We start from the raw sequence: 144,179 nt of genomic DNA on the forward strand, positions 1-144,179 counted from the left end.
ACCGAAAACTAAAAAATAAATATTAAAAAAATATCTCTTTCTCTCTCTCTCTCTCTCTCTCTCTCTCTCTCTTTAAAAAAATAGTTTACTTTAGAGCTCTGAATTCAATTTAGTCTTGTGACTTTCATCAACCAATGAAATATAAGTAGATTGAAATGTGTGTAATAATGAGAAAGATTTATCAACTATTAGGCATATTTCTTTTTTTTTAATTTAGAAATGACAATTTTATTTATGAATCTAATGTAATGTTTGGAGTTCTTTATTACCATGACACTATTTAGACAAAAATGACTGATCTACAAAACTTCTGTTGTATTTTAAAACCATATCATACAACTGAGTCTTTGAAAATATTTATTGAATTTCCAGAAATACATTTATTATAATTGCATCTGGGGATCCTTTTGTCAATTGAAATATACTTTCTGTAAAACTTAGAAGAAAACCCATTTCCTTACTGAAATGTTTCAAGAGGCTTTTTCTCTTTTCAGGCTCAAAAATGAAGTGGTACAACCAAAGGTCCACACCACATCCAGGATCATAGAAAGGCATTTGCTCCAGTGCTTACATCATTTGCAGAAACCGATTTAGGGTTGTGAAATAAAACATGTGCATGTGGGAAGCCATTGGTTTTGCCTAGGCTCCAAAATAGAATAAACAGAGCAAATAAACATGGAGTTACATCCTAGTAGCTGAGTGCTATGCATCTCAAATGGTTTTAAAGGCCATGGGCTGCAGGTTGGGTTGCCAGGCTGTGGTACCACTGGGAGGTGGGAGAAACATCAGGAGACAACTTCAGGTAGAAACACATTAGAGGGCATTAGGTCTTTGGGATCATGTACTTGAAGGGGATTTGGGGTTGCTGACCTTTCTTCTCTGGTCTCTTTTTGCTTCCTGGCTACCATGATGTGAGAAGTTTTGCTCAACCACATGCTTCCCACCATGATGTTCAGCTTTACCACAGGACCAAAGGGATAAGACCCAGGGATCATGGACTGAAACCTCTGGAACTCCTCTGAAGTTGCTTAACTCAGGTATTTTGTCACAGCAATGAGAAGCTAACATTAAGTTTTGGTTCATGTGGAAACATTTAAATCACTTCAGGTGTAAACAACTAAATTGTCTCTATACATCACTTCTGTTTTCTATCAATGATGCATAATTATGTTATTGCCCACACTTCTTCAAATCTGTTCTGATTCTGAAGGCTAGTTGATTTACAAGTCATTTTTGTTAATTTCTTAAATAAACTCATTTTGAATTAATCTCATCTAACATGTTCTTCCAGCTTATTCAAGCATCCATTTAGGGACAGGGCAATGTCACTTGGAATTTTACTTCATGAAGAAGAGGAGGAGAAGAACTCACAATCCACAAGTTAAAAATAATGAACCAGAGTGCTCCTGCACACACACCAAGTAAGGAGTGGCAGCCCTGCTAATTAGAAAGGCTTCACTAAAGCCAAGTCAAACACATTGTTCAGCAACTGTATCTTTTCTGAAAACCAGTCTTTGAGATCAACCCATCACTTTCAATGAAGCATTAACAGCAGACTTTACAATGCAGCTCAGGAAGTTAACCACAATTCCATGGTGCTCAGTCACCATCATGGGCATAATGGCACACTGCATAACACCCAGGCCATTTTGCTTTCTCATTCTCAGGTTGCCCTTTGCAATTTGTACAGGAGTCACACATTCTCCAAATCATTTTTCTGTCAAGTACCTTTTATTGAGAGCAGATGTGGTGTGAGTCCATTTATTATGAATAAAACAACATTCCAGAAATGTCAGGTGTGGTCCTATTGGGCAGCCCTATCTACCATGCATGTGGTCTTTGACAGATGAATAAAGAAAATAGGTGACAGATAGATTGATTTTGCATGTGTCTGAAGAAATGAATGAACGTTTACTCAAACCACATTTCTTTGTACCCTCTGTCCTCTCCTTCCATGAATCTGTCAAGATTTATAAAACCCAGTTTAACTTCTTCAAAACTTCATAATGGACAGACTCTCTCAAGAGACACCTTGTTATGATATGCTTTTGAAATGTGGAGCTGGCCTTTCCAGTGACTGCATTTCAACCACTGTGTGGTAACCTACCTATCATGAACTGAAAGAAGATTAAAATTTGTATGAAGCTGGGAACAGTGACGTACGAATGTAATACCAGCAACTCTGGAGAACTGAAAGTTCAAAGTCTACTTCATCAAATTAACAAGGCTCCCAGAAATATTGCAAGAATCTGTCTCAAAGAAAATCAAACAGCAACAAAAAATACTTTTCTGGAAATGTGGTTCAGTCATTAGATAATTGAAAGATCTCTCAGGTTCTAAGACAGGAAAAATTCATATCATCAAATTGGCCTTAATATTCAATAGAGGATGCCATCAGAAGCCTACCAACCAAGAAAAGACCAGGACCAAATTGATACAAAGCTGAGTTCTGTAGGACCTTTAAAGAAGGACTAACACTAATAATTTTCAAACTATTTCATGAAATAGAAACAGGGAACACTTCTGAACACATTCTATAAGGTCAATATCACCCTGATTTCAAAACCAGACAAAGACACATCAAAGAAAGAAAACTTCAGATGAATATCTCTAATAAATACAGATGCAAAAATTCTCAATAAAATTCTGGCAAATCCAAAAGATATTACATGATCAAGTAGGCTTCATCCCAAGAATGCAAGGTTGATTCAACATATGGAAAACAATAAATGTAATTCATCACATCAATAGACTCAGGAGAAAAATCATATAATCATCTCAATAGATGTAGAGAAGGCATTTGACAAAATACAGCACTCTTTCATGTTCAAAACATTAGAAAAATAGGGATATCAGCAACATACCACAAACTTGTAAAGGCTATCTATGCTAAGCCCCAGGCCAACATCATTCTAAATGCTGAAAAATTCTAAGCATTCCCTCTAAAAACTGGAACAAGACAGGGATGCCCTGTTTTACCACTTCAATTTAACACAGTTTTTCAAACTCTAGATTCAGCAATCAGACAGACAAAAGAAATTAAAGGAATATGGATAAGAAAAGAAGAACTCAAATTATCACTATTTGCAGAAAATATGACTCTATACCTAAAAGGCCCAAAACATTCCACCAGAAATCTTCTAGACCTAACAAATAAATTCAGTAAAGTAGCTGGATATAAAATGAACACCTATATCAAAGATATTTCTCTACATGAGTGACAAATCCTCAGATAGAGAAACTAGAAAAACCACCCCATTTACAATAGCCTCCAAAAACAATAAAATACTTTGGAATAAACTTAATGAAAGAAGTGAAAGACCTACAATACAAACTAGAGCACACTAAAATAAATAAATATATCAAAATAAAAATTTAAAGAAGACCTTAGAAGATGGAAAGATCTACCTTGTTCTTGGATAGGCAGATTTAATATTGTCAAATGACCACACTACAAAAAGCACTGTACAGATTCAATGCAATCCCAATCAAAATCCCAATGATGTTTCTCATTGAAATAAAAAAAGCCATTGTGAAATTTATCTGGAAAGAAAAGAGACCCAGGATGTCAAAGCAATTCCTAGCAAGAAGAGTGAAGCAGGTAGCTTTACTATTCAAGACTTTAAACAATACTACAGAGCAATAGTAACAAAAGAAGCATGTTATTGGCACCAAAACAGACCTGTAGACCTTGGTACAGAATACAGGAAGGAGAGACTAACCCAGGTAACTGCAGTTATTTAGTATTAGACAAAGGTGCCAAAAACATACATTGGAGAAAAGATCACCTCTTCAACAAATGAGTTGGGAAAAGTGGAAATCCTCATGTAACAAATGAAATTAAACCTCTATCTCTCACCATGCACAAAAATCAACTCAAAGTGGATCAATGACCTATGAAATAAGTCTGAGACCTTGTACCCAAATCTCCATCATGTCAGATTAGGCCCCTACTTCATTAATAAGACTCCTATAGTGCAAGAAATAAACTGAAGAATCAATAAATGGGATGGATTCAAACTAAAATATTCTCCCTGATAAGTGGAAGCTGATCCATAATGGGGGGGGGAAGATGAGAAGAATGGAAGAACTTTGATTAGGCAAAAGGGAGGGAGGGAAGGGAAAGGGGGTTGGGGGCAGGAAAGATGATGAAATGAGAAGCACATCATTACCCTAGGTACATGTATGACTGCAGATACGGTGCAAAACTACATAGAGTAGGACCAGGAAATGAAAAATTGTGTTCCATTTCTATACAGTAATTCAAAATGCATTCTACTGGCATATGTACCTAATAGGAATAAATAAATCAATAATTTTTTAAGAACACCATTTACCAAAAATAAATAAATAAAATAAAATAAACCAAAATGTACATGGAGCAACTGCAAATTGATGGGAATACCTGTGAAATTTTATGTGGGAATTTACTTTGAACACACCTTATAAGACACAAACAATGACACACTTCAAAGACTGAAGCCTTTATTCACCTGAAAATTCTACATACACCCACCTGGGTTCCTCTTACACATGGGATATCTTAGAATGGTCCCTGCCACGTGGAGCACACAAAGACCTTTAAGGAGAGGTCTGGGGTGACAAGGAAGTGCAGAGTGCCCTTGTCAGGATCCTGATGTATCAGGTCTGCCTGGTCTTATGGCTTCCTTATCCCTGTGAACCTTGGTCCCCTGGTAGAGATGGATGGAGCCCCTCAGAGACACCAGGCAGTATAAGCATCTTTAGTTTGTGACCAGACACAAACTGATGACTCCTGTCCTGTGTGGAGTGTCAACTGCCCTGCTAGGGATTCAGTCCCAGCTTCAGCCAGAAACCCTGCTGGGTCTTTGCTTGGCACTGCGGGAATCCCACCTGAGAGCTGTCAAGAGATATCTCATTGCGCCTCGCTGGGCTGAAGCCTGATTCCTCCTCCAGAAGCAGAACTGTCCCAGCTTCTTCCAATTATGGCTTCCACTCTGCTTTAGAGGAGGTGACCAGCCAGTGCCTGGCATCCAAAAAATAAAAAATAAAACAGGACTTGCGAGGCGAGAAATGTGACCTGGTCCTGGGCACTTCAGCATCTCAGTTTTCAGGCTCAAGAAGTGGCAGGGGGTCACCAAGCTAATCCCGATTGTAGGCGGAGGACTTTGCAGAGGCCCTGAAACCCAACTTTCCATCACAGCCTCTCACCCAGCAACCTCTTCCAGCTTAGACACCAAAGGCTGAGTCCAGAGTGGCCGTCCTGAGAGCTTGCCTTTTGACAAAACCCCACCTGGACCCACAGAGATCTGCTGATGGAAACCAGCCCTTAGCTTAGCACCGCCCCCAACACATGGACCCCCAACCCAGCAGACCCCAGAGCCTGTCACAGACGCTGGCCTGCGAAAACAACCTGTGCAATAGAACATAGACATTATAAACATATACAATGAGAGTAACACACCGCTACACTTGCTCTAGCCTTGAAAGTTACCAGGCTACTTTGACCAACTCTATGACAGTACATTTAATAACTTTCAAAAATGTATTCTTGAAAAAATTCAACTTCCCAAAAATGACTCAAGGAGAACCACAGGGAATCATTGAAAAATACAGAATCAGTCATAAAAAATCTTCCTGTAAAGGAAAGGTCAGACTCAGTCATTAAAAAATCCAAACATTTCATAAAGTTATACATGTAAATTAGCACAAGATTTTAGAAAATAACGACAGAGATGACATATCTAATTCATATTAAAGCTACAAACCCTTCAAGATAGTGCTGGCAAAAACTTGAGTATCAGGAAAATTCTGAAAATAGGTGAAAAAATGTTAATTGAAGTATTAAGGACCTTAATGTAGAAACACATAAATAGGATACATGTATGATGATCTACTAGGCTTTCTCAAAGAAAAACATTTGTCTTTAAGAAAAATCTATGCAGATCAATATGACTGGGTAATAATCTTGCAATCAATGAAAACAGCATTTGAAAATTCAAAATCTACAGAAAGGGAAAGCATAAATAAATTCAGTTAATGACTGGGGTTGAGGTTAAGTGGGAGAGTGCTTGCCTAGAATGTAAGAGGCACTGTGTTTGATTCTCAGCACTGCATATAAATCACTAAAATAAAGGTCCATTGACAACGAAAAAACATTTAAAAATAAATAAATGTATTAGTTAGCTAGTTAGTTAAAAACAAACCCAGTTGAGTTTTCTCATAATATTGGTGTAAAAAAAATGCTTTTGCCCAAATCCAAATGCAACTTTTGAATGTTTAGGGCAAGGGCTGGTGTTGTGGCTCAGAGGTAGAGTGCTCATGTACCACATGTGAGGCACTGGGTTCTATCTTCAGCACCACATATAAATAAAATAAATATATTGCATCCAACTATAACTAATTAAATAAATATTTTAAAAATTTAGGGCATATAAATCTAGTCCATGTGTTTTTACTGGGTGAATGCCTATGTGTAAATTCAAGAATAATCATTACTGTTTCAGCTCTTCTTTCATTTTCAGAATTATATTTTAAAGCTAATTTTGAAACTCGATATTTCACTGGTCATTATATCCTAGTACATTTTCAAAATAACTGCATTTGTCTGTTATTTTTAACTGTGCTGTGCTAATCTTAGATTTTAAACATCCCTTAAACCTACAAGTGGTAAAGTTTAGTGATGCTACTGGGACATATTGGGACATTTAAGAGGTGGGGCTTATGGGGAGAATTTTAGGTCATTGGTGGCAGATCTTCAAGGGGATTATGTGGGCCTGGCCCCTCCCTCTTTCTCCCTGTGTCTTCCTGGTGGTAGACAGTTTTACTCTACCCTGATGCAATATCTCCCTTCAGGCCCAACTGACCATGAACTGAAACCTCCAAAACCATGAACCAAGCCTGGCCTGGTCAACCACACCCATAATCCCAGCAACTCAGGAGGCAGAGGCAGGAATACCACAAGTTCAAGGCCAGACTGAGCAACTTAGTGAGAATAGGTCTCAAAGAATAAAAACAATCCTGGAAAGTAGCTCAGTGTCAAAAAGCCCTGGATTTAATCCCCAGACAACTTTCAAAAAAAAAGTCAAATAATCCTTGTCACAGATATGAATTATAGTGGTGGAGAGCTAACACAGCTAGCTGGATTACTTTATATGAAACTTCTTATCTGGAGGTTCTGTGTTCTGTAAGAAAGGACCATCATTTTCCTATGGAAACATCTAGTAGCAGACTTGATAGACATCTACAATTTCAATAAACATTCCAAGTGACTACCTAAAGGGATTGTGTAAATAACAGATTTCCCTGTGGGAGAGTTGCTATTTGCTCATCTGTTTTCAATCTCATTATAGGAAGAAAAATATTTTCAAAATGAAGGTTTTTATGTTACACAACTTGGAAATTCATACAAAACGTGCTTTATTGTGTAATTTAATACTTATATTTATTAGATTGTGCAAGTAAAAAATACTATGAGACACATGACAAACATAGCATATCAGATTATTCACAATGGCTATGAGGAGGTGGGCAAAGGACAATAAACACAAGCGCAAAGTTTCTCTAAAAATCCTAGTGTTACTAAATGATCATAACCAGTATACACCATTTTGTAATTAAATATTGTTAGAGTAAAATGGGAAGTGCTACCAAAGAGAGCTCAGGCCTTGGTCTACTTCTACACAAAACACCCCAGGAGCCAACTGGAAATTCAAAAGTTGTTGTTCCTCTCTTCCACTGGCATTGTGTGAATGGTGTCCCCTAGTGGTTTGAGGGATGTAGCCTGCAGAGCTGTTTTTGCAGGAGCTGTGGAAGAAACAGGAAACTCTGGAATACTTCAAAGTGTTCTGAGTCCTAAAGACCAAAATTATAAAAATGGTTCCAAGTGGGAGGTTCCCTGGTACCCCCCACTTTGAAGATTGTCTCAAAAACTCATATTGACAATATCTGAATGCTCACCTGGGCACCTCAGACCAACATGCCCAGGTGACTGTCAAAATACAATGGAATCCCATTGGGGACTCTTATCCCAGTGCAAGAGGCTCCAGGGGTTCTTGAGATTTCAGTAGTTGGAGCTTCTACTTCAATGGAAGCCATGTCTTTGGTGGGGAAAACTCAGGTAGTGCTGTGCCTTTCAGGTGGATGAAGTTGTCTATTTAAATAACAGAGAAAGATGCTTCCAAGAATGTAAATTGGAAATGGAATGACACTTTAATAGGCATATGCTTGCCACAGTATAGTAGGCAGGCATATACCTGTCACATATGCTTGAGTATATTCACTATGAGCACAGTGGGAGAGCTTAGGGCTGGGGAAGATTTTTAAAGGCAAAATTAAGAAGTGCAAAAAAAATTTCAAAAAAACAACAATTCTAGGCAAGAATGTTAATCACAAGGATTATGTGAGTTCAAAGATAAATAGACAGTTGATGGACAGACCTCCTTGCAGAAGTCTGTTCCTAGAAGGCTGCATTCTGGAAGAATGTTGTGAACTTTTCTCGTGCAATCCTGGGTGAGATGGCTTCCTTCATAATGTCCTATCTTGTCTAATTGTAGGTCTTTGTTGTTGTGTTGTTGTTAGATTTGACACTAAAGGAAATCTATTTTGATATCAATGATGCTGACAACTTTTTGAGAGTCCAGGCTATCCTGGAAAGCTATTCTGTGTCCTGAATATACTGTACTGGTCCATGGAGGAAAGCAGCAGCCTGAAGAACCCTCCATACACTGGCACCTTAGAGGATCTTACCTCCAAGTGGAAGAAAATATATGAGGCAGGGCTGGGCAAGAAGTTTCTACCAAAACACATGTTTGTTTAAATTTGAGAAGTGCTCTCTTTGTGTCTGTTACTGTAGAGGGTCTGCATATGTCCAACCTTCTCCAGAGCACTTTCTAATGCTTTGTAATACCTAGTCACATGAGCCATCCTGTTCACTAGGACCTCTCTGTGTCTTCATAGCAGAGGAGCCAGGTCTTCCCAGTGGATCCTGCTGGGGGCAAGAAGGCTTTGCAGTGGTGCTGTTCTCAGATGGCTTCTGGGCATCCTGGTGGTGGAAAACCTGATAGCCTTGGACAGAGCACTCCTGTTGTTTCCTGGCAGCAATTATCCTCTGTTTCTCTCTAGCTGGTAGTCTGTATCTTTTGCTACTAAACCAATTCTAAAAAGAAAGACAAATTATTTTCACTCAAGTATTTTATAGGTAACCTTAGTTTCAGCATTACCACTGACTTGCTTCTTGACCTGGACTAGACACAAAAAAGAAAATCCTTCCTGGGTTCTCCATATAATGGAGATTGTGAATGTTGCCCAATTCCAAATTCCAAACTGTCCCCACAGTCTGTAGCAGCCCTTCTATCCATGAGACACCAGGCTTTTCAAAGTCTCCCAGCAACCTCTCTGCAACCTCTGTATTTAGGATAAACACATCCTGAGTTGCCCTACACACACTCTCACAACTCCTTAATTTTTCTCAAGCTGCCCCATCTAGTACAGTCATGACTCAGTGTATTGTACGAATATTCTTAAGTTTGTTATATTTAAAATATACATATAGAACAAGCAAAAATTTGTTACAACTGGGCAGTACATTGTACATGTGATTTGAACAACTGCCCTGAACAACTCTAGTCTTCATGTTTTTCTCCTGCATCAATGGAGGATACCTGCAATGCCAGCCATAGCCCCAGAGTTTAGAGGTGGGTGTAAGGAGATGAGAAAATGCATTTTAGACTATGCAACCCAATGAGCTAAGGTTGTAGAGGGGAACAGGCAAGAGTTTCTGTAAGCCTTTTGATATGTCATCACTCCTGGAACCCATCTCCAAGTTGAGAAGAGCTTTAGGTTAAGAGTTGTCTTCCATACATGTTTAAGACTTTAAAATTGTCACTATATATAACACCTGGAACCTCTAAAAACATGTTCTCATTTTTCTTTCTAACATTATTATAACAGAAAGATGAGGTGCAAGATTCCATAATTTATCAGTGGTGACAGAGCGGTTAGCAAATAGGTTACAAAAATTAAACCAAAAGTCAGGTGCTCCTGTTCTCACATCCAGACCACCTATGATCTTCTCTCTGACCAAGCTGGCTTCTGATCACATGGGCTTCCTCTAAGCATGTGTATCTCATTTCAATTAAAATTTTTTTCCAGTCATTACCTTGTTCAGATTTTCTACTTATTTGTCTAACATCTCTGATTTGCAGGACCTTTGAAATGCTTCATTTTTATGGAATTTTTCTAACTCAGTAACTTCATTGCTTACATACTATTTGCTATTCCTGTATCTTCCAAAGCTCTTTTTATATTCCTTTTCTTATTTCCTCAAAAATTGTCCTCCTCGTGTCAAAAGGCCAACATATTTCCTGGCCCATAGATAATGACAAAATAGAGATATATGAAAAACCCTCTTCAATGTATACTAGAGCAATTCTGAGATGGTAAAATTTTGTGCAGCTTTAACAATAATTTTGGTATTATATAGCTATTTTACAAAACTACGTGCATCAGAAATTTCCAAAACAAAATAATGGTTTATGTAACAAATGCCTAAAAGTACCTACTAATGCTCTGCAGTGCCATGTGTGGGACATAATCAAACCAAGCCCGTTCTCCTGCACCCTAGGCTATCACCTCTTGGAGGTTTGACTGACATACCAAACTTCACATATCTGAATAAAAACTCCTCATTTCTCTGGTATAAAACTGATCAGGCAAAAATTGTACAACCATTCTTAAATCCTCTCCCTGAATACCCAACATCTCTGAAAATTATCAGTTTCACATTCAAAATATTCAATCTTCCTAGGTCTCTAGAATTTCACTGCTAGCACCCTGATCAAAACTGCAAAGGATTATTACAAGAGCACCTTACTTGGTGCCTACTCCCAAACTTGCCTCACAAGAGTCGATTTTTCCATAAAAGTCCTATGATACATTCACAAACACACTAAAGTGATACATGACAGAGTATCATGCTGTCCTATGTAAAGAAATGACATGAAACTTTTTCAAAAATTATATTTTCTATGTCATCTACAAAAAGATATGTCCATGTAATTTTTGGACTTTTGACTTACATTGATTTCACCTATTTGACAATGCATTTGCTTGGCCAGTTTCTCCCGGATCCCAAAACATGGATATGGATTTTGTTCAAATGATCGGTTAAGAATCTCCAAATCATCTTTTGTAAATCTGTGCAGAGGTTTTCTCTTTCCTCTTTCTTGATTTGTTTCTCCTTCTTCCCCATGACTACCTTCAACTGAAGTTGCTGAAAAACATGGAAATATAAAGATCAGAATGTAGGAATACTAGAGGCATCCAGAGAAAGAAAAGATTATTCATTGACTAAGTTTTTTTAAAGGTGGAGCTCTGCCTCACACCTTATTCATAATAAAAAATGGATTAAGGGCCTATCTTTACAAATATGAGGATACCATGATATTCTGATCTCAAGGGTGGGAAAAGTTTTTGGTCTAACAAAAATTCAAAAATATAAAGAAAGAGACTAATGCAAAATGCTCTGCCAGAATAGTAACTGAGAAAGTACAAATAAATCATCTCACATTAATCTCACACCCAACACTTTAAGTGGATGGCAGTAGAGTAGGGAAGGAATAAGATTAAATAAACTAGGGAGTAAGCATTCAGATGATACAAGTATTGATGTTTTATGACCACCTTCAGTTTTTGCTCTGTAATATGAAGTTCAAAGCGAGCTTACTGTTCAACATAACAATCATATAAAGGATACTGACATTTTTGCAGGATGTTTACATGACCTTTTCCTAACCCCTCTCCAACAGGATGGCAGTCTTAAAACATTGGTGTCAAGGACTCCCCAAGTGTTTATATGGGGACTTTGTTTGTTAGGTGGTACTGAGAATTGAAGCCGAGGCCTCAGGCTTGCTAGGCAAGCACTCTTCCACTGATCACACTCAAAATAGAAAAAGCTAAAAGGCTGGGCATGTAGCTCAGTGATAGAGCACCTGTGGGTTCAATCCCCAGCACAACAACAACAATAACAACACAAAACAGAAAGCTAGAAAAATGAGAGCCTAAAATTGGGGATAGAACTGTAAAAGAATAGAGATTTTATGAGACTAGAGTTATTAATAAGATGAAAATAAAATATTGTGTCATTATTTTCTTTTCTGTAAGAAAAATATACATATAATTGACATGAAAGCAAATGAGAAGAGAGTCAAAACATGCCACTATCAAATAGAATGAAAAAACCCAAGTTAAAGCTATAAGAACAAAGTAGGGACACACACACAGACAGACACACCCCTGCACACCTCCACACACAGACACACAGGTGTGAGGCATATCAAAGAAGAAAAATGGCAGTAGTAGCCCCCTTTTTCCTTCTCCCACTTCTCTCTCCCTCCAGTGACTTGGGTTTTCAGTATTTCTCAGAAGGGTAGCAGATAAACCCAGTAGCTGTTCCACTGGCTTTACAATAGAGCTTCATTCCAACCCTTTCTTATTTTTTATTTTGAGACAGGATTCAACAAAGTTGGTCTCAAACTTGAGATCCTCCTGCTTCTCAAATCACACAATGCATTGCTGGGGCTCTCCACATTCCCTGGAATCTACACACCCTGTATCATTCAACCTCTTTAGGCCAGGTAGAATGCATTAATCTCACCCTAAAGGAGACCCACACCAAGCTCTCCCTTGAACTACATCTCAACTAGATCAAACTTTTCCAGTCACCCGGTCTCACCTTCAGGCACTCCCCAAAAGACCAACTCAAACATCCCCTTTTGTGGTAATGAATGAATGCCCACCCTAGTACCTGGGGTGAACCCTTCACCCTGCATTCTTCCAGAACATCTCAGTCATCCCCTCCTTAGTTTCTTCAGAACACAGATTTGGAAACTCCGGGAAACTTTATTACCTGATCTCTTCAGGTCACACATCTCTTTCCCTTTATCCCCAGGTGACTGGGTATATTTCTCTCCTTCTGGTGACACATCTACACTGACACCCCAATGGAAGGGCCCCTTGAGGGTTATATTCTACACTCCCACCACTGCCCACCTACAGGAATCCCCAGGCAAACTGACTTCATGGATTCACATTTCCAGGCTGAAACCAGCTCTACCTCCAACAGAGGGAGCCCAGATTGACCTTCCACCATCCTCCTCCCAGTAATCCATCTGCTCCACCACACCTGAGAGTCCTTTAAAGCTCCACATCTCACACCTGAGGGTTCCTTTCCCCTTCCTGAGGAGGACCTTCCTCAACCTGAGAAACCCTCACAGCAACATGCCTCAGTCTACTTCCCCTTCTCTCTGCCACCCTCCTGGCACCCACGTCCCTCACACCCACTCCTTCTGCCTCCTCAGACACCCCAGATTTCCCTCTAATGGGGATTTTCCTGTTTTGGGCCTTTCTACCATGGATCAGACATTCCTGCAGGACCAAGTAGCCAGATATCTAATCAGATCTTTAACCAGCCTCGCCCCAGGGATTTCCAGCTACCTGCTCCCTCGCAGGACACCTATCCCTTACGTGAAGGCTTCACCAATGGCTGACGGAGCTAGCCATTGTGGATTTAGAGCTACAAAACAGAAACATGACTGGGAACGTCACTAGCCTGTCACCCAGGGTTTCTAGGCCCACTCGCTCTCTAGTGGCTCCTCCTGACCGCTGGTCTCTTCTCAGCCAGTCCCTCTCACTGGACCTCTGGTCAGAAGCTAATGTGGCGTCTCCTCTTCCCTCTGCCCCTTGCCTTCAGGTATCTTTGGTGTTCTTAGGCTCATCATGTGGTGCACCTGGTTTGTGGATCTTCTGGAGGCCCTCCGACAGGACAGCTGGCTGGTTGCCCCTTTTTGCAAGGACAAGGATTGGACGGAGACTAGCCATGACCCTTGGCTTCCGGGAACGTTCATTGACCTCAGCCCCAAGGAAATCCACATCTTCAGCGCCCCGGCCTTTACAGCCATGCTTCTCTTGTCGCCCCGCCCTGGCCATCCCTCCCTTCCTTCTCACTTGTTGTCCCTCTCCAGCAGGAAGGAGCCAGACAATTTCGTTACCCTACTCTCAACACAAGAACAAAAAGGGAGGAACACTGGGTGTGAGGGAGACTCCCCACTGATGTTCAGGTTTCCTCTCTTCTCACGAGAACACAGAATCTTTTACCCTCCTGCTGCTCTCCAAAGGGCGCCAAGCCCAAGAGGCCAAATTCAAAGGTTTCTTGACCAATCCCCAGAGGACACAGTGTCTGCTCCCTGTTCCTGAGTCACGCAGCCAATCAGCATCCGCCACGTCACCTATGCAACCCTTCTTAAGCCCAAGCTTGCAAGCTCACACCCTCTCTGGCCTCTTCCTCCTCTCTCTCTGCCCTCCTCCCCTCTTTCTTCCGTCTTCCTATTTTCTCTCCTCTCTGCCCTCTTCCTCTCTCTTCTCTTCTGCTTCTTTCTCTGCTATCTTTCTCTTTCTCTCTGCTCTCTTCCTGTCTCTCTCTGCCTCCTCCTCTCCTCCTCTCAGGAAACTCTGAGCTTGGAAGCAGGAGAGACCACAGATTGAAATTGAATAAACATATTATAAGACAGATGAAAGTTTTATGAGCCTTAGATAGTTTGTCAAAAAAAAATGTTTTTTTTTTTTTCCTTCTCAGTACTAGGGATTGAACCCAGAGGCACTCTACCACTGAGCTACATTCCCCAGCCCCCGCCTTTTGGGGTGGGAGGATCAGCATTCTGGTAATTTGTTGATGGGAGTATCCAAATTTCAGTTTTCCTGCTTCAGCCCCTGGAGTAGCTGGAATCACAGGTATGTGCCACAGTGCCCTCTTAATTCATCTTGTTCTTCATACAGTCCTCTGATAGAACAGAAATCTCCACTTCACAAAGAAACTGCATGCCTTTGAATTTTCTTCAAAAATCTGGGACCTTTGACTTTTCCGAATGTGTGGGAGAAGGTAATAATACTAGGAAGGTTTTTTTAAACTTCATGTGAAAAAAAAATGCAACCAATGCTCAGTAGTTTCTCTCTTTCCTGAATCAGAGAATTTTCACGTCCCTCTTTCTATTGAAGCAATTTAACAATTTCCTCTTTTAATTTTTTGATGATGTTGTTACTGGGGATTGAACCTACAAATGTATGAAGGCTAATTCTGCAGCTGGAACAGATTTTTCCTTCATTATTTCCTAGCAGCTCTATGGGGATATACCTGATTATACTGATAGAGTGCTGAAGCTCAGAGAGATTAGGCAAACTCTGAGGAGACTGAATACAACAACATAAAGCAGATGAATGGGAGTGTAATGCCAGAGGCTTGGGAGGCTGAGGCAGGAGGATCATGAATTGAAAACTAACCTCCGTAACTCAGTTAGGCTCTAAGCAACTCAGCAAATTCTGTCTCTAAGTAAAATATAAAAAAGGGCTGGGGACATGGCAGAGTTTTGAGTGGCCTGAATTCAACCCCCAGTACCAAAAAATAAATATAAGGTTTCAATTGGGCAACTTCATGGCAGCCAGCAGTGCAGAAGTTAGATTAAAAATAAAATAAAATAAAATAAAGCTAGCTGGATGCAGTGTCACAAGGCTGTAATCCCAGCGGCTCTGGAAGTTGAGACAGGAGAATCATGAGTTCAAAGGCTTAGCAATTGCAAGGCACTAAATAACTCATAGAGACCCTGTCTCTAAAATACAAATTAAGACTGGGGATGGGACTCAGTGATCCAGTGCCCCTGAATTCAATCCCTGGTTAAAAAAAAAAAGAAGAAGAAGAAGAAATCCAGTTTTCTAATGTGATTCCAGGATATATAGTGCTTCTGTAACCAAAAATGAAGGGAAGGCACAAGGAACACATTGATGGGCAGTTAAATTCATGGAAATTCTTTCATGGGCTGGCAGCAGATGGGTTCTAGTCTGTCTGTCATTGGAGGCAGTCATTTGTGTACTTCGGAGTACATGGGGGAATATTTGGGGAGCCAAAGTGTTGGAGGACATTGGAACTGAGAGAGTAGAGGAAACCAAAATTGGATTGAGCCACCAGCTGCTCCAAAAGCCATTTGCATTGTTCCAGGATCCTACCCTCCCCTAGCCACAGCCCTCTCTGCTGATGCCTTCTTTGCCCCATGGACCCTGGCAGGCCTAGCTCCAAAGTCCTGATCTCATGCTTTCCTTTGGAGCCCTCTGCATGGGATCACAACTTATCCACCATGTGATAGGAGGCATGTATACCACCTCTAAAGTCCCCACCAAGGGCTTTATGAGAAATAGGAAATAATGGAGTCAGATTGAAAGAGCCCCTGCTAATGGGAATGCTAAGAAGGATGATGGTTTCAGGAGGCCAAGCAGACAGTGAGAAAGATAAAGAAGGGTAGAAGGTGATGGTGAGGTAGGGGATAGAAATGAAAGGAGGCTGCTGGGGTAGCTCTGGCAAAGGGTAGTGAAAATGATAAGCCAAAATTGATACCAATGAGGATGCCAAGAGAGGAAGGAAAGGAATAATAAGCCAGGCATGGTAATACAGGCCTGGAATCCCAGAGACATGAGAGGCTGAGGCAGGAGAATCACAATTTGGAGACTCAGCCTCAGCATTTCAGTAAGACCCAGTAGTATGGTGAGACCATGTCTCAAAATCAGAAAGTAAAAAGAAAAAGGGATGTATCTCAGTGGTAAAGCACCACTGAGTCTGGTCCCCAGCACCAAAAACAATTAAAATAAAAAATAGAAAGAAAAGTTTTAAAAAATCTTAAAAGTCACATACACGGTCATCTTTCACATGCTGTCTTAATCTAAAGGTGGTCACTTCCCTGTAGAGAGGACCACCCACCCACTTAGCAGCACCACCAGATATAATGTGCTCTGCCACCACTCAACCAAAATCAAAATGTGAATTTGCAATACAGAACGGTCCTACCTTTTTTTTCCCCCTCAAATTACATTAAAAAGGAAAATTTGCATTTTGTATTTACATTTTATATTTTTTACACTTCCATAGGGTCAGGTATTTTTAATGATCACAGATATCCAAACCAGCCTTCAGACAGTTCTGATTTTATTGTGGTATACCATGCTCATTATAATCTCAAAGGAGGAAAAAATGAAAACAGTGGCTGCAGTGGCCCAAACCTGTAACCCCAGCAATTCAGGTGGCTAAGGCAGAGCTTCCAAAGACTCCTGTCCAATATGGTCAGACCTTGTCTCAGAATAAAAATAAAAATCAAAGATTTAGGATGTTATTCAGTGTTAGTGTCCCCTGGTTCACTCCTCACGAGCAAAGGGACAGGAAGTATCTTATTCCCAGCATTCCATTAACTATAGTGTCTCTGTACTGACCTGGACTATAATTAGTTTGTATGAGGTATTCTTACAGGTCAAAGATAAAAGATATTTTTTCTTTTTTTAATGTCTATAAAATTGCTATTTTATATATATTTTAATTTGTTGGTGCATTCGTGTGGAAACATGTTGTTCAATATTATACCAGAATTTTATTTTGGTGAGTTCTTCTAAAAGTCAAATAAAAAGGTTGACCTTAGATTGATTTCTCTGGCTTTAACTTTTTCCCGATAACTCAACATTCCCATCAGCTTTGTTTCCTTCTTTTCTCAGTAGCCTGAATTCACACCAGGAAGTGACCTTTAGTCCTCTCCTCCATCAAGCTGCTTCCAAAAACCACCTGGACACACATCCCCACACCCACTCCACTGCACCCCACCAACACTGCCTTGTTCTCATTCATTCCTCCCCTCTAGTCAGGATCTCCTCAGAGCTCACTCCATGATTTACACCAAAGAATCAGCTCCAAATGGCCCAATCTCATGGGTTATTTTTCTAAGTCATCAAACATATTGTCCAATCTCTTTTTTGTTTTCCTAGTTTGAATTCTTTATAGTAAGCTTGGCTTCAGAGCATGTGATCTGAGTCCTTCATCCTTGCTTCAGATGCCCATGATGGTAAGAACTCAGCACACACCAGGTCCTGCAGATGGAGCCATGTGATGATGGAGCTGAGAACAGCCCAGCAGAGGCTCAGAAACATCAACATCCAGGTGAACTTTCAAAAATAAATAATCCCTGCATGGCATGGGGGTGCACACCTGGAATCACAACTACTCAGGAGGCTGAAGAGGGAGAACTGCAAAGTTCAAAGCCAGTCTGGAACTTAGACCCTCAGCAACTAAGCAAGACCCTGTATCACAATTTAAAAATAAAATTTAAAGGACTGGGGATGTGTCTCATTATTAAAGTGTCCTTAGGTTTGATATTTTAAAAAATTAACATTTCTTTTCACCATGACAAAAAGTGAATATGTTCAATAAGAATATTTAACAGTCCTGTTGAAGTCTCAAAACCACACCCCATCAATTGGGTGAATTTAGCAAACTGATGATTCAGCAAATTGGCTTCTAGGAAGTGGGTTTTGTGGAGATAATTTAATATCAATTGCTTTTTCACTGAGTTTGTACTTTTCCCACCCAAATTTTAGCAGCTTGCCTCATTCTCCCACACACAATATTTATACTTCACTCAACTATAATAATGCTAAGAAAAATACTTAACATTTATTAGTTTTACTTTGCTCTACCTCTAATTTCTTTTCAAGGATATATATAAACCAGTATTCTTTAGGTTAAAATCATGCACAAAGTTTAATTGTCAACATTATTAATCATTACTTGAAGAGTTTTTTCTTATTTATTTAGTACTTTGGCTTGAACCCAGGGCGCTTTGCCATTAAGCTACATTCCCAGTCCTTGTATTTTTATTCTGAGGCAGGGACTCACTAAACTGCTGGGACTGGCCTAAAGCTCGCAACCCTGTGGCAGCCTCCCAAGTCCCTGCCTCCTTTGTTTTTCACTTAATCCAATGTCCTGAAGATATTTGTGGTCACAATCCCTAAATACTGGATCAATGCAACATAGACACTTGTCTCTAGTTAATCCCTATTACTGCTTTTTCTGTCAGCTGACCTACATTGTACCCAACCTGAGAGCCCCCAGGCCGCATTTTTCTTCTTCACTGTTGTATCTCTGGGATGAAGCATTACCCCTGCACTAAATGGGCCCACAGAAATATTTCCTCCATATTTGAGGAAATGATGAATCTTTCCTTTATTCCCATCATATAGAGCTTTGTTAATCTTTTTTTTTTCCCTGCTTTCAACTTTACTTGCATCCAATGTACAACAAACATTTTCAATTCACTGGTATAAAATGATAAAAAAAAAAAAACCTTCCCTAACTTGTCTGGACTGTAGGATCTTAACAGGCTGCTACACAGTGTCATTCATGATCAGGACCCTTCCTGCTTTTCCACCCTCATCTTCCTTCACTCAATATCACATTTGTTTCTACAAGCAAAAAAAAAAAAAAAAAAAAAAAGCAAAAAATACTTATCCTGATTGTGTGGAAATGCAATGCTTTCTATTTAAAAAATATTTAAATTGCCCAAGATTATGATCCTGCATAACTGTGGAGGAAGAATTTTGCTACATCTTGGCATATGCCCATTCTACTCTCTAGCCATCTCATAAGAACACTCCTGCAGGTAATATATATATCTCTATACCCTGTGATACTGTGCTGAAAATTTGTGTTTGGGGATGGGAGTGAAATTTAAGTTTATTTAAATTTATTTTTCCCCAAAAAGATAACTATATCAGACATGGTGAATGCATGTCTATAATCCCTGACCTTATGGAGCTGAGGCAGAAGGATCACAAGTTCAAGGTCCACCTCAGCAAATTAGTGAAGCCCAAATAGTTAACTACTTACCTCAGAATAATTTAGCTGATTGCCTATTTTCCTCCTTAATTGGAAGTGTTACCTACATCATAAATTAAGTGCTTGGATATGTGAGCTCCCTTAGTGGGTATTATTTCTCATTGATCTTTTTATTGGGTTTTGCATGTCAAACACCAAAGGTTTTTATTATTACAGTCAGGAATAGTGTGTCTGCATACTTCATAGGCCTGTCTTATGGGGAAAAGAAAACAATTCTTGTTTTCCATGTTTAGGTCATCAAACCATCCTGAAAGGAGAAGTGACTAGGGTAAGAAAGTTCTCTGCCAGCCCAGAGGGGACAACATCCAGGATGTCTTGAGGTTACACAATTCAAGTTCCCTGTTCCATATGAAAGTCAAGTTGAGATGTAATCTACAAATAAAATCTACATAATTTTTGAACAAGACAAATAGAAAAAAAATCCTGGTCTAACCAATTATGGTACCTCCAAAAAGTAACTTTATTTTGGTTAACTTAGCTAGAGTTGCATTAAATCACACTGGATATGAGATGAAATCATGTTTGCCATCCACTTCTAATCAGAATGCTGGCAAGAACTGCAAAACACTCCCCTCACCACACACATACCTTGTTTTAAACTGGGAGACACTGAGGAAAATAAATAACAATATCCCACAGCCAATTGGGTGGCAAACCTGGGACTTCATGTCTTGCTATTCTGCCAAAGTGCCTGTCAGCAGTTTTGGATGAAGCATCCAAAGTAACATTCAGCAGCATGCCTCGCCTCCTAAATATTTTGTAAATCTCATCCAAGAATGATGCATTAAGCGAGAATAATCTCTGTCACTGTTAGTGGCCTTAACCCCCTGCTTCCCATTTACATTACTTGTGGTTGACATTGATACTGTATCCATGGCAATACTCAAAAATTGCACACACCCTGCAGACCTAGAGTTCTTCTTGCCTTCAGTTAAAGATGCAGCAATAATATTTTGCACATATACACAGGATGGGGTTATATATAACATTTGTAAAGTTTTGTCATCTGCAAAACCAGAATTTATGGGTTTATCCTCTGGGTATTAGAGTATTTCCTAGAAAACTGAAAATAAATACATTATAAATTTCCAAAGCTCAATGTGTCCCTACTGTTATCCTGGATCTTGTCTTGCCTGTAGCAAACACAGTTTGATCAGAGGAGGGATTTTTTTTTTCTTTTGAAGAAGAAGGTTTCTTTACATCATCCCATGGTGTTCTTTGCATCTTCAGGAATCCCACAGAACAGTTTTAATGTTAATAATAATAGAAAAAACAATCCACAGAATGCTCACTGTGGGACAGGCATTGTCTAAGATATAGCTTGCATTCTCTTATCTAATCCTCACTTTGACCCTAAGAGACAGATTCTGCTATGGCAACATTGATACCAATGAGGATGCCAAGACAGCAAGGAAAGGAAAAATAAGCCAGGCATGGTGGTACAGGCCTGTAATCCCAGAGACATGGGAGGCCGAGGCAGGAGGATCACAATTTGGAGCCTCACATGTTAGCAAGACTCAGCAGTATGGTGAGACTATCAAAATCAGAAAATGAAAAGGAGCTGGGATCTGGCTCAGTGGTAAAGCACCACTTAGTCAGGTCCCCAGCACCAAAACCAGAAAAACAAAAAGAGAAAGAAAGAAAAGTTCTTTAAAAATCTTAAAAGTCGCCTGACCTGGTCATCCTTCACTTGCTATTTTAATCTAAAGAGGGTCACTTCCCTGTAGAGAAGCCTACTGCACAGTTTGGTCAGTAAACCAGCAGATGTAATGTGCTCTGCCACCATTCAACCAAACCATAATTTGAATTGCAGTACAGAAGGGTCCTACCTTTTTTTTTCTTTTTCCTTCAAAATACCTTAAAAAGGAAAATTTACGTTTTGTATTTACATTTTATATTTTTTACACTTCCATAGGGTCAGGCATTTTTAATGATCACAGATAACCAAACCAGCCTTCAAACAGTTCTGATTTTATTGTGGTGTGACCATGTTCATTCTAATCACAAAGGAGGGGAAAAAATGAAAACAGGGGCTGCAATGGCCCAAACCTGTATCCCAGCAATTCAGGTGGCTGAGGCAGGGCATCCAAAGTACTCCTGGGCAATATGGCCAGACCCTGTCTCAGAATAAAAATTAAAAATCAAAGTCTTAGGATGTCATTCAGTGTTAGTGACCCCTGGTTCACTCCTCAGGAGCAAAGGGACAGGAAGTATTTTATTCCCAGCACTGCATTAACTATAGTGTCTCTGTACTGAGCTGGACTACAATTAAGATGGTTTGTATGAGGTTTTCTTAAAGGTCAAAGATAAGAAGTTTTTTTTTTCTTTTCTATTGTCTATAAAATCATTATCTATTTTTAATTTGTTGGTGCATTGGTGTGGAAACATGTTGTCCAATATTATACCAGAATTTTATTTTGGTGAGTTCTTCTAACAGTCAAATTAAAAGGTTGGCCTTAGATTGATTTCTCTGGCTTTTACTTTTTCCCCAATAATTCAACATTCCCATCAGCTTTATTTCCTTCTTTTCTCAGTAGCCTGAATTCATACCAGGAAGTGACCTTTCGTCCCCTCCTCCATCAAACTACTTCCAAAAACCACCTGGACACACATCCCCACCCCCCACCCCACTGCACCCCACCACACTGCCTTTTTCTCATTCTTTTCTCCCCTCTAGTCAGGATCTCCTCAGAGCTCACTCCATGATTTACACCAAGGAATCAGCTCCAAATGGCCCAATCTCATGGATAATTTTCCTAAGTCATCAAACATATTGTCCAATCTCGTTTGTTTTCCTAGTTCACATTCTTTACATGAAACTTGGCTTCAGAGCATGTGATCTGAGCCCTTCATCCTTGCTACAGACACCCATGACTGAAAGAGCCCAGCACACACCAGGTCCTGTGGATGGAGCTATGTGACAATGGGGCTGTGAACAGCCCAGTGCAGGCTCAGAAACACCAACATTCAGGTGAACTTTCAAAAATACATAATCCCTGCATGGCACCATGATACACACCTGGAATCACAACTACTCCAGAGGCTTAAGCAGGAGGACTTCAAAGTTCAAGGCCAGTCTGGAACTTAGAGAGACCCTCAGCAAGTAAGCAAGACCCTGTCTCAAAATTAAAAAAAAAAAAAAAAAAATGGGCTGGGGACATGGTTCCATGGTAAATTGCCCTTGGGTTAGATATTCAATTTAAAAAAAAACAAGTAACAGTGCTTTTGTCCATGACAAAAAGTGAACATGTTCAATAAGAATATTTAACATTCCTGTTGAAGTCTCAAAACCACATCCCATAAACTGGGTGAATCTGGCAAACTGATGACTCAGCAAATTGGCTTCTATGGAGATGATTTGATATCAATTGCCCATTCACAAGTTTGTATTTTCTCCACCAAAATTTTATCTGCTTGCTTCATTCTCCCACATCACAGCTTTTATAGTTCACTCAACTGTAATAATGCTAAGAAAAATTGCTAACATTTATTAGTCTTACTTTGTTCCACCTCTAATTTTTTTTCAAGGATATATGTAAACCAGTATTCTTTAGGCCAAAATCATGCACAAAGTTTAATTTTCAACATCATTAATCATCATTATTTGAAGAGTTTTTTTCTTATTTACTTATGTAGTACTTGGGCTTGAACCCAAGGGCACTCTACCACTAAGCCTCATTCTCAGTCCTTTTTTTTTTTTTTTTTTAATTGTGAGGCAGGGTCTCACTAAACTGCTGTGACTGGCCTAGAGCTAGCAATCCTGATGCACCCTCCCAAGTCCCTGGGATTCTAGGTGAAATTTGAAAATTTTTAGTCAAAAAAATAATCCTCTAGTGCCTTCCCTCACTCCACAAACTCTCAACACCTTACTGATTATCCCTGCCTCCTTTGTTCTTTACTTAATCCAATGACCTGAGGACATTCCTGGTCACAATCCCTGAATACAGGATCAATGCAACACAGACACACTTGTCTCTAGTTAATCCCTATTACTGATTTTCCTGTCAGCTGACCTACATTGTACCTAACCTGAGCGCCCCAGGCTGCATTTGTCTTCTTCACTGTTGTATCTCTGGGATAAAGCATTACCTCTGCACTAAATGGGCCTGCAGAAACATTTCTTCCATATTTGAGGGAGTGATGAAATCTTTCCTCCATTCCCATCATGTAAAGCTTTGTTAATTTTTCTTTTTCCCTGCTTCCAACTTCACCTTCATCCCATGTACAACAGACATTTTCAATTCCCAGGTGCGAAACAATCAAACAAAAAAACCTTCCCTAACTTGCTTGGGCTGTAGGATCATAACAGGCTGCTACCCAGTGTCATTCATGATCAGGACCCTTCCTGCTTTTCCATCCTCATCTTCCTTCACTCAATTTCACATTTGTTTCTTCAAGCCAAAAAAAAAAATGAAATAAAAATACTGCTCCTGATTGTCTGGACACATGATGTTTGGTTTTTATTTTTAAAAATTTATTTAAATGCTCCCCCCATTATGTTCCTGAAGAAGCGTGGAAGAAGGGGTTTGCTACATCATGGCACATGGCTATTCTACTCTCTAGCCATCTCATCAGAACACCAAGGGTACTATTTTTCTCTGTACCCTGTGATACTGCACTGAGAATTTGTGTTTGGGGATGGGAGCAAAGTTTAAAACATTTTTACTCTCAAAGATAACTAGGTCAGACATGGTGGGTTTGTGCCTATAATCTCTGCAACTCCGAGAGCTGAGGAAGAAGGATCACAAGTTCGAGGTCAGCTCTAGCAAATTAGTGAGACCCAAATAGTTAGCTAATTGTCCCACAATAATTTAGCTAATTGCCCATTTTTCCTCCTCAATTTGAAGTATTACCTTCATCATAAAATAAGTGCTTGGATATATGAGTTCTATTAGTGGGTATTATTTCCTATTGATCTATTTGTTGGTTTTGCATGTCAAATACCAAAAATTTTTATTACTACAGTCCTTTATAGTGTGTCTTCATACCTTGTAGGCCAATCTTATGGGAAAAAGAAACAATTTTTGTTTTCCATGTTTAGGTCATCAAACCATCCTGAAAGGAGAAGTGTCCAGGGGTAAGAAAGTCCTCTGCTAGCCCAGAGGGGACCACAGCCCAGAGGGGACAACAGCGCAGGATGTCTTGAGGTTACACAATTCAAGTTCCCTGTCCCTTGTAAAAGTCAAATTGGATGGAAGCGAGGAAGCCTTTCTGAACATGACAAAAACTACTGACATCTAAGTAATAATCTTATATGGTATCTGGATTGCTGATGTGTGCATGATAGGCAATAAGATCCTTCGAATGTGAGATGCACTCACTCTTCCCACCAATTCCTGGTTTTCAGACGTTATAAAACTAAAATTTAGCTCTCTAGTCCATTAACCCAAGCCATTTTGTTGAATTATTTCTAAAGTGAATTATTTCTCCAATGTCTCCCTTGCTTCAGATTTAATATCTGAAGAAAAATGTTTTCAAACAAGAAATAAGCATTAGAAAAGTTCCAAAAAAGCAAAATGAAAACCTTAATCAGAACTACACCTGAAGATGACCCTGTCATTTGTAGATTTGATAAATGTTGTGCATGTGGTTGTTGAGGGAGAAAAAAATCAGAAAGGAATAACCCAGAAAGAGTGGGGATTAAACAAATCATGGTTTAATCCAAAAGAATGAGATGTCATGTTACCCCAACAAGAGGATTCTCTACAGTTAACTAGGTATGGGGGGTACAGCGTAGAAGGAGAGTGCTATTTACATAAATAGGGGAGCTGTAGTCAGAACTGATTGTGAATAGTGAGCGTAGACTGTTTTTAATGTGTGCAGGTTATTTGGTGAAAGCGACTAGCAGTATCTGGGGAGATGTCAAGATTAGAAAGAGCATTTTAGAGTCATGAAAAAGGAGATGAAAATTGAATCTCAAATGTACAGAAAGCACAGAGAACACAGGCAATCTTGAATCTGGGGGATAAGAAGTAAAAGGAAAACTGAGAAAATACTTATTCAGAAGATCCAAGAGGTTGAGCGCCCCAGGGTTCAATCCCAGGTGCCAAAAAGAGAGAGAGGAGGAGGGAATGCACTAGAGAGACTGATTTCTGTCTTCACCCCCACACGGTGGCGCACGCCTCTCCCTCGCCCAGCCCAGGTCCGATCCAGCTCCCACTCCCGCGCGGAACTGGGTGGCCGCTCATTCCCCTGGAGACGCTGCAGCGATGGCGACCGTAGCAGGTGGTGCAGCCTACTTCCGGAGGGGCAGTCTGTTCTGGTTCACAGTCATTACCCTCTCCTTCGGCTACTACACGGTAAGGGCAAGGGCCACCCACCCAGGGAGCAGAGGTAGTGCTGCAAGGTCTCAGGACTCGCCTGCAGGGGGTCCGCGCAGGCGCAGTCCTGGCTCCAGCGCGTTTGGATGGGGTGGGGAGGGCCGAGACCTGGGGAGGATATGCTGAAGAATTAGTCCTCAGCAGGGCCTTGGGCGGGTGCTCAAGGCTCTAAGAAACCGGCTCGCCAGGCTTTCCCTATGTGGACGCCAGCAAGCTCCCCACCCGGGAACTCAGTGCCTGGGTCTTTCAAGATGGTGGAGGGGAAGTCGGAGGTCGGCAGGGACGCTACCTCCTACTTCCGTGTAGCCAGACCCTTGCCCTCGCTGGTCACAGCCCTGACGCTGGGATACTTCTCGGTGAGTCCTGGGGCGGGCGGTAGATCGGTTTGGGCCGGTCAGGCCTTCGTTGGGCGAGGGTTGCTGTGGGAGTGAGGTTCTGCGCTTGCGCTCCTGACGGTTGCCCACGTTACTGGTGTAAGCGGAAGTTCCCTGGGCTCTTGGGAAATCTTCTGCTTTAGAGGGCTACTGCCCTTGTGCTCCGGCTCCCTGTGCAGTTGGTTATTCAGGCTTAACCGAGTCTGAGCCTCTCACAAAGAATAAAGAAGTCAAGTTGACAGACTTCCATAGCCCTGTCAGCTCAAGATAGGACTTCCGAAGCAGAATGTTTGAAGCAGTTGGAATGGCTTGGAAAATGGGGATAAAGCTGAACAATGGGCAGGATTAAATTGCTCAAAAGAAATAAAGAGGATATAACTAACTGTTTGGGCATAGATGTGGCAGCAAGAAAGCTCTACAGAGGAAGCACGTCTTTTGTAGGGCTGAGAGTTTATTTAATGGGAAAAATGCTAGGAAATATTTGGGAGCTAAATTGATGTAAATATGAAGGAAGGCAAAGCTATTTGACTATTGCCCAGGAGGGATTCTGAAGATTGGGGAGTCCTCATGTCCACGGTGTTGTTTGGTGTCAAGTGTGACCACCACTGTCCTGATTTCCCCATATGTAAAATGAAGGCATTGAATTGAAACTTTTCAAAGGTGCATTTCTGTTGTGCTATTTTGACTCTCTGATTAGGTGGAATCCAAAGGGGGAAAAGCTTTGAGGACTTCACATGGGGCTATCATGGAGCTGTATACTTCCTTTTATTTGTTTTTGTTTGCCCTGATAATTCATGCTTTGTTTTAATTTTATATGGAAAAGAGCATCTTGGGAGAAACAGTATTTCTCTTGACAGAGATGAATAAACTTTGACACTGTTGACAATTCTCAAAAAACTAAGCAAAACTAAGCTGGTAGAGATTACAACATAGGCTGAAGAAAAGTTGATAATTTTACTATAGAAACCTCATGTGTTTAAGTAATTGCTATTATAACTTCACAAAGTGAATCTTACCTATTTTTCATCTTTGTGCAGTGAATCATTTCCAGTTTTAAAAGTACACAAGTGAAGGAAGAGACAGAAGTTTTACATTAAATGGGGCTTTGGCTCAAGCTGTAGTTTCTTCAGTAAAAAGCTAGTCAAGGAACATAAACTAAAAAAATGTTAATGACCTCTGTAAAATAATGTTTTGCTGAAATTCATTAATAAGATTAGGAGTTGGCCACCCTGGGCATTGAGTTTGATAACCACATAGTTTCCTCTGCATACACATCGCAGTATAGTCACTTTTGTAAATTAAAATTTAAAAATGGAGGACCAGAGCGGGAGTTGTGACTCTGGTAGAGTGCTTGCCTTCAGTGTGTGAGGCCCTGGGTTCCATCCTCAAAACCACATATAAATAAATAAATGTTTAAAAAAGTAAAGGACCAAGGGCTGGGGATATAGCTCGGTTGATAGAGTGCTTGCCTTGCATGCACAAGCCTCTGGGTTCAATCTCCACCACCTCAAAAAAAAAAAAAAAAATGGAGGTCCAAATGATGCTGTTCAGAGTTTTTACAGTCTGAGTTGTTTTGTAGAATCAGTATTATTTCATAGCTGCTCTCAAAAATAAATAATTGCTGATCTTTTAAATGATCTAAAAGATACTTTGTACTTCTGCTTCTCTTTCAGTGTGTTGTCCTCTGGCCTCAGAGTGTCCCTTATCAGAGCCTTGGACCTCTGGGCTACTTTACTCAGTATTTGGTGAACCACCATCACACCCTCCTGCATAATGGGTAAGGAGAACTGCAGAAACCAGTTGTGGACATTACAGCACTGGTCTCACTGGAGACCTGAAAAGCCTGCAATTGCTGTTAGATATCTAACAAGTGTTGCTAGTTCACATTAAGACACCTTTCTTTTTAAGATTTCTTGTTAGATTTCATCAGTTGGTAGCTATCACCTTAAACTAGTCAAAATGTTTTTGTTTTCCCTGTTTCAGGTATTGGCTTGCCTGGCTGATTCACGTGGGAGAGTCCTTATATGCCATGGTATTGTGCAAGTAAGTCTTTGCAATAGGTCTTTGTCACCTTTCTCATGGTATCTAATGGAAGATGAGAGTAGCCACATTTCAATAATTTATATACTTGTAGGATGAGAACACTCTCAGGTTAGATCTGAATCCCCATACCTAGTACTGAACCTGACATGGAGTACTCAGTAAATGTTTGATGAATAAATTCAGTTTGTTTGTTAATCATTTATTTAGTTATCTAATTGAGATGACTTTTGTTATGTTTTCAAAACTGTGTGGCCCCAACTAGAACAAAAGGTTAGGCTTCCTTCTAATTTGAAAAAAGAGCTAAGTTATTGATGTAGGTCAATGGTTCACAGTCCTAGTGTCACAACTGAGTCACCTGAGGAGCTTTTATGAAATATATAAGTGTGGTTTCCAGACCCAGAGATTCTGATCTGGTAGGTCTTGCTTCAGACATAGGCATATGATCTTTCTTAAAGTTCCACAGATAATTCTGGAGCACAATACAATTCATCAGATTCCAGTGTAGGTTAATACGGTGTGAAAGTACTAGAAAAAAAATTCTCTTTACGTTTGTGCTTTGCATAAGCAAATACAGAAATTATGATACAAAGATGATTATCCTAATGCTTAATTTCTTTGAAATTAATATCTTTGTATGACCCAGATTAATTATTACTTCTATTATTGTTGTATTACTTCTAAAAGTGCAAAGTCAGACACTGTATTACCACTATATTTTAATAATAAAAATAATTAACATTGAGTGGGTGCATACCATGCAAGAAACTGCTAAGTATAGATTATGGTATTCTATCCTCTTGTTATTAAACACACTGGGCTTTCTACCAAAAGAGCAGAAAACAACTATGTTCTTTTCACCCCTCTCCAGGTAAATTTACCCCATGAATTTTTCTGTCTCCCCCGCACCCCCGCTATAGCCCTGGATGAAACTCAGACAGATCTGTGGGTTTTTTAGTCACTATCTGTAATTGTCCACTCTCATCTAGTCTGTTTGTTAAAACTGTAAGCTTCTTCTAATTCAAAATGTCAGCTCCTATCCAGCTATGGCTCAGGAGCCTGCTTGTGCCTTCCTTGGAATGGTAGGAATGGTTAGGGAAACAGGCCCAGTCTCTTGATCAGTTATTTGGGTGCTATCTATGTTGCAAATTCAGTGTAGACTCTTTTTCTCTAGAGGGCCTTTGGTGAATTGGGAGGAAATTGCTTATCATTGTGGATCTCCCTTTGCATTTCCCTTGATGGTTTTTCCTGGTGCCTCCTCCAGCATGCCACTTTGTACTTTTACCTCTGGACCTGTTTTGAGAAAGACTTTTACCCTTTTATTGAGATCACATCTATGCTTCATTTGGGCCTTTCAGGCAGGGTTCCTTCGAAATTAACCAGGTCCAGTACCCTTCTAAAAAAATCTGGCTGGCTGATTTCCTTATCCTTCCAGGTGATAATCTGCAATTGTGTACAGTTCCCAGTACAGCTAGTTTCTTTGCTCTTTCACCCAGCAGACTAAAACAGTCTTAATACTTTTGAGTCAGCTACTAATCCTTTCTTCAAATCTCAAGGGCTCATATCAATCTCTCCAACTGGTTCTCTTGAAGCCATTCTCTGGACTTGACACAGAAAATGTCAGAGCATACAGGTACCTCTTCCAATGGCCTCTTCAGCTTCTTAGTGAAATCTTACCTTAGAGTTGTTTGGCCCAGTCCTTGAACTTAGACTGCCAGAGTATAGATGGCATTATTATAACCATCTTATCCTTTGAATCAGCATTTCTGTATATGCTTATGCAAAGTCAAATATGCAGAGAACCTTTTTCTAATACAGGTTAAAGAGAATTTTTAAAGAGATCTTTCTCATGTGGTATTAACCTATACTGGTATCTGCTGAATAGGGTCTAGTCTGGGGGCTTTACATTTGCATTGTGGCCCAGAATTATCTGTATAACTTTAAGAAAGAACATTCCTATGTGTGAAGCAACACATACCATATCAGAATCTCTGGGTATGGAAACTAGATATGTGTATTTTAAAAAAACTCTTATTTTGTAATGGCATTTGGAACCTCTAATGAAAACCTAAAGACTCGGGCTGGGGATGTGGCTCAAGCGGTAGCGCGCTCGCCTGGCATGCGTGCGGCCCGGGTTCGATCCTCAGCACCACATACCAACAAAGATGTTGTGTCCGCCGAGAACTGAAAAATAAATATTAAAAAAAATTCTCTCTCTCTCTCCTCTCTCACTCTCTCTTTAAAAAAAAAAAAAAACCTAAAGACTCAATTTTTAACATTCTTTTATCAGTCTTTTGAAGAGCAGAGGGAGGTTAGACATGGAGAAGTTGGTTCTTGAAATCGTGGCCTAATCTGTTGGATTGTAAATCAGAATAAATACTCCTTTTGAATTATAAGATAAATGAAAGAATAAATAAATAAGTGAAAACCTGTAGTACAATTGCAGCCTCCCAAATTCTACTACCCAGAAATAGCTACATATAACATTTTGGTGGATTCCTTTTTTCATGCATGTGAAATTTTTAATTGAATAAGTAGTATGCACAAAACAGTGTGGGTACTGAACCCAGGGCACTTTAGGGTCCCACTAAGTTGCTGAGGCTGACTTTGAACTTGAGATCCTCTTGCCTCAGCCTTTGGAGTTGCTGAGATTACAGGCCTGTGGCACTGCACCCAGCTGACAATATCCTTGATTCTAGATAATTATGAGAGGCATAATTTACTGAGCATCTGGCACCTTGGTATAAATTCAATACATTTTTTGTAAATTCCTCTTAACCAGAGATAGGATTGGACGATGTTTGTCTTTATGTCAACCATAATCATAATATTAAGCTCCTTTTCTATGTTTTTAACAATTTCATGTTAAAGCTAGGGACGTGGCTCAGGGGTATAGTTTTTATCTAGCATGTGCATGGCCCTAGATTCGATCTTCAGCAATCAAAATAAATAAATTAATTTCTTGGTAATGTCAGGTGCAGTAGTGCACTCCTGTAGTCCCAGTGACTGGGAAGGTTAGGCAGAAAGATCTAAGTTCGAAGCCAGCCTCAGCAACTTAATAAGACCCTGTCTCAAAATTTAAAATTAAAAGGGCTGGTACAGCCCTAGTTCAATCACTAGTACTGCAAAAAAAAGATTAAATGAAATGAAAATTTAAAGGTCTCCTAAAATCCCCCAAAATAGTCATTATTAAAAGTTTAATATTTATCATTACGATTTATGCATTTATAAATAATTTTACACATACATAGAACTTCTTCTATTAACAGTTTTCCATAGTTACATATCCCTGTTTTTCTGTGTCTATTCATGTGAATTTTACTCCATCCATTAATATTAGTGCATAGTGTTCTATTATGTGAATGTGCCTTAATGTATTGAAGAAAGTTCCCTTCTGATCAACTTTTTAAGTCTCTAAATTGTTTTGCCATTATAAACTGTATTGCAATAAATATGTCTTTGGTACATTTGGCCTACACCACCCACACTAACACTTTTATAATTGGGTAATTGCCCTTTTCTTATCCATCTATAGGAACTTTTTTCTTTTCCCCCTTTATTTAACTACTTTGCCACTTAGATGTTTTGCAAATATTCTTTCTCTGGGTCTTTTTCTTCTGGTAGATCTTTTGAAAAATAGAAGTTGATCAGTGTAATCAAATTTATTTTTTTTTCTTTGTATTGAAATGATGAAAGTATTCTTTAACAGTGTCTTCTAAAAGAGTTTTACAACTTTGCCTCTCACATTTATGCCTTTAATGTACCTGGAACTTATTTGGGAGTGGGAAAGATGTTTCTGACGTCACCTTTTTCCATATGGATGCTCAGTCCTCCCAGGGCCATTTGTGATTGAATTCAATCTCCATTGATGTACCTGTCTTATATCATATGTATATTTCTGTATGGCTGTTTCTAAGCTTCCTGTTTTGCTCCATTGGTCTGTGTGTTCATTCTTGGGACAACATGGCTCTGTCAGTAGTAGTGGCTTTATGATCATTGACAGCTGATAAAGCACGTCCTCTTGCCTTCTTGTTCAAGAAGGAGGCTGCTCCTGGACTTTTACACATTCTTATGCCTTGTCATATGCTGCAAAAGCAAAAATCTAAACCTGTTGAGATCATTATTGTATTCACCATGCGAATTAATTTGAAGAGAACTGACATTTCCATTCCTGCATCTTCTAAACATGAAATGATCCGTATCCATCTATTAAAATCTCCTATAATATATCAATAAAGTTCTGTAATTTTAGGAGGTATTTTACATCTTTGTTTATTCATTTATTGACTATGGCCAGCTGTTTCTACTTTCAGATGATATTATAAATGACTTTTCTTCCTTTTCTAATTGTTTGATGGTAGTCTGTGTGGATATCATCAATTTTTATATATCACCCTGATATCTAACAACCTTGCTAAGTCCATTTATTTATTTAGTCCATTTATTAATTCTAATAGTCTCTACATATACAATTGTGTCTAGATAGTTGCACTTCTTCTTTTCAATTTTATGTACCTTTGGTTGGTTCTTCCCTTTGTGTGCTGGCTATATTTACAGTGTCAACTGAAAGTGGTGGTAGTAGACATTATGCATGGTTCCTAATCTTAAAAGAAAGCCTTCTGCCAGGTGCAGTAGCACAAGCCTGAAATCACAGTGACTTGGGAGGCTGAGACAGGAGGATCACGAGTTCAAAGCCAGCCTCAGCAATGGCAAGGTGCTAAGCAGCTCAGTGAGACCCTGTCTCTAAATAAAATATAAAATAGGGCTGGGAATGTGGCTCAGTGGCCCTCAGTTCAATCCCCAGTACAAAACAAACAAACAAACAAAAAACCTCTCTGTGTATCATGTTATAGGAATTGTTTCTTCTAGAGTTCTGTAGACCTCTATTAAATTTCGGAAGCTCCACTGTATTTCTAAGTTTGCTGAGAACTTTTATTAAGAATAGATGATAAAATTTATCAAATGCTTCTTTTGAATTTACTAAGATTCTTTATGGTCCTTTTAAGTCTGTTAGTGTTGAAAACTATATGCTTTTATATGTGATGTTTGTTTTAAATAAAAAGTCATCCAAATAAGATTTATATTACAGATGAGACTAAAATTTCCTTCAATTAGATCAGTTTTCTTATTTATTAATTGGAGTTTTGTTTTAACCAGTTTAATTTTAAAGACTCTGTGAGCAGGTGATTATTATTACTATGCACCAAGCTCTTTCCTAAGCCCTTTGAGTATATTATCTTACCAATCACGTCAAAATTTTGTGAGTTAGAAACTACTATTCCTATTTTTCAAATGAGAAAACTGAGTGATTTTCCATGTCACAGCTAGTAGGTGGAAAGCTGGGATTCTCTTCTGGTCTGTCTTCAAGAGACTTGCTCTGATGCCCTGCTAATGCTGATTACCTATCCACTGATCAGAATCACATGAGAAACAGTTGTACAATACTGTACCCAGAGAGCAGGCAGACTGGTTCCCAGGGAGGTGTACCATCTAAGATGCATTTATCAGAAAACAAGAGAGATGAAAAGTAAATGAACCCATCTTTCCCCTTCAGAGAAAAACAGCAAAATAAACCTGAAAGTAGATGGAAGTGCTAAATGAAAAAAATAGAGAAGTCAGTAACCCCCATAAAATGACAATTCTGGTTTCTGAATTTTGTTCTTTCTTTTTCAGGTATAAAGGAATCACAGACAGTCGGGCTCAACTACTCTGGTTCTTGCAGACTTTCCTCTTTGGGATAGCATCTCTCTCCATCTTGATTGCTTACAGGCCAAAGCGCCAAAAACACAGTTAAAGGAGAAAGCAAAAACTTCCTCTCCGCTTTCGCATTCAGACTCTCTTTTGGGGGTGCTCTGTTTACTTGATGATCTTTCTACATTCTAAAAGTGTCTGTCCTACAAAGGTATTTAAGACCCTCTCAGTGTTCATTTTTCTTCCATATGCTCGGGTTGAGCGTGAGTTGACTAGTTGTTATCTAAGAAAGAAATAAGAAAAAACTCTGGTTTTCCACGTTCTACAGAAAACTTGAATGGCAGCAGACTTGCAGCCTCCTTCTCTGAGGCCCTTGGCTGTGCTGGTCCCTCTCTGTCTTCAGGGCTGAAAGGAGTACTAGATTTGCTTGCTGGTGGGTCTGTGCTCCCTGTTTCTGAGTAAAGCATCTCTTCTAAATTTGTTCTCACCTTTCTGAACCAAAATGAATTGACACTTCCATAATACATTTTTTAGACACCTGTGAGGCAAGATCTTATCTCCTCAACTAAGCAATTATGTAAAGGCCCAAAAGACCTGCCGAGAACCCAGAGCAGAGGACCAGGACAGGGTCTCCCTGATGCTGCCAGCCAGCAGTGATCCTTCCCTGCACGTGGCCCCAGGAATACAGTGCTCTGTGGTAGGCAGAGTGTGATGGCCACTGCTAGATTGCCCTTTCAATTCAGGGCCACAACTCAGGCAGCTGTCCTTTTCCCTGGGGCACCTGTTCCCACCTGTGCATCAGGTGGTTCTCTGGGGAAATATGGATTTTTCCCCAGTCTCCTGCTGTCTGTCACTTTCTTCATCCAGCCCTAGCTTACTCGGTCACACCCACATTCCTTTCTAGAGATGCTAACCTCTGGGTTTTCCAGCTGATTACTACCTCCCTGATTAACCTGAATGTACTTTATTTCTACTGGCCTTTGGGGAGAGAGGTCCCCTATCTCTGTCCCTTTACCTTGGCAGAATGGCACCATCACACTTAGGAGACATTAGGGCTCCTTCTGAGGAGAGCATCTGCTTGTTCTCTGGAAGCTATTTCTCATTTCCCTTTGTGATTCCTTGGACAGGTTGTTGTATTAGAAAACACTTAGAAGAAACAACTCTCCCCAAAAAGAAAGCCCCCGTGAGAGATCATGAGCTATGAATTGTTTTTAGCGGACATAATTTTTTTTGCAAATATATCTCAGTCTTTCCTGATCTTCCTCTTGGAGTAGGGGTTATTTTTGAGTAAAGAAAAAAATTTGACCAGGAATTAAGCATCATGGAGATCCAACCCAGATTTTTTTTAAAGCATAGCTGTCTCCAAATGACACTAATAATGACAATAATTGTGCCCAGAACAACGTGGCAGATGAATAAATGAAATAGACTAACTCAAATAAAATGCTGTGACTTTCTCTACAATGAAATGGATTTTTTTTGTTTTGATCAGTGTTGATATTATCATACATTTTATTCTTTTTCTCAGTAGGTCTAAATGGAACTGTTGGCACAGTTCAAATATCAGTTTGGTATTCACTGATTAAGAAATGCAGAATGCCCTGGTTGTGGGGTGTGTAGTTCTCCATTCCTGTGTGCTCTCTGAGTCTCTGGGTTGGATACCAGTGTCTCTTTTTCCTTGTATGGTTGTTTCCTCTTTGTTTCTGTTTTCATTCAACATCTGATAAAATCTGTGCAGCATTCTGGCATTTTTAAAATGCCAAACAAAGAAATCCTATGATCCTATCTGTGGCATTATTATGACTTAGAACCAAAGGGGATCTTAACAGGTGCTACAGGTCATTAATTTTATAGAACCATAAACTGCATCCCAGCGAGAGTGACCTACTCAACATTTTCCAGAGAGAGGCAGAACCCTGAGCCTTGTATTTCCTCTTCCCACACAGCCCAGGAGTTTAGAAGTAAGTCTGTGAAGCAAAAAGTAAACAGAAAAATGGAGCCATCTTGGCTCTGCATTAGTCATGGTGGTGATATGGGAGAAACAGATCTATGTTGAGATGAATGAGAAAAGGCCAGAGGCATCTTCATGGAAGCAAACATGGAAGATGAAGAGACTGGCCTGTTTTCTCATAAACCCAAAAGATTTCCAGAGCATGTATAGTTTGGAAGAACAAAAAAGAAAAAAAAATGACCTCACATCTTAATAGAAAGATCAACATATAAACTAACATGGCCTCCATTCACATGTTTATGAATCCAAGTCTGAACATGTTTTATAAGTCATGGTGTTAACAAGCCTTAGGTTTAAGAGGCTAAATTTCAGATGTGTTGAGGCTTTTTAGGAAAACAATTTGCCCTCTCAGAAGGCCCTTATGTCTTTACACAAAAGAAAAGAAGTTAGAGGATAGAGTGCAACTGCAATTTTATCTTGCTAAGGCCCTTCCTGGAGTTTCCTTAATTCAAACTAAGTTTGGTGACTTGGTTAATAAATACCATTTCCCTGCAAAGGAACTAAATAGACACTTCTCAAATGAAAAAAAAAATATATGAGTGGTGAAAAAATATATGAAAAAAAAATGTTTAACATTGCTAGTAATTAGGAAACTGCAAACTAAAACTACACTTGAGATTTCATCTTCTGTCAGAATGGCAATTATGAAGAATACAATTAACAAATATTGGTGAGGAGGTGGGGATGCATTGCTGGTAAGACTGCAAATTGGTGTAACCACTCGGGAAAAAAAAGAGTCCTCAGAAAACTAGGAATGGAACCACCTTTTGATAGAGTCATTGCATTCCTCCATATGTATCCAAAAGATTTAAAGTCAGCACACTGTAGTGACCCAGCCACATCAGTGTTTATAGCAGCACAATTCACAGTAGCTATGCTATGGAGTCAATCTGGGTGCCCCTCAACAGATGGATGGATAAAGAAAATGTGGTGTATATACACAAGCCATAGACAATGACTTTATGGCATTTGCCAGTCACTGGATGGAATTGGAGACCACCATACTAAGTGAAATAAGCCAGCTCCAAAAAGTTAAAGGTCTGATGTTTTCTGATATGAAGAAGCTAATCCAAAATAAAAGTAGGTAAAAAAAAAAGAAGAAGAAGAAGAAAGATCAGAGGATTAGATAAAGGAGAATGAAGGGAAGGGAGGAGGGATGAGAATAGGGAAAGACGGTGAAATGAATCGGACATAACTTTCCTATGTACATAAATGGATATGCCTTAGTGAATCTCACCATCATGTACATCCAAAAGATACTAATTTAAAAAAAAAAAACTATAAATGGCAGAAGGATCAGTAGCGTAGAGGGAAGGGAACAGTGGGAGGGAAGAAGGGAGGAGAAGAGGAAATATCAGGGACTGAATTAGAACAATTGTATTTCTTGCTTTTATAATTGTGTCATGGTATATTCCATCGTCATATATAACTAAAAGAATAAGAAAAGATGAAATGGAAACTTACTCTTCATTATGTACAATTTTATGTAGTTCTTTACCCCATCTAAATATTTTTTAACTCACTATATATAATGAAAGTATATTCTCCAAATTTTTTTCTTTTTTATGAAGAGATTTGTATACTGATTCCACCGTGAACATTTGAAAATGCTAATCAATTGCCACTAAATATGCTTTTTTTTTGGTACCGGGAATTAAACCCAGGGATGCGGAACTCTTGAGCCACATCCCCAGCCCATTTTATATTTTATTTAGAGACATGGTCTTGCTAAGTTGCTAGGGCCATGCTAAGTTGCTGAGGCTGGCTTTGGCTTTGAACTTGAAATCCTCTTGCCTCAGCCTCCCAAGCCACTGGGATTACAGGCATGCACCACCAGGCCCTGTAGTGCATCTGCAATTTCTAAGAAACATATTAAGATGGCTTCTACCATACTAAAATATTCAGTACTTAGGAAAACAACACATTTCAGTACTTAGGAATACAAAAAAAGTGGGAGGTCTCTACACTGAAAACAAAAACCAAGATGAAAGAAGTTGAAGAAGATACAAATTCTCCATGGCATTAATCTTAGCAATGATTTTTTGGACATGACCCCAAAAAGAACAGGCAACAGAAGTAAAAATAGACAAACAGGATTTCATCAAAGTATAAGAAGCTTCTGCACAGCAAATGAAGTTCTCAACAGAGGGAAGAGGCAACCTTCAGAGTGGAAGAAAATATGTGCAAAGCCACACACCTGATAATGGGTTAATATCCAAAACATACTAGGAACTCAAACTGAAGCAACAAACAAAGTACTCAATTAATAAGTGAAAAGTCCCTGAGTAGATAATTTCAAAAGAAGAAAAAAGTCAAGTGCAGTGGCATAATGCCTGTAATCCCAGTGTCTTGGGAGGCTGAGGCAGGAGGAGGGCAAGTTCAAAGCCACCTTCAGCAATTTAGGGAGGCCCTAGGTAACTTAGCAAGACCCTGTCTCAAAATAAATAAAACTGCTGAGGATGTGGCTCAGTGGTTAAGTACCCCAGGTTCAATCTCCAGAACAAGAAAAAAGCAAAAGGAAGAAGAAAAAATCTGCCCCTGGTGGCACAAGACTGAAATTGCAGTAACTCAGAAGTTGGAGTCAGGAGGGTCAGAAGTTCAAGGGCAGCGCTAGTAACATAATGGTCAAAAAATATATGAAAAAATATATGTTTTAATTAAAACTTAAAAATGGCTGGAGATGTAGCTCATGGGTACAGCACCTCTAGTGTCAATCCCCAGAACCACACAAAACAAAAAGAGACAAACAAATGGCCAACAGATGTACAAAAAAATGCTCAAGGTCACTAATAATCAGAGAAATGCAAACTGAACCACAATAAGATACTATCCTGGAGGTGGGGTTGTAGCTCAGTGGTAGAGTGTTTGCCTCGCATGTGTGAGGCCCTGGGTTCTATCCTCAGCACCACATAAAAATATATTGATAAACAAGAGGTATTGTGTCCAATTACAACAAAAAATAGAATATTTTTAAAATGTCGTCTACTCACACCAGTTAGAATGGCTATTACCAAAAGGAGTAAAGATAAGTGTTGGCCAAATGCAGAGAAAAGGGAACCCTAGTACACTGCTGATGGAATGTAAATCAGTAACCCATTTATGATAAACAGTGTGGTGGTTCCTCAAAAAGTTAAAAATAGAACTAACATCACCCAGCAATCTCATTACTGGATATATATCCAAAGGAAATGAGATCAACGTGTCAAAGAGACATCTGCGCTCCCATGTTCATTGCAGTATTGTTTTCAGTAACCAAGGTATGAAATCAATTTATGTGTCCATCAACAGATGAATGCATAAGGAAAATGTGATGTATCTACATAGTAGAATACTATTCAACCTTTGAAAGAGGAAATTCTGATATTTAGAACAGCATGGAAAGACTGAAGGACATTGTGTTCAGTGATTTAAACAAGATACAGAAAGACATATGTCACGTGACCTCACTTATATGTGGAATCTTAAAAAAAAGTTAAACTCAGAGAACCTTGAAGGCTATCAGGGGCTGAGAATATTTGTCAAAAGAAGCATATTTTCAGTTAGAAAGGAGGAATAAATTCAAGAGGTCTGATGTTCAACATGGTGAATATAGTTATTAACAATATATTAGGTACGTGGAAATTGCTAAAAGAATAGATTTTTAAGTGTTTTCACAACAACAAAAATTTCTATATAAAGTGATTTTATTGAGCCTGATATAGTTATTTCACAATGTACACATATGTCAAAACATTATGCTACACATCATACGTGTGCCCAATTTTTTATCATTTAAAAAGGACAAGAATAATTCCACATCCTTAGGATGAAAACAGAATGGCAAATTTAAAGTCATTTAGATAAACTGATTATAATGCTGGCAAGGGGCTGGGAACATAGCTCAGAGTTAGAGGGCTTGCCTAGCATGTGCAGTGCCCTGGATTCAATCCCAGTACTAGGGGGAAAAAAAAAATACAACACAGGCAACAGGAGTAGAGTTGCTCTGGAAGGTCTACAATTTCCCATGATGCATCCAGTGCTTCTCAAACTTGATTCTTCAGATGGATCAAGTAGGATCTTGTAAAAATGCAGTTTGTAATTTAAGCTTGATTAAGTAAAAGTGATTGAATCCAGCAATCAAGCTCGATTAGGCCAGGCATGATTCGGTTATTTCATCAAAGTAAAAAGTCTCTACACAGCAAATGAAATTCTTAGTGGAGAGAAGAGACGTTAGTGATGATGTTAAGACTGATGGCGTCAAGTGTAGAGTATAGAGGAGATTCTACAGGTCTAGCAGGCTGTCTGTGATGTACAGCACTTTGAGTAGCCAGGAAGAAAAAAAAAAAATCTAGAACTAGAAGTCAGATGATTCTATCATGGTTCCCTGAGGATGAGGTTAATTTCTGTATGTGTCAACATGGGTTGGTGTGCGAGTATGTGTGTGTGTGTGTATGATGCTGGGGGTTGAACTCCAGGGCCTTGTGCATATGAGGCAAGTATTCTGCCAACTGAGCTATATCCCCAGCCCAGCCAACATGTTTTTGTCAATAATAAAAACTTCATTGTAAGCTCAGCACTCACTATATACAGTATTTGGAGGCAAATGAAAAGAACATTGTTCAAGGCCTTAAAATGCCTGATTGGATTCGTCAATTGAAATTTGGGGATTGAGGTCTTTTGAAAATAGAAAGAATCCAGTACCTTTCAATTATTTACTTGATTCTAGACGTTGATGTAAAATATTCAAATCCACAACTCCTTCCAGTCATGTCATCCCCATCTTGTAGTTGAAGACGCAGAGAATTCTTGCCAAGATGACTGACTGGCCAGGAGATTGACTCCCTCCCCAACAGTCAGCCCTGAAGGAGACAACAGAAGCACACAGAAGCCAGGATTCCTAAAACTAAGGAGTGGAGGGACTGAGAACTCTCCCCACTGTCTAGACCAAAGTCCACTGCAGTCTGTGGGGGTGGAGAGCTAGCTAATTAATAGCTATAGTCTGGACAGCTTGTGGAACAAGGTTGGAGAACTTGGCACACTCTGCTCTCATACCTTCAAATTGCCTTAAGACAGTCACCAGCAGGGACCCTTTCAGCACAATAGCACCAGGGCCCATCAATGTCAGCAATAGGGGGAGGGTGGGCAGTGTGGGAAATAGTTCATAACAGGTCATTTGCTCCACCACACTCCCAACCAAATCACTAGGATTGTGGATTAGATTGTTATTTCTTCCTAAATTTAGAAAGTGAAATCCTAGCCAAAGGAAGGGCTAGTGGATTGGCCTTAAACAGGGATTAAGAATTGTGTAGTCCTTGGATTCTCACTCTGTAAATCACTAGGACTGGAAATGTCACCAGATAGGTTCATGGAGGTCCCCCAAAAGGAAAAAGAGGACTTTAACTCAGTCCCAGTAGATTCTCGAAATTTCAGAGAAGAATGTCAGGACACATCTAACGTGGCTCAAGCTGAGATTTAGCCAGGATAGCAAGCACTAGAGCAGGATGCACACTCAAAGGCAGAGGAGTGCAGGCCTCAAGAGTGAACCACACTGTTGGGGTCTCAGCCTTCTTCTTTTTTTTTTTTTTTTTTTTTTTTGGTAGCAGGAATTGAACCCAGGGGCACTTAACCACTTAGCCACAACCCAGCCCTCTTTTATATTTTATTTAGTGACAGGATCTTGCTAAGTTACTTAGGAACTTGCTAAATTGCTGAGGCTGGCTATGAACTCCCAACCCTTCTGCCTTAGCCTCCAGAGCTCCTGGGATTCAGGTTTTTTCTTTTAAAGGCCACTTTGTAAATGGTGAGTGTGAGAAGTACGTAGGCTGGTGGGAACTTGATAAGCTTACTCTTTTGATTACGGAGCACAGTGATCCACAGTGGTCTAGTTCTAAATAATTTTCATGGTGACATTATCTAGTTTCTAGATAGCACTTGGACTGTGCTCATATTGTGGCTCTGTAGCAATCTCTCAGTTGTTCTTCCTTTAATAAATCTAAAAATATATTCTGTAAGCTAACAAGGTATATATATAACTGGACTTACAGTGTTCTAAAGTATATTGAACCTCATAAAACTTTAGGCCTAGAGGAAATATGGCCAGAGCGTGATGGAGAGGGCACTCGAGGAGTTGTTAGGCTTAAAGTCACAGACCTACTTTCCTTCTCTGTCTCCTTCCCACCTGTTTTTATTTCTTCTCTCCTACCTCAAAACCGTTCTAGGCTGGGTTTGCTGCCCTCACCCCCTACCCCCATTGAGTCACTGCATCAGGAAGCAGTGTGATAGCAAGCCATGTGTTGGAAAACGGCAGCTGTCACTTTTTAAATGACCATCTTAACCTTTGCCCTAAGGGAGAATCTTTATATGATTTTTCGAGGGAAGGTATATGGGTCCCAGATGGGTGGGTGCCTCAGTTGTCCTGAGCTTTAGAAGGTGGCCTCTCCTGGTGCGCAGGTTGAGTATGCGTCTCTCTTCCTACACATGGGTCTGTGAGAGCTATCCAGAATCGATTTCCAAAGAGGACATCGATGATCAAAGTTTCTGGTTTTTGTTGTGGTCAAGGTTCCTGGCAAGCACCCTTCCAGGTGTGACCTTCTTTGGTAACAGGGTGCTCTGGAAGATGGCTTTGTGCATTCCCAGCTCACTTCAGCCTTCAGTTAATTCATAAGAAAAAAAGCTTCAGGTTGGGGATGTGGCTCAGCATTAGAGCACTTGCCTAGCTGGAATGAGGCTCGGGTTTCGATCCTCAGCACCACATAAAAATAAATATATTGTCTCCATCTACAAGGAAAAAAAAAATGCTTCACTGGGCAGTTTATCCTGAGGAGAGAGTAGATGGTAGCAAAGAGAAACTTGTAAAAATCAGATCTCCCTCATCAGGGGACTAACTACACTTGTAAGAAGAGCAGAGATGAGGGCCTGGCTGTGGCCGTCTTCCACTGCGTACTATGGGATGACCTAGTTTGATGCCCCAAGGGAAGGAGAGCTCTCAACCCAATTCATTGGACAGTGAGGAAGAGAAGTCTACACCGAGGAACAGATATCCTCCAAAACAGATGTGTTGGAACAGAAGGATCCAGAATCTAAAAGTGTTCTTTAGGTAGGCAATAAGAGAAAATTATGTAAAAGAACAAAAAATTGTTTAAAAAAACGTGAAAATATCTGGCATATAAAACAGTTGAAATAATATAATAAATGGAAACAAAACAAATGAAATATGATGGATATAGTTGAAAATAAATTGTGAATATAAGATTGTAGAATTCCCACAGTAGGACTAAAAGATATCAAGTACAAAAAAGAAATAGTTGAACTGGGCGCAGTGGTGCACACATGTGATCCCAGAAGCTCAGGAGGCTGAGGAAGGAGGATCATGAGTTCAAAGCCAGCCTCAGGGATTTAGTGAGGCCCTAAGCAACTTAACAAAACCCTGTCTCAAAATAAAATAAAATGGGCTAGGTATGTGGCTAGTGGTTAAGCGCCCCTGGGTTCATTCCCTGGTTTTTTTTAAAGAAAAAAGAAAAGAAAAATAAACACTTCATAACATGAAGAACAAGCATAAATACTAATAGCAGATAGAAAGAAAGAAAAAAATAAGAGTAGAGGAAATATTTGAATAAATATTTCTAAAAACTGACCTTATTTGAAAGGGCTTATAAAGAGCCAGACAAGACCCACATTGAAAACATGTTTGGAAGAAGACCTCAAATAATAAGAGGGAAAAAATCCAAGCAATGATGTGAGAGATAGGACCAGCAAGAGGGTGGGGAGGGGAGAGTTCATATTATCTCATATGAAGTTCAGGTTCAAATTTTCTTCGTGGTGCAGATGTCTTTACAGCCTCTGGGTATTTGAGGATGAGGGTTAAGGGGATCCAGAACCCAACCCAGGATCACACATAGCAGTTAGTTGTTGGGTTCCACTACCATTTTTGTTTTTAGTTTTGCCTGTAATGATTGTGTGTGTGTGTGTGTGTGTGTGTGTGTGTGTATGTGTTTTGTACACACGCGTGCGTTTTACTGGTGATTAAACCCAGGGAGGCTTTACAACTGAGTCACATCCCCCAACACCCTCCTTTTTTAAATTTTTGATGTAAGATCCTGATAAATTGCTGAGGCTGACCTCAAATTAAGGATCCTTCTTCCTCAGACTCCTGGGTTGCTGGGATTACAGACTTTCTATGACTGGTGTTTTTAAAGAGTTTGTTCAAGTTATGTTGCAAAACGTCCCTCAATATTCTCTGAGCAGTCTGACTTTCTTTTATTAGTAAAATGTATTTAGTAACCTAGATCTGTTGTGTCCCTGAAGCTCAAGGTATCATTGCTTAGCTAAACTGTTCAGGGGACAGAGCTAAGAAAAATGTTTTACTCTTTTCTGTTTTTCTTTTTTTTTTTTTTTTTTAAATCATGGACTGATACTGATGCCTTCTGACTCCAGTTTGATACCCCAGGGCTCTTCTTCCTCCTCTACTTCCTGCTCCCACTGTGAGAATCCCAGCTCCAATGGCCTCCCTCCCTCAGTCCTCTGGCACATAGACCCCCACTGCAGAATCACACCTTCTCAACCAGTGTCACCACCAACAAGGAATCACCTTTGCAAGTCTTTTTATCCTTGTAGCAGAGAAGTTACCTTTTATCTCCTTGTGAATATGCTGTTGGTGCTCAGGTTTATTTGCTAATTGGCATTCAGTTTGAGAGGTTTTTTCCCCCATGCTTTTTAATTTTATCTTATATCCTTAACATATAAGACATTGACAAGGTCCAAAAAAGAAAAACTGTGTAAAAAAGTAAAATGGAGAAGTCTTCTTCTTCTCCTTCTATTTTTTTATAAAAATTTTTTAAAAACCTTATTTTTATTTACCCTCACATAAAAAACATAATTGCCATCAGGTTTATCCCTGTGTAATTTTCAAATGAAAGCAAATACACATGAACATTCTGAATTTGCCTTTATCTTGTGTGTGAGTTCCTGGAATAGATGCCCACCATGAAGTAGATTCCCCAGAAAAAAATGAGCAGTGGCGCTTTCACAAAACATCCAACATGGCGTTTCAGTTGCTCATCCTCAGAGAGTAAGTAATCCCACCAAGAGCCCCATGTTCAAGAACTTTCTACTTTCTAGAGCCCTCTACAGTCTCCATGAATCAAGACCTCAGAACACCAAAGCTGAATTTATTTACCTTCCCTTTCCTGCTATTGAGAAATGAAATTACCCAATCAAGAAGAGGTCTGATCTAAGTGAAAGTCCTAAAGAAGGAAGACTAGATTTGCATGAATCTTAAAGGTACTTTATTCACAAGGAAAAAATAATAATATTACACCCCTCAGAGTTGATAAGGAACAAATCCCTTTGTAATCTTTTGTTGTTATTGTTTGCCTTTATGAGCACAAGAGGCAGAGGGAGGGACAGCCCTGAGTCATTCAGTGACAGCTCTGTTCAATCACCCAACACTTATTAGCTATCTCTCCTTTGGTAAATTACATTCTCTCTTTGAGTCTCAGTGTCTATTCCCTCTTGTTTTTTTTTATTTCCATTATCCCCATTACCCAGCTGTCCCCAATCCTGGACAATAATTCCAATGTGTTTGCTTTTCCTGTGTTCTTGCAAAAATGTATACCGTTGTTTTCTGACTGTATTTTTAATATAAATGAATAGTGTTGTAATATATTTGTAACCGCAAGACCCATTCATGTTGCAATAGGTCAATTGCAACTAAACTTTGGCATCTGGAAAGGACTCTGTGGATTCTGAGTTTGGTAACTGACTTATCTGATTTTCATTTAATTCTTGACAATTTGCCAACAAGAGCTCAGTCACTTACATTTCATGTTGCTCTCTTAAAGGGGAAAATCTGTCTTTAAGACAGTATGAGAACCAACTGAAATCTATATAATTTTTGAACAAGACAAACAGAAAAAAAAATCCTTGTCCAACCAATTATTGTAGCTCATCTTGGACGTCTCCAAAAAGTATCTTTATTTTGGTTAACTTAGCTAGAGTTGCATTCAACCACACTGGATACGAGATGAAATCATGTTTCCCATCCACTTCTAATCAGAATGCTGGCAATAACTGCAAAACACTCCCCTCAACACACACACACACACACACACACACACACACACACACACACACCTCGTTTTACACTGGGAGAAACTAAGGAAAATAAACACCAACATCCCACAGCCAATTGGGTGGCAGACCTGGGTCCCTCATGTCTTGCTGTTCTGCCAAAGTGCCTGTTAGCAGTGTTGGATGAAGCATCCAAAGTAACATTCAGCAGCATGCCTCACCTCCCAAATATTTTGTAAATTTCTTCCAAGAATGATGCTTTAAGAGAGAATAGTCTCTGTCAATGTTAGCTGCCTTAACCCACTGAGGCCCATTTACATTACTTGTGGTTGACTTTGGTACTGTATCCATGGCAATGCTCAAATATTGCAAACACCCTGCAGACCTAGAGTTCTTCTTGCTCTCCATTAAAGATGCAGCAATAATACTTGGCACATGTACACAGGATGGGGGTATTTATAACATTTTTAAAGTTTTGCCATCTGCACAATCAGAGTTTATAGGTTTATGTCCTGGGTATTAGAGTATTTCCCAGGAAACTGAAAATAAATATGTTATGAAATTCCAAAGCTCAATGTGTCACTAATGTTATCCTGGATCCTATCATGCCTGCAGCAAAAATTTGACCAGAGGAGGGATTTTTTTTTTTTTTTTTGAAGAGGAAGGTTTCTTTACATCATCCCATGGTGTCCTTTGCATCTGCACGAATCCCACAGAACAGTTTTAATATTAATAATAATAGGAGAAACATCAACTGTATGCTCACTGTGGGCCAGGCATTGAGCTAAGAGCCTAGCTTGCATTCTTTCATCTAATCCTCATTTTGACCCTTAGGAGACAGATTCTGCTAGCCATTATTCCCAGTGGGCCTGAGGGATTAGTAGCTTGTTTGCAATCAGAACAGTGAGTGATAGAACCAGGAATCAAACCTAAATCCCTGTAGCTTCAAAGCCTATGATGGTAACCTGTTCAGAGACAACCAGTTGTAAATTACTAAGGTAGCCAGTAATTTAGTTCCACCTGGTATCAATGTATTCACTGTGAAATATGGATGTATATTGATTTTACCATCTAATTTGTTATACAGAAATTACCCCATTTCTTCTTCAAGCAAGGGGTCCAATTGAAATGATGTTAAATAGCATCCAGGAGGAGAAGACTTAACATGAGTCTGAGCAAGAACTGACCAGAGGAGAATCCTCTGAGGCCACACAGAAGCTGCACAACAGATCTGGGCATTGTAAAAGACCCCAGTGCTACTTCTGATTTTGCACCATAAGTTATTAATTCAAGAGGAGGAATAGGAGAGGCCCACTGGGGAGCACAAGACTATGTGGCAGGGTTCACATGGGGCATCCATCCAAGTTCTGGGCAGTGGCACTGAGGGCTTTGGGTAGGTGTGGCCAGGCTCCTTCCCTGAGCAGGTGCACAAGCTGTTCTACCATGGTTGCTGTGGGAGTGGTGGCTCCTCTGAACTGGCCACCAGATTCCACTTCCAGTGTGAAGACACACCCAGACTAGATGGAGCAGATCAGTAAATGGACATTAACCTCCAGAGGTTGTGAACCAGAGATGGAGCTTCTTCATGCAAGACCAAGGTGGAAGTTAAGAGGCTTTTGGGATTGGAGGGGGTGGGACAATCAAAGGAATGTGCCCAAGAACTTGGCAAAGTTCAATCATCTTGTGACATTGCAGGATTGAGGGCAGGGTTGCCTTGCAGAACCTAGCCTTCATTAGTGAACTTGGCCTTCACCACTTATAAGTCTTAAAACAGAGGATTTAATCCTGGAGTCCACAAAGGGTCAGCAAACATTTATATTGGTTTGTTTGTTGAAATGCTTTACACTCTTCAAACATATTGAGGATATAAAGGAGTTTTTATATATTATCAATAGTTATGTTTACTATATTAGAAATAGAAACAGAAATTTTTTTGAATGATTTTTCTCACAATTCACTTCAAAATAACAACAATGAGTGAACTGCAATGAATACACTCCACAGAAATTAGTTTCAACCTCAGGAGCCCTTGAAATTAGTCCTAGGGCTGGGCGTGGTGGGGCCCACCTATAATCCCTGTGGCTCTGGAGGCTGAGGCTGGTGGATCACAAATTCAAAGCCAGCTTCAGCAACCTAGAAGAGGCCCTGTCACTAAATGAAATTAAAAAAAAAAAAACTGCAGGGAATATAGTAAGCACCCTTGGGTTCAATTCTAGTACCAAAAAAATAAATTGTAAAAAAAACAAAAAAGAAATTAGTCCTAAGGAAAGAATCATTTTGTTATAGAATATGAAAAAGCATAATGAAGAATTTAAAATAAGTTGTGGGACCAGAAATGTGGCTCAGTAGGAGAGCACTTACCCAGCATGAGCAATCACCAGCAGGAAAAAAATTAATTACATAAAACAATTTATTTGCTTTGTTTATAATACCAGAGTCTGAAATGTGTTAAATATGATGACAAATGTTAAAAATCTTATGAAAGGTTGTTTTATCACACTATGAATTTTATCAAGCAAAATTAACATGGTATATAATAATATTTATAACACATAACATGCAATACTTATAAAATGCATCATAGGCAAAACCACTCCAGGTGGTACATGCCTATAATCCTTGCTACTGGAGAGGCTGAGGCAAGAAGTTCACAAGTTGGAGGCCAGCCTCAGCAATTTAGTGAGGCCTTGTCTCAAAATAAAAAAATTTTTAAAAGAATGGGGTTTAGCCCAGTGGTAAACTGCCCCTGAGCTCAATACTCAGTACCAAATAAATGAATAAAATGTATCATCCACTTTTTTACATTACAAAATACTTTAGAAATCTTATAATACTTTGTGTAATTTTGATGGCTTCATTTCCTTGATTTGCTGGTTGCCATCTTCAGCTATGATACAAAGGGCTTTTCTGTTTTCTGTGTAACTTATCTCTGTTGAAAGATTCTGGGTTTGTTTCACCAGAATAATTTTCTAACTTTTACATTGATTTTATTATGCCCTTGATTTTTTAATAAAATAAAATTTCTCACTGAGGAGAGAGCTAAACTTTACAGTTCCTGTCACTTTCTAGGTTTATTCTTAAATGTCCCCTTCAAAGAGGAAAACAATGTTATTTCTCAAGCACCCATGGCTCTAAATTAAGGGTTCACATTGAACAGTTTTGGATTTTCACCTTCCTCAAATTAGTCCTAAAGGTGGAATAAAAGGCTTGGCGTGGTGGTGCATGCTTGTAATTCCAGCAGCTCCAGAAACTAAGGCAGGAGGATAGCAATTTCAAAGCCAATCTCAGCAATTTACAGAGGCTGTAAGCAATTTAGTGAGATCTTGTCTCTAAGTAAACTATATAAAAGGGCTGAGGATGTAGATTAGTTGGTTTAGTGTCCCTGGGCTCAATCCCCAGTACCAACAAACAAACAAAGGGTGTGGAATAAAACTAATGATAGCTGGGCTTAACATGAAAGCCCGTTGAAAATCACAAAAACTTTAGCAATGCAAAATAACCCTCATCTCTACACTGGTACATTCTGCTGTAGCAGACGGGTTCAGCTAACTTCCCTTTTTGTCTCTTGAAGAAGCTTATTTGAGTGTTATCTGTGCTTCTTTAACTTTCTTTTGCTTTATATAAGTCTGTGATTTTTGACTTCTCCTTTGAGTCAGTTATAATCTGCCTAGTTTCCTCATTGATTTGGTGAAAATCCCTAGCACGTGTTCATTTTATATGTGTTTGAAGGTCATGATTTGACCTTTAAAAATATATGGTTTCAAACAATGCATAGAGAAAATGTTAATTACAAACAAGGCAAACCTTAGGCTTTAGAGTTTAATTCTCTCCCTTAACCTTGGTGGGAAATCCCTAGAAGGCATTAATTAGGTGGAGAATTCTAGAAGAAAAGATGGCTAGCTGGATTAACCCCCAACAGCTCTGCAGGCCTACTCTTTCTCTGCAGGGGGTAACCCTTGGGCAGGTCCTTTCCCTTCCTTACACTGTGCTCCTAGGTAGGTGGGGTGACAATAATCCCTTCACCTGGATTAGAGATGGTGACAGTCATGAAAGGATTATCATCATGCTTATGCAACGTGGACTGGAAGAAGAAGCAGGGTGGGCTTGTTCAGAATTGTTCTGTTGTTTTCAATGAGGCTTTTGTATCCTGAGTTGAAATGAAGATAACATGAGATTTAGACCAGGAGATGAAGATTTTGCAAAAACTTTATATTAAAGTAACCAAGACATTTTCAGAATTGAGCACACTTGCTAGAATTTAATCCCACAGTTTGGGAGGCTGAGGCAAGAGAATTTGGGTTCTAAACCAGTCTCATCAACTGCGATGCGCTAAGCAACTCAGTGAGACCCTGTCTCTTAAAAAATACAAAATAGGACTGGGGATGTGGCTCAGTGGCCAGGTTCCCCTTGAGTTCAATCTTGGATACAAAAAAATAAAAGAAATGAACACACTTGTATAACCAGCATCCAGGTCAAAGGACAGAACAATATCAGGGACTCCTTGTTTTTCTCACAATCACTACCCTCCCCCAGCCCACAAAAGAACTTGACACTGAGTTCTCCAAGCTTGGATTATGTTGCCTATTTTTTAATTTCATAAAAAGTGAATCACAGCATTTTTGTGAAAGTTCCTCTCACTGATTATATTTTCAGCCACAAGTTTGCATAAAGTGGTAGAATATTCATTAGTACATCTGATGTCAATTGGAATTTGGGTAATTCCATTTAGGACTATTATGATAGTGCATTTATGAACATTCCTATTGGAATATTTTCACAATCATGCAATTTCTACCGAGGAATAGAATTGCTAAGTCACATTTATTTCTCCATCTGTCTAAAACATGAATTTACCTTGAGAATCTTTGATCTAATCAAACACAACAAGGTTCCTTTTACCCTTTCCTTTCTTTATTTGTAGTTCATTTCATCAATAGTGAGAAAACTAGCTCCTACTAAATATAGCAGGCTTATTATTTGCTCAATCATAGAAACCTATAAAATAATTTCAGAATTGCTAACCTGTATTCCCTAGCTGTGTCTGCTGAGAGGGCCTGGGATCGATGGCACTCCAGTAGCAATGAGCACAAACAGAACCCCAAGAAACAGAAGCAGAGGCCAGATGCAGTGGTGCACACCTGTAATCCCAGCAGCTCAGGAGGCAGAGGCAGGAGGATCACAAGTTTGAGGCCAACCTGGGCAACACAGTGAGACCTTGCTCAAAATAAAATCTAAAAATCTGAGGGGTATAGCTCAATGGGAGAGGACTTGCCTGGCATGTGCAAAGCCATGGGTTCCATCCCAAGCACTACAAAACTAAATGAGTAAATACAGAAGGAATTGTTGAATGTGTTACTGGCGAGGAATGCTGGGTTCATTGTCTCTGTTCAGAAAGAATTGAAGAACAGAACACAGAGATAGCAAGCAAGAAGTAGGCTTATTGGAAAAGCAACAGAGTTACAGAGATAGGCTTCTCTGAAGAGAAGGGGCCCCAGTGCTGGGAACTCAATGGGGGAGTTTTGACTTGTTCTTTTTGTGATCTCTGGAATTTCCTCCTTTCCTTATCTCCTCTCCTGTCCACATGCTCTTCACTATTATTGATTGGTGTCCCCCTCTGACCACGTGTCTGTTTTAATTTTTCTATTGGATCCCCCACTTAGGAGCATGAATGCATAGGTGGTTGTCTGACTGGGTCCCTCGCTTGTATCCTTTATGAGCACTTCCATCAAGCAGGAAGTTGACCTCATCAGAAGACCCTCTCCCTGCTCCTTTGTTCTGGCCCCACTCCCGACCTCCTCACTCGCCATCTTGCCCAGACTGCCTAAGCCCTTCTACATCTAGAAAAACCACCCTTTGGAAACACAGTGTTCATGAACAATGAGCCGGGAGTCAGCAATGAATGAAAGGGTTAGTAGGTAAAAACACGGTGATCAGATATTTACATAGAATTAAAGTATCTCCCAGGAGGTGTTTATTACAAAAAAAATTTTTGTACAGTAGAGAGATCATGCAGCCATCACCTTTATCACTCCCTCTTCCTTTCCCCCATTAATGGGCGTTGAGCCCAGGGGAGCTGGCCATACCACTGAGCTACATCCCAGCCCTTGATGGGATGGACTGAGAAACACTCTACACCACTTCACAGGAGCTTAACACAAAGTCCGAATGGATGAATCGTGGCATTTGAGCTGTTGTTACTGTTACAATAATTATTGACACTAAATCTAACCCGCACTCTGCATTTCACTTCTCCCTGTACCAAGCAGACCCTCCTCTCCTCTTATATCTTTTCCCACCTGGCAAGAGGATGGGAATGCACACTAAAAAGATGATAGCTTAAAAACAAAATATAAACAACCAAAAAGCTTCCTAAATCTCAACTTTCCAAGCTCTCTTCCTCCTTTCCCCACCATGCCCCAGATGTCCTGGTTCTCTTCTCTAACTATAGCTTGCTGTGGTCTTGGGCTAGCAGCCTCCTAGGCAAAGCCCACGCTGCCTTGTGGGGCATCGCTCAGGGCTCTCTTGGCTGGGTCTCGCTGGTGGATCTGGAAATCCTTCCTGGTGCCAAAAGCCAAAGACAAGGATGCCTTGTGTGGTTCAGGCACTCCCAACCAGGAGGCTTTCCATTTGGGCTGACTCACACCCCATGACTCTGCTCAGAGAGAGGGCCATTCCCCAGCTTCCTGTTTCCCTTGGACCCTTGCTTTGGGCATGAGTGAGAAGAGCAAGCCCCAGAGCAGGCTGCAAACCTGAGTACATACAGCGGGCACTGGTACAACCTGTCACCGTTGGGGCAAATCCCTACACCTCTAAATAGTCTCTGTGTACCTTGGGCCACCTCGATCCTCCCAGACACACCTTGCATTCAGAGTGGATTTCAATGCAACCTGCAGGGTAAGGGAGCATTGAAGAAAAGAGAGACTGGAGGCTCCTGCACCAAGGGTGGCTCATTAGCTCAGGCCAAGAGTGTTCTTTCCTGGCAGCAGGATGCTCATGGCGGAGACCCCCAAATATCCCAGTAGCTTTGTTCTCACCTTATTCATCCTCCACATTCCCTCATTATCTATGATTTTTCTGGGACCTGAGAGTTAAGAGGCTCCCTAATGCTGAAGAGTGTGGATTTCGCAGACAGACCTAAGTGCCTTCCATCCTGAAAACTGCTATTCTCTGACCTTAGAGTAAATATATTTTATAAATTTTACTTGAAAAATGGGGACGAAGATACCTACCTGATGCAAAGATTAAATGAGATAAGGCATGTACAGTCCAAGACACCACCGAGATTAGAGAAGGCATCCAGCAAATGACAGAATAATAATAAATGATGGTACTTCCTGCTTCCTGGCCACCAGTGTGCTTTGTGGCCTGGCATCTGGTTTTCTATTAGTATGAGGAAATAAACACACAATTGTCATAAATTCAGGCAGTTTATGGAATCACTCAAGTAGTTCTGGTCCTACCAGATTTTCTAGGTAAGCAATCAAATCTTGTACTAATAGCAATATTTTATCTCCTTCACAATACCTCCTCTTTTGATTTGTGCTTTATTGCATTGAACTGCCCTTGGATTACTAACTGCTTCGTTGGATACAGCATCTCTACTTCATTCCTGGTGTAAGAAAGAACACACAGCCATGCAAGGAGGCATGTGTCTGCAATCCCATGGCTGGCGAGGCTGAGGCAAGAGGACTAAGAGTTCAAAGCCAGCCTCAGCAATTTAGAGAGGTCCTAAACAACTTAGCAAGACCCTGTATCTGAATATTAAAAAAGGCTAGGGATATGGCTCAGTGGTTAAGTGCCCTGGGTTCAATCTTCCAAACTAAAAAAAAAAAAAAAAAAGGAACACAGCTCTCCTTTATCCTCTATGCATGTGAGAACTGTTTGATTAAGATAGAAGTAATTATCATGTTTGAGATACGTCCCTTTATTTATACCTCAGTGTTTATCATTATTGTAAGTCAGCAATGACTGTTTAATTTTAATAGTTAAGTATTTATTGAAGTGATACTGCTATTTTGATTTTTGTTTCTTTAACCATGGGACAGACATGATGGCCAAAAATTATTCCAGAATACCATTTGGGAACAAATAGTTAGCCAACAATTTAATTTATCAGCTAAATGACTTGGCTAGCTTGAGAGGCTGAGACAAGAGGATCACAAGTTCAAGGTCAGCCTGGAAACCTAGCAAGACTCTAAGCAACTTAGTAAGACCTTCAAAATAAAAAATAAAAAAGTCCAAGGATGTGGGGATGTGGCTTTGTGGAAAATTATCCCTGTGTTAAATCCCTAATACATCAAGAAAGAAGGAAAGAGGAAAGGAGGGGTAAGACAAGATAATACAAATGGAAGAAATGATTTACAGTAGAAGGGGTAAAGAGAAAAGGGGAGGGGAGGGGAGGGGGGGGGATAGTAGAGAATAGGACTGACAGCAGAATACATCAGACACTAGAAAAGCAATATGTCAATCAATGGAAGGGTAACTGATGTGATACAGCAATCTGTATACGGGGTAAAGTTGGGAGTTCATAACCCACTTGAATCAAACTGTGAAAGATGATGTATTAAGAACTGTGTAATGTTTTGAACGACCAACAATAAAAAAAATATATATATAAAAAAAAAAGAAAGAAGGAAAGAAAGAAAGAAAGAAAATTAGCAGCTAAAGGATAGACTATACAATAGAGCAGGAGGATATTTAGATGTCCATTTGGGGAAAATTTTTTAAGTTAGAAATATTTTTCTTTCTTCACAACCACAGAAATATTTTAAATGGAATAGAGATTACACCTTTCAAAACATTTAAAACTACTTGGAGAAAATAAGGGAAAACATTTTTATAATTTTGAAGTGTGGAATCATAAGCAAATTGTAAACTCTAGAAGTCATAAAGGAAAATCTTGATGGGGCTGAGGTTGTGGCTCAGCGGTAGAGTGCTTGCCTAGCACATGCAAGTCCCTGGTTCAATTCTCAGAACCACATAAAAATAAATAAATGAATAAATAAAAGGTATTGTGTCCAACTAAAAATAAATAAATAAATATTAAAACAAAAAGCTTGAGAAATTTGGTTACCTAATATCTAAACTTCCTGAGCAAAGATACCACAAAGATAGTTTAAAGGAGGTCTGGGGAAAACATTGCCATCACAGATAAAAGACATTTACGTTAATAATCAGGATATATAAAGAGAAGAGGGGAAATAGTGGGGGAAAGTATTTAAGTAGGCAAACACAACCCAATCTCACTTCTAAATAACAGCAACTAAATAAAACCAACAAGAAGATATCATTTTGCAGCATAGGATGGTTTTATTTTAAAAATAAAAAAAAAAAATCAGGTGTTGGGGAACAGCCCTGGACACGTGGGTCCGTGATCTCAGGTCCAGGCACTCCAGAAGTAGTTTATATAAATGACACCTCCTCCAGCACTATTCCAACGAAGACAGTGATGTCAGAGTTGGGAACACAGTGCCCTCCCCCCACCCCTACCCCCATGGTTTAGTGAGAGTTGGGGGCAGTGTTTGCCTTATGGACAAAAAATAAAAGCTCTCTCATTCTGTGATTGCCCTGCCAGGAATCTAGCCTTTCCAGAATACATGAAAGTGGGGACTGGGAATGTGGTTCAGTGGTTGAGCACTTGCCTAGCACATGGAGGCCCAGGGTTCAATCCCCAGCACAGGGTGGGGGGGGGGGGAAAGAAAGAAAGAAAGAAAAAGAAGGAAGGAAGGAAGAGGGGGAGAAAGGGAGGGAGAAATAAAGAAAAGAAACATGGTATTTACAGCTGCCCTCCCTCTCTAACGCCTCTAGTGCGCTGAACTCCAGTAGAAGGGAGCAAGACAGTCTTAAAACGAGTCCTCCAACAAAGCCCACTACCTCCCAAACCACAAGTGGTAAAACCCCCAAGAAGCACTTGGCTACAAAAATCGCTTGTAACGAGTGCCCTCTAGTGTAGAGACGAAGAAAACTCAGAGTTACAGGCCCAGTGTTGTGGTGCTCTGACATCTAGTTTGTCCACTAAATTTCAGATTTATTAACTCTTCTTCCAGCGTCTGGTGTGACAAACTGCTCCGATTTAAAAACAGATTTGTGCTTCCAGAGAGCAGCTATTCCGCTTGGTGGGAGGCAAATGAAGACTCTCTGGTTGGCTTTTTAGAAGACACAAATAAGATCTGTGCTATCCATGCCAAACGTGCAGCAGTTATGCCAAATGACCTCCAAATAGCACTCTGACACATTGAGAACTTATGTAAGAACCTACTATGGGGTGGGATGTATGAGTAGCTGTGTGAAAGCCTCCCATGCATGAGGCCCTGGGTTTGACTCACAGCATCTCAAAACAACAAACCAAACCACTATTTTTAGGTCTGATGTTAAACATCCCCTCTGTCCCCAAGGTGTCAAAATGTGCCTCAGTGGATAATTATAAGTAGAAAACTAAGGGAGAGGAATCAGGTATTGGCAGCTTTTCCGTTTTTATGTGTGTGTGAATTTTTTATATAAATGTTAAGTATGCAAAGCAGTAATGCAGATCAAAATGTTTTAGAGAACAATTTCTGGCAATTCAACTGTATAATGATTATAAAGAAATGCTTTTTTTTTTACCATGACCATGCCAACATTTAGATTTTTTAAAAACTAAGTTAACTTCTTATTGACAGCCACTAAATTTTGATCAATCAGTGGATTTCACTCACTATGCCTTTCTGAGTTGTCCTACATGCTAGTGTTTTTAATATTATCTATCTTCTGTGCTGTTCCTATAAATTTGCTATTAAAATACAGGAGGCCAGGCATGGTGGCACATGCTGGTAATCCCAGTTATTTCTGAGGTTGGGGCAAGGGGATTGGAAGTTCAGGGATTCTGAAAGTTAGACCCTGTCTCAAAATAAAAACTTAAAAAGGTCTGGGGATATAGTTTAATGGTGGAATGTCTCTGGGTTTAATCCCCAGTACCTAAATGAACTGTTAAAAAGATATACGCACAAGTATGTTCATGAAGCATGTTTTATATTAGGGAAAAAAAAAGAAACACCGCATGTGTACATCAACAGGGTATTGTCTGCATAAATAATGGTATATTCATCCATGGGATCTTTTGTAGCTCCTATGTAGAATGAAGTAGATTTATTTGTACACATTTTTATAAATTTTTTCCAAATTTTTTTTCCCAAGATTGATGCTAGGACTGATGTAAACATGAATGTAAAAGCAAAATATTTGTTATTTGATAACATGTTTATATTTTTTCTCCATATATAATAGAAAGGAAATATGTAGAAAAAATAGGGGAGTCCACGACACTACGGAAACTGAACTGGAATTATTGGGCAGAGGAAATTAGTGACAGGGAGGAGTGTGAAGTTTTGCATTGTATACTTCATTACTTTATGCTCTACCATATCAAGAAATCAAAGTGTGTGTATGTGTGTGTGTGTGTCTAATCTTAATTTCAAAATATTAGGCAACCAACACCTGGCTCTGAGCTAAAAGAATCTTTGTGGATTTAAGTATTCTTTGATAATTTCCCACCCAGCTAAGCTACTGTGGAATATCCAACCAAGTGTGAGAAATTCTTGGCATTCTTAAAATAAACCCACCCTTCTAGGCCAGCTCATCTGGGCATCATAATCCCCATGTAGGCTTTTAAAAAATCAGATCCTAGTCTCAATGACAGATCTGAGGACTCAGAATGTCTGTGCCTGAAGCTGTTGTCTTACTGTTCAGGAGGAAATGGGATGTGAGGATTAATTGTTAGGTAATTATGTGGGACAATTGCACCACCACTACAAGGAACAGAGAAGGCGGAGAGACAGACCTGGCCTGCAGAGGCTCCTCCAAATAAACTGGATGGGGACTCCTGATGGATAAAGTCATTCTCCCAGGCTTGGCAATGAAAGTGTTCCAAGTGCAGCAAGCAGGGTCCTCCGGTACTCAGGGCTCTCAGAAATGTCAGGGCTGTACCTTTAATTTGTTTTTTCACTAAAACTATTATTTTTTTGCGCTTGTCTCAGTTTCTGTGTTCTAAACTGGAGGAAGGTAGGGGATGATTAGATGATCACCGAAAAACTCACCCAGCTCTTGAAATGAAGAAACCCACCCAGTTTGCTTAGCACAGACAACAGGATGTGGTGTGTTATTATCCAAGAACCAGGCTGTGCAGAGGCAGACAAACAAAATTCTAGTCCTGACCCCTCTTTGTGCCAGTTGTGTGACTTATCTGCAAGTTATCTGCAAGGTTCTTGACCTCTTTGAACCTCGATTTCTTGATCTGCATAATGGATAATGACGTGATCTATGTGAGATTGCAGTAAGGATCGGAGATGGCGAACAGTAGAAGTCAACCAACCAAAGCTCAGCAGCTGTTTATTAGTTCCACAACAATTACTAGAGCATGAGCTCCTTAAAGGTTAGACACAATGTGTGAATATGTGATTTCCCTTTCCTCTTTCCCTACAGTCTACCTAACACTAGTAGAGAGCCACTACCAGGGATTGAACCCAGGTTCTTGCACATGCTGGGCAAGCATACCAGCACTGAGCTGTGCCTTCAGCCTCCAAAAATTCTTGTTTACAGATCTGTAATTCTGTCTGCTACAGGTTGTAGTGGCTCCCATCCCTCCCGGAGTGCAAGAGTTCAGTTCAATTATTTTTGCACCTGCAAGCCGCTTTTCCTAATTTAAGTCCATTCTTAGGACTGCTTGTAACATCTACTTGTTCCCTCATTAACAAGGAGCTAAATAAAATCTTTGGCACATGCTCATTTTCAATCTGCATGACAGCCATGAATTTATTGTCTTTTGAAAGGTGTCTTTTAATATTGCTGCTACTTCTTTACCAAAGCAGTGAGTTTCTGTGGAGGGCAGATACCTTGCCTGAATCTCCCTCTCAGGGTCAGATGGAGTCAGACAGCATTAGCGTTAATATCTTGTCCTTGGGTAGATAGAAAAGCTCCCTAGGAGTCCGGCTTCAGGTCCTGTGCCAACAACTTGCGGTGACACAGAGGAAAGCACTTCTCTCAGAGAGTCAGTCTGCCTGTTTGTGAAATGGGCTCTTAACAAACCTCTAGACTCCGGAGGCAGCCTCCTAGGGCTACATGTCCTCCCCTAATCCCCTCCTCCTGAACACTCTTCCTGGGGTGGCGTCCCGGCTGGAACTCGAGCGATTTGGCCTTTGGGGTCTCTGAGATCCGCGGGGTGCCGCGGGGCCTCTGGAGGGGAAGTGTGTTTTGGAGCCAGAAAGCCGGAGCCGCCCAGGAATTTTGGCTCAGACTTGGAGCATTTCCTCCTGGGCCGGCCGGCGCTATCCTGGGGAGGGCGGCCGCCGGCAGACACAGCGCTGAGATTTGCCAGGCCAGCACCATGGGGCTCCTGCTCTGCGCACAGGCTGGGCTCGCCCTGCTCTGCGCCGCGGGCGCCTTGGCGGGTGAGTGGGACCCGGGGCGCGGACAGGGAACCCAGGGAGACCGCGGATGGCAAGATAGGAATGATAGACAGAGGCAAAGAAAGAGGCGGATAGAGGGAAAGAGGGATAAAGATGGAGAGAGAGGAGACAGAGAGAGGAGATAGAGATTGAGAGATAGAGATAGATGCTGAAAGGGAGAGACAGCGGTGAGAAAATAGAAAGAGGTAGAGAAGGGCGGAGAAATGAAGATAAGAACAAGTGCTAAAGGAGAGGGGGAGCCTAAAAAGAGAAGGAAAGGCTGAGACAGAAAGAGGCTTTGGAGATAAATGGATATGAAGGAGGATAGAAAGAAAAAGGAGTCTGAAAAACAAACAAACAAAAGAACAAGAAGAAAAGAAAAAGAGGAACTGAATGGGCAAGAAGAAAGGCAAAGAGAAAGTTTTAGAGACCAAAGGGGACAAGAGCTAAGAAAGCCCATGCCAGCGGCCCAGTAGGAGAGAGAAGAAGGATGGGGATGGAGGTCAACGCTTCTTGGTGGGGAAGCCCTGGAAGCCAGCTCCACCCCCAAGGCCTGCGGGGGCGGCCAGATCTGGCTTCAGGGGGCACTGCTTTGGCAGCTGAGCTCCACAGCATGAATGACCAGGCAAGGCCCAGATTCAAATGCCAGGTGGCCCGAGGGGGTTCTGCAGGCAAGTGGAGGCCAGCCTCCAGGGTTCCAGTTTCCTTGAGGGTCCAAGCTACCGTGGATGGAGAGTGGAAGTGGAGGGGGAGGGGGCTTACAGGAGGGAGAGGCCATCTGGATTTCTACCTTGCACTGTCCCCTTTACCCACTGACTCCTGCAGTCTTATGCTGCCCCTTCCCAGGCGAAACAGTGAAGAGACAGGGTGACTCGTGGCAAGGCATATATTGTCCTACAACCCAGGACTGTACAAAGAGACACGTCCCTCCACACCAAGACTCTGCTTATTGTACAGCACTTTACAGTTCACAGCCAGATTCCCATTTACTCAGGGAACAGTTGCTGCTCATCCCAGTTGTCCCTATGAGGAGAAAGCTCATTTCTCATGGATGCAAGAAAGAGCCCTGTCCAGGCATCCAGCACTGCAGCCCCCTCAGGCAGGCTGTTGAACCCACCCATGCAGAAGTGCCCTGTTGACATAGAAGTATAGGAGTGGCTTTCGGGGACCAGTGTACTGACTGAGTACTCAGGGAAAGGACTCAGGCAGTCCTGATCCTTGGGAACTTCCACCTTGGGTAAGTCACTTTACACATCTGAGGCTGTTTCCTCCTCTGTAAATTGAAGAGAAGCAAGTCATCCCCCAAGCTGGCTTCAGGGATAGGATGAGAGGAGGTGCCCACCAGGAAGCACACATCCAATCTAGCTCTCACACAACCAGATCACTCCCAGCCTCAGTTTCCTCACCTGGTAAAGATAATCAACTGCTTCTGTTAAGCTGGTTGAAGAAGGGTGGAAATTCTGCCCAGCATCGAGCTCTATCCATACTGCATGACCTCCCCATCACCTCCCTGGGCAAGGGGCCCTCCTCCCACTCAGCCCAGGCTCCCACAGCTAAAGGCACAAAGCCTTTCTGTGCTTCTCTGAGGGAGGAGCCAGCTCCGCCCCAAAGTGATTTTTTGTGGCTCATTTAACCACAATTGATATATACATTTTAAATTCGTTTTTAAGCATTATTTTTCCTTCTGATTATGCACACTCATTGCTACAGAGGAAAAGAAGAAAGTATAAATAATTTAATGTACTTTTTCACATTTTAATTTATAACCTTTCAGATTTCAGACAATATCCCACTGTTTTCCTTAGCATTTTAAAAAATATAATTTTTTTATTTTTATTTGATGCATAGAAATTATATATATTTCTGGGGTACAGAGTTTTCCTTAATTTTTTGATGATGTGAACATTAGGCCACAAACTATACAAAATAATAGTACATAAACATAGAATATTGTGTAACATATCTAGAAACCTGCCTTAAGTACTAATTCATGGCCAATCTTGTTTTATCTATGAGTCTACATCCTCTCTCCTGCCTGGATTATTTAAAAGTAATTCCAGGCATCCTGTATTTTCATCTATAAATATAAAGATCTATAAATATTTCCTTGTGTATATCTAAAAGATAAAAAATTTGTTTTTCGTTTTTTGGGTCCTGGGCATTAAACCCAGGAGTGATTAACTACTAGCCACATCCCAGCCCTTCTTTATATTTTATTTAGAGACATGGTCTCACTAAGTTACTGAGGCTGGCTTTGAACTCACAATCCTCCTGCCTCAGTCTCCTGCTTCAGCCTCCCAAGCTGCTGGGATTATAGGTGTGTACCACCACACCTATCGAAGAAAAATAATTCTTAAGTAAACATAACTGCAATTATCATACTCCCCAGAATGAACAATCCCTTTCTAGCGAATATTCGCTCTGTTCAAATGTCCTTAATTGGGTATATGTGTTTATATATCATTCATTCATTCCAGGTAAGGTGATATACATTTCATTTGGTTGATATGCTTGCTAAATCTCTTCAAATATGTAGGGTCTCTGTCTCTCCCTATTTTTTTTCTTAAAATTTCTTTATTGAAAAACTAAGTTTGTCCTGTGAAGTTTTTCATATTTATTTGGTGCTATTTGTATCACATTGATATCATTTATTTGTTCCTCTACCTCTCCTATTTTTTATAAAAGATTCCTAAATCTAGAATCTTTATCTAATTCCAGGTAGAATTTTTCTTTGCAATAATACTTTATAGGTAGTCTTTATGATTTTAATTTGAATTTATTCGATTACTGGTGAGGTTGGACTTTTTCTTCAAAGGTGTATTGGTCATTGGTACAGATTTTTATAAACTACTTTACACTTTCTCAATTGTGGCAGTGAGGTTTTTCATAGTAACCTATTAAAGCTTTTTTATATATTGAGTGAAGTGAACTGCTTTGTGTTACCTGTAGAGAACTTCTCTTAAGGTAAAGCTTCAGCTGAGCTCCTTTTTGCTGTCAGAGGAATCCCAAATCAATTCTAGTCTTCTTCATTAATATTACCATTCTCACTCACCCGTTGGGGCTTGAACTGTCACTGTCTACCACCTTCCCTGTGTCTATGGATATCTGTCTGCCATTGAGATTCTGCTTTTGCTTTGGATCAAAACGGAAGATGCTAGAGGTTTTTGGTGAGGATCCTATGATATCTGTCTATCCCCTCATTTTACAAAGGAGGCAGCAGAAGCCCAGAGATGGGAGACCCTTAACCTACACAAAGTCACACTACTGCTAGGGGACAGTATAGACAGTATCAGGCAGTGAGACTCAAATTCTCTTGCCGCCACCTAACAGCTATGCAGTCTTCAGCATGTCACTCAACCTTTTTTATCCTTGGTTGTTTGGTCTGTAAAAAATTAAAATAATTAAAAAGACCTCAAGATATATGTAAATGAGATGATGCAATAAGCACATAACAAAAAGGCTTGGCACATAACAAGCCATCCCAAATCAATAGTCACTTGGAATGTAGAGTGTTGTTATGCCCATTTAAAAAGCAAAGAAAGCTAAGGTCCAGCAAGTGGGACTGGCTTGGAGCAGAGCATCCCAGCGCCCCTTGGACCCTTGCACCCTCTGACCCCTGCATGGGTTTAGCCTTAGAACAGATGCCTCTCCATCTTGAGTCCTGGTCAGAGTGATCTGGAAAGAATGCTTGCCTCCACACAGAGAGCTGTGTCCTGGTTGACTTCCTGACCTCCCTGTTCCATGCCTTCCTCTCCCTGAGTCACAGATTCCTCACCTAGAAAGGCCTTAGAGGGCTGGGTGACAGGCAGAGAGCACACCGTGAGAAGGCAGTGTCTTCAACAGCCAGCCCTGTGTTCTTTCCCACAGCACACAGAAAGAGGTTTGTCCTGGATGGGTTTTGAGCCTTCTCAGAATCCTGGGGTTTGGGGATGTGTTTAACATGGTAAATCGGTGGTTTAAAAAACACAGTGTATCGAGATAGAAGTAATCTAGCTTCCTATCCAACTTGGAGAGCAGAGTTGCCAGCCAGCCAGCAGCCAGTCCAGCTCTGAATCAAAACACAAAAGAAATAAACATGGGTGTAATGGAAAGGGGCTCTTGTTACAGCAGCTTACTTTGTTACTTTGCTTTCTAAAAGTAAAGTACTAACTTAACCCAAAGAATGCATCAAAATGACACTGGTACACTCACAGTGATCCACAGGGCTCCCATCCAGATCCAGAAAATGTCCAGAGGACAAGGAAACTAGGACACATCCCTTCTTAAACAAAACAAACCAAACAAAACAAAAATCTGCACTCTCAGGATCTTCACTCTCTCTTTCAGGGCTGGAGGGTCCCTCTCCTGCTTCAGCCAGAGCAGCTCCACAGACTGGAAGTCCTCACACACTCACTTCAAAGTAGCGTTCTTCTGCTTTATGTATTTATTTTTCTGCTTCTTAAAAAAAAAAAAAGCCACTGATTATTTTGAATGAATCACAAATATTTACACAAGTATTAGATGTGGAAAAAGTTATCATTCTATTATGTTGGAGTGTGATCAAGTATAATTAACCCCCCAGTGACCAATGCTGATGGTAAAAATAGGATGTGACATTGATGATCTGGAAGGCGACTGTTAGACTCACTACTGAGAAAATGGTCATCACCCAGCACAAGAAATCACTTTAGCTGTGGGTGCTTCCTTACTCTCTGAATGCCAGATCCCAAAGGTCTCCCTTCCTCTGTAAGTGGGAAGGGGTCATACTTTCTATCCCAGAGGACAGGTCCTGTGGTCAGGTCTCTAACTGGGCCAACCCAGCGCTTCCCCTGGGCTTCTGGACTCCCTCTGGCAGTGCAGGATGCTTCTCCACCCATGGCCACTGGCCAGGGTGCACATCAGGCCTTGAGCAGAAGCTGAGCCAGAGAAAACAACCCAACATCCAAGGAGGTCCATTTCCCAACTGGTGGGGTCAGGAGAGCGGAAGGAAGGCAGGGACACTGGCGAGCCACAGTTTGGGCTCTGAAAGCTATGCCATGATAATCCTTCAGCCTTTCCCTCCCCTGACAGCCCGATGTGGGGGGTAAGGCAGAGAAAGAGAGAAATGGAAGGCACACAATTTTTGCCTTGTTGGAGTTTCTGCTCCAAGAAGTAACTTTTCCTTTGGAGATCACTTTTAAGGCCTCTTAGCAAGCCCCGAAAGGCAGAGAAGCATCTTGGATGAGCTACATCTGGAGGCCTCGGGTTAACCCCAGCCCAATTTACACAAGAGGCTGCGGAGGCTCAGGAGGACAAAAGAAGTTTCTCGTAGTCCGGGATAACTAGTGGCTGAGCCAGGCTGAGGATGGGTCTGCAAGGTGTTCTTGGCCAAAATGCATTCAGACCAAAGCAACGAGCAGCCCCCAGTGTGGGGCTGTCTGGGCAGGGAGGTTGTCAAGGCCCGCTCCAAGTTTTCTCTTTCACAGGGAGTCCCCCAGAGACCCGGATGAGCTCATGGACAGTTATGCAGTGGTGCACAGATCCCGGCTCTGTCCAGATGTGAGGGATTAGTGCTGAGCTGTGTGGAGAATGACCTCAGCCCAGTCTCTTCCCCAGGGAGATGCTGGAGCCAAGTCAGACCTCATCGCAGGCACGTAGGGAACAGGGAGCTTGAGGCCAGTGGAGGGGAGCAGTTGCATGTTGTTTGAGCATCCACAGCTGGCTCATCCGCTGTCTGCTGCCAGGGTTGCATTGCTTCCTCTCTGCATGAGCTCTGAGAAGGGTGGGAGGAGAGGAGGCAGGTAATACCCAGGGAAATGACTTCATCAAAGGTCCTCAGGTATGTGTGCTCACAGACTCACACCAGAACAGTCCCCTCTTCCTGAGACAGCCTACACTGTGGGCAAAAGCTTCTCACTCTGCAAAGTCTTTCCTCTCCAGGCTGAGCACCCTAGTTTAAGCTAAGGCAAATGAGACCAGGGTCACCTCCTGACCTTCCCCTACCTCTTAAAGGCTTTCTTACAATGCCAGCCCTTCCGGTGGGGTCTCCCACACAATCCTCCCTCTGCATTCGATCCATGACAGTTTCTACTTTTTGCTAACAACTCCATCAGACAACTGGCTTATTTTATGAAAAATGTCAAACCATATACTCAAATGTAGAGGGAATAGTGGAATGCACCCCCATGTGACCGTCACCCATCTCTATCAATGGTCAACCCTTGGCTGATTTGGTTTGCTCTAAAGGCCTGTTCATGCCTCTCCTTCATCCCCATGCCAAGCCTGGGGTATTTTGAAGTAAATCCAATATATCATAGCATTTCAGCTGTACATATTTTAGTCTGGGTTTCTAAAAGACTCGTTTTTATAAAAGTAGCCAACATGCCAGGATACCAGCCTCCTCCCTCCCCAAATTCAACAATACCACCATTGTCTTTTGAGGAGGGCTTTCTCAGTCCAATAGAAGAAAATAACAAAAAGGAGAATTTGAAAAGCGAATCATTCTCTGCAAGAGGTGCTGTATTAGTCAATTTGCCGTCACTATAATGAAACACCTCAGGTGATTGACTCACAAAGAGAAAAGCTTTGTTTTGGCTCAGAGTTTTGGAGGTTCCAGTCTATGCTTGCTTGGCCCCATTGCTCTGGGCCTAGGGGGAAGGCAACGCATCATGCTGGAGGCCTATGACAAAGCAGACCACTCATCTCATCAGTCAGAAAGAAGAGGAGTAAGAGACAGAGATCCCACAAAGTCCTTTGAGGGTACACCCCCAATGACCTCAGGCGCTCCCAGGAGGCCCCACTGCCTGAAGGGCCACAGTGCTTCCCAATAGCAGCATCCTGGGGACTAACCATTTACACATGGGCCTTTGGGGACACTTGGGACCCAAACTACAGCAATGGGTGCTGCTGGAGCTGCCCATTGGTGCTGACTCCCACACAGCCTCCCTCTCCGCCTCTCCTCCAAACTGCTCTTTATTCAAGTTCCCTGTTCAATGCTGCACGAATGAGCTGATTCTCAATGTTTAAAACAGCATTTTCTGATTTCCTCCTATTCTCGCCATGGCTACCATTGTAATGGCTGCTTTTAACAACCCAGACACAGAATTCCTAAAAAGTCAACAAGTCAGTTGGCCATGATGTTCAGCAGACAGTCCCATCTTATTTCGCAGTTAGAGGTCTTCAGGTGGGTATCCCCCGACCAATTTTTTGGCCATTTAAACAGTTCACCTGGACCTATTCCTGCTGCGATCCTTTTGTCCTTCTCTGATGGTGGTCTGTCTCCCTTCTGGATCCCATGGCCTCCCATTTGCAGGAAATACACTCCTTTAGTTCTGTTTCCCTCCTGTCTCTCTGGCTACAAGCATGGCTGTGTTTCTCCAGTGCTTAAGCAAACAGAAACGACAACAGGAAACACTTTTCGAGGCTTGGTGATCTGATCTGCCTTCCCTCTTGCCCAAGCCTCATGAAAAGGGTTCCCGGGACCTGGCCCATCTCATCCCTCTGCCTCGCCTGCACCACTCTGGCAGAAGTGTGGGGTGGCACTGGGCAGGACCTTCTGTTGCTGTCCTTCTGTGCTCTTCAGGTTAGCCCTCCCTGCTGCCTTACACCATGCTGTCCTTGTCACCTTCTGTAGAATCTGTTAAAGCTCTTCACTTCTCCTGACCTCTGGGACAGCACCCTGAGTGGCAGCATTCTTCCAGGTGCCCCGCAGGCAGCTCAGAGTCACCACCTCCAAACCCTGAGCGCAGAACCAGGGCTCTGAAACTTCGGGTGTGAGGGTTGGTGGTGCCAGGAGAACAAGGTTGGGGAGGAAACTGGTGAATCGAAGTTGAGAAGGTTGAATCTCAGGTCTTCTCTTCCCAGCAGTGGCTCTTCAGCCTTCTTTGCATCAATTTCCCTATTTGTAAGTTGGGCGTCTTAGCAGGCTGTTGGAAGGGGAAGTTAACATGTTGAATTAACACATTGCTTGGCACACTGCTTGGTAACACTCGTCAAATGCCAGCTATGATTAACTGGTGCCCAATGTCAATGCTACTATTAAAACACCTCCTTCCTCTCTCCTTCCTTCCCTCCCTCCCTCCCTCCCTTCCTTGTTACTGGGGATTGAACTCAGGGGTGCTTCACTGCTGAGCCACATCATCCCCAAAACTTTATATTTATGTATTTATTTTTGACACAGGGTCTCACTAAGTTGCAGAGGGTCTTACTAAATTGCCTAGGCTGGCCTCAAACCGGCAATCCTCCTGCCTCAGTCTCCCAAGTTGCTGGGATTACAGGCATGCACCACCACATCCAGCTTTCCCCGTGCATTTTCTTTCCCTCTATTCTTTTTGCTACTGTGTTCATCACTCCTTACTCTGATTACCTCCTGCCTCCAAAGAACTACCCTTCCAATCTGTTATCTGTATTTAAAATACTCGACTGTTAAAATAAAGCTCCGAACATTGTAATTGGTTTTCTTTTTAATATTTTTTTTGTCAAAGGACCTTTTTTTCCTTTTTTTTTAATGTCGTGCTGAGAATCTAACCCAGTGCCTCACACATGCTAGGCAAGCTTTCTACCACTGAGCCACAACCCCAGCCCTGTAATTGTTTGTTTATTTATTTACTTACTTACTTACATACATATTTATTTATTTTTAAAGCCTTAGGATAAAGATCTACCCTTTGGCTTTGTTTCCAAGATCCCTCTGCCCCATCTCCTCTCCCACCCTCTGTTCTCTGGTCACTCCAAATCCCTGGAGGTTGTGTCCTGTGGAGCCTGTTATTTCATGCCTCTCTCTGGCTAAAATCTGTTCTTTCCTGACTTTTCCCAGGCCGGGCACTGCATCCTCATGAAGCCCACTTGGGTCTGTAGGTGAAGGCAGCTGCAGAGACAAGTGGTGATAGGGTGGTGGCAACCTGCACACTAGCTCACACCTGAGCATTTCTCTGCTCATCCTTGGGGGCTTTCAAGACCCACCTCACTCCAAGTCTGGAGTCTCTGTGCTGCAGGGAAACCGAGGGTTCCACTGACAAGACTTGTTTTTCCACAGCCGCTGAGCCCCTCAGCCCCTCCCAAGGAGACCCTGCTTGGAGCACAGGCTGTGACAGATACATGGCTGTCCAAGACCGTTTAGACGTGATGGAAGAGGTAATAAAGGTGTTGAGGTGGGGGACATGAAGCATAAAGACCACTTCCCTGCCAGGCTGGTGGCACAGACACAACCTTATCTTGGAATGGCAGGAAATCAGTTCAATCCTGTCCCTTAATCACCTCGTTGACTGTCCCCCTGCCCTAACTGGGGCAGCTGGTTCAGGTGACCAGCTGAATGCAGAATAAAGGAAAGTAGAAATCTGGTCCCTGTGTTTTGTGATGCCGCCATGGCTCATGACCTGGGATTCATAAGCTTATGTGGGGGAAATTTTACATCTTTATTGTCGCAGACCTTTAATTGAGATTTTGTGTTCCTATTCACAGTAGAACTATATGGTAACTTTGTCCTCAACAGAAATCACAAATAACTTCATGCCATTATAGTCATTGGGAATATCTCAACATGTGCCAGGTGCAGAGACACACATCTGTAATCCTAGCGACTTGTGAGGGTAAGGCAGGAAGATTACCAAGTTTGAGATCAGCCTTTAGCAAGACTCTGTTGCAAAATAAAAAGTAAAAACAGCTGGGGATATAATTCATCTCAGTTGTAAAGTACCCCTGGGTTCAATCCCTAGTATAGAAAAAAAAGGAATATCACAAGTCATTTACACTCCTTATTGTGTTAGGATAGCATTAATTGTTATGCTAGATTTTAGATCATTTTGTGGGTTAAATAAGTACATATATTTTATATCAAAATTTTTAACATTTGAATAATATTTAATAAAGTTTATTTCCTTGTTAACACTACAGCATTTTCTTTTTTACATTTAAAGCATTTTTCTGAAAAGTTCTGTAGGTTTCATCAGACTGCCAACAGGGCCAATGACAAAAAAGTTAAGAATCCTGAATAAAGAAAAATTTAAAATCCCGAACCTGTTATTTGGCAGCTGTGCCACCAGGGGGCGCTACAATAAAAGGAATTTGAACTCTGGCTGCCAAGTTCTAAAGCAGAAAGCGGGTGCTTCTGCCAAGCTTGGGACGGAGGCAGCTGAGTGAAGACCGGGAGGGGCCTTAGAGGGCAAGCCGCCTGGGACATTGTCATGTGGGGAAACAGGGAGGTGGAAGCACAGCCCGAATGAGCATCCGGTTCTCTCCCCGCTGGACCCAGTGGTCCTTGAAGCGTGGCAGACTAAGTAGAAGTTGCCCCACTCTTGCCCCTAACTTCGCCCCCCTCTCCCTCTCTAGACGGCGGAGAAGGTGGTGGAGCACCTGGAGGCAGAAGTGAAAGGCCTCCTGGGCCTGCTGGAGGAGCTGGCCTGGAACCTGCCGCCGGGGCCCTTCAGCCCCGCCCCAGACCTCCTCGGAGACGGTGAGCAGCGGGGGAGGCTGGGGAGGCTGGGGACGCTGGGGAGGCTGGGGAGGCTGGGGAGGCAGCCCCTGGGCCTCGGTGCGCGGTGTCTGGGAAAGCACCGAGAGAGGTGGCTGCTCCACCGCAGGAGTGCAGCCTGGACCAGCAGGGAGACCCTCCGCCGCTCCGAAGGGACAGCTCGCGCCACCGCGGGCACCGCTGCAGCCGAGCGTTGATTCGAGGTGTACTCACTACCCCGACCTGGAGAGCGTCTCCCTCCGACGCAGGCCTTGGGCACGCCTCAGAGATCCCCCGTCCTCTTTCATCTCCTTCCCAGCATCCACTCTTGTTCCATCCCAAATCCCCGCCAGGGAAGACCTGCACGTCACTGATGGGGCCATGGTGGGATTGTCGCCTGCTTCCTTCTTGAGCCTGTGTGTCCAGGGGACTGAGGAGGAAATGGGGGAGTAAACTGCTGACATTGTGAGGATGAGGGGACCATTCAGTACCCCCTGCAGCTCACTCTGGGGTCACGCCTTTCTTTCAGATCACTTCTGAGCCGCAAAGGTGGAGGAGGAGCTGAGCAGCTGGAGGTGGGACCTCGTGGAGGGCAACTCAGACCAGAGCCCGTCTTCTCGCCCTCCTTTCCCTACCTTTGTGTGAAATAAAAGCAACTCCTTTGATGCCCTCTGTGTATGTGGACAGTGACACCTGCAGCCACAGTCCCTTCTCCCTTTTCTTCCATGCTCTGAGGCTCTGGTTTCCCCTCTAGGCACCCTGCACCTGTACTTGGACCCTCCTTATTTATAGGGACAGACTGAGCAGGAGTGGTACCCAGAGGTGAGACTCCTGAGGCCCAGAATCATAACAGGGACACAGCAGAAGGGCCCTGTAAGTAGCCTTGCTACTCAAACTTAGGCCCCAGAAAAACAGCAACAGCACCACCCCGGAGCTCCTCAGAAATGCAGGATTTTAGCAGAGTTCAGTGGCACACACCTGCGCTCCCAGATGCACAGGAAGCTGTGGCAAGAAGATCACAAGTTTGAGGCCATCCTAAGCAACTTAGTGCGACCCTGACTCAAAGGGCTGGGGATGGTTCAGTGCTTGCCTAGTGTGTGGCCAGGCCCGGTTCCCATCTCCAGTACACACACAAACACACTCAAGAAATGCAGGCTCTTGGACCCATCCAGATCTCCTGAATTAGAATCTGCATCTTAATGAGATTCCCCAGGGGATTTCTGTGTTCACTGAAGACACCCCGCTCCCACCACCTTGGTGCTGGGGATGAAACTCACCACCACCAAGTTCTGGCTCTAGCACTGAGCCTTACCTCCAGCCCTTTTAAAATGTTTTTTCCTATTAAAATAAAATTTACATAAAATTCACCATTTTAACCAGTTTAAACTACAAATTCAGCTGCTTTCAGCATATCCACAATGTTATACAATCAATTCCATCTAATTCCACAACACTTTCATTGTATCCTGCAATTACTAGGCAGTTACTTCCCATTCCCTCTCCCACCAGTCCCTTAAAGACCTCTAACCTTTCTCTCTATGGACTTCTCTCTCTCTGAATATTTTATATAAACGAATCATACAATAAGTGGCCCTTTGTATCTGGCTTCTTTCCCTGAGCATGTTTTTAAGTTGTACACCTATCAGTACATTCCTTTTCATGGTTGAATGATGTTCCATTGAATGGATGTACCTCATTTTATTCATCCAAGCATTAATAAATGGACATTTGGGGTTGTTTTCACTTACAGGAAAATATGAATAATGCTATAATTTATTCACTTATTTATTTACTAGTTTTTGTGTAGATATGTTCTCGTTTTCTTGAGTATGTGCATAGAAACAAAACTGCTGAACCAAATGGTAACTGTTCAACTTTTTGAAGAACTGCCAGTTTCGCACAACAGCTGTGCTATTTTCCAACCCCACCAGCAACATTAGCTGCGGACATTTCGTGGACTCCTTCTATCAGATTGAGACATTTCCCTTCTGTTGCTTGTGTGCTTTTTTTTTTTTTTTTAAATCACAAAAGGGGTGTTGGTTTTTTTCAAATGCTTTTTCTGCATCAAATGAGAAGATCAAGTGGGGTGTTATCCTTTCGTTTTATTCATAATACATTAAATTGATTAATCTTTGTATACTGAATGAGCCTTGCATTCCCGGGTTAATCCCACTTTGGCAAGGTGTACAGTCCTTATATATGCTAGTGGATTTTCTTGAGGACTTTTGTACCTGTAAGAGATATTAGTCTGTGGTTTTCTTGTCATGTCTTTGTGTGGCTTTGGTACTAAGGTCATACAAGTCTCATAGGATGGATTAAGAAAGAAGTGGTTTTTTTTTTTTTTTTTTTTTAAAAGAGTTGATTTTTCTTTAAACCTTTGATGGAATTCACCAATGAAGTCATCTGCCCATGGGCTTTTTTTTCCCACTGTAAATTCTTTGATCACTGATTTAATCCCTTTGGTATAGGTCTATCTACATTTTCTATTTCTTCTTGAATCAGTTTGATAATCTGTGTTTCTAGGAATTTATCTGTCTCCTCTAGAATGTTCAACTTGTGGTCACAGAGTTGGTCACAGTGTCTTCTTATCCTTTTATTTCTGTAAGGTTGTGAGTAGTGTCACTCTCATTCCTCATGAGCATTCCCTCCTTCTCTGTCTTAAGATTTATCAATTTTGCTCATATTTTTATAGAACTTTACAAAATTTAGATTGCTTTGTGTTCTATTATCAGCTGATGTGGAGTGTTTTACATGGCTCTAATTGGTTTACAAGATTGTTCAAGTTTTGTTTCCTTGTTTACCTAATTGCTCTATCCGATAGAGAAAGTAGAATGTTGAAATCTCTATTTATTTTCTGCAGTGCTGGGGAACAAAACCGGGGTGTTGCACATGCTAGGCAAGAGTTCTACCACTGGCTACATTCCAGGCCTTCCAATTATTAAACTGCCTATTTTTCCCATCAATTTCGGTCAATTTTTATTCAAACTTTCTAGGGCTTTACTATTTGGTGCATAAGTATTTATAATTGTCATATTCTTATAGGTTGACTCTTATCAGGGTAAAATGTCCTGTTTCTCTTGTATCAGTGTTAAAATCTGTACTACAATTCCATCCTTTTAAATGGAGAATTTATTCCATTTACATTTAAAGTGATTAATAATAATTCTTACTACTAAAGAAATGAGTCAATTCATCCATTATGCTATATTTTATGTTACTGATTAAAAGCATATCATTTTTATTCCTTTTTCACTTTTACTGTTTTAGTTATTTTCTTAGTAGTTTCACTGGAATTGCAATTAACATCTGCTTCATACCAATTTGGTTTGAATGAACATCATTTTTTAATAGTATACAAGAATTTGTTTCTACACAACTTCATCATCCACCCATATGTTGTTACTGTCACAAATTATCTTTATACATTTTGTGTCCGTCAATATTAGTTATTGTTTGGTGTATGGTTGTCTTTGAAATCATGCGAGGAATAGGTAGGTATGGTGACACACACCTGTAATCCAAGTGACGTGGGAGACTGAGGCAGGAGGATCACAAGTTTGAGGCCAGCCTCTGCTACTTGGCAAGGCCATAAGCAACTTAGCCAGACCCTATCTCAAAAGGGAGGGGGGAAGATGGGGATGTAGTGACTCAGTGGTTAAGTACCTCTGGAATTAATGCCTGGTACCAAAAGCAATCAATCAATCATGTGAGGAAAATAAAAAAGCAGTTACACATCCAAAAAACACATTAATATTTTTATATTTACCTTTGCAATTACCGTTATTGGTGTTCTTTAATTCTTCATGTGGATTTTAGTTACTGTCCAGTAGTCTTTATTTTGGCTGGAAAGGCTTGGCAATCCATGTGTGATATCTACTAGCAACAATTTTGTTTTTGTTTATCCCAAATGTTTTATTCTCTTTTTGAGTTTATTTTGCCAGATATAGGATCTTTTTTTTTTTTTGTACTAGGGATTAAACCCAGGGGCATATAACCACAGAGCCACATCCCCAACCTTTTTTTTTTTACATCTTATTTAGAGACAGGGCCTCGCTAAGTTGCTGAGGCTGGCTTTGAACTCGTGATCCTCCTGCCTCAGCCTCCTGAGCCGCTGGGATCACAGGCCTGCGCCACTGCACCAAGCCACATAAAGGATTCCTGGCTGACATTTCTTGGAGTATGTTAAACATATCACCCCACTGGCTTCCAATCCCCATGTCTTCCTGATGAGCCACTGGCTGCTGGTCTTATTGATGATAACCTCAACATGACAAATTGCTTCTCTTGCTGTTTTCAGGATCCCTGTCTCTTTGGGTTTGGTCTCAATGCGTCTCTTTTATCCTGCTTAAAATGCACTGAGCTCCTTGGATGCACAATGCCTTCCACCAAATGTGTAAGTTCTCACTCTTTTTTCAAGTATTTTTGCCATTTCTCTCCTCTACTGTGATTTCCCATGTGTGCGCTGGTATACCTTCTAAGGTCCATCAATTTTCTTAGGCTGTTAGTACTACATTTTTTTTTTTCTTTCTGCTCCTCAGACTGGATACCCCCAAGTGGACTATCTTGAAGTTTGGTCACTCTTCTGGCTTCTCAAATCTTCTCTTGAATCCTTCTAGTGAATTTCTCATTTATTTTTATGCTTTTTAATTCTAGAATTTCAACTTCATTCTTTTTCTCATTTCCCTTTATTGAAATTTTCTATTTGGTTCTATTGGATCCTTTCAGTTCTTTGTTCATGGTTTCCTTAGCTCTTTGAGCTTTGGGGGTTTTTCTTTTGTTTTTCTCCAGTGGATTTAAAGTCTTTGGTAAGTACATCTGAGCTTTCTTGTTTCTATTAGTAAGTCTTTCATGTGTGAGCCATACTTTTTTGTGTGCCTGATATTTTTGCTGAAAACTGAACATTTTGAACAGTATAATATGGTCACTTAGAAAATCAAATCTCCTTTTTATCAGCTTGTTATTACTATACGTTGTAGTTTATTCAGGAACTTTCTTGAGCTAATGCTTTAAAGTTGTACTCTTTGTCCAAGGGTGATCTCAGTCTTTGGCTAGCTTAGTAGCCAGTCAGTCACCAGATTTCCCTAAAGATCTGGAACAAAAAAAGTCCCTCCAGTCTTTGTGGGTGTTTTCCATGCGTGAGCCATACCTGTCACTCAGGCAGCTTCTAACTCTGCCTTAGCTTTCTCTTCCTGCTTGTGAGCCACAGGTGGGAGCTCAGGACTTTCTCAAGTCTTTCTCATGCACCCAGGACTGGACATGTGTGTGATCCTCTAAATTCCCAGGACATGTGCAAGCTCTTCGAACATGTCATTTCCTAAAGCACCCCACTCCCTTGCCTTTCCTCTCTAAAGTTTCTAATTTGTCTCCTGTTTGCCCAACTATTATCCCTCTCCCTAGGCATCAGTGGCTAAAAGATTGCCTTTGAAATGACCCTCCCGTCCCCAGTTGCCACCTTCACCCTGGGAAAATTCCAAATTAGGCCAAACAAAAGTAAGTTATTTGAGTTAGTCTTTTAAGGCATAACCTGACATAATTATTCCTGAGGATAATATCTATTCTCTTCCCTCCAGTGTTTCAAAGATTTACAGGGAATGAGGAATATTGCTTTTGATGCTACTCTCAAGCTGGGGAGTGGGGAATGGTACCACGGTAAGTTAATATACAACAGAATTTATACTGAATTCACCTTTTTCTTCCTTAAGCATTCACTTGGTGGCTGTGAACTCTATTTCCAGATTTCCAATAAAGTTGACTCTGAAAAGAGTTTTTGCTAGCTTACTTGTTTTGTGAGTAGACTTTGGGATTTCCCTATCTCACCATTGTTGTTGAGCACACTAAATTTTAGAAAGCTCTGCTCTAGTTTACTGCTCATTTTATAAAGGCCCAAAGACAGATGTGACTTCTCCAGGGTCACAAGGCAAATCAGTGTCTGAGCCAACATCAGAATAGGGATACTCAACTTGCAGCCCAGAGTGTTTTCTGATTCAGGATATAGGCTCTAACTACAACTCAGTGTGAGTACCAGTGTTGGACCAAGGAGCAGCTTTCCTAGGAGCAGGAGCTGTGGATTATGGTCTCCATTAGAGCTGGGAGACTTGAATGACTGACTCCTTTACTGAGAAGAGATTTACATGGGGTCTGATAGGGGACAGAGTAATGATGTACCTGTCTCTTATTGGGAACACAGGCACAGAGGGCTTTCAGGTTTGATAGGTAAAAATAAAAAAGTGCCCCACTTGCCCTACAGATACGAAAACTCACTAAGAGCTGAATTCACCTTGTGTTTCATCTTTCTGTTGTTGTTTGGTGATGCTGAGAACTGAATCCAGGGCCAGGCAAGCTCTGAGCTACATCCTCAATCTCTTTAGTTTTACTGTGAAACAGAGTCTTCTGAAGTTGCCCAGGTTGGCTCCAAATTGGCTCCTGCCTCAGTCTCTCAAGTAGCTGGGATTACAGGCATGTGTCACCGTGCCCAGCTCATGCTTCATATTTTAGTTTTCCTTTCAGAAGTGAGATTAGATGTGTAGCCTGGACTGGCCTTGACCACTGTCTCCAGAAAGCAGCCAAGGCCCAGTGCACCTGTCTTCAGAAAGAGGCCTGTAAGGCTGCATCTCTTCCCATCTCTTTTGTCCTGAGCATAACTGACAGTGTTGACCCACATCTCCCAGTAACTCTGCAAGGAAGTAAGTATCTTTGCCCCTGGAGAGATTTCAATGAGATCACACAATCCTTTAGCCCACAGGTACCTTGAGTTGGGTCCATTTCTTCCTCATCACAGTCTTACAACCCAGTCCCTATAAATTAGCTTATGCCCCCAAATTTCTAATTCAAGTTGTGCAAATTTTCACTGGCTAATAAGATGGGAACCCCTGAGCCACGAAGCAGGAAAAAACAAACAAACAAACAAACAAACAAAAAACAGGCTGTCCCCAGGAAGTCATTTCCAGAACATTCCAGAGCTTGCTGACTTTAATTTTAAAACAGTTTTTGGCTACAGACATTCAGGTTTAAGGCACATTCCAAACTACAAGGAGCCCTGTCACTGGCAGGGAACCAACCTTGTTCTTGTGGTTGTACATGGATGATGGAACAAATGACTTTCTGGCCTTTTTATTTTTCTAAAAAGGAGTGAGTTTGGCAAAAACAAAGCCTATGACACATTCTCACCAGATGCAAACATTACCCTGACAGGTCCTCCCTTTTGTCTTTGGTGAGGGCAGGGTGCTCTCTACCCACCCCATCGCTCTCACCAGAAATGTGTGTGTAGTAAACAGACATGCATCTGTCTGGCAATGACAGTTAAAAAAAGAAAGAAAATATGCCTTCAAATAGACATACAAAATCACATGACTAAAATGAAGCTAAGAGTCTTTGTCACAAGCAATGAGGAATGACTGCATGAATCAGGAAATAAAATATCTACCTTAAGAGCAAGAGGCGAAGGGATGGAGGCACCTTGGGAGAGCTCTAGCCCCACCAGGCCCTTCAGCACGACGTAATATGTGGAGTGGGAAGGGCAGGAAGGTCAGGGCCAAGGCTCTAGGGACAGACAGTGCACCTTTGGGCTATTCTGTGGATTTGTGAGAAAAGGGTGCTCCTTTGGCCTTTTCCGGGCATCACCATTGCCTGCAGGGGGCAGAAGTGAGCCACGTCACTGCTCAGTGGTCACTCCTCAGTCGTTGCCACCACAGATCTTTAGCAGAATCTTCCGGTAGTCCCCTGAAGTGTCTCCCTGGTCATAGAAACAAAGGCATCCGTTAAGGGAGGCAAGGCACTTCCAGCCTCCTGGTTCCTGACTTTCTTTGGTTCCAAGCCCCCTTGAGGAGAAGCAGGGCCCTCCTGGGAAACGTCCCACCCTGTTGGTCCTACAACAGGCAGCGAGCACAGTCCTTAGACAGTGCAGTTCAGCCTTCCCGGGTCCCCATTAAAAAAAAAAAAAAAAGCTGCACTCACCCCAGTTTATCAGAGTCAACTGCAACAAAATTAAAATCAGCCTAAAACCACTATGCAGGGCTAACCAGGATTGTTCTTTTCCCAGTGCGCTGACCTAGCACCAAACTGAGGTTCTGCCATAATGCACCATGTCCTGCCCAAGGAGTGTGACTTCCATGACCACACAATGTCAGATGCTGCTACTACACAGGCCTCCCAGCTCCCAGGCTCTCTCCTCTGTCTGACTCCTCTGCACCTGCTCCAGGAGTGCTGGCCAGGCCTTGCTAATTTCTAATCATTTCCTGCCACTGTCTGTTCTTTGAGAGTAAGGCCCATGGCTTCTTCCGGATGCCAGTCTGCTGTCGCACAGGAGATGCTGTCAGGAATTGCTAGTTCCCTGCTTTCACAGCCTTATCTTTACAGCATGGAAATGGAGATGAGTTTCTCTCAAGGAACAACATCAAATGCTAGGGAGTCTGGACCTGGTCCTGGCGATTTCAATTTTAAAGTTCACATGAGTTTGGAATTTCACCGTCAAGTCACCCAGACAAGAATAAATGTTGTCAGCCTGGCTCTGGGGCACAGTGACACAACAGTTGCCATTGGGTGATCACTTCCACGCACTGACTGACTGAGCAGGTGGAGCTGGTGCACTGGAGCTGAGGATGCAGGGTCCAGACACACTTGGACCTCAGAAGCTTACAAGTTGTTCAGGGGCAACTGGATGAACCAATGGAAGTTGAAGTCTGAGGTCCAACAACAAGATTACACGTGTGGCCCAGAGCCCAAGCACCTGGCTGTTCCAGAGAGGGCAAGGTAAAAACAGGGGCACAGGTGAGTGGGATTCCAAGAGCCAGCCCAGTCAGCCCCGGGGCCTCGTACCGTGATGTCGTGGTAGAGCGACTTGCCATACATCCGCTTATACTCTGCTCTGATGTCCAGGAGGTCGATCTCACTGCGAGACACCATGATGCGAATCAGGGTCCTGTCCTTCGTTCCTGCTCCCTAAAGAAAGTCCACCCAAAGCATGAGCAACGGGGCTTCTACCCTCTCACTCCCCAACCCCCTGCCCCTCCCCAGCCCCCAGGTGCTCAGACCTCCAGGCTGAGGTCTCTCTCTCCATGACTTCTATGCTTAGCCCCTGGTCCCAGGCACAGGTAGGGCTAATGCAGGGATGACCTGGGCCTTTTGCACATGGGAGTTACATACCCTCATGGCCCTGTTGAGCCTTTCAGCAAAGAAAGCTGGAGTATTCTTGAGACATTTCACTAGAAGAGAAAACACAGCATAACCACATCAGCAGAAAACTCAGCCCGAGAAAGGCACAGACTACCCAGGTGTCCTCCTTGGAGGCCCCAGAGATCAAACCCGTCACTGCCCCCATCTTCCTCTCCTCCAGGCCCAATTACACCCCATGATCCTGACTCCAGCTCTTTGGAATAGGAACACAGAGTCTGGCACCAACCCAGCCTCTCTCCTGGTAACTTCCCAGATAAAAGGAGTGAGAACATGAAGTACGGTGGTGCACGCGGGTAATCCCAGCCACTCAGGACGCTGAGGCAGAAGGATCCCAAGTCCAAGGCCAGCCACAGCAATTTAGTGAGATTCTTGTCTCAACATAAAAAATAAAAAGGGCTGGGGATAGCTCAGTGGAGCCCCCTGGGTTCAACCCAAGTACTGTAAAAAAAAAAAAAAAAAAAAAAGAGGAATGAGAACCAGTGGCCCCTGAGCAATGCAGGGAGCTGTGTAGGGAGGGGAGGGAGAGGCGCTTCAGAGCCCTATGACCTCACAAAGAAAGATGGCTGAGCAGAATTAGTGTCCTCCTAGAATTTTCGAGCAAGAGACACACATGGGGACATGTAAGGAAATGAGGACTTGTTGTCTGTTCCACTCAGAAAGCTCCAAGGAAAGCAAAGTGGGCTGGGGGGTGGGGAGGGATGGGGTGGGCAAACTGCTTTTCCCAGTGAGTATAAAGAGCGGTTGTGAGAGCCGCAGGGGGAGGACCCAACTCTGCATGATAGGCGGGGCCTGCTTCAGAGGCCACAAGCCCTGCAAGAAGCAGCCACCATCCTGGGACCCCGCCAGCTTCCTCTGGCATAGGCCTGTTTTGCTGTTGCAAGTAAAATCTTTCCACGTGTTTCCATCACAAACATCTGACAACTGCCTGCAGGGATGTATTTTTAGAGGAAACTTGGCAGGATATGAGTCACCTTCCTCCGGGACAGCAGCTGGATGCTCTCCCACTAATGCCCACACTGCAGCTCCCTGTCCAGAGTGGCTCTGGAAATATAAACAAGACACCCCTGACCGGGCTAGTGGGGCTCACTCTGCCATGATCTGGGAAGCGGGACTTCCCACCATTGGATCTGTATTTAGCAACCCTGGACACATGGTTCTTGCACTCCGCCACCCTTCAACAGGAGGACGGCGAGCACCCTGACCACTGCTGTGCGTGCCAGCCCCTGCCTGGGGAAAGGGGCAGGTCTGAGAAACCTACCCACGGCCAGCATGCCCTGCTCCAGGTCCCCGGACATCTCCCGGCAGATGCTCTTCTCAATGTCTCGACCTGTCATCCTCTGGTACTCGTTGAAAACTAGCGGGAAGACAGAAAGGACATGTCATGGACTGAACTGTTTCCCCCCAAATTCAGATGGTGAAATCTTAACCCCAGCACCTCAGAACAGAACTGCATTTGGAGATAGGATCTTTAAAGAGGTACCTCTATTAAAAGAAGGCTGTCCGGTGGCCCTAAGCCAACCTGAGCAGTGCGTCTATAAGAAGAGGGGTTCATGACAAAGGAAGATGAGAGAAGTGCATGCACAGAGAGTCCTCAACTTATGATGATTTAACTTACAATATTTTTGTGCTTACAAAGGTCCTCATACAACAGTTCAGTATTCGCTGAATTATAGGAGACATTCGGGCTCTGTGTCAGATGATTTTGCCCCACTGTAGGCTAACATGAGCATCCTGAGCATACCTAAGACAGGCTAGGCTAAGTGTGACTTTCAGTAACTTAAGTGGTAAATAATGCTTCTTTGTGGGTTTTTTTTTTTTTTTTTTTTTTGAGACATGGTCTTTCAATATTGTCCAGGCTGGTCTCAAATTTTGGTGCTCAAGTGATCCTCCTGTCTCAGCCTCCTTACAGCATTTTCGACTTACAATGAGCTTACTAGGACATAAGCCCATGGTAAGTAAGTCAAAGAGCACCTGAACAGAAGAGAGGCCACATGAGGCCACAGTGACAAGGAGGCTGTCTACAGCCAAGAAGAGAAGCCTCAGAAGGGGCCCTGTGCAGCTTCGTCTTTGGACTTCTAGCCTCTGGAACTACAAGAACTACTACTACCCAGTCTGAGTCTTTGTCAGAGCAAACTAAGGACGTGCAAGAAGAGGCCTCTGGCCCTCAGGAGCTACCTCTCCTGCTCTGCTCCAGGCGCCCTGGGCAGCCCCACTGACTTTGCCTGCCAGCTCTCAAGGCAGCCACAGTGTCCCACATCATGGGCACTGCCCAGTATTCCTTGCTCATGGAGTCCTCCTACCAGGACAGTCCTCGCCAATCTGCTTACCAATCGCAACCAACCCACCCTGGCACATCCAGGGTCCCCTCCCACCAACTCTTCTGCACCCCCAGCCCACGCACTCCTCCTCAGTCATCCCCGTCAGTTCCGTCTGCTCAGCCTAACAGTGAACTGAGGCCCGGCCAGCAGGGCCAGCATCGCCCCATGCTCTCCCCATAGCCCTGCTTCCCCAGGACCAGCAGAGCCGGGGCGGGATGGAGGCCTGGAGCCAGGCTCTGCATTGCACGCTGCTCTCTCTCACTCTGCCTGCTCCCCAGTATCAGTTCCAAACTGGTGCCACCTACAGAGCAAAGCTGTGACTTCGGCTGCACTCGTGCCCAGTGCAATTCAGATTTTCTTCAAGGTGCTGCTATTTCCCCCAAGCCACGTTTGTGGAATCCTGGGTTTGCTGCAGCTACTCTGGTATGATATCTCGCTATTAAAATGATACCGAAGGGGAAAGTACCTTAACTCCCACTCCACGCAGCACAGTGAGGAAGCTTAGAAGTGTGTCCTGAGGCCAGAGGCCTGGGTTCAAATCCAAGCGTGGCCAGATTCACTTGCCCAACAGCCTGTTCCCTCCTCTTGAAGCCAGGAGGACACATGCTCCTGGCGCCTGCGTTCTAAACTCAGTGTGTGCTGGGCCTTCACCTCCCACCAGCCCTGTATCTCTGGCCAGTGCCCTTCCATGCTGCCCATGCTCAGGATTCCCAGTCCCTTCTCAGTCCTTCCAACACAGTTGGCCTCCCAAACTGCCTTTTACCGTGAGTCCTCCCCCAGGGCCCTAACCTCAAACCACCATTCTCTCTCTGTCCCCTCCCAAGGGGACATCTTACAGTCCAGAGGCCAAAGCACTGTTGACTCTTTGCAGCTAGCTACCAAACTCCCACTTCCGGCCCACAGTTCTCCTGAGCATCAGGCTCATAAACTGGCTTCCTGGCTTCTCTGTCCCAAGGCGCCTAGTGTCCTTCCCTCCTGATGAGACTTGTTCTGTCCAGAGCTTTCCAATCTCTGTGGAAGGTCACGCCATTCTTCCACTTGCTTAGCCAAAACCAAACTCTCTATCATCCTCGGCTCCTCTCCTTCTCCCACTCTGCGTGTCCCAGTCATCAGCAAGGAGGGCCGGAACCTGACCTCCTTTCACCCCATCCCTTCTCCAGGCCACCCTCATTTCTCCCTGGAGTCACTGCAGCAGCTTCCCAACAGGTTCCTCTGCTCTGCCACAAACCCTGCACTCTCAACACAGGCTAGGTCTAGGTCCCCCAGGAAAGCTGGGCATGTCTGGACTGGCACGCCCCGAGGGTAAGGAGTATACTCAATTCTGCAATGAATTTGCAAGTTGCCTCCTCGGGACTCTTCAGGGCCTCCAGGCCGCTCAGGAGAAACACCTAACCCCAGGCACCGTCAGCCAGGCCTCCTCCGACCTCATTCATTCCAACTGCTCTGGTCACACAGCCCGTTTCCCTGAGTCTTAGCCACTGCACGGGGCCTTTGCGCCTGGGTCTTCTTCAGGGTTTCAGGAAAATGGCACTCTGTCCAAGCAGACTCGCCCCACAGCCTCCCCCTGGGTTCTGCTCCATTACTCCCTAGCCCCATGTCCGGCTTTATTATGTTCTCTACAGGATTTATCGCCTGACACAGGCTCTACTCAGTACTTACTTACAGTGTGTATCCTGAACAAGGCGAAGCCCATGAGAACAGAGACTCTGCTGGCCTCTGTTCCTTCCAGGCCCCGCACCCACTCCACCACCCAAGAGGAACACAGCCAGAGTTCCAACCGGATGTGTTGACCAAGTAAACAAAGTTGCCCAGAGTCATTGCTATAACTGTGTCTTATGCCACCCTGGAAAACCCCGATGAGGAGCCCCAGAGGGCACTCCCAACTCCAATCCATACTCCAGCACAGCCAACCAGAGCCCATTTCCTCATGTCTCCCTTTGCTTCCTGCAGAACTGGTGCTTTGACTCAGCAAACACTCAAGAGCATCTTTTAACTCACCACCAGGGGGTGCTTTTGAGAAAGCAAAGGCCCCAGGCAGAGATGAGCCGCCCAGTGGTCCTGCATGCTTGGTTTCCCACAATGCCCTCATCTAACTGGTCCCAGGGAGGCCCAGGACTGCCTTACCTGCCACCAGGTGGGCCCGGCTCCGGGAACACAGAATTGCATTGAACTTGGACTCGTCTGTTCCCAGGCGGTTCTCCCCAGCCGCATACAGCTCCTGGAGAGGAAGGCACATGTTCAACACAGGGCACACTCCAGACCCCTGGCTCAGGACACCTAGAAAACAGGGCAGTGTCTGGCCCTGTGACCCCAGAGGAGCAGAAAATGGGGCAGTTGGAGCAAAAGTTTGCTGATCCTCTGCTGTGCTCCACCCCTTGGGGTGGCACAGAGAATGCTGGTGCTGGGAGACACTCAGATCAGGCAACCAAGGCGAACTGGAGGCCAACGTTGGGCAAAGAGCATCCTTAACTGGCCCAAGGGAGCAGCAAGGCAGAGAAGAAATGGAAGGAATGGAAGAAGAGGGCTGGGCTCGAGGCAGGTCTCTCCAAGTCCGTTTCTCATCTCTAAAATGCCAAGGGTGAGTTTGATTTGAGGTTGCAAAGTCAAGAGCCCCAGAGAGCCAGCTGGATAACAACTGATAAAAGTAGGTCAGCTTTAAAGCCCAGAGTGGGGCCCCATGGCTAGCCATCCTGAGGGACAGTGCTTCTCAGCAGCAGCTGAGTCCTGTGACAGAGAGACACGGTCTGAGGCTGCCAGATCCATTCCTCAAAGCCTGAAATCCAGATTTCTACAGGTAATTTCCCAGCCTTGAAAAGCAATTTCCCTATCTATAAGAAGGAATGCATGTGAGCTGGGGTTGTGGCTCAGGGGTAGAGTCCTTGCCTAACACATGTGAGGCCCTGGGGTCAATCCTCAGCACCACATAAATAAAATAAAGGTATTAAAAAAAAAAAAAGAAGAAGGAACATGTGAGACAATCAATATTACAACAGCAGATAGATGGCAATCATGAGTAAGGGATTTCATAATTTGTTCTTCCTCTGTTTATTATGTATACCATTATGTTTGCAAAGAGGCAGAATTTGCATTCACCTGTTAATGAGCTTTTGAAGGTTTGAGTCCTAAATACTTGACAATTTGCAACCCTGCCCCAGATGGCCTCTAAGGTGCCTGCAAGTCCCAAACAGCAGCTCTTAGACCTGTGGTCACTGATTCCCAAGGGAATCAGCAGGTCAAGGTGAGGCTGAAGGAGGTCAGGCATGGAGGAGGGAGAGCATGATACCTCTGCCTTCAACAGAGGTCTGCTGGGAGGTATGGCCGCTCCCTCCCACCAGGATGGGGCTCTCTGCAGCTAGCACACCAGGGTCTGAATGCAATATGTGACACACAGACTTTTCCAGAGAAGCATGGACACCTGAGCTTCCTTCCCCTTTTGCTTTGCAAATCACAAGAGGAACAAGGATGGAATTCTAAGGAAGCACAACTGGGGTGACAGCTGGTTTCTAGGCTCAAAGCCTCAAAAGCTTAACAGGCAAGTGCTAATTCTTTCCCTTTGCAAACATAATGGTGCACACACCTCAACACCGGAAAGGTCCCAAGCCATGTGAAATCCCACATCCATAACTCATCGATCAATCATTGCATCATTTATTTTCTTGCATGTTCCCCCCTTATACATGGGGAAACTAAGGCCCAGAAGACTAGGTGGTTTCTCAAGGTCACACAGTTGATAAAGGACAGAGCATGGCTGAAACCTGAAGCATCTGCAACCCTCTCTGTATCCATTGCTCTTTTCTTCCCAGAGCATCTCTTTGTGAAGGAAGAAAGTGGGGGACATCCCTGGTTTAGGAAGTCTGGCCTGGTCATCACACTCACCTGCACATCTCTCTGGACGAGGGACATGTCCACATTGGTGCTTTCATCCCGGTTTCCCTGAAAGGAAGCAGGTGGTACGGTGAAGCCCACCCCGTCAAGGCACGGAGCTCCTCACTGCTCCCCTTCCCTCACTGCTCCAACCCCACTGCTCTGATTGTCTATCGTGGGGAAGGCACCTGAGAGAGAGAGATGAGGAGCCGCTGGAAGTGCCCTGACGTGTCACTTCGGATGGCCTCCTCCAGGGTCTTTTTGAATTCTGAAAGGGAGACACAAGGAAATCAACTCCCAGCTGCAGCTGCCCACTGCAGGGTGGGTCAACAGTGGACAATGGGACAAGACAGAGGCCCAGATGGCCCTTTGAGACATGCAACCCTGTGACCCCCAGGCTGCCCTGGCCTCTGACAGGCGTGGCTCTATCACATCCCTCTCTTACCTTGGTCACCTGCTCTATGTATGAAGAACAGGCAGGGTTGGGCCTGGGTCAAAGCCCAGTGTGCTAGGAGTGGCAGGAAATGGGGTGATAAAGAGGCCAGGAAGGAATAAGAGGCCCTGGGAGAGGGTGTGGCCCATACCTGGCATGCAGAGCCGCCTGCAGAGGGCAGAGGCCCTGGGTCAGGCTCACCTGTTTTGTAGGCTCTGCTCAGTTCCCGGATGTGCTCATTGCTGCGGGAAGCGAGGATCTCAATCAGGCAGGCTTCGTCAGTGCCAGCCCCCTACAGTGGCACAGAACACAGCAGACCACACAGTTACCCTCACCAGCACTCTCGAAAGACAGCAGGTGCTACATTGTTAACAGCAGCCCCAGAGGCACACCTGTGGCACTGCTCCTGGGCCTGGGAGCCAGTCCCCTCACCCCACTTCCCCAGGCCCAGGTAAGCACTAGATAACAATGTCAATGGAAATGAATACAGATCACATAAAGGGTCACCACCACTGACAAGAAATAATCAGAGAGGTACAGTGACTGTCCAGGGCCACACAGTACTTAGTAAGGGTGAGATGTGGACCAAGGTCTATTTTATTCCAAGGTCAGTCCAAGAGTGAGATGACAAATAACTGAGAAAATGGAATAAAAATAAAGGAGATCAGAGTGGGTGTGTGGGAGTCCCAAGTAGAATGTGGAGTGTCTGGGGGACATCTTAGAATAGGCTGCAATGAGGATAAAAAAAAAAAAAAAAAAAAAAAAGACTATACCAGGGACAATAGGAAAGCAGAGGACAGAGTCAGCAGCCTTGCTTTTATGTTACTTTAAATCTTGGCCATGTGGTTCACCAGCTATGCAACCTTGATGAGTTACTTAACTTTTCTGTACCTCAGGTGGCTGGGTTAATGTAGGTAGAGCATTTAGACGTGCTGCTCAGACGTGCTGCTCAGGCAGGATGGGCTCCCCCAGGGTCTTTGTGACCCTTAATTGTAAAAAAAAGTAGCTTATGTGAGCTACTTTTACCATTACTGATACCCCCTTGCAATTATCAGATTACTTGGAGTTTACGATGGGCTTCTGTGTTAGGCACTTACCCAGTGCCACTGGACATCCTGACAGCATCTATGCTCAAGGACACACAGCTGGGCAGCAACAGCTGCAGCCACGCCTGTGTTGCTCCCAGCACCACCTTATCAAGCTGCTGAAGGCGGGTGCAGGGCAGAAGCCTGGGGACCACTGCCCTCCCCAGTCACCTCCTGCGTCCTCCCTGGACCAACACAGGCAGTGTGGGTTCCAACAGAGTCCTCTCCCACTTCCAGGCACCACACTGAATCTCTACTTCTCCTGGGGGAGGCACTGGACCCCAGTGAGCAGTTCCTTCCGGGATGCATGCTCCACCCACAAGGAACCCCCTTCTGAGGGGTTGTCCCTTCTCAGCCCCAGGACACATACGGGTGCAGGACTGTATGGATGGATGGAACCTGCCCCTCAGCCGGAACCATCTAGACCTGCGGGAGACAGTGACCCCAAGCCAAGTCCATCAGAATCTGCCCCATTAGGAATTTGGACAAGGGACAGCTGGTCTCTTCTGTAACTGGATCTGATAAGTGACGGAGATGGCGGTGGGGTACAGGGTGTCATCATTTGGAAGCAGATACCCCAGAAGAAGTGGTCACAGAAGTCACATCTGGGTCCTGCCCTTTACATGCCCTGGCCCTGGCCCTCCTTCTCTGTGCCAAGCTGTCTTCATCCCCACGACCAGTTCTCTGCCTCTATTTTGGTTCAGCTCAAGCAGATGGCTGCCATTTGCTAGTGGCAGAGACCCACAGGATGAGAGCTCCCCAACCACGGCCTCGACCCCCTCTCTCACTCCATTACCACCTTCCTCCATTCCCCCAGCTCCTGACACTTAAGATGGAAAGAGGCTTGGACACTCCCTCTGACAAATGGCATGTCATGTGTCTCTTGGGGAAATTACCGGAAGATGTGCTTTCTACAGCATGTTGACTCCAACCCAGGAGGGCCCAGGAGCTGCGCTGAGCAACAGCGAGGAAGGGGACAGCCACATTTCACACCATCCAGCTCTCTTCTGGGCTGTGTGTCCACACCCACACTCCACTCCACATCCCTCCCCACAGCCCTACGTGTACATACCTTGATGGCTTCCTTTATCTCATACACATCAAACAGGACTGGGGTCTTCATCAGAGCCAAGATAGTCTTCTCAAAGTTTCCTGACAGCTCAGATTTCAAGTCTTTGATCAAATCCTGATTGCATTTTCAAACAAACAAGACAAGGACATCTTGAGAATCCACAGAAGGTGACTCACAGGAACAGAATCCCAAATGGGACAGCCACATCATGGACATCACAGGGAAGAAAAGCCTGCTTTCAGGGACAGGCCTTAGCTGCAGAGCCTGCAATTACACAGGATGCCCACCACTGGGGGCACACCAAGGGGAGCACTGGGCCGGGCACTCACCCATCCAATATATACATGATTATTTTTGTAAAGTTCAAAGTTCTAGAGGTTGAAAATATACCCCTTTTGCATTTGTTCAGTTCACAAATCTTTTCTTCCAAAACTCCTTTGTCAGCTAAACCTCCCAGGGTGTCATGAAGAGGGAGGGGAAAGGACCCTGAGGCTGGGTAGGACTGGGGGAGAAATGAACTATTCATGGTGTCAGTGAGTGGTGGCACAGCCAAGGCTGCAACCCAGCTGTCCACATGCCTCTCACCAAGCCTCACTACACTATGGACTCTGGGGGTGCTTCCTCCAGGCATCCTTCACCTCTAAAAGATGTCACCATCTGGGGACGACCGGCTGGGGAAGATCAGGAAATGTCCTAATGCAGTTCACTGTCCATTAGATGTCCAGGTCCACTTGGCCCCAAGGAAAAGTGGGTCTGTAGGCCATGCTTGCTTCTATAGGGACCAGGGCCCACTGTCCTCGCCCACCCCCCCACCCCATAACTCACCTTGCCATAAGCTGTCTTGAAGGACAGGAGGATCTGTTGCCGCTGCTTGTTGGAGCGACTCCCCAAGCAGTCGATGATGGCCTGCTCATCAGTCCCTGGGGATGAGAAGGTGGGAGTGGGTCATGGGATGCTTTGCAGGTGATAGGGACGTTCTGTGATTACTGACTCCTGGCCTGGGGCCGCTAATTCTCCTGGACACCCCTACACTCCCAAGCCCACCTTTCCTTCCAACACCACTGGGGTCAGGTGCGCCTCCCACCAGCCACCTCAGCCCACAGAACCATCGTGAAACTGCTCAGGGATTTGGGGCACGGGGTGGGGTGTGGACTGGAGCCTCCCCAGGTCTCTCACCAAAGCCCTTCATGGCCTTCCGTAAGACCTCGGCATCTCGCAAGGGGTCAAAGCCAGAAGCATCTGTGATGGTGCCTCGGTTTCCAAACTACTTGGACAAAGAGTTGCAGGTAAGGTGACTCACTCTGGCTGTCCAGTGCCAAGGCTGTCCCACCCCAGACTCTGGCACCTCTTCTCTCTAAACCTGGGGGAGCTCAAGGAGCCCGAAATAAACAGTGCAGAGGGCTCCACATTGAGTCTCCCTCAAGTGGCTGTCACCTGTCCTTGTGTTCTGGTACGGGTTTCTTCCCGGCTTCTGTGGCTAGGAGCCCTTACAGCTGGGTCCTGCCGCTGAAAACCTGCCCTCCACCCAGGTCCTCCAGGGCTGGGCCCAGGTCCTGAAGAAGGGCCCTTGGCCTCTCCTCCACGCCTAATCACATCATGCATGGAGCACACATCAGGACAGTCCTGACGGGCGGCCAGTCCACGTGACCTGGAGATGCCGGCACCCAGCCCTCACAATGGTGGGTGGCCTCTTAACTGCTTCTTGGGACTAGCGTTCATTCCCTGTCCCTGTCCCTAGAGGCCATGCTGCCTGACTACTACACTGCCTGTACAGCCAGCAGCTGTACAACCCCAGTGAAATTGAACTTCCCAGTTGCTATTTGACTTTTAAATGCCTCCCAGAGACTCTTGTGTTAAAAGGACTTTGCAGAAAGCCTGCGGCACTAGTGGGAAGTGGCAGCACCGTGAGGAGCCAGGGCCTGGTGGGAGGAAGTTAGGTCAGTGAAGGTGTGCCCCGCCCCTTCCTCTCTGCTCCCTGGCTACTACGAGGTGACAGCTCCACTCCAAGCACTCTTCCTTGATACAGGCCTCAACAACAGGTCAAGTGACCATGGACTAAAACCGGGGGTCCAAATACATCTGGCCTCCTTTAAGCTGCTCGTCACAGGTATTTGCCAAAATGACAGAGAGCTACTGCACAGGCTCAACTGTCTCCTGGTGGGCCGTCCTCCCAGGCGGGCTAGACAGACGGCTATGACACAGTAAGGAGATGTGATCAGAGAAGAGATGGGAAGGAGGCAGGGAGGCAGGCTGGAGGGTGGCATGGAGGCGGACAGGGAGCAGAGGGGACCCTCTGTCTAAAAATAGTCACCCAGCACATAACACCAGCCCTGTGCTTGGCTGCTCTGCCATGTAACCATGACAATGAATTCTAGGCTCTGCAAACATGAACCGTTCTCCAAAATGAGCCAAGATCAACCCTGGAGGAACTGCCAACAATTTTCCCAGCCCAAAGGGGATTTTAAGAATCCTCCAAAACCTGTCTGGGAGGGCCCATCGAGGGGACTATAGGGCATGAGCCTGGAGACCGGTGGCAGGGGTAGTTCTGAAAAATTCACACAGCCCAGGCAGTAAATCACAGGAGGAATGAACAGCACCCAACTTGCACTTGAAGCCAACTGGGAGAAGCTCCCACAGGCCTAAGGCATGGCCCCAGGGCAGCCTGTGACAAAGTGATACTCGGTCCAAATAAGCAGCAAAGGCCCAAGCCCTCCAGCACCTCCTGGCCTTGATTCCAGGAGCCACAGGGAGGTCTCCAGTTTGGGGGTTCAGGTCCCAATCAGCACTCACCTGAGCTGGGGCGACAGCAGGAGTGACAGTCCCAGAGCTTGGGTATCCTGGGTAGCTTGGTTGAGGCTGCTGCCCTGGCGGTGGCATTGGTGACTGCCCAGGGTAGGTCATTGGTGGCTGCCCAGGATAAGCCCCTGGGGGCTGCTGCCCAGGGGGTGGCATGGGCTGGCCTGGCACAGGGGCCCCTGGGTACGGTGGATATGAGGGCATCCCAGAAGGTGGGTTTCCTCCAGGGGGCGGGTACATTCCATATGGAGGAACAGGCTGCTGGGCTGGAGGGGGCTGCCCGAAGCCCCCAGGAGGGACTGGAGGGTAACCACCCCCAGGGGCCCCAGGGTACATGTTTGGCACGTTGGCTCCTCCGAATGTCCCAGACATGTTGGCTGCCTGCAAGTGCATAAAGCAGAGCCTGAGAACCCCAGCCCACAAGGTCTGGTGGCGGTCCGATGGTCTACCCTTCCCTGGCCTGAGCCCTGCCGGCTCCCAGGAGCCTCATTTCAGGACCTGCCCACCAAGCCCTGCTACCTAAGCTCTTCTCATACCTGAGCTGACTTAATACAGCACCTCCACCACAGCTACATGATGGATAATCACACCCACAAAGTGGGCTCAGAGACGGGCACATTTGTTCAAAGCTACAGAGTCAGCAAGTGGTGCAGCTGGGGCTCTGACCTGAAGGTCTACATCTAAACCAGAGACCTGCCACCCCCAGTGCAGAGGAGACGCCTTCCTTCTCCCACAGCTGCTGTTTCCAGCCAGACCCACTGGCTAAAGGTAGGAGCTCACAGTCCCAGAAATCAAGAGGGCCCTTTCCTGCAAGCTGGCCACCAGCTCTGCAAATGAGGCCCAGGAGGATGTGTACTCACAAGGATAAAAGCCTGGATCCCCAACAGGGTCCCGTGTCCTGAGACCTGGGCCAGCCTCCATCTCTCGCCCCGCACTCACCTCTCCTCTCCAGCTCACTGTCCCTGAGCACATCAGGCCACAGCAGCTCAGAATCTACAGTCCCTAACATCCACACGGCACACCCCTTCCTCTGCTTAGATCTTTGCTCAATACCCGCTCCCACTCTGACCCACCTTAAAAGATGGAACCTCTACCTTATAAGCTGTATCCCACGTCACCCTACCCACTCCCGACCCTTCTTCCTGGCTTTTCTTACTTCCAAAACCCTCCAATACAATATCATCACATGGTTACATCATTGTCTCTGTCTTCCCAACAGATGCTGAGCGCATCAGGGCTGCGATTTTTGTTGTTTTATTTGCACACCCCTAATACCTAGAGCTGTGCCTCAGCAGATCTAGATGTGCACTGGTTGCCATTTCTACATCTGCTGTCAAATTTTTAAATATATTTTAGAAGCAAAACAACAAATAAAAGTAAGTGTCTGCCCACTCTCCTGCCATACACCCACCCAGGACCAACGAGACAGATCTCCACGTGTACACACACGCATGCACATGCAGACACCTGTACACAACACTCATGCACACACACATGCACAAACATGTGCACACACACACACCCCTTCCCTCTGGACCCTGTGCTGAGCTCATAAGAAGGTGCTCCACAAACTTCCATGAAGGCACCACTCTTACCCAACCCCCAGGGCTGAAAGGACCCTGAGAGACCATCAGTCCAATTGTGCTGCCCTTCCGCTCATCTGACAGAGGGGGACACTGAGGCCCAGAAAGGTGGTGAGGAGGTGGCAGAACGCTGAGGAAAACCCGCGTGTTCTAACATACAGCTCAACACACTCCAGCTCAGGACCACCTCTGGAGACACAAGGGGCCAGTGCCCTGACCCCTCTGGCCACACAGCTACAGCCCCAGGAGCGGCCTCAGGTGCTGGACTCACCATTCCTGAGAGGTAGTCCTGGTTGAACTGCCCGGCGTAGTTGGCCACGTTATCCAGCCCAATGGGGGGCATGCTGGGTGGGGGGTAGCCAGCTCCGCCCCAGGCACCACCACCTGAAAACAACACCGAAAGTCTACAGTGATGTGCAGGCTCAGGGTGAGGAATCCTGCGGGTTTGGCTTTTTGCTCTAAGTCCATTTATAAATGGCAGAGACAAGAAGGATGACGGGATAGAGGAGATAGGGTTGCATGGTGGGAAACTAACAGACACTAACCAGTTTCCACAAGGGGACAGTAGAGCCAGCTGTGTGTCCTAGGGCAAAGTTCTCAACCACTCTGGGCCCATCTCCTCTGCCAAAAAATGGGCACAATGCCCAGTGTGTGTGTCCAGCTGCTGCGATGGGGAATAAGCTAATGCCTGGGCAGTGGCTACATGTGGCCACTGGACCCAGTGGAGGCTGCTGCCTGGCAGGTGCACTCCTGCCCACAGCGGCCTCGCGTCCGGCTCTTCAGTTCCAGGGATACCCAGGGACCATCCTGCCCTAAGACACCCGCCTACTCTCCCTCCTGCTGCTCGGGCTGAGCAGCCATGCTGACAGAGGTGGGGACAGCAGGATTTCTGTGGAGGAGATCGGGGCCAGTGTGGTTAAGCTGGGGGTGAGCAGCTGCTTCAGCAGAAGTGTCCCGGCTCAACCCTGAGGTGAAAGTGACAAGTGACTGAGTCTCCTCCCCCTTGGGCTTGGTCTTTACCTGTTGAATGGGAGGGAGGAGGGAGGAAGGGCACAAATGGCCTACAGGTTCCTCTGATGCTTAGACCTCAGCTCCAAAAGTGTGTGATGCCGGCTGCGTCCCCTGGGGCAAGGGGCAGCACAGCTCCGACTCCCTCTGAGGGACTGTCCCTGAAATGGCCCTTGCCTCCCCTTCATTCCAGAAGCTCCCACATCTCCTTTTCTAGTGTGAGGACCAAATATCATTTCAGGAAAATGAGGGCCCAGGGCCAGGGCAGAAGAGCCCTAAGTGTAAGACAAGCTTTGCTTCTGGGGCAGGGTTCAGATCACCCACTGGGTGGGGCAGCCTCACCCTATAACACAGGGCTTCAGGCAGCTGCAGGGAATAACACGTGACCCCCCACCATCTGCCTCCAGGAGACAGCCTCTACTTCCTCCCTGGGGGAGGGCAAAACCATGCTCCCCCAGCCAGGGTGGACACTCTGGAGGGCACCTAGCCAGAGCCTTTGCCTGCCAGGCTCATGAGCACCTGGGTGTATGGTGAGTATGTCATTAGTAGCCCAGCGAGGAAGAGATCTTTGAAGTCACTTTGCAAAGGAGAAAATGGAGTCTCAGAAAAATAAAGGCATTTGTCCACTTCTTTATCAGCTAATAAGGTTAGAGACAGTCCTGGTCTGGCCCAGGGCCTTCCAGAACCAGTTTCAAACCCAGGCTTCCCCAAGCCTCAGCGTGGGTCCTCTCCAGGCCCTGCCCGCCCTGGGGAGGTCCCCTCTGTTGTGCTTGCCTCCTGCAGGTTGTGCTCAGGGGAGGACAGGGAGTGAGGAAACTCCCATTCCTCCCTCCCCACTCCTGGCCCACCCGCCCCGCCCCTCTTACCTGGTGCAACTGGGGGGTAGCCACCAGGAGGTGGGGGATAGCCTGGGTAGCTCATGGCTAAATCTGAAAGAGAAGAGAAAGCACACTCAGGTGTGTCCTGGGCGTCCTCACCAAGCAGGCTTGCTGGTCAGCTACGAGAGGTCAGCAGCCATGGCCACAGCTGCAGGAGTTGCATCAGGCTGGTGGCACAACCCAGCTTACTCGCTCCCTGTGGGGCCTCAGAGCTGGGCCTCAAGCTCGGACTGTGGGCCAGGCCCCGAGCCTAGGCCACAGGAAGACTCACCACCAGGAATCTTCTCAAATCCTGGACAGCCCTCTCACCCACATTTCCCTCCAGCCTCAGGGGACAAAGGTGCAGCGTGTGTCTGGACCTGTCCTCTGACCTCAAGTGACAGAGAAGAGGCCGTCTCCTTTTCAGGGCTCCAGGTCCAGGTGTCTTCCTCTTCCTGTGCCTTTATCACCATCCCTCCAGCAACAGGGGAAGTCAGGGGACCCCGTCTCCCTGTGGCCAGCCTACAACCCCCAGCTGTCCACTGCTACTCCCATCTTGGGTCTGACTGAGGCTACACCTTCCAGTTTCCAACCACTAGTTCATCAGGCAAGGGACCTGGCCAGTACAGAACTGTCCTTCCTAGAAACAGAAGGGCCCTGCACGGGGATTTTACCTGTTGTGGGGCCCAAAATCAGGGCAGAGGGGACAATGCCCTTCTGTTCATGATGATGAGGCCATTGCAGGTCACTTCGAGTAAGTGACTTACTTGCTGATAAGACAGTAAGGGGAGGAGAGAGTCTGGAACCCATGACAGCTGCAGGACACCTGTTCCCACAGTCCCTCCATACACAGATCCTTGGCAACACCCATTGCCTAGGAGGGACACAGATCAGCCGCCACACCAGCCACTCAAAAGACTCAGTTCCCCTTTATCCACTCTGAAGAACCAGACATGCTGTTTTTAAGGAACTGAAGGGCTCTCAAGGTGCCACGGGTCCCCAGAAGGCGATCCAGGTTCTCAGCCATTGGGTGTGGTCACTTGATTTGTTCAGTGGGTCCAGAAGTGACCAGAGGCAAAGCAATGGGAAGTCAGGTGGTGCTTTAGAGGTCTTGGAGAGAGCTGGAACTGCTATCTGCACCTTGGACAGACCACCCTTCCCCTTGCAGTTTACCATCTCTCTGAAGGGTCCAGATGACCCTTCCCCGTGCAGTTTACCATCTCTCTGAACATCTGGCCCATGCACTGCCTGGGGTATGGTATAAGTCATCACCCAGCAGCCAGGTGACCTATCAGCAGGAAGCCCCGCTGGTCCTGCCTTCAACCTGCTCCTTCAACCCAGATTCTGATGGGACCCTCAGGCCTCCCAGGGAGGAGGGAGCCTGGGTGGGGACAGTTGACCCAGGAACCTTCTGACTGTAAGGAGCTGCCTGCAGCAGGATGAGTTGCAATGGTCACTTGGCATCTGCCCCTCCAGAGACAGCACTGGACAGGACTTCAGGGCACCAAAGCACAACTGTATTCTTCTATTCCTCTTCCTTACACCAAATAAATGTTCACTAGGCTGGAGATTTAAACCGTAAGCAGCAGCCCCAAATCCCAAAGTCATAAAATAGAGCTTCTGCATTATCAGAAACAACCTAAAGACATAATAAATGATTAACTTATGGAGAAAGTTATACAATTAAAAAAGCCAGCTACTCAGGAGGCTGTGGTTTGAGTTCAAGGCCAGCATGGAAAACACAGGAGACCCCCATCTCAAAACAAAAAAGAAAAGACCAATAACCTTTAGAAAAACTGAAATGATGTGGATGAAACGTGTTCGCCTTCAAAAGGTGCTAAGAGAAGCACCAGTTAAAAATGCAGAGATACCAAAATTAAAAATGGCACCTGCTTTAACCCAGCAACTCCACTAGACATTTATCTCCCAGAAGCACTTGGCCCCGTAGGAAATGATGTAGGGCCATGGATTTACTGTGGTATTACCTGTTACAACAGAAAACCCCTCACCACCCAACATCTGGTCAAACATAAAACACAACAGAGTCCTACAACACACCCTTCAGATTTAGCCAGCTGTCTCTCTATGGGGATCATTTCATGTCCCCATTATTCACCAAGGTACAGGGCTATGTGTATACAAATTGGTAATAAAGAAACCAGAAACACACAAACTAAGTGATGCCCGTAAGTACACGAGCCCAGACCACCTCTGGGGTGATGAACTAGACTCTGGGAACCCTGGTTGCCTCTGGAGGGGAAAGCGGGGGCTGGAAGTGAGGCTTGCTGTTCCCGCACGCGCCCTCTGCATTTCTGCCACACATGTACTACCCACCAAAACACAGCTTAACAAAGGGCTTAATGCAGGCGGGCACTTCTGACCACACATCAGGCCACTCTTTCCTGCCACACAGATTCATGGCTGTTCTTCCAAGATTAAAATAACTCACATAGGGACACTCAGACCTGGCATCAGGACTCCAGGCCTGTCAGCCACACAAAGGGGACGGGACGGCACTCAACTTCTGGGAGGACAACTATGGAGCCTCCTGGCAAGAGTCAAACCTGCCCCCTAGGAAGGGCCCTGCCCTGCAGTCCCTTATCCTTAGCCCTGCAGTCCCTCATCGGGGTCCTCTCTTCTCCCCAGGACACACCTCCCACCTTCCCCTCTCCTGAAAGAAGGATCTCCTTATTCCCAGTATTTTTTACCCAGAATAGTTTCAAGCCTGCTGCTCACTCACTCATCTGTCTCTGAGCTTTTCCCGGTGCAGTCTGCAGAGGCAGGGCAGGACATCTTGCTGCCTCCCCGTGGACAGAGCTGCACACCTCTCTGGATGGCCACGTATGGGTTTTTCTGGGTGATGGAGTCCGTACGGGATTCCTGTTAAATTTCCCTTGTAGATCCTGCCGTGGCTCCAGCCCACTGAGAAACCCTGCATCCTGACCCACATCACACCTCAGCTCTTGCTCCCTTCACTTCCCAGCTGCAGATCTGATGGGAGTGGCATCTGTGCTTTTCTTCCCAGGAACAGAGGCCAGCCACTTCCTGACCCATCATGCTGACAACTCCCTACCATGGTATCAGACACGGGGACCCAGTGCCCCCCTAAAGGTGTCACAACCCAGCCCACATCCCCACCACATTCAGATGAGGGCTGTAGCAGCTTATCTCTCTGACAGCCGCAGGAGAAGCAAGAGAAACATAAAGTGGCCGGATGGCCTGGGGTGGCCTTTAGGCCTCACCTTGGACCTCACCTTCTCCTCCCACCCATCTGGCCCCAGTCTGCATTTCAGAGGACAGCCACGGCACCATGAGCTCCAAGCAGCAGACCTGCCTGCTCTTCCACATTCATGAGGATCACTCTGCCTCCTGAACCTAGGCCTCTCTCCTGTCCTTGAGCAAAGAAAAAAGGTGCCTGGGGACTGGGGTGTGGCTCAGTGGTAGTGTGCTTGCCTAGCATGAGTGAGCCCTGGGGTTCAATCCCCAGTGTAAGGAGAACAAAGAGGAGGAGGAGGAGGGGTGGGGAAGAAAGGAAGGAGAGGAAGGTGCATGAACCTGGGGGCATGCTTCACATTACTGAGTGAGTCTGCCAGCTAGGGCATGTCCCTCCTTCTATATGCCCACATATGATCACAGCACCCAGACATGGGGCCTCACTGGAGAGGTTCTCCCACATACCAGGCAGCTGGCCTCTTGAGGCTGACCTCCAGCTTCAATTCTTTTTGTTTTTGGTCCTGGAGACCCAGAAGTTCTTTACCACTGAGCTACAGGCCCAGTCCTCTTTATTTATTTTTGAGAGAGAGTCTGGCTAAATTGCTGAGGCTGGCCTTGAACTTGTACTTCTCCTGCCTCAATCTCCTGAGTTGCTGAGATTACAGGTGTGGGCCAACATGCCTGGCAGAACTGCTCCAATTCTTAGAACCTGCCTCTGGGGAATCTCCAGCCTCTGGTCCAGACTCTCTGGAGGACCTTGCAGCACAAACACCCCCTTCCTTCCTGCAACTGTGTACTGATTTCATTAAGGTGTGGCCACTGTAGGTAAGAGTTTGCCTCAATAAAACAGTCCCCGGTGGGGCCTGTTACCGCCCCCCACCCGACTGCTGGGTCCCACTGCCATAATCCAGCATCGGCAAGTCTGGGGCAGGGCCCAAGAAGCTGCATGTGTGACATACTTCCATGTGATGCTGCTGGACCACAGGCCACACTTGGAGCAACACTGCTTTCCCATGTGTGAGCATCATCGGGAGAATTCGGGAAACACTGATGCCTCAGCGCCAGGCATGTGGGGCCCTTGAACCTGAGGTGGGCCCAAGGATATGAAATGTAAACATGCACACACCAACCCGAGGCCCCAGGATTCTGATGAATTGGTTCTGTGGTCCACATGCTGGAAAATGCTCCTTCCTTCAAGGTACCTGGCCTTTCTGGCCTGTACCACCTGCTTTCCCTTCCAGCAGCAGACTGAGAAGACGCATCCCAACAGAACTAAACTCCAGGGCACTCGTGAATGTTGAAGGAAAGAGCTGGGGGCGTCGAAGGGACTAGCAAAGAGCCTGTTCTCTGCAGCTGTGAATAGGTGCTCAAGTACACCAGTAAATTTCAAGGGCCCCACACGGACACTCGCCAGTCCTCACACACAGAAAGCCAGAAACGCATGTTGTGCGGGAGGCTGAACCACCCAGAGAGAGTTTGCTTTCCACTCCTGGCTGTCCCCTGCACAATGGGGAGATGGACACCAGGCCTCCAGCCAGCAGCAGGGCTGGCCTGTGCACATCGTGTGGTGGCAGTATAGAGATGGCCTGCCTGGAGGAGACACAAAGGCTCACACAGGACAGAGCCTGCACTGGGTTAATGCTGAGAGGCCTGGACAGACGAGAAGGGATGCCTTCCTGGGATGACCCTCCACTGACCTTCCTGGGCCTGTGGGAATATTCATTTATCCATTTGTTTTTTAAATATTGAATCTTTAACCTGCTTTTACACAAAACTTAAATATAGATAGTTCAAACCATAATGTTCTGATAATCCTCAATGCTCTGTTCTGTAAAAGAAAAGGAACAGCACACACCCCCTAATCCCAGCTACTTAGGAGTCTTAGGCAGGGGGATCCCTGGAACCCAGGGGTATGAGGCCAGCCTGGACAACACAGAGAGACCCTGTCTCAAAAAAGAAAAGAAAAAGAAGCCACAGAACAACAGAAAATATCTGCAAAAGATACCTCTGACAAAGATTGTTAGCCAAAATATACACAGAACTATTAAAACTCAACAAGAAAAGCAACCACATAATTTTTTAAAAAGTGGGCAAAAGACCTGGACAGACACGTCACCAATGAAAGATCTACACATGACAAAGAAGGATATGGAAAGACAACATGCCATTAAGGAATTGCCAATAAAACAATGCAATGCCACCACAGGCCTGTTACATGGCTACGGTCCAAAACACTGACAGCACCACATGTTGGAGAGGATGTGGAGTTAACAGGAATGCTTGTTCATTGCTGGGAGGAATACAAAATGGTACATCCACTTTGGAAGAGACAAAACCAAGCATAATTTTACAAACAATTCAGCTATCATGATGCTCTTGATATTTATCCAAATGAGCTGAAGACTTAGCCACACACAAAAACCTGCACATAGATGCTTATGTTAGCTTTCCACACTGTGACAAAATACCTGAGATAAACAACTTATAAGAAGGAAAGGTTTGTTTTGGCTCATGATTTCAGAGGATCCAGTCCATGGTTGATTGGCCCATTGCTTTCCGGTCCATGTGAGGCAGGATGTGATGGTGGGGAGCACAGGATGGAGCCAAGCTGCTCACCCATGGTGACTGGGAAGCAGAAAGTGAGAGAGGAGGGTCCAGGTTCCAATGCCTCCTTTACAGGAACATCTCTGATGACCTAACTTTCTCAAAGCAGGCCTCATCTCTTAAAGCAGTGTCACAGGCTGGGGACAAAGGGGCCTTTGGGGATAATTTCAGACCCAACTTAGCAAAGTTTATGGTATTTTAGTTAAAACTGGTAGACTCAGAAGGAACCAAGATGTCCCTGAGTAGGTGAATGGATAACCCCTTACTGGTGCCACTAGGCAGTGCAGTGGTGTTCTACATTAAAAAGAAATGAGCTATCGAGCCACAAAACACGTGGACAAAGGCACGCCAAAAGCATATTATTAAGTTAAAGAATCCATTCTGGAAAAGCTACGTATCGTATGATTCCAAATATAAGACACTCCAGAAAAGGCAAGACCAAGGTATAAAATGATGAGAGGCTGGCAGGCGTCAGTGGAGGGAGGTAGCGCAGAGGCCTTGAGTGACCCTGCATGGCGAATACGCCATTATACACCATTCAGGACCCCGAGCACACACCACCACAGCAAACCCTAATGTGCCTGAGGGCTGTGGTAATGGCGTGCTCCTGTTAATCCTGGACTATCATCAATGTGCCACTGCGGGGTGAGAATGGGAAGGCTGTGCACGCGTGGGGGCAGATAGCACGTGAAAACTGTGCAGTTTCTGCTCATTTCTGCTGTGAAATCTAAAACTGCCCTAAAAAACACATTGTTTTTTTAAAAAATTAAAAATAATAAATAAAAAGAATACATGCATACTGTACGGAAATTCAGAATGACAGAGTACCTCTATCTCCTCTCCCAACCACACACACACAAATGCACAGTGCAAGGCACACATACATGCCAGGAGCAGTGGCGCACACCTGTAATCCCAGCAACCCGGGAGGCCGAGGCAGGAGGATTACAAGTTTAAGGCCAGCCTCAGCAACTGAGCAAGGCCCTAAGACCTTGTCTCAAAGTAAAAAATAAAAGGGCTGAGGGCTGGGGCTGTGGCTTAGTGGTAGAGACCCTGCCTTGCACTGGATTCGATCCTCAGCACCACATAGAAATAGATGAATAAAGATATTGTGTCCATCTACAACTAAAAACATACTTAAAAGGGGGGGGGCTGGGGATGTGGCTCTGTGGTAAAGCTCTACTGGTCAAGAGACACACACACATGTATATTTATATAAAAATGTATAAGCATAAATAATTCACGTGTGTTCCTATGTACGTATGATCTGGAAACAGGAAAGATGTGTTTGCACATCTGCAAACTCTCTTCACTCCAGAACAAAGTCAGGCTCTGGTCCCCGCGATACTGTGACATACAACAAGACACACATTTTCAGCAGCTTGTGGCACTGAACCTGTGGGGTTGAAGTGGGCACCCCGTTTCTCCACAGAAAAGCCCTCTTCACCATGGCTGATTTTAGGACTGTCAGCAAAAGAGTCTCTGTGAAAGAGTCCAATGTAGATAAACTTCTTATTTTCATGTCTCCCTGTTTACTTGGCCACTGGCCAGGAAGATACCAGCCCTCCAGGTGCTGGACACCCCTTTACTAGTTTTTGACAAACATATCCAGTATAGTACTTTGTAGAACTGTGCAAACAAGGCCTCTGGCCTTGAGCTGGGCTTCACAGAGATGTCTACGTTTTTTAAGATAAGTTACAAATGGGCTCCATGGTAATAGCTGGCAGGGGGAGGAAAGAAAGGGGAGAAGAAGCTCTCCCCTTCTCAGGTGTTGTCCTTGAAGAGTTAACTTGCCCAGAACAGTGAAAGAAAAAGCTGCTTTTATGTGAACTTCTGCAGATTGTGAACTTCTGAGCCCCTCCCCTTACAGCTGGGTATAAAACTCTGAAACTCCCTGAACTAAGGGTTCAGGGGATTGATTGATTACAGCAAAGGCTGTACCCTCTGAACCTGGCTGCAGCCAAATAAAACTGTTTCCTGCTGTCTTCAATGCCTTGCCTCGTCTGTCCCTACAACAGGGTCTGCCGAACTCCAGTTTGGGTCAGAGCTGAGCTGAACTGTAGAACAGGTGGCTGGGGATGGAGAAAAGGTCATGTACAAACGGCCCAGAACCTGGTCACGGAGAGGAGAGTGGTACGTGCCCAGAGGGAAACAGTCTGCTTTTATTTCTCTTCAGGCCACATTTCCACCTGGTGGCCTTCTGGTGGGGTTTGAGGAGATGGAGATTTGGCCTTGAGCCGTCTAAGAAGTTCCTGGCCTCCATGTGCCACCCGGGAACAGTGGGTGCTTATTGGCCCCCAGTGGGTGGGCAGGGGAGTGGAGATGACAGCCCAGAGCCTGGTCAGGTGGGGCTGGAGCCCAAGCAGCAAGACAGAAACCCAAGGCTAGGAGAAATGTCTTCTGAGCCCAGCCCATGAATCCCAGCAGCAAGGACCACACCCAGTGACCGGGAGCCAAGTCCCTCTCACTTGTCCTATGGGGGTGGTGAGGGAGGTCGCCTCTTGTGGCTCTTCCTTCTTCTTGGATCTTAGGACATCTGAAGAGTTTCTACCCTGAAGCCTCACAAAATGATTTCCACCCTGGAGGCGATCTTGGAGACTATGTGGGTCCCACCTCCCTGGGTCTAGCTTGCTAAAATCACAGGCGCTCTGGAGGCAGCCCGTGGCACAACGTGGCCTGCTGGCGGCAGAACCTGCCTCCTCCCTGCCGTGCTGCTCCTTCCTGCCCCATCCCAAGCTGGCCGGCCTGTTCAGTGGTTGCAGCTGCTCCTGCCATGAACAGTCTGAAGACCCCTCCTCCATCGGCAAGAGACAGCACGGATGTGTTTAGAAAGGGCTCTGCAAGGCTATTCCTCCTGCTGGGGGGTCCAGAAGCCTCAGCTCACCCCACCCCACACTGTCAACACTTACACCCATGGCCCTGGCTCCAGGCAGGAGGGGGCCAGACTCCGCCCACACCTGCCACACACACTCAAATAACTGCACCTCACTCTGTGCGCAAGAGCGCTCCCAGGAGTGAACCGGAGTAGGGAAAACAGCGATGGACAATGACTGGCATCCTTTACAGCTTTGTCTTGTAGAGAATATGCACAGAGCAGAAGAGTACAGTAGACGCTCACCTCTGGGCTTCCGTGAAGCATCTTCCCGAGGCCAATCCTGACTCATCTGGACCCTGCCTGCTCCCCTATATTATTTAGAAGAAAAGCCCAGACACTGTATATTACTTCACCTGTAATTTTTCACCTCTCTAAATGCCGTGAACTTGAAGGAGACACACACATGCATGCATCAGCGGAACTCTCAGGTAATAACCAGGCTTCTGTGCCAACAGCGCTCAGGCACCAACTCATCCTAGGAGAAGTGGAGCTTGGAATGCTTGAGCACACCTGTCAATATAAGGAGCCCCCAAAAACAGCCTCCCCAGGACTTTCCCAGTCCCTGGACCAGAGAGCTCTTACCTGGTGGCAATGCTGCCAACCATAGGTTGGCACCGGTAGACACATGGCGGCAGCCTCGTTCACCCCCATCATCCTGCATCTGGCTTAATGTGTACCCCATAAGTGCAGCGTGGGTGGAAGGCTGAATGAGGTCTGGGGCCCGGCATGTGCTCTGCTGATTGGTGGCTGGGTGAGCCTGGCCCCGCCACCAATACCCCTCCACCTAGACTCTCCTTTATAACCTTTTCCCTCACTTGCTCCTAAGACCGTGTGAGCCTCAAATAAGAGGCATATGGCCCGCACAGGCAGGGCAAGAAACAGCACAACAATTAATCCAAGGCTCTTGGCAAAAACGATAAACTGACTCGAATTCTGCATCCCAGTGCTATGTAGGGCAGAACCTGCCTGGCGGGTGACACCGCGGACTGATGGCAGCCACACAGCTACAGGGACCTAGAGCCATCTGATCCTGATCTTCCCTCCAGGTATGGAGTCTATTTTCACTGTAAACCTGCTCACTTCTGATCATCCACCATCTTTCTCAGGTCCAACCCGGCCACCGTCCCCAGCCAAGGATGCCAAGGGCAGAAGCGGACAGCATGACCTGCAGCTCAGCGCTGCCCCAACTGTGTTCTCACCAACTTAGCATCGTGCAAACTGTGAAGTCAGCCAGATCGCAGCTTCAGAAGACAGATTCACTGTCCAAACACTTCAGGAAATGCTGCCTAACACACAGTTACGGGCTGCCACTAAGACCTCCCCTTCCAGGAAACCGCCAACTCCCAGGAGCACAGAGTAAAAGCTCCGAGAAGCCCCATGACAAAGCCTGACTGTCTCCACCCTCCAACTTCCCAAACATAGCAGGCCATAGTCACAGCCACCAGTTTCCTACACTAACCACGAGCCAGGCACGGCAGCAAGAGCTTTGTGTGGAATTTAACATCACGACAATCCTACACAGGAGCTCCCACCAGCTTCCTCCTTGCACAGAGGAGACGGAGGCCCCAGGAGCAAATGGCTGCGGCAGAATTCACACCCAGGCAGGCCAGCACCAAAGCCCGGGACTCACCACCATGCCATCTCCCTCTCAAGAGCCCAGTGACCCCAGGGACAGTGTCTCACTGATTGAGCTTTGGAAACCTGGGTGTGACGAACAGCATGGGAACAGGAATCAGCACAAGCAAGCTGGTTTCTATGTCCAGCTGTCACAGGGTGACCCTGGACTTCCTCGAAGGCCGTGAAGGTTGGTAGGAAGAATACAGCCTCTGAAACCAGACTGCACAGGTTCAAACCCCAGCTCCGCTCCCTGCTAGCTCTCTGATCTTGGGCAGGTTAACTTTTCTGGGCCTCCGTTTCCCAGATCTGAAGAATGGAAATAATAATGTCAAGTTCGCTCTCATTATTTCACCTAACCTTTCCTTGATGGAGGAGGATCTGAGGAAGTCCTGTGGATCTCTCTGGAACAGGATTAATCACCTATAATAGAAAGCCCAGAGAGACCACCACAGGAGGAGAGGGAGATGGTGTGTCCATCAACCTGAAAGCAGACCCTCACCAGACACCAAATCTGCTGGCACCTTGACCTTCAGACTTCCAGCTCTCCAACCGGAAGCAGCAGATTTCTGTTGTCCAAGCCACCTGGCCCACAGTGCACGCTGGTAAGATGACCTAAGGACACACCCACCCCCCCCACAAAGGGAGATTGCGCCGCCCGGCCAGGGCAGAGAGGTCTTTTTTTGCACAAGCAGAGCCCAAACAGCTAGAGAAGCTCAATAAATGGGACCACCGAGCAGAAGTGGCAGCTGACAGTGATGTGCACAGGTCCCCACATCAGGCCCAGTGGCTACCACAGCTCTCCACGCTGCCAAACCCACCCTGGCTTCTCCAGGTCGCCTGACCACAGGGACGCTCCACACTCCTAACCCTGCTACAGCCACTCAGCCTGCACAAAGCACCCCTTCCAGAGGCTCAAAGAGAAGGGACCGAGGGGAACCCCTCCTCTAGACCCTGCCCTCACCTGGGTGGGGACAGGGTGGCGGAGTCTCATTCCAGGCCATGCAGCCTGAGTGTCACCAAAATGGCTCCTGACACCCGACCACCACAGATGCTTGCCAGTCTTTCAACCACCCCCACTTATTCCTCCCACACCCTCAGCCAGTTCCCCCACCTTCACACAGCCCATGATCCCCCATCAAGAGCCGCAAAAGTCACAGGACTGTCACGAGAGACTTCTCTATTCTGCTAAATGAAATTTCCCCACAGCCCACACAACTCTGTTATCATCTAACACTGCTGCTGGACCGTGACAGTGACATGCAGGGTCTGGAGTCCAAACACAGTGACTCCAATTCTAGATCAATCCCTCACTGGCTGTGTGATCTTGGGCACACTGCTGGATCTCTCTGAGCCTTTCTCCTCATCTGCAAAATAGGGGAAAACACATCCCTCTTACTCTAGCTGTGGGATTCAGGTACTCATTAATATCATATATAAAGCTACTCCCCATGATAGCTGATTAGCATTTGGTAGGCACTATATGTTAATAATCTTAACTCATTCCTTAAAAAGCATTAGCTTGGGAACCAAGGTCTAGGTTCTAACTGTGCCCCTAGCTGTATGACCTTCCCTGGGCAATTTAACGTCTCTGAAACTCCATGCTTTCAGCCTAGAAATGACTTAGTCCACTCACCTTGGATTACTATGATGATTAAATGGAGTAATAAGAATAAACTTTGTAAAGTACTGGAAGAGCTATCTTCCCTGTGACCAGCTTGCCAAGTGCCATTCTCTCCCAAGTGGCCAAAGAGGACAGGCTGTGACATTTGGAGAGGAATAAAAGGATCAGAGATCCCAAGTGTCTGCCCTCCAGTTGACCAATCCATGCAGTGAGGGCCGTGCCCAACCAACTGCTAAGGTCACACACAGGGCCCTGGGACCAAGTTGGTCAGGAAGGGTAGAGGGGAGGGCTTCCCAAAGCCCGAGATGAAGCCACTTGGAAAAAACACAGATGGTCCACACCCTGGTCCCCAGAACCCAAGAACAGTGACCCTACGACTGGCAAAAGGGACCATCCAGATGGGATGAAGGCCACCAGCCATGTGCGGGAAGGATCCTAGACTACCCAGGTGAACCGGCCAGTTCCAGGAGTCCTTCAGGTGGGGTGCATCAAACAGGCAGGAGGAGGCTCCTGGGAGGAAGAGGCCCTGACCAAGGGGGCACCCCTGGGGAGGAAGGGGCCCTGGCCAAGGGGGCGCCCCTGGGGAGGAAGGGGCCCTGGCCAAGGAATGCAGACACCACTGAGGCAGGAAAAGGAGAGGACACGGAGCCCTGGAGCCTCAGGAATGACAACCCTGCCAACATCCTGACCAACCGCAGCACTGACCCCAGACTATGGGAAGAACTGTAAGATGAGAAAGTCACAGGGTTAAATGGTCAGCTGGCGTGGGAAATCCCAGGGGCTCCTCAAGCAGCTGACTGCACCACTACAGATGCCCTGTAATCCCACTGTCATTCCCAAAGGCAACGGGAGCCTCAAATGGATACCTGTGCACCCACAGTCATAGCAGCATTATTCACAGTAACCAAGGTGGTGGCAACATGAATGTCCCTAGATGGAACAAAATGTGCCAGAGACCCACGCTGTGGAATACTACTCAGCCTTCGAAAGGGAGGAAGTTCTGACACCTGCTAGCACCTGGATGAACCTTAAGCACACCATGCCAAGTGAAATAAGCAGTCACAGAGGCGAATTATCACAGAGTTCCCTTTATACGAGGCATCTAGAGTGGTGGAAGTCATAGACAAGAAGGCGCATCTTGAGGCCAGAGGCCAGAGAGAGGAGTGAGCATAGTCAGTTTGGGAAGAAGAAAAAGTCCTGGAGGTGGGTGATTGTGACAGCCGCATGACCATGTGAATGTATTTAATGCCACTGAACCTCACACCTAAAAACAGTTAAGAGCATCAATTTGAGGTTGTGTCTGACTTTTCACAAAAAGTCACGTGGCTCTCCAAGAGTTTGTTATAATCTGCTACTGTAGGAAAAGAAAGCTCACTTATACAGTGACCATTCCTCCTCTCCGTCCCCCAGAGCCTTAGCCTTCCATGGGGTTCTTGAAGCGGCCTCTGCCCTGTGTGAGAGACGGCCATAAACCAGCCTGCCTCGCTCAGCGGCCTTCCGTGATGAGGAAGCATCAAACCACCAGACCACAAAACAGCACTCCCCAATGAAGAGGGACCAGGTGCTCGCCTCCCATGCATCTGGGGAAAGGCTCAACAAAGGTTTGCTCACTTGTATTATAGGTCAAACCGGTCGCCATGGTCACCCTGGTCACCATGAGTCACCATGGTGAGACTCGGGCCCTAGGATACTTTCCATGTGGCTAAGCAAGACACACCCGGGCAGCAATGCAAATGCTGAAGGAGGGCGAGGGTGAGAGCTCCGCCAGGCCCAGGCCAGGCAGTCATGCCTGATGGGCCAAGCATGCCCAGGAGAGGTGGGCAAGCCCAGATCCACCCACCCACCTCCTCCTGATTCAGTGGGGAAACTGACGGCCAGGGAGGGGGACTGGCAGGCCAAGGTGATACAGCAAGATCCTAGGGGGGCTGCCCCAGAGCCTCCCGCCTCCTATGTCAAGAGCTCGACATCCCAAACACAGGGCACGGCACAGCAAAGGGTGTCCAGCGAACGGAAGCCCCCTGCTCCAGGATGCTTCTTTTGGATCCTTCTGCAGAGGGGCTCTGCAGCCAAGGAGCTCTTGCCTGGCCCGCTGCCTGAGGCAATGTTGGGACAGAAGTTCAGGGCTGAGCAGAGATGAGTTCTGCAGTACCATGAATGACAGCCTTCAGGAGAAACCAGAGGAGAGGGAGGTGTCGTAAAATCCCCGCCTCCTCCTGCCACTCCAACTACAGACCGGAGCCTCTCACCAGCCTCCCCCCTCCCTCTCCGTAACATACCAAGGATGCCAGAACATCGGGGAAGGTCTCCAGCAAGAAAGGGCGAGGTGAACACACAGGAAAAGGACCAGGGAACAGAAACATTTACGGGCAGGAAAGGAAAACTACAATCAATATCCTCAGAGGCCTTAGGAAACACGGCCTCTACAATACAAAAAGATGTTCAAAAGTGGAACAATTAGCCAGCAGTAAAGTGCCTTCAGAAACTGAAGACAGTGGACTGAAATAAAATAGGCAACCGAAAGATTAAAGACCAAGTCAGGGAAAATTCAGAAAAAAAAACAGAAATACAAACATACAAATCAGACAGATCAAAAAAAGAATTAGAAAATGGCCAGGTGTGGTGGCACATGCCTGTAATCCCAGCTACTCAGGTGACTGAGGCAGGAGGATTGCAAAGATAGAGGCCAACCTGGACAACTGAGTGAGACCCTGCCTGAAAATAAACCTTTAAAAAGGGCCGTGATGCAGCTCAGTGGCACAGGGCTTGCTAGCACACGTGAGAACTGCATTCAATCACCCAGCACTGAAAAAAAAAAAAAAAAAAGATCAAAAATGAAAGGATGGAGTGAAAACAGAGGTGGGAAAATTTTCAGTTAAAATACAAGTATGTTGATAAACACTGAAATAAACTTCCATATTGATTATTATAGTTATTGCTACATTATAAAACATTTTATAATTAAATACTGTGAAACCTAGTGGCAGTCCAATGGCTGGAGAAAGACCATCAGCAAAGCTTATCACTGTGAAATTTGAGAGAGGCAAAGAAAAGACACTGAAATTTCTCAGGAAAAAAAAAAAGGAACAAAAGTCTTTTGGGGGGAAGCAGAATGACACTGAACCTCTTAACAGCCACATTGGAAAGTAGAAGACAATAGAACAATGCCTTCACCATCCTGAATGAAAGGCTAATTCCATACCTGGCTAAATTATCTGCTGATGGAGAAAATGGAACAGACTTTTCCACAAGACTCAAAAACAAACCAAAATCCCCGACCTTTCATGCACTCTTTAGGAACTTCTAAAGCACTCCAGCAAAAGGAAAAGTTTTTTAAAAAGAAATGAAATAAGGACCCCAGAAACATGGGGAATCTAGCATAGAAAACCAACAGAAATTGTAAAAGAAAGTTCTCAAATGACAGCTGATCAACAGACCTGGGGACAACTTGTCTAGTATGGAGCAACAGATACGCAGAACACTAAGTTAAAAAAAAAAAAGAAGAAGAAAACTAGTCACTTCAGGAATAAGGAAAAACGAGGGTTTGAACTCCTGAATGTCTAACCACAGTGGATTAGTTGGCACAACACTGACCAATATAATTTATGGTCAATAATATGTATTGATTCTTATGAATCCAAACAGGAAGTCAATACACAATGTCTAAGAAATTAAGAAACAGTAATAGGAACCTATTATTTAAAGATAAAGAGCTTCTTAAAGACAGGAAAACTGTGGAGAGTTAGAAAAAGGGAAGGACAACTGGTTGTATTATAGCCTTTCAGATTATTATATTTCATTTTTCTCATTTTTTTTAATATTTATTTTTTAGTTGAACACAATACCTTTACTTCACTTATTTATTTTTATGTGGTGCCGAGGATCGAACCCAGGGTCTCATGTGTGCAAGGCGAGCGCTCTACCACTGAGCCACATCCCCAGCCCATCATTTTTCTCATTTTTTAAATACAAAATATTTTATAGTATTTTGTGATTTTATAATATTCATGATGTTTTAAATACAACATGTGTATGAGTTAAAAGGCACAATAATAAAATCAGCACCCTTTATCATCTAGCCAATGAACAAATTACACCAGGCACATGGCGCACACCTGTAATCCCAGCGGCTCAGGAGGCTGAGACAGGAAGATAGTGGGTTCAAAGCCAGCCTCAGTAATGATAAGGCACCAAGCAATTCAGTGAGACTCTGTCTCTAAATAAAATACAAAATAGGGCTGGGGATGTGGCTCAGTGGTTGAGTGCCCCTTAATTCAATCCCTGATACCAAAAACAAACAAAAAATAGATTATTGTTATTATTGGTCATAGTAAAATCCTACTTTGTGGAAAAAAAATTAACTTTGTGTTTTTTTCTAAAAGTTGAAATACCTTTTGCTTCCAGTGTTGCTTTCTTCCAACAAGTCTCTGGGTGTTTTGTTTTTAATGATCATCCATAGCGGTAGCTCCAAGGTTTATGGGTCATGAGATTTTGTATTCATTCATTAAGAAAAGAAAATGAATGCAAAACATTTTGCTTTCTGCAAACTTTATAAAGCCAGATGACTTATGGACTCACTGACAGGGCCCTTCCCATAGCCTGGTTGGGGCCTGAGCATTCACAGTGCTGTGCCTAGTCACAGAGGCCCTGGGGGTGGTCTAGACTCCCCAGGACATAGGAGAACACAGTAGGGCCCCAGCCTGCAGCAGGTTTTCCCTCGGTTGGGAGGTAAGGCCTGTGCACTTCCAGAAAACGCACAACAATACTCCAGAGCAGTTCCCAGGAGGTGCAGAACTAAGAAGTGAGAAAGGTGGTCTTGGAAGCTGAGCCGGGGGCGCTGGGGAGACTGGCTTCGCTCTAAGCCTCTCCCAGGTTTCTCCGCCTCACCTATCCTGGTACCTGGGGTCCCACGAAGGTTTTGTGGTCACAACAGGAAGATTCTGTAACTCACACACAGTAATTTCCTTGGAGGGGGCTGGAGGACAGGGGTTACGAAAGACTGTGACTAAGATCTTTTGAAAAATGGAACAGCAGGGACAGGGGCACTCCAGGTAAGAGGTGGCGAGCCACCTCATCTTCACAGGAAAGTATCACAGAAGTCTCAAAACAGCTGAGGGCAGAGGGGTAGAGGGTGAGAATGGAGTCTGCAGGCAGCAGGGAGGCCCTGAACTGCCGCCCAGTCCTCAGGCCTGCTGGACCCGACGGCCACAGGGCCGATGCCTTCTCGCCCTGCCTAGAAGCCTGGGAACCTCTCCTTCAAATGCCCCAATCCACGGCCCCTCTTCCAACTGTGGAAGAGCCCCCAGCCAGTCATGCATGCTGGAAGCCGAAAGGAAACCCCTGGAGAACCCACAGGTCACAATGGAAAGAAAGATTCTCTCTTAGGGCCCAGGCATGGACTGATGCCCTTCAGTTGGCATCCTGGGCTATGGCAAAGCAACCTGTACCAAGAGTTATAAGGGGGCACTGAGGGATGGCAAGACAGGAGGCCCCCCCCAAGGAATGTGTGTGACAGAAAGAAGAGCAGGAAATACATGCCTTTCACTCAGCCAAGCCCAGCAACTTCCATCTTTAAAGTTCTGTCTGGAAGACCCTGTGGCTTATCCCTCCTCTGGTCTCCTGGCCTTGCCTGAGGCTAGACAGAGTCCCACCTCCTTTAGTAAACCCACTTTGGTCTCCCCACCCACAATAAAGACCCTTCCAGGAATCCCCCCAACACTTGGCCTAAAATGTCCTCCATTGTTCCAATCATGCTCCCCCTTTTCTCATTCCCAGGACGGGCATGACACATCCCGCATCACCTCGTCAGCCTACACAGCGATTCTGCTGGAGATGCATCACCACCTCATTTTATAAGCAAGAGACCTAGGGCTCAGCAAGGGACCTAGCTAGCACTCAAAGGTCACACCCCAGTGAGGTCAGAACCAGGACTCCTTTTTCTAAGCCTTCCAGTGAGACAGGCAGTGCTGCAGGCCACAGGACAGGCCTCTCCTCTCTGTTCCCCACCACCAGGCACGGGGCTGGCACCACGAGGTCCTCTATACACAGAATCCCACCAGGAACACCTGTACCCTGACCAGTGTACCCTGACTCATCTCTTCCACACCCAGGTGGCACCTGTTCTGGCTGCCTGTGTCTGGTGTGTAGGCTTCAGGAATTCTGGGGGCAGGGAAGACACATTAGGACATTTCCCTCTCCCTCCTACCCCCAAGCAGGATGTGAGGTGAGAGGGCGTATGAGTGGCCCTGACTGTAGGGCAGGGGCTACAGAGCCCCAGGCCTTGCCCTGGTGGGTCACAGGTAATATTAAGTCACCAAGGCCAGCCAGAGAGCCCCAGGACAGCATTTCACCAACAAGGACCCTATTTCCCCAGGCACTACAAAAAAGGCCTACAGAAGGTGCTGTGGAGCATTCAGCTCCCACCTACACATCAGGAATTAAAAACAGTAGTGTCTCTGTCAATCATTAGCCAGGCTGTGCTTCAGACTCTGCCCTCCCAAGGCTGGCACCTGGGGCAGCCCAGCCTGGAGAAATTCAAGGCAAAGCAGGCCAGGAATGGCCTCGGGTAGTCTCCACGGTGACCAACAGCCCCAACCTGAGCCAGCAGGTTCTGAAAGACACTTTTTAGAAATAAAAACTCAATGCCCTGTGCTCTGGCATTTGGAGTACAGAGGAATCCTTAGGGACAGAGCTGCCCTGCACACACTGCCTGCCAGCTTGCCACTGCCACCAAACATGGGTCCCACTTCCTAACCTGAGGAATACAGGCTCGGCCAATGGCAAGGCTGATAAACACAGGAACAGCTTCAAATGAAGGAGAGCAGTGGGTGGTGTTCTGGAAACTTCTGGCTGCCTCCCCCCAACCATCTGCCCCTGCTTGCTTTAGTAACAGAATACTTGCTGTAGCCTGGCACACAGAAGCCCCGAGTAAGGACCACGTCCCCAGCCTCCCTACCAGCTCAGCAGGGCCCTATCTGTGGCTGTCTTGGGCCACAAGGGGGGCACCTAGACAGTGCTGTCCTAAGCGTGACCCCCATACCGGCAGCATCGGCACATCCCGGGCCTACTAGAAGCTAATTCTCAGGCCCCGTCAGAGATTCCCAGATCAGAACCCTTAGGACAGGGACTTGGGAAACTGGGGTTTTTGTTTGTTTCTTGGGTTATTTTTGTTTGTTTGTTTTGTAGAACTGGGGATGGAACCAAGGCTTTGAGCATGCGCGTCAAGCAAGCGACCTCTGAGCTACACTTAGCACTTTTTATTTTGAGCCTGGGTCTCACTAAAAGGAAACTGCTAAGTTTCTCACTAAAAGGAAACGTGCTGCTCAAGTCCGAGAAGCACAGACTGGAGGATGCCAGGAGCAACATGACACAAGGGGCCTGGTGCCTGGAAACCTCAGGGAACAGACTCTTGGAGCCTGGCTCTGGTTTCTAAAGGCGGGGGAGGGGCTCCCTCACATTACAGCAAAACCCAAATCCTAATCCAGCTGGGCTGGGGAGGAGGGACCAAAAGAAACTCAGCCACCAAGCAAAGATCAGAGGAGAGAACAGCCTCCCAGGGTACTAAGGAACGAAGACACAAGGAATAAAGTCAAGCATAACCCCCATGTAAGCAGTCCAAGTCCTCCGTCAAAGATGGAAAGCACCAAGTCAGGTTTGCTGCTGCCATTCGCCATCCTCTCTCCTGCCTCTTGCTGATTATAAGAGAAACAATTTTTTAAGTGAGAAGGACTCAAAATCGAAGGCTGAGTAAAGGAAGATTGGAAAGAAAAAAGTGAGGCGGAAGTATTAATATTAAAAGTAAGTTGAGGCCAGGTGCAGTGATGCTCACCTGTAATCCCAGCAGCTCAGGAGGCTGAGGCAGGAAGATCGCAAATTCAAAGCCAGCCTCCGAAACTCAGGGAGTTGCTAAGCAACTCAGCGAGATCCTGCCTCTAAATAAAACACCAAAAAAAGCTGGGATGTGGCTTAGTGGTTGAGAATCCTGGGTTCAAACTTTGATACCAAAAAACTAAAAAATAAATAAGTTGAGGACTTTTTGATAACCCTGACTCAGCAGGCCAAGGACTTCTTTTCAGTCATTTGCCTTTATTTGGAAACAGAGGACTTGGAAAACCACTAAGCTCTGAACGTCCAACAAGGCTGAGACGACTCCAGTCGGTTGAAACTGTTTATGAAACCTGAAGCACACTAAAGTCTGAATGTCTGTATGGGACGTTTGTCCCTCATAAATTCTTGCATATTCACTGCTTCAAAACAGCACAGGGGTGTACACCTGTAATCTCAGAGGCTCAGGAGGCTGAGGCAGGAGGATCACCAAAAGCAAGGCGCTAAGCAACTCAGTGAGACCCTGTCTCTAAGTAAAAATACAAAATAGGGCTGAGACTTGGCTCAGTGGCCAAGTGCCCCTGTGTGCAATCTCCAGTACTCCTCTGGCCCAAGTAAAAGAACAAAGACAACCCATCTTGGTGGCTCAAAGGAGGTCAGAAATATCAAGTGCAAGTGAGAGCTGCCCAAATCCTTGAACCTAAGGAAGGGGCCTGAGCAGCAAAAGGAGAGAAGAGGTTCTGCCATGGTTTGAAGATGTTTGGTCCCTAACAGGTTCACATGTGGTGCTAAAGTTAACAGTATTGAGAGGTGATGGGACCTTTTAAGAAGTGGGGCCTAGAGGGAAGTGACTAGATCAGGTGACTGGAGGAGTTACTGCGAGAATTGGTTGTTATAAAACAGATCAGCCTCTTTTATCCACTCTCTCCCCCATGCATGCCTCCTCTTTGCCATGCTTGCTTTTTCTCTGCCATATTGTGACACAGCCTGAGGCCCTCAGCAGAAGCCAAGCAGATGCCATGCCATGCTCTTGGAACTATAAAATTGTGAGCTAAATAAACTTCTTTATAAAATTCTAGCCTCAGGTATTTTGTTATAGTAACAGAATAGACTAGGCCACATCAATAGAGGTTGCAAGCAATTCTCATCTTAATTCCTCCTAAAAGCCTGGCAGATCACTGGGACAGCCATGAAGGGGAGCCCATGACTATAAGCAAGACCTTATCACCAACTACTCCACATGAAGAGCAGACCGGGTTTGAATGCCTTCCCACTGATACCTGCCTCTCAATTTCTGGCCCTTAATGTCTTATAAAGTGTACTTACTTATTAATTTTAGGACTGTAAAGAAAAGGAATTCTCCCAGATCCTTGCCTGAACATTCTCCCCAAACAGATGATGAAATTTAAGGTCAAAAGACCAAATCATTAAATAAGCAAAAAAATGAAACAAGGTAAACATGATAAATCTGTAAGCACCAAACATGAAAGCCAAGTTCACTGAGCTGGGATTCCCATCAACACAAATATAACTTGGCTTAGAAAAAAATTATAGTGAGAATTTTTTATACATTGCTCAGAATTTGACAGATGGACAAGCACAGCCATAAAGAGCAAGCTCAAGATAAAAGACATTTCTAAAGTCTGTGTCCCTCAGAGAATACAGATCTTCTTCTTTCAAGTTCACCACCCACTTTGATACGGATGGTATAGTTCGCCACAAAGGAAATTTAATAAAGTCCCATAAGAAGAGAATTTTTGTAGATAACATTCACTAACCCAAGAAAACTAGCACTCAACAATAAGACAGCATGATACTCTCCATAACACGATCCACTTGGAAATTCAGGATCCTACCTGCTAAATAATTCTCAGACCAAAAGTGATTTAGAAAGGGACCAGAAAATATTGGAAAAATGAGCACTTTATTCTAAAGCCCACCAGCTACAACTATACTCAAGGAAGATGTTGAACATTATATGCTTTTTAGATTAAAAGACCAAAAATAAATGAAATCATTTATAGTGAAAGTAGAACAACAAAACAATACAAGTAAGAAGAAATGGACAAAGGCCGAAGTTAATAGTCAATCAATAGGGGGGAGAAAAGCAGAAAGAATAAAAAATTAATGTTATGATACATTTAAATTCCAGCACATCCTGTTAGAATCCCATTCATAACATATAATAAGAACACACCACAAGGCTTGCAGTCTGGCCTCAATTTGGGAAATAGCGTTAAAAACATCAACTCTTCCTAAGTAAACACACTGGGAACATTCCAAGCAGGGAGGATCCTTCTGGGTTGTTTACTCCAATACTGATTCAAGTCAAGAAAAACAGTATATGAGGGGCTGGGGATGTGGCTCAAGTGGTAGCGCGCTCACCTGGCATGTACAGGGTGCTGGGTTCGACCCTCAGCACCACATAAAAATAAAAATAAAGATGTTGTGTCTGCCGAGAACTAAAAAATAAATATTGAAAAATTCTCTCTCTCTCTCTAAAAAAAAAAAAAATAGTATATGATCTCAGTACCCTCAGTGAGGGCAAGGTTGAATAAATTATGGTGATTCCGTACTATAGAACATTCCACAGCTGCTGACCTGGCATCCCAGGAACCAAGAGCTACTGTCAGCAATAAACAAGTCACACACATATAAGATAGAGAATAAGTTGCACAGCACAGATTCAATTTGTGAACGGAGCAAAACTTTGTGGGTGCCCATGATGCAGGGGCAGGAAGAGAGAAGGGAGCGATCCAGGCTGCTGACAGCCACATGTCAACTCCTCGGTGAGCTGAGGAGGCAGAATCAACTCTCTGTGCTAGCCCACCTTTCACAGTCTACTTACACCCACACCCCAGGATGCTCACCTCCTCTTTCCCTCACCCATTTGTTCCAATCTAGCCTCTATTCCCATGGTCCCACCAAAACAGCAGGTGCTAAGACTACCGCCACTGACAATGGCAGCAATGCCACCACTGTCCACTTGCTCCTACTGAAGCAGGCTCACCTGGATCCTGTGTTACAGGTCTACCTGGCTCTCAGGTCCCCTCTCAGGCTGCTCTCTTGCCATCTCCAGTACAGGCTCATCTTCCTTTCGTTGGCTGTTAGAGTTCACCTACTCTATCACCTACTCTGTAAAAATAGCCATGACCTTTGTGGTGGACACAACAAGTTCACATGTGCTATCACCAGCTGGCCCCAAGCTCTCCCCACCCCAGAGTACCACGCCCCTGGCCTCCCTGTGAGCAGCCTCCAGCTTCTCTGGCCTCACCCAGACCGCTCTCTCCCCATTGTCCTCCAAGCCAGCTGCCCCCTGCCCCAGGGGTGAGGGGGAGGGGACTCTGATTTCCTCCTTAATCACCTGTTTCTTTTCTGCTTAGCAGTGGAATCCTCAGGAGCATAAGCCCCCAGAAAACTAGCACCAAGTGATAAGTGTCAGGCTTCATCAGCACACACTGATGCCCTAGCTTCGGAATTCTGGCTGTAACACACCCACTATATCAACAAGATCACTGCCACTCCCTGACTGATCTCAAACCCCTTCTGCAAACCTCTTGTTATCTGATTCTCCTCTTGAGGCAGCAGTTTGTCATCCAGAACACTGGGGCCATGTGGCTAAATGGTTTGTCCCAGGTTACCCAGCCCAGAAGAGAACTCTGTCCCCTAATTCCTTGGTTCCATTACTTTCTCACATCAGCAGGGGCAGGGCCAGCTGGGGCTCTGGTCACTACCCAGGCTGTAGGATCATCCCTATAACAAACAACATGTATTACAGGGATTAGGGCCAGTAAGTCTACTGTGGAATGGTGTCAGTGATTATGAGACAGTTCCATAAGGAATTCAACAACTCCTTTTACAAACACGAACTCCCACCTATTGCTTCATTTACCCTAAGAACTTTCCTATTTAGATATGGTTCAAATTCCTGATGCTCTAGGAACAATGGAATCAGGGGGTGTTGTAAAGAAAGGCCCAGAGAGACTAGAGTCGGCTCCCCTGACTGCAAAGCACACTCACACCAAACTCCCCCAGGACTCCCTGTGCGACCAACTGCCAGGAACTGCACCCAGGTTTCAGAGGGAAGAAGGCAGCAAGGAAGAGAGGAAGCCAAGCTCCTGGGTCCCTGAAGACTCAGAACTCAGCGTGGATTCCTGCCAGCACTGGTCCCTCTTCTCTGTTCTGCACAAAGTTCCTACTATCATCCCAACCTCCAGATTATTTTCCTGAGTCATATGACCAAAGCATCACTGCTCAATCATGTCCTTTTGGATAGAGTAACCAGGATGGACCCTTTCTGTTAACCTTGTCCTGGCTAAATAAAGGGGTCAAATGATCAAAGTTGGCCTCTCAGCTTCTCTCCCACCTTTCAGTCTGGATTTCCTGCCAGCTCACCCTCCCTGCTTTTCTCTACCTATTCTGTATATCCAGTACTTTAACCACAGAGAAACTACTTCCTTCCTGCTTCTCATTCAACTAATATTTCCTGAGCATCTAATAAGGCAAGGCCTATCCTGGGTGCTACCAGAGACCAAAAGATGAATCAGAAACACAGTCCCCACCCTCCAAAGACAGAACAGGGCAAGGGTAAGACACATGGTCATACAAATATTATCTACCACCAGGGCCAATGGCACATGCCTGTAATCCCAGCAACTCGGGAGGCTGAGTCAGGAGGTTGCAAGTTCAAGGCCAGTCTCAGCAACTTAGTGAAGCCCTGTTTCAAAATTTTAAAAAAGTGGGGGGGGGGGGGCGGTAGGAACGTGACTCAGTGTTAAATGCCTCTGGGTTCAATATTCAGGACCAAAGAAATACTATGTACCAGATCAAATGAGAAGAGAACTCAGCGTGGATTCACTCAGTGTCAGAGGAGTAGAGGAGGAAAAGTGCAAGCCAGTCCTCTCCTGTCTGCTGGGCAGCAGGCATCTAATGACTAGTGAATAATGGGCAAAATCAGGGAAGGAGGGCATTCAAGAGGGCAGAGATGCATGAGCCAAGACAGGGAGGCACATCAGAAAGGCAGTTCAACTTAGCTGAACCGTCCACTGCATGATGGCAGTAATAGCTATTATTATATTATTCAACAGCACCTAGATCTGATTACTTCGGCTAGGCCCTACTTTGCACACTTTATGCCTGAGTGACACCTACCTGGAACACACAGGTACAGTGCACCAGTTTCCACCTGTTCTGCCCGCTCAGGACATGAGCACTCCACAGTTGTTAAAAATATTAATTCACTGAATCCCCACAATAAGCCTGTCAGGAAGGAATTAGAATGATCCCCATTTTACAGATGAGAAAACCAAAGCACAGAGTCTAGAGAGATTTGGGAGGGGAGCAGGAGCCCAAGGTGGGCTAGTCATCAGATGCCTGCTCCTTTAAACTAATACAAGGCAAGGGCAATACCTCTTCTGGCCTCTCTTGTCAAGGAACACCTTGCAGCACAGACAGTGTCCTGAGGGAAGAGGACCTGTTAATCCTGGAATCCCCAACAACTGAGTGCAGCAAGGAAGGAATGAAGGAACACAATGAGTGCCTGGTGAGCAAGATAATCCGCCCTGCCCTGAAAGCCCTGCCCTGAAAGCCTGTAGTGTCTATTATGTGGGCAGGGCTGCAGGGACCGCACATGAAGGCCACTGGAAGGAGCAGAGGGGCAGGCTACCAGGATAGTCAGGGTCTGCCCACAGATGCTCATCTCCCCAGAGAGGTCACAGATTTGGAGGGCGGGGACACAAATGTCCTGAGGAGAATGTTCTCAGCTTCAGTTAGCTCTGGCTACCCTAGCTTTGCCCTTCAGTCTCTAAATGAGGAACTTCACTCTCTCCTTTAAACTAACAGAACCGCTTCTACCATTTTAAGCCTTCAGAGGGCTGGCTTGAGCCCCAGGGGACAGGCAAGTCCAAGAATTCCCTCCCGAAGTTGGCATAAGGACTGTGGGTTGTGGGGACAGCACCTAGGCTGGATCCCGCATTCTCTCAATTACTTGGGAGAGTGCCTTATAAATAAACTGCAACGGTGGCAGCTCCCAGGAATTGCGTCCTCCCAGTTCCGGAGGAAAGTTCCTGAAGGCAGCCTTCTCTACTGGCTCTCCACCGCACAAGCCCTGTCCGGAAGGGCACCCACACTCGGGAGAACTCAGTTGGAATCGCAGGAGCCGGGCCACCAGCCATCCCTCATACCATCCAGTTGTCGCAGGTTCACGACCCTAAGCCCTACCAAGCCGAGGCACAGCTCCTGAACCGACTACGCTGCATAATCACGTGCGCCAACTTGGTTGGCGGGGGTGGGGGGTGGCCTGTGTACCCCAAACTCATTAGAAAGGCAACACCCTCCCCATACCGCGGCCGAGGGGACCCGGACCCACTCCTGCCCCAGGCGGTGCAACCAGGAAGAGTGGGACCGACCCGGGACGCACGCGGGGCAGTTCTGGGCCTCCACCAGGGGACGCAGCGCACTGCCGCCCCCACCCCGCCGCGCCCCAGACACCCGGCCAGCCTCGGACTCTCACCTGGCAGGGGGACACGGGCTACAGCGGCTCTCTCTGCGAGCACCTGGGCTCTCCCTGGAGCTCCGTCCCACTCTTGCTCTCCGGCACTCTCGGGGATCTGCGGGCGCCGAGCCGTCTGGGCGGGGCAGGAGGAGGAGCCCACTGGGCGGAAAACTCCGTGAGCGCGGTAGTCCCCACGCGCCTCGGGGAGGAGACTCTCGGACAGTGGCCCCGCCCCCAGGTGAGGCCCAGGAAGCGCAGCGGACGGAGAATATGGCCTCTGCTAGCTGGAGGAGGAAGCCTGGGCCCTCTCGAGGCCAGGACAGGTCCTGGAGCCCGGCAGCTGCGCTCCTGACCCGATCCAGCCCCGCCCCGCACTGGTGTCCAAGAAGGAAAGCATTTCCCAATGCCCTCTTCAGCCCAGTGTATGTCATTAATGCCTCTAAGAGGAAGAAAACTTTCTACATCAAAAAGGTCACACTCAAGGGCTGGCGTTGTGGCTCAAGGATAAAGTGCTCTCCTAGCATGCATGAGGCACTGGGTTCGATCCTCAGCACCACATAAAAATTAACTAAAGATATTGTGTCCTCCTAAAACTAAAATAAGTAAATATTTGAAAAATATTCATACTGGGTATTCATACTGGTTACACCCAGTATGGAACTGCGAAGAGGTAGGCTCATAGTGAATAAAACTGACAACCTCAGCCAAGGATCAAGGTTATCATCAACAGTGATAAATCATATTATAGTAAACATAACATGCAAAAATATCATAGGAACCCTAACTGAGGAGCAGTCCCCAGAATGCATGGGAGCACTGCTCAAAACTCTCAAGATCATCTGAAAAACAAGGAAAGTCTGAGAAGCTGTTACAGCCAGAAGAATTTGAGGAAATATGAAAACTAAATGTTTTCTGGATGGAATTCTGGAAAAAGAACATTAGGAAAAAGCTAAAGACATCTGAATAAGTGTGGCTTTTAAGTAATTATAATGCATCAATATTGGCTCATCCATTTAGCAAAAGCATCATGCTAATAGATAAAATGTTAATAATGGGAGAAGTCCTGGTTTATGAGAACTCTATATTCTCAATTTTTCTATAAATCTAAAATTGTTCTAAAAATAAAGTTATTTGTTAAAAAGGTCCCTCACGTGATATATGAATATATGGTAATTATAAAATATAAAAAATATTTGCTCTTCACTTCCCATTTTTTCGTGCATCCTTCCAAATCTCTCCCTAAAACACTCAGAGTGCACGCATGCATACTTACATAACTGTATTGTTTATAAAACGGTGTTGGAATAGTTGCAGCAACAGTAGTCTGTTTTCACTCACTATATCTTGGAGGGTCTTTCCAGGCAGGCACACCTGAATCGACTTGGTTATTTCTAAGGATTGAATAGTGTGCGCCATCACACAGTCATCATTCTTTATTATCTAGCTCCTTACTGAAGGACATTTATGTTTTGCATATTTTTGACTGATGCAAACAAGCAGCTGATCCTATTTGCATTTCGAGAGCACGCGGACTACAAGAACTAGAAGGACCACCGCGAGCGAGCGGGAGGCGGGGAGAGAGGGCTGGAGGCAGGCTCTGGCCTCCGTCTGGCGCTGTCCCTTCGCTGGCAGCGGTCTGATGCAAGCAAGCCTTGTGGGAAAGCACCTTCCAGAGCCTGGCTGCTGAGCCACATCGGACCCTCGGGGGCCCATTCATTCTCTGCGGTCTGTCAGTACTCACACACACGCGCGCACACGCGCGCACCCCTCCAGGCGGAGGAGGGCTCTTCTTAGGGGCTGGACCTGAATAGGAGGGTGAGAGGTGAAACTCAGGCTAAAGGCTCCAGAGCAGCTCTGAGGAAACGCCTCCAGGAACACAGAAGGTCAAAGGGAACAGGAAAGACTCCCCCAGGGCTGAGGTTATTATCCTTGCAGAGGCGTGGACATACTGCAGGAGATTGCATCAGAGCGAAACCCACGAAGAAACCAGCGCGCCTTTTCAGCTCTCGGGAACCCCTGTCACCTGGTGTTCTGAGTGGGTCAGGGAGATTTGTATGGGAAGGGAGCCAGGTGACTTCTGCTTGGATGCCCGTGGTCGGCAGCAGAGGCGATCTTCTTTTCTCCCTGGAGAAATACTTTCATCCACTACTGAGCAAATGTTTCTTTGTTTAAAAATAAACAATCCTTAGAGTGGATTCCTTCTTTCCCTGGTACACACTTTCCTGTCTCAGAACTCTTCAAGGCCAGAGTGGTGAATAGCCACCACTGTGCTCCCCTTCTCATAATTTTCAACCATATAGTCTCAACAAACATGTGTTAAGCCCTGACGGCGCCAGCAAGATGCTAGGGGCTGAGGAGGTACTGCAGAGGGGCCTGGCCTAGGACCTGGTTCTCCAGGTGGGTGGACAGGCTCACTGCTAGGGCTTCCATACAGGGAACACCTTGTGAGAACTGCAAAACTTAGTTTTCCAACGCCTGGGTTCTAGTTCTGATTCTGACATTACAAGTGATTCATCCTCCAAGCCTCAGGCTTTCTCACCTATAAAATCTTCAAGATTAGAAAATTAACCCTGACTTCCTTGCTGTTCAGGAATCATACAAACACCAAATGAGGAAAGGGAAAGTAAATCCCTTGTAAAAGGAAAAAAAAAAAAAGTGCCTAACCCGTGGCACACGCCTGTAATCCCAGGGACTTGGCCAACTGAGGCAGGAGGATCATAAATTCAAGGTCAATCTCAGCAACTTAGCTAGACCCTATCTCAAAATAAGAAACAAAAAGAACTGGGGGTGTAACTCAGTGGTAAAGCTCCCTGGGGTTCAATCCCCAATACCGAAATAAATAAGCAAATAAGAAAAATGTCACATGCTGTTGGATTCTGAGTGATACAGTATTATTATAATCATTCTTATATTGACTCATTCAACCAACAACATTTGAGTACAGCCTACATAACTGGCCCTGTGCTTGGTACCATGGATACAAGAATAAAAGAAAATTCCTATATTCTTAACACAGTTCCTAATCTAATAGGGAAACAAATAAATCATAAATGCCACACATAATAAAGCTTGCTAGCAGGAATCCTGCGGGTTGTTGAGAGGATGGGATCTCAAAGGCTTCTGATCTCTCTCACCAGGCTTAGCAAACAAATAGCTTTTAATTTTTTAAATCATTTTCACTCTTTTTAAAATTATCTATTGCTTTAATTCTACTTTTATCTTTATAATAGTTTTCCTTCTTTGGGTTTACTGTAATGTTTTGGCTTCTAGAGTTGAATGTTAGGATCATGCTTTCCAAAGTCTTATCTTCTAGTAACTTGCTATCACTGTAAATCTCCCTGTAAATCCTGCATCACACAAGTTTTAATATGCCATGCTTTCATGACCCCTCAGTTATAAATACCTTGGGTTTTTGTTGGGACTTTACCCTTAATTCGTGGATTATTTAGTATGTTTTCAACTTTCTATTTTCAAACTTAGAGCTTTGTTAGTCTGGAGTTGTAGCTCAGTGGTAGAATGCTTGCCTCATATGTGTGAGGCACTGGTGTTCGATTCTCAGCACCACATATAAATAAGCAAATAAAATAAAGATCCAAAAACTATTAAAACAAATTTTCTTAAAACCCTACAGCTTTGTTTAAAAAAGTAATCATTTTGTCATTGACTTCTCACTTTAATGGTCAGAGATGAGAAAACGTGTTTTTTTTTTTTTTAATTGTTGAAATTTCCTTTGTGGCCTAATATGCAGACCTTTTCTGAGGGAGGGGGGCAAACCTAGTTTTTGTGAATGTGGCTTAGTCCTTTTTATATGCAATGTTCTCTATTTCTCCATCCGGCTTACTAATCAGGTTATTTAGATCTCTGCCCCCCTAACACATCCTTCCCCCACTTCAAACTACTAATTATTGATTTATGAAAGAGTAGTTTAATATTTCCTACTTTTACTGTAGGTTGTCAATTTCTCCTTATAATTTATTTGGTCTGAGTTTGCCTTTAATTTTGAAAGCAAATTATTAGGCATGTACAAGTATGTAATTGTTGTATTCTTTCGTGACTTACTCCATTTTATTATTTTTTTCTATTAATATTGACATCCTAAGGTAGTATTTGTCTAGTGTATATCTATCTCCCCTTTCTCTTTCTTTTGTTTCTTACTTCTTCTGTTTTTACTCCTTTTAGGTTTGTCTGTTGGAAATGACATTTCTTATGTAAGATTTTTAAAGAATCATTTGAGTATCTGCTTTTAACCAGTACATTTAAACCATTTATATTGATAATAATTACAAAGATATTTGGATTTCTTTCTGTCCTCCTTGTGATATATAGATATAGGTAGCTCCATATCCCCCAGGGCTGATATTCATCTAGAACACATTGATATAACTCTATAAATTGTTACAAATTGAAGTTCTGTTTGGTGCATAGCTGTAATGGTTAATTTGAATTGTCACCTTGATTGGATTAAGAGATGCCAAAGAGCAAGGAGTTTATGGGTGTGTTGATGAGGGTGTGTCTAGGAATGATTGGCATGATAGCCAACTGAAATAGAGACCCTCCCTAAGTATGGGCAGCACCATCCAATAGGGTGGTGGGTTGAATGGAATAAAAGTTGTAAGAACAAGGAACAGCAGCAGATGCAAACTCCATTCTTCTGGAACCGGTTCTTATTTGCTGCTGTGATCATCTAAGGGTATCGAGTCTTGCTTCTTTACTCTTCCAAAGCGGACTCTGCCAGTAATTCTCTAGAAACCTTCCGTCTTGGACTAGGGTAGCACTGTTGATCCCTCTTGTACTGGGGCTTCAGTCTCTTGGGCTGTGCAGCTACTGGTTCTCCCAGCTCTCCAGTCTGCAGGCGGCCATTGTGGACTATATAGCTTCTGGTTCCGTAAGCCAACCTAATACGTCCCCTTTTAATAATTATACTTCCTGTTGATTCTGTTCCTCTAGAGAACCCTGACTAATAGCTCTCATCTCCACAAAGCCCCCACCCATGACCTTCCCCTGATCTGTCAATAAAAAGGCCAATGACTAATCAAAGGAAGGCCTTTCTAGGACATTTTCCAAGGCCCTAATAGGTCAGCAAATAGGCCATACTGTTAGTTTAGTATTTTGAATAACATGTGAAATGTACTTTCCCATTCTCATTCTTTTTTCCTCTTTACCTATATTCCTTTGTTCTGTTTGAATTTTTGTTTTGTTTTGTTTTAACAGGAAGGTGATTCTAGAGTTACAAACATAGGCATCTACTAGGTCCATTACTCAAAGCACTCAAATTTATCATGTCAGAAAAATGAACTAATCCTCTTCACCCCCAGACTCATTTTTCCTCCTGGGTTCTGTATCTTGGTGGGGTAACACTTCTGCCAAGTCATTCATGCCATGAGTCTGATAGCAACTGAATTCCCCTCTGCCAGAATCACTTTTCAAGACCTGTTAACAGAGAAAGATTCATCAGGAAGCTGCAAAGCCCCCTTGTTAGGACTCCTAACAAGGTGGCTCAATAATGTACTCTATCATGTGTTTTTGTAGAATTTCCCAAGTAAGTGTGTGTGTATGTGTGTGTGTGTGTGTGTGTGTGTGTGTGTACACATAGGTACATACATATAATATATATATATATATCATATATAGCATACACTATAGATAATATATATGTATTCCTGTATCTATATTCTACAATATGTACTACAAAGTGGGAACAGCAACAGGACACTCCACATTCAGAGGGGAGCTATATGTGCAAAGAGTCAAAATGGCTGGGTCTTTCCACTCTGATTCCTCTTCATCTCATTTCTCCTTGTGCCCCTGGTGTGGAGTAGCCACAGATATTTGGGGGATCTGGCTAGGGATGGGACATGTTGATGTAGTTTGCAGTCACTTCAATGTGTAGTCACTTTCCTGGTGGTGTTTCTGGTGTAGGAATGGCTTCAAGGATTCCTGTTCTAATTCAGTCAGCAGCTCCAGAATCAGCATCTCAATAATGACCTGTTCTAAAGCACCCGTCTTCAGAAATAAGTCAACAGTGGAGGAAATACAAGAATTGACATGTATGGCGCAGATGTATGGAGCAGAAATCAGTCTATGGAAAACTCATTCAACCACTCTATGTGTGTTGTGTGTGTATATATAGTTTTAAGCATGTAACTCTATTCTCATCTATGCCCATTTAAAATAGAAGTTCTCTCCTATAGGAAATATATTCAATAAAGCAACAAAGTTTTAACACAATACATAAATGCATCTTTTTTGAGCAATTTCAGGAAATATTTTTTTAATAACTTTTTTTTTTAATGTGGTGCTGAGGATCGAACCCAGAGCCTTGCACATATGAGGCGAGGGCTCTACAGCAATAGAGCCATAACCCCAGCCCCCCTGGGAAACATTTTATTATAACTCTTACATAGCAAGTCACAAAATGTGCACATGCTACAAATAGAAATATGCTTGCATGAAAATTGAATGTTCTGTGCATCTTGACATATCTGGTTGCGACTGACTTTATCTGACATCTTTTATTCTGATGAAGTCTGCAAATGCTAGATATAAACACTAAGATTAAATTTTATGATAATTTGACATGAAATACGTTTACGAGGATAATATAAAATTTAATCCACCATTACAATAAGAACATCCATGACAAATTGGATAATACTTGTGTCTATTCAAGAAAGATTAAGATGAGACACTGCACTTAAGATGCCCTCTAATCTTATGGCTTATATTTGACACTTGATAGGAATATTTCTGGTTCTGACAGTAGCCACAAAAATTCACATTATTACTAATGGTATTAACCATTTGCAGTTAACAGATAACTTTTGCAAATTTTACAAAAACATACGACTAGAAGAAGACTGAAGAATCTTTCTATTCAATCTATAGAAAACAACATTAGAACATCCTCCTTGTCTACAGGTTTTACTTCCCACACACTTGTCGAATCTAACCCCTCTTCTCCATCCCTAACATATTACTGTACTCTTTCTCTGGCCCTTGTGGAATCTAACTGGGACCTCTGCAGGAACTTTCTAATTAGTCTTCCAGGCTCCAGTCTCACTCCCCTCAAGTCGATCACCCAGGGGAAACAAGATGTGGACTCTCCAGGATAAAGCTCACCCCTGAGCATGACACATGTTTATTCACGCCCTACCTGTCTCTGCAGCCCTACACCTTTGCCTCTCACCAAACGTCAAATTTCTTTTATTCCTTCTCATCTAGTCCATATTCTATCTCCAAACCTTGCTCTTGTATCTCCTCATCTGCAAAGTTTTGTGGGGTTTTTTTTCCCTCTTCTTTTTACTTTGGCTGCTCTGACTCATGATCCAAGATTCTGCCTAATTCTCATCTTTTTTAGAAACTCTCTAAATTCCCTTCCTATAATAATGGACTGAGTGTATGCTACCATCTCTCTTACCTGTCTTGAACTCCAAAAATGATGGGGAAGGAAACAAATAGTGTTTTCAAATAGATTACAGGGTATGTGCAGAGAATCAGAAGCCCTCAGGAAGTTATAAAAGGCTGAAACAGGAACAGCACTGGCCAAGAAGACTGTGTGTGTGTGTGTGTGTGTGTATACATAGGCACATAGGTACATATATTATATATATATATATATATATATATATCATATATAGTATATACTATAGATATTATATATGTATTCTTGTATCTATATTCTACAATATGTACTACAAAAGTGGGAACAGCAACAGGACACTCCACATTCAAAGGGGAGCTATACATGTGCTTTCCTACTGGCCTGCTCAACCATTAGACATAGTGCAGCCCATCTGTAATATCAGTTCCAAGGGTTGGTGTCTGTCTCATGAAGAATCCTAGAAATGGTATAGCCCTGACACCCTGACACACAGAACAGAATGTTAAGCCTCCCCGTGGATGAAAATTACCTGGTTTTGATATTGTGGACCAGGAGTGGTCCTAATGGACAACACTGCTATCTAATTGCCTCTGGAAATAGAGGCTACCAATTCTAGATCTAAAATAATCTTTTTTTTTCCCCTTTTTGGTGCTGGAATTTAAACCCAGGGCCTCACACATACTAAGCATGCACTCTATCACTGAGCTACACCCAACTTTAGGGGAAATTATAGAAAATAATTATAAACTGTAAATATATCACTTTGTGAGTTACTTTGCATGTACATTACATAACTAGTCTAATGAGCAGAGCTTGTTGCTCAAAATTAGATATTTAGCAGATTTCTCGGGTGGGGGGCAGGATGTAAAAAGGCTATAAGGTTCCACTCCTGCTCTCCAGTTTTTCCAGGCTGATTTCTATTGCCATCGCACTTTTGGATATGGAACTGTGGGTCCTTGATTACTAATTCATTGTATTGTTAGAGAACGCTCAAAGTTCCTCCTGAAAAGAATCTGGGCTCTGCTTGCAGGATCGCTCTTGATACATCTCAAAGGGCATGTGACTCAGCCTTCTCTTCAGGAAAATGTTCTTGCTGGTGCTTGAGTTTTTGTAAAAGGATTGAATAGAAGCCTCAGCTCAGTTTATTATTAAGGGAGATGACTCATATCTTTTCATTGGCAATGGAAACCATTAGCATTTTAAGTACACTTTCAGCCTCATACCCATGCTGTACTTTTTAAAAGCTCAGTTAGAGAAATGCTATTTACGGATAAGTACCCACACACTGTGTATTCTATGCAATCCTTAGACATGTATTCTTCTGCCAGAGCCAGACCCACACTGTTTGAATTTCCACTCCCAAACTCTATGCTAAATAAACATCTTTTCTTTATAAAGCATTCAGCCCCAGCATTTCATTATAGTAACAGAAAAATGGAATAACACAGAAGCATAGGGTAATGACATGGCCCATCTTGTCTTATACCCTTCTCCTTCACCAGATTTCTATTCTTTATTAACACACATGGATAGCATCAGTGGGAACAGCAGGGACTATTGGTAAGTCAAACATCATATGCTTTCCATTGTTTCCCTTTCGGTCCCCAGGTGTAAGTACTTCTCTCTAGCGTTCTCTTATATTATGTGAATCAGCGAATCAGGTCACTGGAGATATTAAAATGTGGGCTCTGGAGTCAGAGGGCCACTTTTCAAATCCTGGTTTCACCACTCATTAGCTGATTAGCCTTGGGTAAAGCATTCAGTCTTTCTATCTATAAAATAGGAACAAAAACACTGCTTACCAAACATGGTTGTTATGGGAAACACATTACATAACTACTGTGAGTCATTTAACACAGAGCCTGACGCAGCAAGAGATGTTTATTATGAACAAACGTGATTCAGAGTTTGGTCTTTGAGGACTGGGAATGTAGCGCACAGGTGGAGCACCTGCTAAGCATATATGAGTCCCAGGTTCCATCCCCAGTATCTCCAAAGAGAGAAAGACTCACAGAAGCTCTGCTCCTTGGAATTGGATGTACTTGGTTTCTAACCCTTCTGAGGGTCAGCCGTGAAAGCTTGGGCAAATTTCTAACTTCCTTAGTCTTCAACTTTTTTATATGCAAATAGGTTAATAGAATACATAATACTCATGCCACACTGCTCCCTCTGAAGTGTGTGCTCCATAAATGATAACTCTACTTGTTATTTTGCAGCTACAGCAAGAGAAAAGAGAGCTTAAGCTATAACAGCAAGGGGAATGGCTGAGGGCAAGTCTCCAAGGCTACCAACCCTTTGTGGTAACAGAAACTGGTCTCCACCTCCGACTTGTGGTAGTAACAGAGCTAGTTAGAGTTCTCATTTTCCATGCATGAGGCCATGAACTGAGTGAGAGTTTTTATATTTTTCTTTTGGCCTGATATTTCTTTTGGGACTAGATATGCAGAAATCTTAATATTTGAGGATAATGAGTGCTTTATCAGTTCAAGTGCAAACAAAAAACAGAAACCATATGGTAGTTATACAATGGAAGTTTAATAAAGATAATTACTACACAGTGATTAAAAAGTAAACATGTGCCAGGCACAGTGGCGCACATCTGTAATCCCAGCAGCTTGGGAGGCGGAGGCAGGAGGATTGCAAGTTCAGAGCCAGCCTCAGCAAAAAGTAAGGCTCTAAGCAACCCAGTGAGACCCTGTCTCTAAATAAAATACAAAATAGGGTTGGGGATGTGGCTCAGTGGTCGAGAGCCCCTGAGTTCAATCCATAGTACTCCCCCACAAAAGAAAAAAAACCCAAGTAAACGTGATTTAAAGAGAATCCTGTGGGGCTACTGCTCCTATAGCTGGGGAGGAGTACCCCAGGAAGAACAACCTTGCAAGGGCTCCTTCCCTAGGGGATCAGATATTTTTGGAGGCTCCTTGGTGGCAGAGAAATTTGTTGGGTAGCCTAGGCCACAGCTGGTCTGAAATAACTGGGAAAGCAGGAAACAAACTTCCAGGGCACAGGTGAGCCACCAGCAGAGGGTGGGTATATGAGTATGTGCAAGGAGCTGGGTCTCCAGCAAGGGCAGGAAGCATGAAACGTGCAGTGGCTGTGTTGGGAGGATCCTAAGGAGGTGATGACCAGACCAGGGCTGGCATCTCCTGGGACCTTTGGAGACGTGGATGGGGTAGAATCACTGAATATCCTCACTCCCACCAAAACAGCAAGAGAAGCCTCTTCATTCTAACTTATTCTCTCAGCACCTTCTATTTGAGAAAGTTTCATATTGTGTTCACTTGCAAGGAGAGAAGCATATGGGAATTCTACTCATGATCACAGAGAAGGTATTGTTGAGTGCTATGGGATCAGCTGTAAAAGCTTGGGCAAATTTCTATCACATACCCTCCAAAGGCCCATGTGTTAAAAGCTTGTTCCCCAGGGTAGGGTTACTGGGTGGTGGTAGCACCTCAAGGAGGTAGGGCCTTTTAGGAGGTCTTTAAGTCATTGAGGGCATGCTCTTGAAGAGGATTGTGAGACCCCAGTCTCTTCTTCTTCCCCTCTTGAGTCCTGGACCATGAGGCAAGCATTTGTTCCATCACACCCTCCTCCCATGATATGCTGCCTCACCAGAGCCCCCAAAGAAAGCAGTGAGGCTACCTAGAACTTGGACTAGAACTTCCAAAACTGTTGGCTAAATAAACTTTCTCTTTTATAAGTTAATTGCCTCAGATATTTCTCTATAACGACAGAAAGCTAATACAGTGAATGAATTTGGAGCTGAGAAGGAAGAATTTAGTTACTAGCATAGATACCTTGGGGGCACTTGAAGAAAGCTGTGTGGATCTGTATAATCAGGCATGTGCACGTACCTGTAATTATCCACCCTACTCTGGTGGATCCTATTCCTAAGGCCTTCACAGGCTCTAGGTGAAGAGTGCCTAGAGGGACAGTTATCTAAGGAAGGCCTGCTCTGGTTCTAGGGCAGCCACTAAAAGGCTCCCAGAAAGCTCTGGAACTCTCTGGGGGATGCATGTTGTAACTCAAAATAACTATGAGAGTATGTGAGTTCTGCACTCTGTCCCAGTTATGGAGGTGACATTTCTTCCTCCTCTTCCATTCCTTTCCAGATTACTTGCACCCCAGGGGAGACCCCAAGATTCTCCAGCAGGGTTAGGCCTTTTTTTTTTTTTACATTTTTATTCCTGCCAAAATAGACACTACTCTATGAACGAGGTTCCTGGGTCATTACACAGACCCATGGGCCATCATTTTGCCCTCCCAACTGAACAATGTGCTCCTTGTTGATGGAGGCAAATAGCAGCCTCCACATTTCCACGTCTTTTGGCACAATAAGAGCCCACTCCTGGCCCCACAGGAAGTCAGTTCTCAGATGCTGAAAAACCCCCTCCCCCTCCTCTGTCCTTCCCATGGGGCTGGATGCCGGCAATGAGAGGCTTGCAAAACGCTGTGATTCCATGAGGTGCTCGACAAATGCATGATGCGTGAGTGGAACTCTGCCTCCACCCACATCTGCTAGGGTGGAAAGGGGCCCAGGAGATGGGTGCATTTCTTACTAATCCTGCTCCTTCCCTGGAACATCATCTTCAGAAGAATGAGGAAGTCCTCTGGAACTCCACATATTCCTGACAAGGAGTCTGCTCTCCTCCCTGCCACTCACACTCACCATCACTGTCTGTCTTGAGGACATCAGGACCCATATTATCAGGACCTTCACTCCGTTTGCATCAGACACTCCAGGAAGCTCAGGACCCTTGGTCATCCCTTATCTCCCAGGCTTGAGTCCCCACATAGCTCTCTGTGACTCCCTCTACTCCTCCCCCAGTCTTCATTTCCCCCCTTACCCCATAACATCATCCCACCCATAATACAGTTGTCCTGTGTATTTGTTAATCTCACAGGTTCAGGGGTGGGGAGTCTTTGTCTCACATTAACCACTACACTCCCAGCATCTACAAGGTGTCTGATATTTACTAAAGAAACAAAAGCAATTTTAATGTCTTCTGTTCTTTGGGCTTGGTCTGCACTGCAACATGGTTAGTCTCATTATACCTTCAGGTGTGGCACACACCTGAGGCAGGAGGATCTCAAGTTTAAGGTCAGTATCAGTAACTTAGCAAGACCCTATCGCAAAATAAAATAAAATAAAAAGGGTTGGGGATATAACTCAGTGGTAAGGGCCCCCAGGGTCAATCCCTAGTACTAAAGGAAATGAGAAAAATTAGACCTCCAAAAACTACCTTCAGGCTAAACAAGGCCTATACCCCAGGATTTCTTCTGTGCTGAGCTGATCCCAACCATCCAGGAGATTCTAAGCCTGGGCTTTGAAGACATGGGCTTGAGTTCAAATCCTGGCTGTGACACTGTGAAGTTTTAACATCTCCGAGCCTCAAGGTATTTTTTTATTTGTAAAATTAGAAGTGTGCCTAACTCCTGAGAATTTGTTGTCTGGTAGTTTCAAGGGAAGTTGTGTGTAAGGGGCTCCATAGAGCTTCCTGCAGAGTGTGCAGTTATGTTTACTACAGATGCACTGGAGTTGGGGGAGAGAGCAGATAGGTTTTCCTCAGAGACCACTTCCTATTGGTTGGTAAGGGAATATCATGATGCAATGGGTTCTGGGAAGGCTGTGAGCTCAAGGGGAAAGAATTCTACAATTGATTAATGATGTCTGTCATGGACAGGGGTTGAAGGAAGGGGGAGATAAAAGAAAATGGAAGAGCCAGACCATGTATTGCACATCCTGATCTGGAATTTCCACCACTGCACTTTTTCTTTTTTACATCTTGACTGTGTTTAAGGATGAGAGCTCTTCTGTTTATAGGAACTCTTCTCTGTCTCCTCAGTTCCTCCCACACCTACTCCCTACAAATGGTACCATCTCCTCAGAGCCTCAACATTCTCAAGGCTATCCTTTGTCATTTCAAGACAGCATTTTGTATTTGAAAAAAAATATATCTCAACAGCAACTTTCAGGTCTCCTTGCTGCACGTACAGGCTAAGAATGCCTTCTGGCTACATTTTACCTTTGAGAACTAACGAACGTGGTAATGCAGAAAGTTCTCTGGATTAAAGTCAGAAAATTTGACCTTGCTCTGTGAACTTGAGCACCTCTCCCTCTCCCTTAGCCTGAGTCATCCCTGCTGAAAGGGAGACAGTCCCTGTCCACTGTTTCACATGGCTTTGTGAGAACTGACATTTCATAAGGCTCCTTAGAGGTAAAAAGGATCACTTTCTTATTGCATATCCACGTGCCTCCTCCCCACCATGTCTGAAACTGGAGCTCCTGCAGAAGTTCAGTTAAGATGTTTTTCAGCAAAGAAGAAAGAGGATGAGGCTCCCAATGGGAGCAGAGGGCATCACCACGAGGCTCAGACTGCAAACAGAAAAGCAAACCCAACTTTGCTCCCTCTCAAGCTTGCGATGGTTAAGAGTTGGGAACTGGGAAAGCTAAATGCTGTCCTCTGCTGGTCACCTGCTGTGTCGCAGCATTAATGGAAAGTTCTTGTTTCAAACCTGGGTTAAGGGACTAGAGGGAGGAAGTGGCCTTGACTGAACATCTGCTGTTTACAAGGGACTGTCTTCAAAGGTGCTGTGAATACGGAGAGAATTAGCCCTGGAAGCGGCTGATAAAGAAAGCGCAGATTCCAAGAGCCAGGTCTGCCTCTTAATAACCGCATGCCTTAAGCACACTCTTTGATCTCTCTGAATGTCAGTTTCTCACTTCTCTGAACAACAGTTTCCTAAATTAGGTGGTTGGACTAGGGAAGGACCTAGAAGATGCAGAGGATGTTGGTAAGAGGGCACTGAGAAGGAAGGAAGGAAGGAAGGAAGAGGGCATCCTAGGCAAAGAGGTGGGCGTCAGTGGAAGCCCCTGGAAGCCCTGAGTGAGATCTCCTTCCCTTGCCCCTTTGTGAATGAAGCTGAGGGTTGGGGTCCAGACCTGTAAGCCCCTGTCCTCCTCTGATTACTGCTCAGGGTAAGGAATGGAGGAATTGGGAAGACTTCTTAAAGGAAGAATGAAATAAACACCTGTGTGGTTTCTACCAACTTTAAGAAATATCACCATACCATTACCTTGAAGTATTCCACTACTGATTTATTCACACATGCTACTGTTGATAGACATTTGGATTTTCCCCAGTGTTTTCAGTTTTTCTTTCCCTGCCTTGAACCTTCCTGTGCATGCATTTCTGTCTAGTATATCCCCAGGGGTGGAATCACTATTTGTAGACCATGTGCATTTTCAACCTTAGAGACTATCACAATTGGGCTGGGGAGGTGGCTCAGTGGTAGAGCTTTTGCTTGGCAGGCTGAGGCCCTGGGCTCCACCCCCAGCACTGCAAAAACCAAATGAAACAAAATAAAATAGAACAAAATGAAATATCATTATGATTTTTTTTCAGAGAAGTTGCACCAATTTAAGTTCACATTAAAAATGTGTACATTCCTATTATTCACTACAAATACTTGATAATGTCAGATTCAAAAAGTTTTGGTAACTTAGTGAGGTGAAATGGTGTCATATTGAGTTTACTTTTACTTTTCCTCAGTTAACAATGAAAAGCTCTTCATGATTCACAATGTGGGAACAATGTTCACACACTTGTTCATATTCTGAGTTTCTTCTGTGAAAATGTTTTTTTCTTTTGTCTGTTTTTTCCATTGATTCTATTTCTTACTAACATGTAAGAAATTAATAAGACATTCGAGATTTAATTCTTTCATCATTTATGTATATTGTAATTTTTTTTTTACTACATCTGTAGCTTGACTTGTCACTTTCTTACACAGATGCTCCGCAACAACATTGGGGTTCCATCAGACAGGCTAATTGGGATGTGACCCCAACTTAGGTACAAAACACTGAGTTAAAAAAGCATTTAATACATTTAACCTCCTGAATATCACACCTTAACCTAGCCTACCATAAATGTGTTCAGAGTGCTTAAATTAGACTCTAGCACAAAACGTATTTTATAATGTGTTGAATAGCTCATGTAATTTTTTGAATACCTGTGTCCAAAAATTACCAGCAACACATGGTACTATAGAGTGTCGTCATTTCTCCCTGTGATTATGTGACTGGGAACTGTGCCTCACTGACTGTGCCCAGCATTATGCCGTCAGCCCAGGAGAAAATCAAGATTCAAAATTGAAGCTTGGCTTCTACTGAGTGTGCATTGCTTTCACATCATCAAAAAGCCTAAGTATAAGGCTGGGGTTGTGGCTCAGTGGTAAAGTGCTTGCCTAGCACGTGTGAGGTACTGGGTTCATTCCTCAGTACCACATATAAATAAATAAACAACAAAAAAAGGCATTGTGTCCATCTACAACTATAAATTTTTTTTTTAAAAAGCCTAAGAATCACAAGTAGGGGATCATCTGTAGTGTCATTCAAAGAGAAGAATTTTTTTCAGTACAGGGGATTGAATTCAGGGTCCTCCCCCACAGAGCTGCTTCTCCGGCCCTTTTTATTTTTAATTTGAAAAAGGGTCTTGCTAAGTTGCTCAGGCTTGGCTCAAACTTACAATCCTCCTGTCTCAGCCTCTCAAATTGCTGAGATTACAGGCAGGTATGTGGCACCTGGCAAGAACACAAACTATTAATTGTAATGGAGTGGTGGAAGCCAGAATTCTAAGATGACTCTCATGACCCTTGCCTCTCTCTGTACAATGCCTCTCTCACCCCTTGAGTGTAGACACGAACTTCAAATACGACGGGATCTCACTTTGGGGATTATATGGCAGTAGGAACTTTGCAGGTGTAATTAGGATTACTAACAGTTGTGTACAAGTTAATCAAGAGGGAAATTATCTAGATGGATCTGACCTCATGACTCCATCCCTTCAGTTCAGGGTCTTGAGATCAGAGAAAGAGAATGTCAGAGTTTCAAAGCATGAGAAGTATTTGGTATGCACTGCTGGCTTTGAAGACGAAGGGGACTATATGACAACACAGACGGCCTCTAGGCAGTTGACAGGTGCTGACTGACAGCCAACAGAGACCAGGGACCTCTACCTCATCACCAAGGAGCTGAACCTGCAATAACCATGGGAGTGCAGAGGAGAACCAGGGTCCAGATGAGAACATGGCCCTGCCAACACCCTGATTAAGCCTGAGACTCAGAGAAGAGCACATGGCCATGGGGTCTGCTTTGGGGCCCCTGAGCTAACAAATGTTCAACTGTGTGGCCGTTTGTTGTGTAGTAGAGGAAAACTGATACAGTAATTCTATTTATCATCATTTCCTGTATTTATTTCACTTTCTAAGTTTAAAAGTAAGTCATTCTGTATGCTGAGGTCATGAAGGGACTCTCTTCTAAAAAGGTTTATAGTTTTTCTTTTTCACATTTAAATTTTAATCTTCCTAAAATTGATCCCCACCCCGTCCCCCACCACCCATGGTGAGAGGTAGAGATCTGATTCATGAAAATTTATCCTGGGACTATTTATTGAATAACTCATCATTTCTTCACAAATCTGCAGTTACAATTCAGTCATGCATCAACTTTTCCTGTTATGAAGGATCTGTGTTATGGTTAGGATCTTGAGTGTCTCCAGAAGGCCCGTGGGTTGAAGGCTTGGTCACCAGTCTGTGGCACTGTTGGGAGGTGATGGAACCTTTAAGAGGTGGGACCTGCTGGAAGGAAGTGAGGTCATTGGTACATTGGGACCTCAGCCCCTTCCTCCCCATCTCTCTGCTCCACCATGGGCTCCCCACCATGATGTTCTGCCTCACCACAGGCCCAAGGCATCAGACCAACTAACCAGACTGAAACCTCTGAAACTGTGGCCCAACATAAACCTTTCTTCCTCACAAGTTCAGTATCTCAGGTATTTGTTACGGCAATGGACTAACATGATCTGTTTCTGGCCTCTTTATTTTGTAACATTTTATTTATCCATCAATGTTTAATTCTCCTGTGGCTATTCTAATTTTCTCGTCATCTTCTAGATGTCTGTTAAAGTAACTTACCTGTCTTGTTCTTCAAGAGCGTCTTGGCTTTTATTTCTTTTTTTTTCTTTAATATTTTTTTAAGTGGACGCAATATCTTTATTATTTTTTTTATGTGGTGCCGAGAATCAAACCCAGTGCCTCACGCATGCTACCACTTGAGTCACATCCCCAGCCCTTGCCTTTTCTTTCTTCTAAATAAGACTTAAAATAGATTACCAATATTTAGAAGAAAAACTATTAGAATTTGTTTTAATGGTACTATTATATCTATAAATCAGTTGGAGGATTGGCATCTTTAAAATATGGAATATTCCAATCAAGGAATGTGGCCATATCTCCTTTACATAAATCTTGTTTAATATTCTTCATAAAGATTTAATTTTTTTTCCACTTAGACAACTTATAAAGCTTATTTTAGGTACTTCATTCACTATTCTTTATTTTCCATCCTTTTTTTTTTCTCTCTTAGCTTCAATTTCAGTGTTTTCTACTGATCTAATCTTCAATTTCTGTTTTGTCTAATTTGCTATTGGATAGAAAATGATTATTATTATTATTATTTTTGGTACTGGGGATTGAACTCAGGGGCACTCAACCACTGAGCCACATCCCCAGCCTTATTCTGAATTTTATTTAGAGACACGTTCTCACTGAGTTGCTTAGTGTCTTGCTTTTAGCTTTGAACATGTGATCCTCCTGCCTCAGCCTCCTGAGCTGCTGGGATTACAGGAGTGTGCCACTGCATCTGGCAGAAAATTCTTAATTTGTTAGTTTTCTCAATTCTATAATTTTTATTTAATTCTTTAAAAAATTGTCCCAGTTTTTGGTAAATTTCTCCATATTTTCATCTATTTGACAATTAGTCATTTAATTTAAAATTTGTGTCTGATAACTTTAAAACCTAGACAATCTGTAGGTCTGTTGCTATTTTTCTCTTTCTCCATTTTTTCTCATTTGGCCCTGTATCTTGGCACACCTAGTTATTTTTAATGGAACAGTAGACTTAGTGTATGCAAATTACAGAGGCAATGGATGGTGTTATCAACTCCAAGAACGAATAGAATCTTTTTCCTGTCGTGCCAAGGAGTGTGGGCATATCACCTTGCTCTAATCAGTGAAAGGACTCAAGACTGGGTTCAGGCTTTTGCAAGGTAGTCTATATTTGTTTGTTTATTTTTCACAGTGCAGTCCTTTTAGAATCTCAGATGAAAGTCTGGAATATTTTTCAGAACATCTTCTTTTAGGTAGATTGTGAACCTCAATTTTTGTTTCTCCATTGTGAGATTGTCAAAATGCCTGCCTCCATGGCCTCTGAGCAGACACTCTCTATGATGTAGTTTTCCATCTTTCATCTCATGTGAACAGAGCTTCTGCTTCTTCAAGGCTGGCAAATGCTTTGGGGAAAAAGTTCATGGAGAATACCAGACTCTTTTTTTTTTGTAATTTTTTTTAGTTATAAATGGACACAATACCTTTATTTTTGTTTATTTATTTTTATGTGGTGCTGAGGATTGAACTCAGTGCCTCACACATGTGATACAAGTACTCTACCACTGAACCCCAGCCTCAGTCCCAGCCCCAAGACTCTGTTCTTGATGGTCCTTTTTTCTCCAGTGCTTACTACCTTGGTAATAATGAACTCCAGTTTTAATTTCTTTGGCTCAGTGAGATTTCTTTAAAGCTGAATCCAATATTTTCTGCTTGGCCTCTATGCCCAGGGCTGAAATTTGGCAAATATTCCAAGGAAAAAATGTAGGAGCAAATTCTGGTGTCACTCCAAGGTTTTGGCCTGCATGATCTCCAATTCCCTAATCTTTCACTTGGGAAGGTCACCATGCTCTGCTTGAGATCACTCTCCTGGCACTATGGTACAGAATGTGCCTCCCAGTGGAAAACCAAGGTTGATAGTAAAGCCATCTCATGTGGATGTGTTCCTTCCGGTAACATGGTTCTGTGTCACTTCTGGCCCAGTGTCTGCCATATATTTTTCCAGTTTTCTAACTGTTTATGACATGAAGGTCAGTCTGACCCCTATTACTTCTATCACAGTGAAAGCAGGATTCACTCAATTCATTAATTTAAGTTTAGTTTTCATTTTGGCTTTTTCAAATTGAAGTTTAATGTAATGCTTATATTCTTTTAAAAGGTCAATTAGATCTACAACACTTATAAAAAATACTTCTCTGTGTTCTCCTCACCAGCAGTAACCCTTAAGATATTTCTTCCTGTAATTCCTTCAACATCTTTAAATAACTTGTTTTTACTGTGATTGAACTCAGGAGGATTTAGGGACTCTCTCTATTCCACCCATTCATAGATATACCTCCTTTTGTTTTCCCAATTTATTGACATCATAATTGGTTCCTCCAGGTCTCCATTCCAGGATGACTCTGTAAATGCTACTCACAATTGAGTTCTGAAGTACATAATAATTGCTTTATTCATTTTTAACATTTGAAAAACTACCTTGGAGTAATTAATTTTCTATATCTATCCACCACATTTTGAGTGCTTTTTATTTAACTCTGCTAAGAGCTTTTATCTCCACATAAAAGATTCACATGTTAACAACCTTGGAAAAACTTCTGGCCTGCTCCACTCTGAACTGGTTGCTGAAGGCTTGCTGCATAGCTCCTAGGCTGGAATTTTCGTTTGCCATCCTCTGAGCATTCTCCTTGCCAATGTTTTCCTTGGATCTCATATCCTCTCCTTTCTTGGTTTACTCCCTTTTCTTTTCTTTTTTTTTTTTTTCCCTGAAGTACATCCTCCAATAGTTTCTTGAGAAAGAATGCTTGGGAGGTAAATTTTTAAGTCTTCCTGTGGATAAATATCTCTGCTCTCATACGTGAGTGATATTTTGACTGGGTCTTTGAGTTTTGAAGGCATCCCTACATAGTATGCTGTGTTCCAGTGACTTTAGTAAAAGTCCTGTGTTATTTTGATTCTTGATTGTTTTGTATGTTTCTTATTTTAAAATTTTTTTCCTGGAAGTTTCATTTTATTCTTGGAACTTTGGAACATTACAAGGCTGTGTTATTTTTTGTCCATTTCACAAGATACTTCATGAATCCTTTTGATCCAGAAGCCCATGCCTGTCAGTTTTGGGATGATTGTTTATGAAATTACTAACTTTAATTTTTTCTTTGGCCTGTTTTTTTCCCCTGTTATTTCTTTCTGGAATTCCTATTAATCAAATATTGGACCTATCGACTGACCTTCTAATTTCATCATCTTTTCTCTCCAATGTTCTTTCGTTTCCTCCTCATACTAGTTTCTAAAAGACTGCTACAGCTTTCTATTGTTTCTATGGAATTTTCATTGGCTCTTTTCTGTCCTATGACTGTTTCTTTTAGTTTTTTTTTTAAACAATCTGTTTATTTTATGTATACAATCTTCTTTTACTTTCTTACATGCAAAGGTGACATAGTTTTAAGGATTTTCCCTGCTTATATTGTGCTTGTCTTTTCCAAGATGCTTTCGAGGATATTTTTTATTTGCTTATCTATTCTTTGCCTCCATCGTTCATATTAGAAGTTTTCTGGCAACTTTGAGAAATCCTTGGCTATCTGTTTGTGTGTAGTGACACACTAAAACACGTACTGGGAGCTCTGTAGGCATGAATAAGCCTGTCAACTGGTGGGTTCACTGTAGGGTGCTTGGTGGGTATCACTTTTGAATTCCTATACATCTTTTAGAGTGCGAGGGCTAATATTTCCCTAGACTGGAATCCACTAGTTCTGTGCTTTGGATGTGAGAATGGAACAGTAAGAATGAGGCCAGCATCCTAGAGCAGAAGATGAGTGGGGTTCTGTGGGCTGAGGGAGCAGGAGCCTCTATAGTCTATATTTAATATCCCACGTTCATTCCAGCACTTAATGCCCACCAATGCTGTGCCTGGGGTCCCTAAGGACAGAGGGTTCAACATTTTCTCTGTGTAAATTCCAGTTTTTTTGCTAATGTAGAAGAGGAATGCTCATGAAGATGGGGGAAATCCAGGAGTGTTGCTTTTTTTTTTTTTTTTCTAATCTCAGTCAGTATTCCCGTCTTTGCCACACTCTCTACCCTGGTTGCGTCAGTTAGAACAACAACTAAACCAGTGTATTAAACAAAAACCACCACCACCACCAACAACAACATAGATCAGCTTAGAGAAAAATAGAAACTTCTTTCATGTTCTTAAATAAAACATCCCCATGGTGAGCCATCGAGATGGGTGAATCTTTGCTCCTCACAGTCATCCAGGGATCCAAGGATCTTCTCTCTTGTTGTTCTGCATCCCCTGGAATGTGGTTCTCATCTGCATCATCAAAGCACGGACAGCTGTAGGTGCCTGTGTCTTCTAGTTCTGAAGAGGATAAAGACCACAGAGGAGCATGCAGTGCATTAACTCCCTGACCCAGGAATGGTGGATGTTACCTGACACACTTTTGGTTACTGAGTCACGTAGCAAATGAAAGATGTGAAATATGGATGCCACTAGGCAGTAACATGCCAAGCTGCAATTCCATTACTCAGAAAGAAGAGAATAGGTTTTGTTACTCACTTAGCCCTCTCGGCCACACCCTCCTGGGTGCCTCCAATTTCTGACCCTTCCAGGATTCTGCTACATGAATGTGAGCTCCTTGGCCCCCTCTTTCCCCAGAGAGCACTTCATGTTCTTTCTTCTGACTATTAGATCAGCTGCCACACACCTTTATTTCCAGTCTCCAGAATCTTGCAGACATGTCTTCTCTGCTGTTGACTTTTCCCTGTTCTCTAGGTCCCAGGGTCATAGGTTCCATCATCTGTGTTCTACAAGTTTTAAGTTACACCTTTAAGTATTTCTTTAGGTTCTTTTAATTTCTGTTATGTCTTGGGGTATACCAATTTCCCCTGCATTGGATATTTCTCAGCTGTCTTCCATATTTACACTTTTCTCTCTAATCTTTTAAATTGTTCACTCCAAATGCATCTCTTGGTTTACGATAAGGAAAAAAAAAAATCCTCCACCTATTTGTGTGTTTTCCAGGGGTGAATCTTTTGCTGCTCCAGGGTATCATTCATTTCTGGAATGTTTTTCCGCCTGCACTCTTTTCAAGATCTCTGCCAGCTCGTGTCTTCTCTTCTCTTCTGTCTGGCTGGGTCTTCCCTGAGTTCTTAGGATCTGCTCAAAAACTTTGCATCATAGAAACAAATTGCTTTATTTTATTTATCAGTATGCTGATGGTCTTGAACCTGATTTTCATTTATTGTGTAGTGATATTTTTCTATCATTCATCTGCTGAGTATTCTGACATTTTCTTATATTTATGGAGTAACTTTTTATAGATGCTGTGGTCTTCTTTGATTACTACTTATCCGTGACTGAGATGAGCTGTTCCTCAACTAGATATTTGTAAGAAGTTCACTGAGGAGGCGAGGAAGGCTGTGTTCCAGAATAGCTCCAACCTTCCACATGACACAGGGCTGTATCTGGGCTGTTTTAGCCTTTCCTTTTTCCAGGCTGACTGAGCTTGTCAGTTTCAGGGCCATTCACACTGCACGATTTTTCTTCTCTGCTCTGCTTCAATGACAGAGGACTTCATGCAAATGTGGCTTATGTGTATTTGTAGTCTCTCATTTAGTTCCACCAACTAAGCTTCCCCTTATCATAAAAGCAGGTATTCAGAAGGTGCTTCCATCCCTGGATTTACATCCTCTTTTTTATGACCTTAAAAGGAGAAGTGCTCAATTCCATTCACCATAGCATGAAAGAGAAGATGATATTTAAGATTAAATCTAATAGATAAAAAAATCCCGTGGAAGCCTTGATGCTGTTGGGATGGCAGTGCTCCTCAACGTGGTCTGCAGACTCAGTGCAATCATTGAGTCTCTTTTTTAGGAATTGACAAATGTATCCCAAAATTCACATGGAAACTCAAAAGACCCCAAATAGCCAAAACAATCTTGAGAAAGAACAAAGCTGGAGGACTTGCTTCCAAATTTCAAAACTGACTACAAAGCAACGGTAATCAAGACAATATGAGACTGACGGAAGGACAGACATAAGACAATGGAACAGAATCGAGAGACTAAAAATAAATCCCTACATTTGTGGTCAATTGATTTTTGACAAGGTTGCCAAGAAAATTCAATGGGAAATAAAATTGTCTTTTCAAGAAATGATGTTGGTACAACTATTGCGCCACATGCCAAGTGGATTTCGGTGCCCTTGTCACCATAGAGGACACTGACCAAGATAGATCTAAAACTAGAACACTTAGAGGAAAATATAGGAGTAAATCTTTGGGTTAGGTGAAGTCTTTTTTTTTTTTTTTTTAAGATATGACACCCAAAACACAATCAACAAAGTAGAAATAAGAAATAGACAAGTTGTATTTACTAAAAATT

At 44.1% G+C, this 144,179-nt stretch overlaps 3 protein-coding genes and 2 long non-coding RNA genes across 6 annotated transcripts; 2 read left to right on the forward strand and 3 right to left on the reverse strand.

Moving 5' to 3' along the window:
• Positions 1-7,374: 7,374 nt before the first annotated feature.
• Positions 7,375-41,071, reverse strand: LOC144375228 (uncharacterized). Its single transcript, XR_013434794.1, has 3 exons — positions 40,849-41,071; positions 11,058-11,251; positions 7,375-9,136 (listed from the first exon to the last, which is right to left on the reverse strand). It is a non-coding gene; the product is annotated as an uncharacterized LOC144375228 (long non-coding RNA).
• Positions 25,367-27,547, reverse strand: LOC144375229 (uncharacterized). The gene is made up of 2 exons (XR_013434795.1): positions 26,342-27,547; positions 25,367-26,160 (listed from the first exon to the last, which is right to left on the reverse strand). It is a non-coding gene; the product is annotated as an uncharacterized LOC144375229 (long non-coding RNA).
• On the forward strand, positions 25,850-35,626 carry Tmem254 (transmembrane protein 254). Of its 2 annotated transcripts, none has more exons than XM_005325826.5 (4): positions 25,850-26,031; positions 28,100-28,203; positions 28,410-28,469; positions 34,140-35,626. In XM_005325826.5, exons 1-4 carry the CDS (start codon positions 25,942-25,944, stop codon positions 34,258-34,260), a joined length of 375 nt encoding a protein of 124 aa, XP_005325883.1. In that variant the 5' UTR covers positions 25,850-25,941; the 3' UTR covers positions 34,261-35,626. The 2 variants fall into 2 exon arrangements, with proteins under 2 accessions (XP_005325883.1, XP_005325882.1); XM_005325825.5 differs by lacking the exon at positions 25,850-26,031 and adding an exon at positions 26,038-26,408.
• Positions 41,072-59,385: 18,314 nt separating the features above from the next.
• Plac9 (placenta associated 9) lies at positions 59,386-70,703 on the forward strand. The gene is made up of 4 exons (XM_005325827.5): positions 59,386-59,636; positions 68,626-68,723; positions 69,918-70,041; positions 70,568-70,703. The coding sequence occupies exons 1-4, from the start codon at positions 59,573-59,575 to the stop codon at positions 70,576-70,578; spliced, it is 297 nt and encodes a 98-aa protein (XP_005325884.1). The 5' UTR covers positions 59,386-59,572; the 3' UTR covers positions 70,579-70,703.
• Positions 70,704-76,975: 6,272 nt separating this feature from the next.
• Anxa11 (annexin A11) lies at positions 76,976-120,681 on the reverse strand. Its single transcript, XM_005325828.5, has 15 exons — positions 120,488-120,681; positions 94,235-94,297; positions 92,632-92,744; positions 90,772-91,158; positions 89,158-89,245; positions 88,807-88,901; positions 87,982-88,095; positions 86,026-86,116; positions 85,580-85,659; positions 85,404-85,460; positions 83,652-83,745; positions 80,468-80,563; positions 79,180-79,238; positions 78,853-78,975; positions 76,976-77,770 (listed from the first exon to the last, which is right to left on the reverse strand). Exons 2-15 carry the CDS (start codon positions 94,287-94,289, stop codon positions 77,711-77,713), a joined length of 1,512 nt encoding a protein of 503 aa, XP_005325885.1. The 5' UTR covers positions 94,290-94,297; positions 120,488-120,681; the 3' UTR covers positions 76,976-77,710.
• Positions 120,682-144,179: the final 23,498 nt, after the last annotated feature.

Source organism: Ictidomys tridecemlineatus, chromosome 1, assembly GCF_052094955.1.
Source record: "Ictidomys tridecemlineatus isolate mIctTri1 chromosome 1, mIctTri1.hap1, whole genome shotgun sequence".
Classification (NCBI taxonomy): domain Eukaryota; kingdom Metazoa; phylum Chordata; class Mammalia; order Rodentia; family Sciuridae; genus Ictidomys; species Ictidomys tridecemlineatus.

What these genes read in the sequence shown, in the direction of transcription:
- Plac9 (XM_005325827.5), top strand. Translation starts at nt 59,573, where the DNA reads ATGGGGCTCCTGCTCTGCGCACAGGCTGGGCTCGCCCTGCTCTGCGCC. An exon ending in CGCCGCGGGCGCCTTGGCGG is followed by an intron (nt 59,637 to 68,625) that starts GTGAGTGGGACC and finishes GTTTTTCCACAG; the next exon opens with CCGCTGAGCCCCTCAGCCCC. An exon ending in GTTTAGACGTGATGGAAGAG is followed by an intron (nt 68,724 to 69,917) that starts GTAATAAAGGTG and finishes CTCCCTCTCTAG; the next exon opens with ACGGCGGAGAAGGTGGTGGA.
- Anxa11 (XM_005325828.5), bottom strand. Translation starts at nt 94,289, where the DNA reads ATGAGCTACCCAGGCTATCCCCCACCTCCTGGTGGCTACCCCCCAGTT. An exon ending in AGATAAAGGAAGCCATCAAG is followed by an intron (nt 86,117 to 87,981) that starts GTATGTACACGT and finishes GTGCCACTGTAG; the next exon opens with GGGGCTGGCACTGACGAAGC. An exon ending in GGCTCAACAGGGCCATGAGG is followed by an intron (nt 78,976 to 79,179) that starts GTATGTAACTCC and finishes GACTTTCTTTAG; the next exon opens with GGAGCAGGAACGAAGGACAG.
- Tmem254 (XM_005325825.5), top strand. Translation starts at nt 26,250, where the DNA reads ATGTGGACGCCAGCAAGCTCCCCACCCGGGAACTCAGTGCCTGGGTCT. An exon ending in TGACGCTGGGATACTTCTCG is followed by an intron (nt 26,409 to 28,099) that starts GTGAGTCCTGGG and finishes CTTCTCTTTCAG; the next exon opens with TGTGTTGTCCTCTGGCCTCA. An exon ending in TATGCCATGGTATTGTGCAA is followed by an intron (nt 28,470 to 34,139) that starts GTAAGTCTTTGC and finishes TTTCTTTTTCAG; the next exon opens with GTATAAAGGAATCACAGACA.